At 39.8% G+C, this 124,314-nt stretch overlaps 1 protein-coding gene, 1 long non-coding RNA gene and 1 pseudogene across 3 annotated transcripts; 2 read left to right on the top strand and 1 right to left on the bottom strand.

Moving 5' to 3' along the window:
- Positions 1 to 15,836: 15,836 nt before the first annotated feature.
- On the top strand, positions 15,837 to 27,266 carry LOC106974764 (TAR DNA-binding protein 43-like; annotated as a pseudogene).
- Positions 27,267 to 34,452: 7,186 nt separating this feature from the next.
- LOC128311917 (uncharacterized) lies at positions 34,453 to 37,900 on the bottom strand. Its single transcript, XR_008290607.1, has 3 exons — positions 37,714 to 37,900; positions 36,557 to 36,652; positions 34,453 to 34,495 (listed from the first exon to the last, which is right to left on the bottom strand). It is a non-coding gene; the product is annotated as an uncharacterized LOC128311917 (long non-coding RNA).
- Positions 37,901 to 37,998: 98 nt separating this feature from the next.
- On the top strand, positions 37,999 to 113,954 carry TBCEL (tubulin folding cofactor E like). 2 transcript variants are annotated; one of them, XM_027036758.2, is made up of 9 exons: positions 37,999 to 38,145; positions 54,123 to 54,230; positions 65,886 to 66,035; positions 67,725 to 67,864; positions 74,241 to 74,422; positions 75,735 to 75,991; positions 78,599 to 78,725; positions 80,968 to 81,084; positions 110,689 to 113,954. In XM_027036758.2, the coding sequence occupies exons 3-9, from the start codon at positions 65,903 to 65,905 to the stop codon at positions 111,005 to 111,007; spliced, it is 1,275 nt and encodes a 424-aa protein (XP_026892559.1). In that variant the 5' UTR covers positions 37,999 to 38,145; positions 54,123 to 54,230; positions 65,886 to 65,902; the 3' UTR covers positions 111,008 to 113,954. The 2 variants fall into 2 exon arrangements, with proteins under 2 accessions (XP_026892559.1, XP_026892560.1); XM_027036759.2 differs by lacking the exon at positions 54,123 to 54,230 and having other exon boundaries at positions 38,000 to 38,145.
- Positions 113,955 to 124,314: the final 10,360 nt, after the last annotated feature.

Genomic DNA, 124,314 nt, shown 5'->3' with positions numbered 1-124,314 from the left:
TTAAATTATATTAATGGGATTAGCTGCAGAAACAAACAGCCTAGCCCTATAGAATACAGAAAGACTAACTGAAATAAGCAATGAAATGGTCTGAAGTGGATGATGAGCTCTTTAAAGTGTGTGTGTGTGTGTGTGTGTGTGTGTGTGTAAAATATTTTTAAATTGCAGGGGTGGGGGGGAAGGGAGTGTGAATACAGAACCGAAGGTGTGGAACCAATGTGAAAAATCAATACAGAACCAAACCCCCCAATTTGTGATGTACAGGAACATTTTAGAACAATTTTCCTTTTCAGTCCATTAAACCGTCCTGTTATCCATAGCACATGGAGTCCGCCTAGAAAGTTATTCTACTTGGATTGTTCTGATTAGATTCTTGGTAGCTTTTCCATTAAGAATAACAGATATGTGACTTCCATTTCCACATCATCTGTAATCCTGTAGCACCAAGTGAGCACAGGCAAGCATTTCAAATCACCAAAGCTTGGTCAAATGTGAAGGTCAAGGAGAGAAGTCACAAGTAGGTAAACAGCCCCAGGCGGCATTACCACACGAGATGGTGCATGCCGGCTAGCTCAGATGCAGTGACAGGACTTGAGGAACCAGTTTAAAGAGGACCAGATGAAAAACAGTTCAATACAGAGAGATTTCAGTTATTTTTTTCCTTTGCGTCTCCCCTCTCCCCTTAACGCAAGGTAAACCGAGCGTGCGTGCGCATGCGCGCACATGCGCATGTAGCTGTTTAGCGCAGACCTTCTCTCCGTGCTCCTTATGCCCATTTCAAAAGAGAGAAGATGCTCTACATGATCGCCTCAGCATGCTGCTAGATAATATTGCTGGGTTTGATCCTCTGGCTTAGCTCTCACTGAGTGCTGTTTGATGTCATTTATTTCTAGGCCAACCGTATATGTAGATGCATGAAGTAAAAAGTTGTTTTTCCCGCATTCCCCCAGTTGAGTGTGAAGATGCCTGAGCTGACTTCTTAAAATCTCTTCCCTCCACCCCTGTCAGCTACAAAGCAAAGTTCCTCTAGCGTTAAGAAGTGACCAGACAGGGGCGCCTGGGTGGCTCAGTCGGTTAAGCGTCCGACTTCAGCTCAGGTCACGATCTCGCGGTCCGTGAGTTCGAGCCCCGCGTCGGGCTCTGGGCTGCTGGCTCAGAGCCTGGAGCCTGCTTCTGATTCTGTGTCTCCCTCTCTCTCTGCCCCTGCCCCATTCATGCTCTGTCTCTCTCTGTCTCAAAAATAAATAAAAACGTTAAAAAAAATTTTTTTTTAAATAAAAAAATTAAAAAAAGAAGTGACCAGACAAAATGCAAAGCCACTGTTGTTACTGAACACAACCAGAAAGTGGAGCAATGCAGGTCAACCCATTTTACACTCCATACTTCCATCAATAGCCTTGTCCATGTTAGGCAGAAAACAATGTTCAGAAAGGTCAGACAATGAAACTGTTAACATTTGAGTGGGTAGGTTGGCCAGTAAAGTACAGAGTTCAGAAGTAATATCTTTATTCAGCTAGCACATCTTTTGTTTCAAATAAAGCAGCAGATTTGCTGAGGCTGCCATTACTTCCGGAGGATTTAAGGGCCTCCCTGATCTGGCCCAGGCTGATCTTTCAAACTTCTCCTGACACTTTTGTCACCTGCCTTCCATCTACCCTGCAATAAAACCATACCAGTTCCCAGTCTGTATTTATCCCATTTCTTCCAGGCTTTCCTTCTAGGTCTTTGCTTTGGCCATTCTCACCTCCTGGAAAGCCCTCCCCAGGCATGTCTATATTGCCAACGCCTACCTATTGAAGAGCTAGCTTATGGACCATCTCCACTGTGAAGTCCTCAATGATCCCCATCCCCCAAGGACAGAGGACACAACCTCTCCCTCTCCTGAACATTCTCAAACTTTTTCCGTGGCCCTTAGCGCTTCCGTCATTGAAGTATCTGTGCTTGACGCATATGTTGTTCTTACCCCCACTCACCAGAGGAAGGTACTTAAAGAGCAGAGCAAATGCCTTTTTCATTTTTTATTCTTTCACAGGGTGTAGGATTCCTTGCACATCCTGAGTTCCCATGAATGAATGCATGAATGAATGAGGCAAATTCACCCGAGGCCAAATGTACATGAGAAAGATGCAGGTAGGACACTGAGTGGCAGGAATATGCTAATACACCCTTGATTTAAAGCAGTCGTGCATAGAGCAACTTAATAATTTATGCCAGACAGAAATATGACTTCATTTCTTTTACTGGGCATGAACCCAGTGGGGAGAGCAGCTTGATAATATTCAGAGGAGAGTTGGTCCAGTTAGTAGGTACAAGGGAATGATTTCTTCCAGCAGTCTACAAGCTTTCTCTACAGGTTAGAGGGATTCAGCCTCCCAACTCCCACACCAGCTTTGGAAAAATCAATCAGCCTTCTCCCTTCTCTCCTCATTATCCTCAAAAAGTGATCTCCGTCCAAAATAATATTACCAAAACTTGGTTCATGGGTTATCCATTTCAGTGTAAGTCCACCAAGGTGGTATTTTCTCAGAACAAATGGGATTGATCAGCTTTACCAAAATAATTGAAATCAGCTTTAGTTTCCTCATACTTGCCAGGAAAACCAAATATTTCCCCTTGGTGGTTTGCTTTTAAAATGTGAAAACATCGTAACAGTTTGAAGGTCAACAAATTACAACTCTAGCGGGTAGACTGATCACCATACTGACAAGTCTGGCTAGTTTTGATGAGTTTGGAAAAATGTCCTTTTCCTTAACGGATTCTTTAAGGTTTCATTTTTATGATTAATAAAGTAATGCATATGCATTACAGAAAATCTGGAAAATCCAAATAGTAGAAGGGAAAAAAAGAACCCAAATGGTAGTAACTAAAGAAACTCGGTATTAAAGTTTTGTCTTGTAGCGATTTTTATGTTTTTGAACAATTGTGACCTTACTGTATGTGACTGCATTAGTATCTTTCTCTCCATACACAGTGAGTTTAGCCAACAACATTGTGAGCTGCCTGGAGGCAGAAATCTCTAGGGTCTCTGCAGTAGCAAAAAATTAGCCTTGCTCAGTGCTCTCAGCCATCGTGGGTGCGGGCAAAATGAGTGGCTTAATCGCTGATTTGTTCATCAGTCACTGAATGAATACAAATTATAAACCAAGGTTTTTGCCCTTGAGGCATTTACAATCTGTGTTAAAAGGCAAGTACACAAAGCACTCTAACCTAAAACAATATATGATTAAGGGTTAAATGAAGGACAGGATACTCGTAGGAGACTTCTCAGAGGTGATTTGTGGTTAGGAAAGTGGCCTGGGGCATAGCTGCAGGGGGTACCTAACATGGAAGAATCTGAGGTTATTTTTTCCAATAAGCCCCCCATAGAGACAGGTCGATGTGTCTCCCGCTGGTGCCCATTCTTCTACCCAGTGCCAGGCAGCCTTTCCATCCACTGTCTCAGACGACTGGCTGCTGTATTCTCTACCGCAGAGGAAACTCCCCTCTCCGCACAAGGGGAACCACCCAGCTGGTGTTCCCTCTCAGCTCCGGGACAAGGAGGAAATTCTAGGCTACACAGCCATGCGGTGGATGCCTTTCTCCACTGGTCAACCTATGAGAAAGGGAGTTTTCAAACTTTTTATAGTTCTTCTCTTAAGTTTGTCAGCTCGGATGGAAGTGCTGAAACCCTATTTTCTCCCCCCTGGCTCTCGGATCCCGGTGGTCTCGCCCCCCCCCCCCCCCCACCGTGATAAGACTTGTACCAAAGCAGGCTGGAGCTGGGTAACCTTCTGAGTAGCACGTGAGGGGACAGCCCAGGGACGCGCCTGAATTCAATGACTAGTTCGCAGTTTAATCGATAGGGGCATAGCAATCAGGTGGATGTAAATGAGACTGGAGCTCAGTCTCACTTGAGACTGAAGGATTTCCAAGTAATCATATTGGAGGGTTGCCCTGGGTATAAAGAACGGTAGAATATCAAGCCACATTGGGCACGCTCCACCGAAGGTTGTGGCATCTTGTCTGCCAGGGCACCCGCCTCTGGAACAGCTCTGTTAATTCCAGATGAAATGAAAATTCCCTCCTTAGTAGTCATTAAGGCTCCAATTTTATGTCTCATTATTAAACCATGAAGTTGGCCAAAACATTTAAATTAAGCAAAATGAAGAGATTTATGGGCAAATTGGGAGTCTAGGTGAAACACTGAAGCTTAATCTCCAAAGATTAAGAAAAACACAATAACACACTATTGGAGACCAAAAGAAAAAAGAAAAAAAGCAAATCTCAGAGTAAACAGGGGGAAACGTTCTTTCTTATTTTTCCCAAAGTACCAGCTCTTTAAAATTGAGTTTTTAGATGATGATTTCATGCTTGGTAATACCCACATGATTCGAGAAATGTTGGAATAAGACTTAAATGGTATTTTAGTCTCCGTGTAGAAGGAGAGAAGTATGTCAGATTGATAGCCCTAAGCCGCCGACAGCCTCCTGCAGAGAAAGAACACTGTATGAGGGCAACATGAATTATTTCAGATCCCCCTTGCCCTGAAGACACAATCCTGCTAGGTGGCCAGTGTGGGGGTCAGAGATTAAACTTGTTTGATCTTCACTTTCTCCACTGAGAGTGTCCGTAAAGGGGCTGTGGTGCCAGAGGGAAAGATGTTTCCAGCCAGCTGAGTGTCCATGGGTTAGCACGGGGCTGGGGCCCCATTCGGATTCCTTATCAGCGGCGGCCTTCTTCCCAGAGGAGAATGCAACTAACTGCAGGGGCAAATCTGAAAGGCTAACTGAGAGATGGAAGGTTCCAGAGGCAGTCACCTGAGCCAGCCACCAACCATTGAAAGCATTTTAATTTAAAACCAAAGAGTGTCACGACCATCATAATCTCATCTGTTGATCCTAAATCTCTCCCGCAGTGAGGAGAGGCAGTTACCCTAAGGGCAGTGAGGACAATAATGGTTCCCTCGGGGCATTCAGAGAAAAATCCATTTACTTCAAAACTGAAGAGCTAAGACTTGGCCTGAAGGTAAGTAGTATGATCTGGAGGTTAGTGTTAATTATTGCCAGATTCCTGCTGTCCCCAGATACTGCAACTCCCCCATAAATCTGTGGTAACTGAAATTGTCCACAGAGTATAGGGTATGGAGATAATCATTGTAAGTCAGTTGTTGCCCAATAGCAGAGACAAGGTCTGGGAGAGGTCAACTTCTATGAGGGTACAGAAGCTCGCGCAAGGTCCTGGGCCAGCACACCTGCCTCCGAGGATCCTGGGGGGCTGGGAGTTGTGGGGGGGGGGTAAAGGGGGGATGGATGTGTGGGAAGGCTGGTCCCAGAAACAGAGGGGTGGGGTGGGGAAGGAAGGGAATTAATGTTTCTTCCATGTCTGTGGTGTTCCAGACGTTACACTAGGTGCTTTTACCTAAGTGATCATCGATGAGGTTTGGGGAGTGATAGTGGGGTTCGTGGGGTCCGGAGCCGATGACCAGGAAAGAATTCTTGAAGACGTCTTTGGTGCGAAAAGATGATTTTATTAAAGCGTAGGGACAGGACCCGTGGGCAGGAAAAGCTGCCCCAGGACCATGAGGAGAGACTGGTTATACACTATGGGTTTGGGGGAGGTAAAGTCCAGGGAAGTTTCCACTGAGATTTTCATATGCTAAAGAAGACTCCAGGGCACCTGGGTAGCCCAGTCGGTTAAACTTCCGACTTGGACTCAGGTCATGATCTCGTGGTCCGTGAGTTCAAGCCCCACATCGGGCTCTGCGCTGACAGCTCAGAGCCCGGAGCCTGTTTCAGATTCTGTGTCTCCCTCTCTCTCTGCCCCTCCCTCACTCGTGTTCTGTCTCTCTCTGTCTCAAAAATAAATACACATTAAAAAAAAAAAAAAAAAAAGAAGACTCCCAGGATACTGGAGGCCTAGCTATTGTCAGGCCAAGGTTGTTTTTCCCTCTAGCAAAACATTAGCATTAAGACAGTAGGGAGTCCTGGAGAAACATTTCACTCTGCCAGCCTCAAGTGTTTGTCAATGGGCTGCAGGTTATAAGGAAATTTCATTTTATCTGCCATTTTCTTCTGCCTTTGTTTCCCACATCAATCATATTTAATCCTCATAGTAACTCTCAGGCAGTCACTCTTACCCTCACTGTAGAGCTGAGGAACTGGAGACTCAGGATGTTAAAGTAATTTGCGCAAGTTCACAAACATTTCCCAGCATGGATGCGGACTCAAGTTTGCCAGCTTCAAAGGGCATGTTCTTTCTGCCACATCACACCGACACCCTGGAAATTAAGGAACAGGGGGGCTGATTTCACAAAGGAGTCAGCCAGGATTCACCTGCCCAGCAGCGCGTGAGGGAAACTGTCTCCCTTAACAACCCTTCCGAGATCGGAACAGAGGTAGAATCTCCTGGATTGATCATCAGATTTCGGTCCCCTCAAGATTCACCTTTGCCTTGGAGTCTTGTCCCCCATCACTGTTGCTGCTGCCTTTGTCTCCAGGGCCACTTCTGCTCTTTTATAAATCGGACTCAAGTGGACTTAAGACTCTTTCCTGCATTTCCTGTAGCAGATCTCAATAAGACTAAAATGATGACATAGGACTTAATTAAAGGCTCCGAGATAACAAAGGGAAAATAGACGTGGATTATCAGGTAACTAACTAATGAGGCCAAGGAGTTGTGGCTGCTCTCCAGAGCGTGGCCCAGCCTCACAGGGCACCGTCACAGGCACCTGCCCACTCTGCAGGGCCGAGGCCAATTCCTCCACCCGACCCTGCTGCACCCTAAGCATCTGAGAGCATCTTCAAGCCCTTCCAAGGAAGCGCAGCACACTGTTTAAAGCCAGGCTTCACATGTCTAAGCACCTGCTTTCCTCATGCAGACGGATGCCAATCTTGACTTGTTCATTTATTGCTAGCACCAAATTCATAACCCAAACTGAACAGAAAAAGGTAAGTAGCATAGGAAAAGGGGAAGAACTTTTTCCCGCTTGTTACAATATGAATACCAGTGACATTTTTATTTCTTAATACAACCGCTCGAAGCCCTGGCGGCAACTTGTTTCCTTGACCACAGTCACTGGACCTCGTTGAATAAATTCTTCTCATGCATTATCGATTTCAGTTGGAACAAGCTGCATTTTCACAGAGCTACCGAGTCGGCTATTTTTCAAACACTTGAAGACCTTCAAAACAGCAATGAAATATTTCACCCCCATCAGGTAGGCAAAAAGAAAGAAATAAAAATCTGATAAAACCAAGGGCTGATGAAGACGTGTGGTCAAAGAAAGTCTCATACGTCTACTGCTGAGAGGAATGTAAAATGGAGAATAATTTGGCAATAGCTAATAAAGGTAAAGATGAGGAACACCCAGCGAATCATCAGTTCCATAGCTTATCAGGCACTCTAGAAAAATTCTTGCAAACGTGAACAAGTAGACATGGGCAAGAATATTCGCCACAGCGGTTTGTCACGTCAAAACAAACAGACTTGTTTTTTTAAGAACAAGTCAAGGGATAGATTTTTTTTTTTTAATTGTGATTTAATCCATATGCTGCAACAATTCACAGTTGTAAAAGTGAATGAACCAGTTCTACGTATTTCCATATGGATAAGCCTTGACGCTATAATATTGAGCGGAAACCCTACATCTCGGGTGAACTAGGCAGTCTCTCAAGTTTCATCAGTGACCAAGAAAAATGCTTGCTCAACTCTTTGTTCAAACCAGTATTCTTCATTATATGGACGTGGCCGCAGCTAGGTGTTGGGGGAGGTTGAAAAATTGATCTCATGCCGACAAAGAAGGTTTTCCTTAAGGAAACTGCTCATGGTTGGCATATATCTGTAATACATGAAGGGTCATTATGCAGCGCTAGAAAGGACCTGATGCCAGGACATAGACCCCCACAGCAACTCCCCATCACAGAGGCACAGAAAGGGCAGCAACCCCAGTAAAGGAATGCAGATAAGTGGTTTTTAATGAGACTGTGTTAGCCAACAGGAATCTGGACTAGACTATTCGAGAACTCAGGTTGCACGGTTGCTACCAATGGAGTAAAAGAATAAAGAAGTGCTTTCTCTCTCTCTAAGGGTATTAACTTTACTCAAAAGATCAACAGAGTGACTTCGTCTTTCAAATGATGTTTAGTCCTATGTACTACTGGGGAGAAAGTCACACAAAATGGAAAGGGATTGCGAGACACCAGGGGAGGGGAGAACCTCCTAATTAAATGGTAGGAATTTGGAGGTGGCATGGTATGATGGGTAGTCAGACCGGGGTCACAATCTGCTCCACCGCTTCTGAGCTGGTGGCCCTCTGGGCAATTCATTTCATGGCTCGACAGGCATACCTTGCAGATATTATGGGTTCAGTTCCAGACCACCCCAACCAAGCATGTCAAATGAATGCTTTGGTTTCTCAGGGCATGTCAAAGTTATGTTTATACTTTACTGCAGTCTATCAATTGCATAATAGCATTATACCTAAAAATAACCCTGTACATACCTTAATTTAAGAATACTTTATTGCTAAAAAAAAAAAAATGCCAACCATCATCTAAGCTTTCAGCAACCCTCTGCTGGTGGAGGGTCCTGCCTCGATTTCATGGCTGCCGACTGACCGGCGTGGTGGCTGCTGAAGGTTAGGGTGGCTGTGCCAATTTCTTAAGATAGGACAACAATGAAGTCTGCTGCCTCGATGGGTTCCTCCTCTCCTGAAAGATTTCTCTGTAGCAGGCGATGCTGTTTGACAGCATTTACCCACAGTAGACCTTCTTTCCGAATTGGAGTCCATTCTCTGAAACCCTCCCACTGCTCTATCTGCTAAGTTCATGTCATGTTCTAAATCCTTTGTTGCCACTTCAATGGCCTTCACAGCGTCTCCCCCAGGAGTAGATTCCATCTCAAGAAACCACTTCCTTTGCTCCTCCCTGAGAAGCAACTCCTCATCTGTTCGGGTTTGATCCTGAGACGGCAGCCGTGCAGTCTCATCTTCAGGCTCCGCTTCTGATTCTAGTTCCTGTCTTATTTCCACCACACCTGCAGGCACTTCCTCCCCTGAGGCCTGGAACCCCTCAAAGTCTACATGAGGGTTGCAGTCAACTTCTTCCAGACTCCTGTTAATGTTGGTATTCTCTTCCTGTGAATCACGAATGTTCTTAATGGCTTCTAGAACGGTGAATCCTTTCCAGAGGTTTTCAGTGAACTTTGCTCAGATTCATAGAAGAATGGCAGCTAGAGCCTCATGAAATGTCTTTCTTGAATAATAAGACCGGAAAGTCAAAATGACTCCTTGATCCATGGGCTGCGGAATGGATGCTGTGTTAGCAGGCGTGAAAACATTAACCTCATACATTTCTGGCAGAGCCCTTGGTTGACCAGGTGTATTGCATGAGCAGTAATATTTTGAAAGAAATATTTTTTTCTTAACAGTAGGTCTCAACAGTGGGCTTAAAATATTCAGTAAACCGTGTTATAAACAGCTGTGCTGTCGTTCAGGCTTTGTTGCTCCATTTATACAGCTCAGGCAGAGTCGATTTAGTATATTTCTTAAGCGCCCTAGGATTTTTGGAGTGGTAAATGAGTATTGGCTTCAACTTAAAGTCACCAGCTGTATTAGCTTCTCACAATAGAGTCAGCCTGAACTTTGAAGCTTTGAAAGCAGACATTGACTTCTCTCTAGCTATAAAAGTCCTCGATGGCATCTTCTTCCAATAAGCTGTTTCGTCTACATTGAAAACCTGTTGGGGCGCCTGGGTGGCTCAGTCGGTTGAACGTCCGGCTTCGGCTCAGGTCATGATCTCACGGTTTCTGAGTTCGAGCCCCGAGTCGGGCTCTGTGCTGACAGCTCAGAGCCTGGAACCTGTTTCGGATTCTGTCTCCCTCTCTCTCTGCTCCTCCCCCGTTCGTGCTCTGTCTCTCTCTCTCTCAAAAATAAATAAGCATTAAAAAAAAATCTGTTGTGTAGTATAGCCACCTTCATTGGCTATCTCAGCTCGATCTTCTCTGCAGCTTCTTCTACACCAGGACTTGCTGCTTCAACTTGCACTCTTCTGTTATGGAGATGGCTTCTTTCCTTAAACCTTAGGAACCAGCCTCTTCAAGCTTTAAACTTTTCTTGTCTCAGCCTTCACAGAATGGAGGAGAGTCAGAACCTTGCTCTGGATTAGGCTTTGGCTTAAGGGAATGTTGGGGCTGGTTTGGTATTCTATCCAGACAACTCAAACCCTCTCCACATGAGCAGTACGGCTGTTTTGCCTTCTTGCCATTCATGCGTTCACTGGAGTACCGCTTTTAATTTCCTTTAAGAGCTTTGCCTTGGCATTCACAATTTGCCTAACTGTGTGGCTCAAGAGGCCTAGTTTTCTGCCTATCTCACTTTCAATGCGCCTTCCTCACGAAGCTTAATCATGTCTAGCTTTTGATTTGAAGTGAGGGATGTGTGACCCTTCCTTTCAGGTGAACACTTACGAGGCCATCGTGGGGTCACTAATTGGTCTAACTTTGATATTGTGTCTCAGGGAATAGGGGGGAGAGAGATGGAACAGGGAGAGAGATGGAGGTGTGGCTGATCGGTGGAGCGGTCAGAACGCGCACAACACTTATAGATTAAATTTGCCATCTTAGGTGAACGCCCTAAAATAATTACAGTGGTAACATCAAAGACCACTGATCACAGGTCGTCATAAAGAAATATCATAAAGAAGCAGTGTGAAATATCGCAGGAATTATCAAAACGTGACACTGAGACACGAAGTGAGCAGAGGCTGTTGGGAAATGCCATGATAGTCTTGCTCGGTGCAGGATTTGCCACAAACCTTCAGTGTGAGGAAAGAAAAATGCGATCTCTGCAAAGCACAATAAAGCGAGGCTCAGTAAAGTGAGGTGTGCCTGTAACCTCCAATGTCTTATTTTGTAAAATAGGACCTCTTGCAGCATCCCTGGGAGGATTACAGAGGTAATGCATGTAAAGTGCATGTGTACAGGGCTTGATAAATAAGAAGGGCCCAAGAAAAGGTAGAGCTTGTGATGATGATTATTATCCTCGTTCAATCTGTGACTACTCAGTGCTATCAACTGAACCCTCCTGATAGTTTTGCTGCTGATGAGAAAGACATAGGAAATTGACAAACTGATCAAAACGTAAGTCAGTAAAGCATCTACTAGCAAAATGTAACTTTTTTGTTCTCAGATGATAACCAGCCAGTCCTTTTTATTAATAGAGTGTTTTCTGGTTTCACTTTGCTTTATTGTTTGCACATCATTGATCAGCAGAGGGCTGGTTATATGAACTAGACCGGGCCTCTGTAGAATTATTCTCATGGAATTACCCTTTGGTGAGGATGCTTCTGGCTGAGCTGGAGGATCTTTATGAGAAACAGCCCAATGAACCTCACTGACTCCACTGTAAAAGAACGTTTGGGTATGATGTTCACGCATCATATGGTATCCCATTTTACCAGGCCTCTAGGAAAACCCCCCTACCTGATTTTGGTGCCAAAAATAGCTAAAAATCCCTTGAGCAATTGGTTTTATCCTGTGGATACTATAAACGGACGAGGTTCCTTCCCTTTTCTGAACCCATATCTGGAAAGCTCAGCGTGAGGTCTGCAAGCTGTTGTCACTGTGCACTTGTTTTAAGCCTCAACTTGGAGTCATCTTTGTTCCTGCCTTTGTTTTTTTCTTCTTCTTTCACCCTGCTTTTAGCTGGGAGAATACACCTAGATATATACATGTATACAATATAGTGTTCCCTACTAATCTATAAGAGAAATTATGTAGGATTGTCCCTCTGGGTGGTCTAAGGCTAGATTAGCATAAAGCAGACTAGTCTCAAGTTTTGCTTCTCCCATAGACCCTCCCTACATGCATGTCAAAATGCAGCTCTTAAAAAGGCAGTTAAATTGTTGACTCCCAACTAGACCCTAAGTAAGTGTTTTCCCGGTATATCATTTATAATATAGTATTGCACCTCAGGGGGTGAGGTATTGAAGTGTGCTTGAGACATGCAGGGAAAACTCTGGAAAATAACTTGCTAAAAGAAAAACAGTTCAGGAAAGCAATTTTATGTTCCATTTTCCTGGTGGGATGCTCTCTGGGATGGGTTGCCATTGTTTATGTGCGAGCAACAGTCTCTTCCATATGCTGAAAGAGCGGGCAGAGCAGTGCCAACATGAGACATTAAGAAGCAGCACGCAGCAGATAATTTATGGGGCACAGAGTCAAGGACTCAAGCACTTCCGCAATCATTGTCATTGTTATGCATGAAGGACCGTCATTACACTTTCGGACTTTTGCTCTCTGGTGTTTCTGCTTAAAAAAATTATATAGATTAACATTTGCCATAGGTTCAAAGGTATATATCTTAACTCATTCAAATCAGATGCCTTGTCCCTGACTGAGAAGAGGGCACATAATTCAGCATGATGACCAAGGGTGCAGTGATAGGCCTCAGTTCTGAACCATGCATAATCCCCTCTTTTAGGAGAGCTACAGTGACACTTCCCTCCTGCCAGACTATCTTGCGTCATAACTCTGTCCTTCCTTTCTTCCCCAATTCTTTTTGAGCCAAATCCTGGTGAACTACTGGGGAGATGGATGGGATTTCACGGGGGAAACGTGTGAGGAAAGGTCCCTTCTTTCACATCTTCGTTTTCCTCAAAATGCTGGACCGCATTCTCTTTTTAAATATTGAAATTAATGGAGAAAAGGGGAGAGTGTGGTCTTGTGGAGGAGAGGGGAACAGAGACGTTCCTCAGGAACATGTAGGAACAGAATGGCTGCCGTGAAACAGGACACAAAAGCCTCCATTCTTACCTGAAAAAGCTCAGACACATGGCTTGTGCTCCATTCCCTTCAGGACAGGTTGCCCTGATGAGGGCCACATAGCCTAACAGTTAAGCTACAGGCTCTGGAGTCAGGCTCCTGGGATCAAATCCCAACTCCACCACTTTATATTGTGTGGCCTTCAACAGATTGTGGCACTTAATGTCACTAAACCTCACTTTTCTCCATGAGGATGGTAATAACAGTACCTGCTTCATAGGATTGCGGTAAGGATTAAATGAGACGATCTCGAGAAAGTACTTAGTATAGTCCCTGAGCATATTAAGCACCAAAATATGTTAGCCATTATTATTTATAGGATCAAAGTCATTTTAAGGATGGTTGACCCACAAATTTTTACTTATAATGATCCCTTAAAAAATTTTTTTAATGTTTATTTGAGAGAGAGAGAGAGAGAGAGAGAGAGAGAGAGAGAACAAGCTGGGGAGGGGCAGAGAGAAAGGGAGACACAGAATCTGAAGCAGGCTCCAGGCTCTGAGCCATCAGCACAGAGCCTGGCACAGGGCTCAAACTCATGAACCGTGAGATCATGACCTGAGCCAAAGTCAGACGCTTAACTGACTGAGCCACCCAGGCACCCCTAAAGATCCCCTTTTAATGAGAAATTCTTCTTCATACTCCCACATATAGGATCACAGTTATAGGTTTAGCATTGAGTGATTAGGAATTAGTATTTTTAAAATTACAGATATTGACTTAATTTTTTTTTCAGTAGCCATGTGTGTTTAGGTACTGTTATTGATTCAGGGTTTGGTGCACACAGGGATTTGCAGACCCCTTGTAGATAACTCTCTGGGACTCCCTGAGTCTAAGTCCACAGCTAAGGAAACATGTCCTCCCTGCCATCAATCCTCTGTTCGTGGAACAGTAGGGGGCAGTGACATTAGGTATTCCATGACAAAGGGCTCTGAGACCAAACATGTTTGGAACATGCTGCATGAAATAAAGTTTCACCATTTTCTCTACTGCAGGACATCTTGGAGTATTTATAATACAAATACGTGTAATGACTCCCCAAAAGGGTGATAGAAGATGCTGCTTTTCCCATTTTTGACAAAAGCTGTGTGTGTGTGTGTGTGTGTGTGTGTGTGTGTGTAAGAGTGCCTATTGCAACTTGAGAACATGGTCACCTTCACCTCCTTTCCCTGGCAGGAATGCTCAGTAGCTTCTAAATCTCCCCTGCTGCTTTGTTACTGCCACTGACTCTGCTGTTGACTTCCATGCTACCTACTTCAGAGCACCTCTGATGCTATAGCCCTTCTTAAGTTGCTATAGCCCTTCTTAAGATGCTATAGCCCTTTCAGTAGTACCCCCAAAGGGTTGCTTTGCTCTCTGAGTTTACAAAGTCTTCCATGAGGAAAGTTGGGAAAAATTCTCAAGGAGTGCCCTCCAAGAGTTTCTTGCCTATTCTGTGTGAGTGTTCCTTCCTGCACACCACAGCATAGGGACTCAAAATGGTCTAGCCACCCGGACTCTTATCTACCCCCAGGCAAGTTTCCTTTCTCTCCCAGAAGCTGGAGAAATATTTTTCCCACTTCTTTCCAGTGTGCTTTAACTCCAGTGTGTTCTTATCCTGTTGACAACAGGAACACTGACTTCTCATCCCATAAGACTCCCAGGAACCTGTTCCATGTTTCTCTGGTGGGCAAACATAAACCTCTTTCCTCTTCATTTGTTCATTAAACAAATATTTATAGAGTGCCTATCTGAGTCAGGCATCTGTGGAGATAGACAGAAGTATATTTTGGAAGGAGACGGCATTTGGTAGAGTCAAGAATGAATTTCATGTTATTGGCTTTGGCAGCTGGTGTGGAAAGTGGTGCTGTTTACTAAGATGGGGAAGATGAGATTGGGAGGGGAAGCAGGGAGGGGGCTGAGATTCCTTTGGTGCATGTTAAACTTGAGATGTCTGAGGACTATCTACATGGAAATATTAGAAAGGCAGTTGGGAGATGCAAGTCTGGGGACTCAGAGATGTCTGGGCCGGTGATTTAGAATTCATTAGTATAAAGATGTTCTTTAAACCCAGGACAATAGATGACATGACCTAGGGAGAAATGAGAAAGGACAAGTAAAGAAGAGGTCTATGGAACCTTAGGAAACTCTAATACTTGGAGGTAGGGCAGGGAAGTTAGGTTAGCCACGGACACTGAAGAGGAGCAGTCAGCGTGACAGAGGAAAACCAGGAACAAGTAATGTCCCAGAAGCCAAAAAGAAGAAAGATCTTGAGGGAACCAAATGCTATTGTGAATTTTAAATGAAAACAGAAGCATCCATTGGTCAACCTCACAAGAACGGTCAGTGAAGAGCATGCAAAGAGAATCCAGATTGGAGTCAACCCAGGAGGGAGTGGTGAGAGAAGCAGCAGAGACAACAAATATAGCAACTAATTTGAAGACACTTTCCTGAGAAGGGAGCCAAAAAATAAGGCAGTAGAAGAAAGGGTATAGAATGTGAAGTCAAGAAGATGGGAAATACTGGAGCATGGTTATGTTGTCATGGGAATGATCCAATGGACAAAGAGATTGGGGAAGCATGAAAAGAAAGGGGAAACCAGAAGGTAGAAGACTCTAGGTGGATCCAGAACACAGTGGGAGGAACTGGCCTTTGATAGGTGGAAGGATACACCTTGCATGTTAACAGAGGAGGCAACAGGGGCAAGTGCTGGTCTTCGGGGAGAGGTGTAGAAAGACAAGTAAATCCCCACTGCTGTTATTTATATTTACTAATGAAATCTGAAGTGAGGTCATCTGCTTAGCAGGAAGGAAGGCCAGGGATATAGGAGGTCTGAGGAAAGAGAAAGTCATTTTAAGGAGTGGGAAGCTAGAAAAAGTAAGATAGATGAGCGGTAGTGAATGCCCACTTGCAGTTAGAGATGAAATTAAAGTGCATCCGGTCAGCTCAGTTGCGTGATATTCTCTAGCAGCACTCAACTCCTCTAGTCCTGGCACAGTTAGGTTCATCCTTGGGCACTGCAGTTGTGGGTATTTGCAAGGGGGTACGTATTTTGATGGACCATGGAGTCTAAGCAGTATAGCACCCACTACTGTGGCTGGTACACAGTGGACAATTATGAACTAATGAAGAATGTACATTTCCCCTTACATGGCTTTCACAATTCATTTATATATCCTCAAAAAAATGGGAAAATTTAAGTCTTGTGAGTGGAGAGAGTTCCCTGGCAGGGACCCAAATTCTAGAAATTCTTGAGTCTTGTCCTATAGTTATGTATTTATTCTTCACTTTCCTTTCCTCATTATGGTATTTGATGTACATATATATCAAATACACACACACATACACACATATACTTACACAAGAGACAAGGATATTCTTTATTTTTGTGAGGTCTTTGCCTTAAACATTTGCCTTGAGGAATGTGGAGTCTAAGGTGGGGGGTCACATATACAATAAGTTACTTGTCAAAGTCAAAATAGAAGAATGTGAAGAGTACTGGGAAGCATAATGGAAGGAGCAATTTAGTTTTTTTCGGGTAAATGGGGATGTCTTTACAGAGGAATTGACATACGAGCTCAGACTTAAAAGACAAAAGTTTCATTTAAGCCTTAACTGTTCAATAGAAAACTCACTTAACAAGAATAGGAAGAACGTATAATAAGAGCTAACACTTACTGAGTGTTTACTATGTATCAGGAACTAAGCACTTTATATACTTTAGCCATTTAATCTATAAATAGGTTCTATTTTGATTCCTATTTTTCTGATAAAGGTTAGAGGGATTGATTACTCTGCTATTGAGGAGCCCAAATGGGACTTGAACCAGGTCTTAGTAGTGCTGAAGCCCAGGAAGGGGAAACAGCATTAGCAAAACCCTGGGGAAGGTGAAAGTGCGTGAGATGGCCTTGTAAAGAAGAGCAGACCAGGCAGGGGCAGAGTGAGGAGAGAATAAAGGACTATGGTACAGGTGAGGATAGGAAGAACAATGGAAGATGAGCCAGGAAAAGTAGGCGGTGCCCGGTTTCTAGTCCTCAACTATGAGTGAGTTCTACTTATCTATTGCTGTACAGCCCACTTCCCCAAACTTAGTGGCATAAAACAATCATTTTATTATAGTCACAGATTTGGCAGGTCCGGAATCCAGAGAGAACACAATGGGATGGCTTGTGTCTGCTCCATAACGTCTGGGGCCTCTGCTAGGACTACTCAATGCTGAGGGCTGGAAATATATGAAGGCTCACTTACTCACATGTCTGGTTGTTGATGTTAGCTGTCAGCTGAGAGCTTAACCAAGGTTGTTGGCTGGGGTTGTTGCAACACCTTCCATGACCTCTCCATGTGGCTACATTGGCTTCCTCACAACATGGTGGCTGAGTTCTAAGCACCATTGCCCCAAGAGAACGAGAGCAGTAGTACATGGCATTTTGCTCCACTGATGGAGGCGGTCCAAAGGCCCACCCAGGTTCAAGGAGAGAAGACACAGACTGCACCACTCAGTGGAAGGAGTGTCCAAGAATTTGTGACATGCTTTAAAATTACCACAGAGTCAGTAAATGAGGTCATTAAATAGAGATCTTTAATTTTATGAAAAGCTAGTCTGCTCCCACCAAGGTGATGTCTATTGCTATATAACTTTTTTTGTGTATAATGTATGGAAGAGTGCACACTGTTCTTCCAAAGTCCCTCCTGAACCTTTCTTTTTCTCATCTTCTTTTTTTCTCCTTTCCCCTTTCTGTAGTCTGCCATACTTCCCTCATTTACAACTTTACATGAGAAGAGACACATTTAAAAGAGTCCTATGGGAGTACCTTGAAGATTTTTAGAGAAAAATAGCTATACAATTCTAACAAAAAAAAAAAATGAAATAACATATAACAGGAGAATTTTATGCTGGAGAGGATTATCTCCCCAATACCTCAGCAGTTAGCTGAATCTTTTGGACTAAAATTATGTATAATATTTTTAATTGCACACAGTGTTATTTCAAAATTGGGACAGTTTTTAAAATGACATATTCACATTGCTCCCTGGAACCTCCTGAGGTAGGTGAACAGCTAACCCTTCCAAGACAGATGGATACTTATGAGCAATATTTAATCTTAATTGCGAGCCAGGTTTATGTGTGACAAGTTCCTGGCTTAGAAGCAATGCTTACTGTGACACAACTTTGCTGAGCTAAATGGTTACAGAGAATAGAGAATAAACAGCTGCATTATTGTGAGCCAGCATTTAAATCATGCCTAAGAACACCCCTGATTAGATGCTTCTATGCATCTTCAATTGTGCCTACAAATGCTTCTTTAAAGTGTAACTCAATAATAGTTCAATAGTTCAATTACATTCCAACGTTCTTTATTAATTCATTTATTCCACAAATTTTGGGGCCTAACTACCATGACCAAGTCTTGAGCTAGTCACTGAACGCGATCAACGAACTATAGATCAAGAACTGTGCCATTTTTAGAGAGATTCCCACTTCAATGATTACTCTTTACTGGAGAAAATACCTTGGCTTTGCATAAAATTTCTCTCTAGAAGCTAAAGGCATAAGTGCATGAAAAACTAAGAATAATATCTGGTTCTAGCAAGAGCTCAATGCATGTTTAACTGCTATTATTATTAAGCCTTAAATGCGCACTAAAATTCTCTCCAGTTCCCATATCCATTCTCACTATACTTCTTGAATAAGGTCAGAGATTAGCAACAATTGCAAAAAAAAAAAAAAATGTTGTGGTAGAAATGAATTGGCAACTTCCATTTCTAGCATGAACTAGAAACTAGTCTCTCTTTGGAAGTAAGTCTCCTTTTGAAGACAACTAGAAAAACTGGACACAAATTTTTGTTTGTTTGTTTGGAGGCATCAGATAGCTAGGAAAGAGGCAAGGAAAGAGGTCAAGATTCAAGGGAAGACAAAAACCAGAGAGGCACAGAGGCTGTTTTCTCCTGGTAGTGTCTGCTGATTCAGGAAGAGACAACTGAGAGGCTTCTAAGCTGAGCAGTGTTTTTGACAGCCTCACAAGACCAGGAATACAAAACCGAAGACAACAATTCTTCCAAGACCTGATAAGGAAGGTCTTGATAATCCACCACGTTTTGATTAGGTCTCCAAAGGACTACTTCTTATGAACTGGAAGTAGACTGACTTACGATATTTTGAAGCCTAAATACAAGTAATGTCTGAAATTCGATTAGAGTGTTCAGAGATTACTGGGACCCTGGTTTCCTGCCCAAAGCTAGTCTAAATTCTTTCTGGAGAAATACGGTCATTTTCTGAGGCCCTAAATTATTGCTACAATGTTTAACCTACATATACATCCTGTAATTCAAATTAATCAGGCATATGAGGAGACAAAAAAAACATGAAAGAAAACCAATGTGCAGTTGAATCACACCCACAAGGGCTTCAAATAATAAGCTGTGAGACACAGACTTTAAAATAGCTATGATATATTCAAAATAGATAAAAGATTGAGAATTTGTGCAGAGAACTTATCAACTATAAAACTAAAAAATTAAGAACTCAATAGACAGATTATATATCTGATTGCAGAAAACTGAAGAGAGATTAATGAACTAGAAGATAGGTTAGAAGAAAATATCCGTATTAGAGTGTAGAGAGATAAATAAACAGAAAATTCCTAAGTGAGCATAAAAGACATAGAAGATAGATCAAGAAAGTACAACATACATGTAACCAGAGTCTCAGATGGAAAGAACAAACGTGTCAGATGGAATATCTGAAAAAACAGTTGGTAAAGTTTTTCCAAAATAGACGACCTTTCAAAAGAAACAATGGAAGCTACAAGAAAATGGAATGATATTTTCCAATGCTGGTTGAAAATATCTGCCAATCCTCAAGTCGAAACTAACAAACTATCTTTTTGGAATACAAATGTTAAATAAAGACCTTTACTTAAGACAAAAGTGAGAGGGGCACCTGAGTGGATCAGTTGGTTTAAGCATCTGACTTCGGTTCAGGTCATGATCTCGCAGTGTGTGAGTTCAAGCCTCGCGTCGGGTTCTGTGCTGACAGCTCAGAGCCTGGAGCCTGCTTCGGATTCTGTGTCTCTCTCTCTCTCTCTCTCTGCTCCTCCCCCACTCACACTCTGTCTCAGTCTCTGTCTGTCTCTCTCTCAAAAATAAAAATAAAACGTGTAAAAAAAAAGACAAAGGTGAGAGAATTAATAACCTCTGGTCCGTTGCAGTAAGAAATACTGAAAGGCATTTGTCACACACACACACACAAAATGATTCCAGAAAGAAGGTTGTAGATCACAGGAAGAATAAAAACCAATAAAATTGGAGTTATGTCAGAAAAACTGAAGACTTGGAAGCTCCGTGATTTTGTTTCTCCACAAACCATAAAAAAAAAAAAAGCTATTTGAATAAACTTTGTAGGAGCTTTGAAAACAATTAAACCAAGCATGCCTAATCAAGAAAAAAATCTTCAAAACTATAGGAAAGCACTGTGGTACTTTTGTGGTATCCTTGTCCCACCACCTCCCTGATGCAGTGATGACAGTCTGGGTTTTCAGCACTCAGAAACCTAGTTCACCATCTTGAACCAAAGGGAGCAGAACAAACCTTACCTGAAAATTATTATGTATTCAGTTCTGATATGACTGACACACTCCTTTCTGTCTTATATACTTTGGACTGTGGCTGGAGAAACCGGTGAGCCCTGCTAGTAAAGGTTATAAAGGGACTTTAAGCCCACAGACACCCCTCCCCACCCCACCCCCCTACCCCCAGCCTGGGCAAGAGATTCTAGGTGGAGACATATAATAGAGCATCGAAAGCCCTGAGAACAAACTGAGGTGAGACCCTGGAAAATGAGGACATTCAAAAGCAACCATATATACAGAGGAATTTAGAAGTCACCTGCATGCCTAGAAAAATCTGTTCTCAGAAAAATCTTGACAAGACTTTAAATTTTCACCATAGGCTGATCCCTCGGCTCAGAGAAAGTATAGCTAATCTGTAAAAACTGCCTCAGTACAGATCCAGCCTTCAAAGACTGGGAAACATGGCTGTTGTCTCCCTGTCGATCTCTCTATCTCTGTCTCTGTCTCTTCTCTTCTTCTTTCTCTCTCTGTGTGTGTATTTGTGTGTGTGTATATGTGTGTGTTGTTTATTTGTTGGTTCCTGGCTTTCAAGGGAACCTCCATCAAAACATTAGCCGAACATGAATTTTATTTTATTTTTTTTAATTTTTTTTTCAACGTTTTTTATTTATTTTTGGGACAGAGAGAGACAGAGCATGAACGGGGGAGGGGCAGAGAGAGAGGGAGACACAGAATCGGAAACAGGCTCCAGGCTCCGAGCCATCAGCCCAGAGCCTGACGCGGGGCTCGAACTCACGGACCGCGAGATCGTGACCTGGCTGAAGTCCGACGCTTAACCCACTGCGCCACCCAGGCGCTCCAACCGAACATGAATTTTAAAAACAGAGACTTAAATGAACTCATCCTTCCAAAAATAGTCTGTAAAAGTCTCAAAACAAACAAGCTATTATAGTTTTCAACAATTACAAAACAACAAAATAGAATGTGAATCCTGGAGAAGTAAACAGTGAATCCTGGGAAAGGGAATCTGAAACACCATTTCCAGAGTTACCAGATTATAATAATCAAATATCCAATTTTCAACAACAAAAATTCACGAGGCACGCAAAGAAACAGAGAAATATGACTCATTCAAAGGAATAAAAAAAAATTGACAGAAACCATCCCCATGGAAGCCCAGACATCAGGCTTCCCAAACAAAGACTTTAAAACATCTGTTTTAAATATGCTCAAAGGCCCAGGGGAAAAAAATGGACAAAGAACTAAAGGAAATCAGGAAGACAATATATGAACAAAATGAGAATATCAACAAAGAGATAGAAAATATAAAAAGGAACCAAACAGAAATTCTAGAGCTGAATAGTACAATAGCTGATATTAAAAAAAAAATTCACTCCAGGGGTTCAACAGCAGATATGAATCAATAGAAGAAAACAGAAAACTTGAATTTAGAACAACTGAGATTCTTATGATGAGCAGAAAGAAAAAAAGAATGAAGAAAAATGAACAGGGCTTAAGGGACTTGTGAGGCAACATCAGTATACCAACGTATGCATGATGAGAGTCCCAGAAAAAGAAGAAAGGAAGGAGAAGAAAGATTTTTTGAAGAAAAACCTTGGGACAAAACTAGATATGAACTTACAAATCTAACAATCTCAACAAACTCCAAGTAAGAGAAACACAAATATGCCACCCTGAAACACATTATAATAAAACTTTTGAGGTCAAAGACAAAGAGAGAATCTTGAAAGCAGAGAGAAGCAACACATCACATATAAGGAATCCTCAGTAAGATTATCAACCAATTTTTCTTCAGAAACCTTGAAGGCCAGAAGGTGGTAGGAATATATTAAGGGTATGTGCTGAAAGGAAAAAAAAAAACCATGTCAGCCAAGAATTCTATATCTGCAAAACCGTCCTTCAAAAATGAGGGAGGAAGTAGGGTGGTTGAGTGTCTGACTTAGGTTCAGGTCATGATCCAGCTCATGGTTCAAGAGTTCAAGCCCCATGTCAGGCTAGCTGCTGTCAGCACAAAGCCTGCTTCGGATCCTCTGTCTCCCTCTCTCTCTTCCCCCCGCCCCCCCTTGTGCTCACTCTCTCTAAAATAAACAATTTAAGAAAATGAGGGAGGAAGTAACACATTCCCAGATAAACAAAAGCTGAGAGAGTTCATTACTACCAGATCTGGCCTAAAAGAAATGCTAAGGGGAGTTCTTCAGTATGAAATGAAATACTGTAACTTGAAGCTGTATGAATATATAAATTAATGGGCAGATATAAAAGTTAGTATTATTGTTATCTTAGTTTGTAACTTCAATTTTCATTTTGTACAAGATTTGAAAGATAAATGCATAAAATAATTATAAATCTATGTTAATTAATACACAGTATATAGAGATGTCATTTGTGACACTGATAACATCAAATGGGGAGGAAGAGCTATAAAAGAATACAGCCTTTGTATGCAATTAAAGTTGAGTATCAGTTTAAAATAGATCGTTATAACTTTAAGATGTTATATGTAAGCCCACAGTAACCACAAAGCAAATATCTATAGAATATACACAAAAGGACATGATAAGGGAATCAAAACATGTTGCTACAAAAAAAAAAAAATCAACTAAACACAAAAGAAAGCAGTAATGGAGGAAACGACAGACAAAAATTCTAAAGGCATATAGAAAAATAATATCATGGTGAACTTAAGTCCTTTCTTGTCAGTAAGTACTTTAAATATAAGTGGACTAAACTCCCCAAGAAAAGGACATAGTTCGGAAGAATGGATAAAAAAAAAAAAAAAGCAGAATTCAAGGACAGTCTCTAAAGAGACTCCCTTTATATCTAAAGACACACTTAGGTTGAAAGTGAAATGATGGAAAAAGGTATTCTGAGCAGATAGTCAAAAAGAGAGCAGGGGTGGCTAGACTAATATCAGACAAAGTAGACTTTAAGTAAAAAACTGTTATAAGGGACAAGGGCATTATATATTGAGAAAAGGGTCAATTCACCAAGAAGATATAACAATTATAAATAAGCACAAGACAACAGAGTTCCAAAACACATGAATCAAATATTGACAGCATTGAAGGGAGAAACAGATAGCTCTACAAGAATACTAGGAGACCTTAATACCCTAGTGTCAAGACTGAACAAACAGAAAAGCAGTAAGGAAACTGTCTCCATCCATTTGGGCTGGTATAACAGAGTACCATAGACTGGATGGCTTATAAACAATAGAAATTTATTTCTCACAGTTCTAAAGGCTGAAAGTTCAAGATCAAGGTACTGACAGATTTAGTGTCTGGGGAGCATGCTTCTTGATTGATAAATGGCCATCTTCTCACAACATCCAAGGTAGAAAGAGAAAGGGAGCTCTCTGAGGTTTCTTTTATAAGGATACTAATCCCATTTTTGAGGACTCCAACCTCATGACCTAATCACATCCCTAAGGCCCCACCTCCTAATACCATCACATTGGGATTAGGACTTCAATATATGAATTTGAGGGGGTCATAAATATTCTATTGGAGAAACAGAGGACTTAACACTGTGGACCTAATAGACATATAAAGAATATTCCACCCAACAATATCAGAATACACAATTTTCTCAAGTACACATGGAACATTCTCCAGGTTAGATCAATTGTTAGGCCATAAAACAATTTTTAATAAATTTTAAAAGACTGAAATTGTACAAAGTATCTTTCCTTATCATAATGGAATGAAATGAAACCAATGACAGAAGGAAAATTTACAAATATGTAGAAATTAAACAACACACTGACACAATCAAATGGGTCAAGGAAGAAGTGACAAGGTAAATCAGAAAATATGTTGAGATAAATTAAAATGAAAATACAACAGACAAAAAATTGAAGTGTAGTCAAAGTAGTGCCAAGAAGGAAACATATAGCTGTAGATGCTTCCATTAAAAAGATTCCAAATCACCAACCTAACTTTATACCTTAGAGAACTAGAGAAAGAAGAATAAACTATACCTAAATCTATTAGATGGAAGGAAATGATAAAGATTAGAGCAAAGATAAATAAAAGAGAGTATCAAAAAATAATAGAGAAAATCAAGTGAAACCAAGAGTTGTTTCTTGGAAAAGATTGACAACTTTGACAAACCTTTAGCTAGTTTGGTGAAGAAAAAAATGAGTGAAGACTCAAAAACCTAAATTCAGAAATGAAAGTGGGGATATTTATACTGATTTTACAGAACTAAGAAGGATTATAAGAGTATGAGAAACTATGGTATGGCAACAGTGGATAGCTTGGATAGAATGAACAAACTCATAGAAACAACAGCCTACAAAAACTAAACCTTCATTAAAGAAATAGAAAATCTGTATAGGCTTCTAACTAGCAAGGGATGGAATCAGCAATCAAAAACCTGACAGCAAAGAAAAGTCCAGACAAAATAGTCTTTAAGGTAATAAGCATTACTAGAAATAAGTGGGATATTTCACAGTGAGGAAGCTTAACTTACCAGCAAGAGAATCCATTTTAAACTGGTTATTTATCCTACAACATGTTGTCAAAAGACCCAGATCAAAGATGTTCAGAACTACAAGGAAAAACAAATTCATCCATAGTCATAGTCGGAAATTTAACATACCTCTGTGGCAACTAATGAAACAAGCAATGAATCTGCTTTAACAATTGTTACAAAAATCAATTTCTAACAAAAAGTCAATAAGAATACAAGAAGTTTGAATAGCACAATTAACAAGCTTGATCTAATTGCTTATGTAGAACACCGAACTCCACAACTGTTGTATAGCATATTTTCAGGCCCTCAAAAAAATTTCTCTCAAGTTTATCACATGCTTAGCCACAAAGCAAAGCTTGATAATTTCCAAAAGATTGAAATCCTATGGCATGTGTTCTCTGACCACAGTTTCATTGGACTAGAAATTGATTTAAATATCCCTTAAGGGGCGCCTGGGTGGTGCAGTCGGTTAAGCGTCCGACTTCAGCCAGGTCACGATCTCGTGGTCTGGGAGTTCGAGCCCCGCGTCCGGCTCCGGGCTGAGGGCTCGGAGCCTGGAGCCTGCTTCCGATTCTGTGTCTCCCTCTCTCTCTGCCCCTCCCCCGTTCATGCTCTGTCTCTCTCTGTCCCAAAAATAAATAAACGTTGAAAAAAAAAAAAAATTTAAATATCCCTTAAAATCTCCATACGTTTAGAAGTTAAGAAATATACTTCTAAACAACACAGAGGTCAAAAGAAGAAATCACAAGGGTAACGGACTGCCCATCTGTGTCCCACCAAAATTCGTATGTTGAAATCCTGACCGCCGAAAGAATGGTATTAGGTGGGCCTTTGGGAGGTCTGGGAGGTAAAGTTTAAATGAGGTCTTGAGGCTGGAGACCACATGATAGGATTAATTTACTAACAAGAAGATCAAGAGACTACCTTTTGTGGGAGCCAAGTGGTAGCTGGGCTGCTTCTGGAACTGGCGCTGCCGTGGGTTCTCTGTCAGGCTTCCTAGCAGTGGCCTAACGGAAAAGTAAGAAAGCTGTCTGAATGTATTCGGGGAACCAAAGATGAGAATGACAAGCCCATTGAAACACCATCAGAAGACGATGGGACAGTGCTGCTGTCCACAATTACAGCCCAGTTTCTGGGGGCCTGTGGATTGAGCTACAGGAGTCCAGTGTCTCAGTGTATGAGAGGTGTGTGGCTGGTAGAAGGAATTCTGCATGCCCCTGAAGCTGGCTGGGGAAATCTGGTATACGTTGTCCACGATCACAAACTATCTTTTTGTCAACAAAAGAAAAATGGATGAGACGGATGCTTCTTCACCAGTGAAAGTGAAAAGCGCTGTCCAGAAAACATCGGGTTTAATAGTGTTGGGTCTCCCGTGGAAAATGACTGAACAGGATCTAAGAGAATATTTTAGTACCTTTGGAGAGGTTCTTATGGTTCAGGTCAAGAAAGATCTTAAAACTGGTCATTCAGAGGGGTTTGGTTTTGTTCGTTTTACGGAATACGAAACCCAGGTGAAGGTAATGTCGCGGCGACATATGATAGACGCACCACGGTGTGACCGTAAACTTCCTAATTCTAAGCAAAGCCCAGATGAGCCTTTGAGAAGCAGGGAGGTGTTTGTTGGGCGCTGTACGGAGGACATGACCGCCGATGAGCGGCGGCAGGCTTTTTTGCCAGTAGGGAGAAGTGGCAGACGTCTTCATTCCCAAACCGTTCAGGGCGTTTGCCTTTGTTACACGTGCAGATGATCAGGTGGCCCAGGCTCTTTGCGGAGAGGACTTGATCATTAAAGGAATCAGCGTCCATATAGCCAATGCTGAACCTAAGCACGATAGCAATAGACAGTTAGAAAGAAGTGGAAGATTTGGTGGTAATCCAGGTGGCTTTGGGAATCGGGGTGGATTTGGTAACAGCAGAGGGGGTGGAGCTGGTGTGGGAAACAATCAAGGTGGTAATACGGGTGGGGGGATGAACTTTGGCGCTTTTAGCATTAATCGGCAATGAAGGCAGCTGCCCAGGGGGCACTGCAGAGCAGCTGGGGCATGGTGGGCATGTTAGCCAGTCAGCAGAACCAGTCAGGCCCATCGGGTAATAACCAAAGCCAAGGCAACATGCAGAGGGAGCCAAATCGGGCCTTTGGTTCTGGAAATAACTCCCATAGTGGTTCTGATTCAGGTGCGACGACTGGTTGGGGATCCGCATCAGATGCAGGGTCAGGCAGCGGTTTTAATGGAGGCTTTGGCTCCAGCACGGATTCTAAATCTTCTGGCTGGGGAATGTAGACGGTGGGGTTGGTATAGACTGGTGGGAATTCAGATGCTTCTAAACACGTGGTAAGTATGTTGTAAAATACATACGTACCGAGAATTTTCAGAATTGGTCTGTTCAGTGTGGAGTATATTCAGCAGTATTTTTGATTTTTCTTTAGAAAAAGAAGACAAGTAAAGGAATTTTGTAAGTTTTGTTACATAAAGGGTTGAAATAGTGAGTGTTTGAAAGTGAACTGCTGTTTGCCTGATTGGTAAAAAACCCAACACACTACAATTGATATCAAAAGGTTTCTCCTGGAATATTTTATCCCTGGACTTGTCAAGTGAATTCTTTGCACGTTCAAAATAGAAACCATTGATTAGAACTACACTGTTTTCTCCTTGTTTTAATTTGAACCCCACCATAGGAATTTTTTCCATAGGAAAATCTCCTCTTTTGGAGATCATGGTGTCACAGTGTTTGGTTCCTTCGTTTTCATTTTTGTTTTTTGTTAACATTTGTCTCCCTTCATGTGCAAAAGTACAATACGAAGGCTTCATTTAATCTCTGTAGTTCAGCTCATTTCAAATGTTTATGGAAGAAGCAACTTCATTGAAAGTAGTGCTGTAAATATTCTGCCATACGAATACTTCCGTCTACAGGCTCTCTCGTTCAAGACTTCGTCATCACGCTGCACAGGCTGCGTCTTTGATGGTGGGTGTCCCATTTTTATCCACTACTCTTTATTTCGTGGAGTCGTATCAACGCTATGAACGCAAGGCTGTGATATGGAACCAGAAGGCTGTTTGAACTTTTGAAACTTTGTGTGGGATTGATGGTGGTGCTGAGGCATGAAAGGCTAGCGTGAGCGAGAAAAGGAGAGAGTGCGTGCAGAGACTTGGTGGTGCATAATGGATATTTTTTAACTTGGCGAGATGTGACTCTCAGTCCTGTGGCTTTGGTGTGAGAGTGTGCAGAGAGCAGTAACAGCAGATAACGTATGAATGTGTTTCGCATTCAAAGGACATCCACATCTGTTGGAAGACTTTAAGTGAGTTTTGTTCTTAGATAACCCCGTTAGTTGGATGTGTTAAGTGAAACGATACTTGTATTTCCCCTCCCCTTTTGTCAACTGCTGTGAATGCTGTATGGTGTGTGTTCTCTTCTGTTCCTGATCTGTAAGTGTGGTCCTGTGAACTGAAGCTGGTGGGTTGAGAAGATGGACTGAGCTTGTGGTGTGCTTTGCAGGAGTACTGGGAAGCAGAGTTCACCAGTGAGCTCGGGGTGTCGCCAAGAAGGGTGGAAGTTCTAATGTCTGTCAGCTACCCATAAGAATGCTGTTTGATGCAGTTCTGTGTCCTGTGCTTGGATGCTTTTTATAAGAGTTGTCAACGTTGGAAATTCTTATATAAAACTGATTTAAATTAACAAAAGAGTGTGAGTGTACAAAAGAGTAAAAAATTGCAAAAGAGTGTAAATTAACAAAAGATAAAGAGACTATAGTTTGCTCTCTGTCATGAGGATACAGGGAAGGAAGATATCTATAAGCCAGGATGTGAGTCCTTACCAAACACCAATCTACTAGTGCCTTGATCTCTTGACTTCTTAGCCTCCAGAGCTGCGAGAGATCAATGTTTGTTGTTTAGGCCACTCAGTCCATGGTATTTTTGTTACAGCAGCTTGAAGTGACTGAGACCACAAGTGAAATGTGAACTAGGTGGGAAAAAAAATACAACGTGTCAAATTTTATGGGATGCAGTAAAATAGTGCTTAGTGGGAAATTTATAGCATTGAACGCCTGTATTAGACAAAGAAGTAAGATGTAAAATCAGTCATCCAAGCTTCCACCATAGGAAACTAGAAAAAAGAAGTACAGATCAAATCCAAACTAAGCAAAAGAAAAAAACAAATTAAAACAGAAATCAATGCAATTGAAAACAGGGAATTAATAGAGAAAATCAATAAAATCAAAAGATGTTTCTTTTAAAAGATCAATATAACTGATAAGCCCTTAGCCAGTCTATCTAAATAGAAAAGAAAGGCAAAACAAATTACAATGATCAAAAATGAAAGAGAGGGCATCACTATGGACCCCATGGCATGAAAAGGATAATAAGAGAATGCAATGAACAACCCTACACCCAGAAATGTGATGACCCAGATGAAATGGATCAATTCAGTGAGACACAATTTGTCAAAACTCTTATAGGAAGAAAGAGTCTGAATAGCCCTATGTCTAAAAAAGAGACTGATTCAAGAATTCACAAACTTTCGGGGCACCTGTGTGGCTCATTTGGATGAGCGCCCGACTTTGGCTCAGGTCATGATCTCCCAGTTTGAGAGTTCGGGCCCCATGTGGCTCTGTGTTGACAGCTCAGAGCCTGGAGCCCGCTTTGGATTCTGTGCCTCCCTTTCTCTCTGCTCCTCCCCTGCTCACACTCTCTCTCTCCTTCAAAAATAAATAAACATTAAAAAAAATAATTAATAAACTTTCAAAACATAAAACACCAGGCCAAGAATTCACTAGTTAATTCTACCAAACATTTAAGGAAGAAATTATATAAATTCTCTATAATCTTTTCCAGAAGATAGAAGCAAGAGTACTTCCTAGTCTATGAGGCCTGGATTACCCTAATACCAAAACTGAACAATGAGATTACAAAACAAGCAAACTAAAGACCAATATCTCTCATGAACATAGATGCAAAAATCCTCAAAAAAAAAAAAATCACAATAAATTGAATCCAACAATGTATAAAAATAATTCTACACCATGACCACTAGGGGTTTATTCCAAGTAGGCAGGGCTGGCTCACTATTCAAAAGTCGATTAAGGTAATGCATGCTACCAATAGACCAAAGAAATGAGGAAATATTTAAAACTGAATGATAACAAAAATGCTATATATCAGAACTAGGAGACACAACTAAAGCTCTACTTAGAGGCATAAATGTAGTTCTAAATGTATATTTTAGAAAAGAAGAAAGTTTGGGGCGCCTGGGTGGCTCAATCGGTTAAGCATCTGACTTCGGCTCAGGTCATGATCTCACAGCTCGTGGGTTCGAGCCCCACATTGCGCTCTGTGCTGAGAACTCAGAGCCTGGAGCCTGCTTCGGATTCTGTGTCCCTCTCTTGCTCTGCCCCTCCCTCACTCATGCTCTCTCTCTCTCACTCTCTCAAGAATGAATAAACATTAAAAAAAAATTAAAAAAAGAAAAGAAAGTTAGAAAAAGTATTGTAAATTATATTTAATAAGAAAGAGCAGAAGGAAGGAAGCAATAAGTAGAAAATAATGAAACAAGAAAAAATAAAATAGATTTCACAGAACTGAGCATTGATTCTTTCAGAAGACCAACAAAATTTGGAGACTAATAAAGGAAAAAAACATGGAGTAATTAACCAGTATCTAAAATAAAAATGAAAAATGAACTATTGGGACCTCATCAACATAAAAATCTTCTGCACAGAGAAGGAAATAATCAGCAAAACTAAAAGGCAACTGACAGAATGGGAGAAGATATTTGCAAATGACATATCAGATAAAGGGTTAGTATGCAAAATCTATAAAGTACTTGTCAGACTCAACACCCGAAAAACAAATAATCCAGTGAAGAAATGGGCAAAAGACATGAATAGACACTTCTCCAAAGAAGACATCCAGATGGCCAAACGACACATGAAAAAATGCTCAACATCACTCAGCATCAGGGAAATAGAAATCAAAACCACAATGAGATACCACCTCACACCTGTCAGAATGACTAAAATTAAGAACTCAGGAAACAAGAGAAGTTGGCAAGGATGTGGAGAAAGAGGATCTCTTTTGTACTCCTGGTGGGAATGCAAACTGGTGCAGCCACTCTGGAAAACAGTATGGAGGTTCCTCAAAAAATTAAAAATAGAACTACCCTACAACCCAGCAATTGCACTACTAGGTATTTATCCAAGGGATACAGGTGTGCTGTTTCGAAGGGACACGTGGACCCCAATGTTTCTAACAGCACTATCAACAATAGCCAAAGTATGGAAAGAGCCCAAATGTCCATTGATGGATGAATGGAGAAAGAAGATGTGGTATGTATGTATATATATACATATACATATATATATATATATATATATATATATATATATATACACACACACACAACAGAGTATTACTCGGCAATCAAAAAGAATGAAATCCTGCCATTTGCAACTACGTGGATGGAACTGAAGGTATTATGCTAAGTGAAATTAGTCAGAGAAAGACAAATATCATATGACTTCACTTATATGAGGACTTTAAGAGACAAAGCGGATGAACATAAGGGCAGGGAAGCAAAAATAATATAAAAACAGGGAGGGGACAAAACACAAGAGACTCTTTAAATATGGAGAACAAACAGAGGGTTACTGGAGGGGTTGTGGGAACGGGGATGGGCTAAATCGGTAGGGGGCATTAGGGAATCTACTCCTGAAATCATTGTTGCACTATATGCTAACTAACTTGTATGTAAATAAAAAAAATAAATAAAAATGAGTTATCACTGTTATGCCCAGAATTCGTGATCCCCAAAGACCACCAGGGAGCCGAGTCCGATGCAAAAGCAGAAGAGCCTTTATTCGAGCTAGCTCAAGCTCAGTCCCCTACCAGCACCGACGCAGCTGTGAGATACCGGGGAGAGAGCGAGTTTCAAAAGCACAAAGGTTTTATAGGGGTCTAGGGGCAGCCGATTGGCTGGGGAAGGGGCGTGGCCTTGGCGGATTGGCTGGGGAAGGGTCAGAATCCTGTTACGCAGGTCGCTGGGCGTGTTTTTATCAGGAAGTTTGAATGGGTGAGCGGGAGGTTACTCAAGGGGAGGAGGCATGGTCTAGGTGAAGGACACAGAACAAGATGGAGTCGCCGGCGTAGGCCCGCCCTTTCAATCACTGCAGACACTGCAGCTCTGATAAATATAATAGGATATATTATAAACATCTCTATACTAATACATTTGAAAATTTATATGGAGTGGACAAATTCCTAGAATAATACAACTTACTGAAACTGATACAAGAAGAAATAGGAAAACTTGAATAGTGCTATAATTAAAAAATAAATTGACAAAAAAAAGAGAAAGAAATTGAATCTATAATTTAACACGTTCCATATAGAAAACATCTACGTCAAACAGCTTTGTTGGAGAACTTTAACAATCAGCTAAGGAGTTAATAATGCTAATATTACACAAGATTTTCCAGAGAATAAAAAAAAGAGAATAATTTTCAATTAATCTTATGAGACCAATAAGAAAGAGACCAATTCAATAGAAAAAAGGACCCAGACTCTTCATGAAAGAGAATATCAATTTGCCAATAAACAGAGAAAAAGAGACTCAACCTCTTTGTCATTAAGGAACCACAAATTAATCCAAAATAAGATACCATTAGAGAATCATCAGAATGGCTAAAATTAAAAAGGCTTCCAGTACCAACTTTGATGAAGATGTGGAACAACTGTAACTTTCTTTTCTTTTCTTTTTTATTTTTTTTAACGTTTATTTATTTTTGAGGGAGAGAGAGAGAGAGAGAGACAGAGCATGAGCAGGGGAGGAGCAGAGAGAGAGGGAGACACAGAATCCGAAGCAGGCTCCAGGCTCTGAGGTGTCAGCACAGAGCCTGACGCAGGGCTGGAACTTACAAACCGTGAGATCACGACCTGAGCCAAAGTCGGACACTCTACCGACTGAGCCACCCAGGCACCCCCCCCCCTTTTTTTTTTAATGTTTATCTATTTTTGAGAGAGAGAAAGACACACACACAGAGTGTGAGCAGGGCAGGAGCAGAGAGAGAGGGAGACACAGAATCCCATGCAAGCTCCAGGCTCTGAGCTGTCAGCACAGAGCCTGATGTGGGGCTCGAACCCGGGAGCTGTGAGATCCTGAGCTGAGCCAAAGTCAGACGCCCAACTGACTGAGCCACCCAGGCACCCTAACAATTGTCTAACTTTCATAACACTGTTTGTCAGGAAGGTAACCTGGCACAACCACTTTGGAATACTGTTTGGTAGTATTACCTAGAGCTGCACTGGCCAGTGTAGCAGTTCATAACCACATTAGTTATTGGACACTTGAAATGTGGCTGGTCCAATTGCTATAAATGTAAAACACACATTGAACTTTGAAGATTTAATATGTAAAAAACAATGTAAAAATATCTGATTAATAATTTTCATACTGAGGACATGCTGAAATGATAATATTTTGGATGTGCTGGATTAATAAAATGCACGCTTAATATTAATTTAACTTTTAAAAAACCTTTTTAATGTGGCTACTAGAAAATTCTAAATTACATATACGACTTGACTTGTACTATATTTCTAGGATGGTGCTGATCTACAGCTAAGATTCATTCATTTTTTATTTCTGGGTATATTCCCAACAGAGATGTGTATATACACGCAGTGAAAGTGAAGCACAAGAATGTTTATAGCAGCATTATGCGCAATAACTAAAAACGGGAAATAACCCAAATGCCCTTCAACAGTGGAATGGATAAATAAATAAGGGGTAATTACAATAATGAAATACTATTTAGCAACAAAAATCAGTAAACTATAACTGTATTCAACGACCTGGATGACTCTCACAGTGTTAAATATTAAATCATCTCATTTGATTCCATATATAAAGTTTAAATGGGAAATTAAGCTACCGTATTAGAAGTCAGGATACTAGTTTGGGGAGAATACTAGCTGTAGTGACTGGGAGGAGGCTTTGGGAAACTGGCAAAGTTCTGTGACTGGGTAGGGTGGTGTTATGTGGGTTTTTGCTTTGTGATAATTCATTGGGCTGTACATTTATGTACATTCGTATGTGCAGTAATCTGTATGTTGTTATCCCTTCATAATAAAAAAAAAAACTAAGAGGGGTTAGTGAGGCTTATATCAATTTGTTGCAAATATTTTTAATAAATGCAAGGCCTCTTTGAAAATAAAGGTCTTCATGACTGATCCATTTATGTAAATTGCAGAAAAGCAAATTAAGAGTTGTTTTTTGAAGACCATATTTTGCCCAGTAAGGAAATCTGGATACTTTCTAAATAAATCATTCTAGGTATGACTCTCTAGTTTAAAATAAAAATATCTCTGCCCTTTGCTTGGTCAGGAAGCTTGGCATGATAGTCCATTTCCTGACAGATATGTCAATAGTGTTGACAAAAATAAAATAAAGAATCTCAGAATTGCAGAATTTAAGGGGACATTGAAGCCTAGCCTTTTTTTCTGAGTTGTGATTTCTTTGTGAAATCGATGGAATCGAGGGCACTTCCTCTTGAAAATGCATATGTGTGCAATACAGGTATATACATAATATTTTACACATAATTTCAGTTGGCTCACCATGGTAGTTTGTCCAGTCCAGGTTATTTGGGAGATAAAGCTCTAAAGCAGAAAGAGATCAAGTGACATGGCTGGTTAGTGGAAAAACCAGTACCAATATTGCAGATTCTTAATTTCCAAACCAGTCATTATTCTTTCAAGTAAAGCAGTTTCCTTCTCCTGTGTACCCATAAATGTATTATATGTAATATATATGTATGTAATATATATATGTTGTATATAATGTTGCATATAATAGATATATATGTATTATATGTAATATATATATAACATATATATATGTTGTTCTCATATGATTCTCATATATGATTGAATTCTCATATAATTCTGTCCTTATCCCTTTGCTTACTTGAGAGATGCTTTCACCTAAGAAGATGACTCCCCTTTTTAAAATAATATCCTATAAATTGTTCTCTATCACTGTATTTGAGGCTATGCATTGTTTCCGGACCACACTGTAGGAACCATGCCTTATCTGTCTTCGTTTTCCCCAACCCACCTAGCTAAGTGCAAGAAATATATCCATTATAAAACCAACATGTGTTGCATTAAAAGGACATGCAAATATATGACTGAAACTTCATGATAGAATGATAGCCTGTAATTACAGTGTTATTAGGAGCTTAGATTCTGGTGTCAGACTGACCTAAATATGAATTCAGCCTCTGCTATTTACTAGCTCTATGTTTTGGGTGTATTACTTAACCTGGGTCTCACTTGGTAAATCCGATGGTACCAAACTGAATTTATACGATCATTGTGAGGATTAAGGAGATAATCTACGTGAAATCTGTTGAGCAGTATCTGGTACATAGATTTTAGTTAGCTGTGATTGTTGTTATGACATACTCAACCCTTGAATTAAAGACTCAGTTGGAGCACAACAGATTTAGATTCTTAGAATTATACTGGTCAACCAGTCTACCCAATCCTGGAATTATTCACAGATGGTTCTAACAGATTCTGCTTTTGCTTAATACATTCCAGCGACAGGGAACTCATTAGAACCAAGTGAAGCAGCTCCAATTCTTCCAAAGTTCTTCCTTACTATTAGGTTGAGTCATATGAAATTGCTATTTCTGGGTCAAAACAATTAAATTATCAACAATGTATTTAAAAAGACCAGAAATTTGTCTTTCTATCCTTGCCTCTTGGCTTTGACATCTTCTCTCTCCTTCTACAGGACAATCCTTTAGAGACAATGGAGAGTCAATGGGGAACAAGACAGACCTAGCTCCTGCCTTCACTGAGGCTTACATGCTTATTAAGGAGACAACAAAATAAGCAATTGTGTATCATTTTCAGATTCAAGGAGCTGGAAGAATAACGTTGCAAGCAAAGGGCTTAACTGAGCGAATTCCCACGGAATGTATCCCACATGAGGAATTGAGAGTATAGAGCAGCACTGCCGGAAGACTTTTCTGTGATGATAAAAATACTCTGTATCGGCACAGTCCCTTATGATAGCCACCAGTCACCTAGGGCTACTGAGCACTTGAAATGTGGCTAGTGTCATGTCACTCAGGAAATGCGATTTTAATTTAACTTAATTTTAATTAATTTAAATTTAAATAGCCATATGTGGCTAGTGGCTACCAGGCTGAACAGAGAGTATAAAGGAAGAGGATAAAAGGACAAAAAGATGAGACTGGAGAAGTCAGCAGGGTTCCAGACCATGAAAAGCCTTGAGGAGCATGTTAATAACTATGATTTTAACCTCAGAAGGATTTTACATTCCAGGGTATAACATGATGAGATAGGAGTTTTAGAAACATAGTATTGGCTGCCTTATGGAGATAGACGGGAGAAGGGTAAAGAAATGGATCTTGTCTTTAGGAGTTGGCTCTATAAGGGGAGAGATGGGAACAAAGGCAAAATGACTCAAAGATATCTCAAAGAGGCAAAGACATATATAACGAATCACACCCAGTCAAAGGCATCACTCATGTATATGTTTACATACATCGTGCACTCATGATCCACCTTTCTTGCCTTTTTCTAGTTGCTCACAGGACATCTACCCTCCCAAGTATTTCTGTGTGTCCCCAGTGGTACCTGAGCTCACAAGGAAGTCTATTAACAAAATATCCACGCAGCATTCACCTTGTTCTTCCTCCTCTGTGCATTTATCACTTTGTTCTTCTCTGGTCCTTGCCACTGACGGTACTTTGAGGTACTCTGAGGGCACTGCTCTGTTCTCTGCAGAAGGAGGAGGAATGTCCCCATCTCAGCAACCTAAGCCACACTGCTTGGCTCACCCTCCCCTTGATCCTCAAAGCATTTTCTTTAACCAGCTCTTCTGGGCTCCCTCCCCCAACTTCTCTAAGCTTTACATATGGGGTAAGACAAAACAAAACAAAACGAGAGAAGTACCTAATTGCTGATGGTAATAAGCCGCCATTGGGTCCTTACCCCCCACTCTAGGAACCAATATACATATATATACACATACGTACATATATACATATCACAACTCCTCCCCAGCTCCCTGACACACGCCACATAAAAGCACACACATCTTATGTGTGTAGCACATAGAACTTTGCAACTCCTAGCACGTCAGCTGACATATCCATACAAGGCTGAATTCTCTTCAAGATCAGCCAACACCATCCCTATTCCATATACGCCCTTGCAAAAGAAAGGGACAAAAAAGTACATAAGCAATCACAGCCCAACAGCCACAGATAAGGTGTAAGGGGCTGAAGCAATAGCATGTCATAATGTGAAGTGCATGGACTTTTACTCTGGCACCAGACTGACCTGGATTCAAATCTCAGCCGCATCACTTTTCCTAACTGGGTGGTCTTGGGCAGATCGCTTAACCTCTGTGAACTTCAGTTCTCGGTTCTACAAAATGCCTACGTTTGCGAGTTGTGAACATTAGAAACAGCCCATGTACAGTGCCTAGAAGGTGCCCAATGAATGGAAAGCGGGGCTCTCTCCATCGGTGCTGGGAGCGTTGGAAAACTCAGGATGCCAGAGGCCCTTGCAAAGGGGACGCAGAATCAAGGCCAGAGTGAGTGCGACCACATCCTTATGCAAAAGCATCCTGGGACTTTATTAGATTACAGCCTTGAACTCGCCTAGTGAGGAAACTGAAGCCAGAGGCAGGAAGTGAGTTAATCAGGGTCACGTAGCAAACCGGTGCCAAAGCCGGGACAAAATTCCAGGTCAGTCCGGAAAGGTTCGGCCCAAGGCTCCTTTCTGCAAGGCAGCGGCCTCCCAGCTGCCCAGGTTCTGCTCTGACCCGCCCCTACCTCACTCTGATGTGACAATTCACTCTTCCTTGGCACCTGAGGTGTCTCCTCACGAGGGCCAAGAGAAAGAGCAGGTGCAGTGTGTTTGTAGAGACTACCAGGCCCTTAAAGACCTCCCCGTCGCCATGGCAACCCGAGCTCGGTTGCCGAGGACCCGCTCCGCCGGCGCCCCCTCCCCTTCACGCAGCGGACGTGACACGTGCGGCGGGGTCACGTGTTGTTGTTGGGCCGCGAAAGCTGCTTCCGGGTCAATGCAGGACACTGGGCTCCGGCGGCCAGAGTGGGGGACGAGGTGAAGCGGAGCCGGGCCGGGGCCGGCCGGGACCAGGCCGGAGGCCGAGCGGCGGCGGCGTCGGCGGTGGCCGGGAGGGGGGAGGAGAGGCGCAGCCCGTGGAGCCGCCGCAGCAGCTCCCCCGCCTCCCGGGCTGAGGGGTGAGTGGAGCCCGGGCCCGCCGGCACTGCCGGCTTCTCGAGGCCCCGGGAGCTCCCCTCCGGAGCCGAGGCGCGGAGGGCCGTTCCTGCTGGGGCGCAGTATGGGGGGGGGCGACGCCGGGAAGAACTCGGGGCGGGACGAGGCCTGCCTGGGAGGAGGGGAGGGCTGGGCCACCTGCCCGCGGCTGGAGGGAGGACGGGGCCAGGCCTGGCTGGGGAGGCGCGGGGAGGGCCCTGGGCTGGGAGGAGGCTGAGGGCTGGGTTGGGGGGGAGCCTGAGTTCCTGGGAGGCTCCGGGCTTCTTGCCGTGCCCTAGGGGCGTGGGGGTTGGAAAGATGCCCTCTGGCTGGTAGGAGATGGAGACGGGTCTGGGGCTGCTGGGGAAATAGGAAACTTTGTCTTCGAACCAGTGTATAGGGTGGGGGGTGGGGGGGGAGTAGAGGACGTGTCCCCTGGGAGGTTCGGTGGGGAACGGGGCGGGCGGGCATTTCCAGGCCGCTGGGACACTAGGCCTGCTCCTTCCAGGGGCTGATGAAAGGACGCGGTAGTTTAACAAGGGCTCTGGGGAGAATCGTTTTGCCTTCACATTGGGAGACTTTGAGAAGGAGGGAATTGGAGTAAGATGGGGCCTGAGAGGAGGGTACCCGGCCCTGGGATCTGGGAGGGGGCCAATGTAAGGATCTCCGTGGAGCTTCATTCTTTGTTGGGGATGGGGAGCATTGAGTTCTAGATCCTCGCCTAGGAGGACATTCTGGGAATTGGTGAAACGAGAAGATTTCATCCCGTCTTCTCTTGGCACAGTGATCCTAGAAGTTGCAGTTGAGGAAAGTTGGTTGGAAGAGTTGAACGGTTGACAGCTAGTGGAAGAAGGAGGAGCTGTCGTCTGAAGGTTGCTAAGTTACTGGGAGTTTGTAGGCAACCGCCTAGGGTTGTTGTTCGGGCAAGTTAGCAGTCCTTTCAGGTCCAGATACTGGCTTAGCTGGGGCTGTCCCCGTTCTATGTATGCTTCCCTGGAGCTCTGAAATTGGTTTCCAAGAGTCCCTTTGGAGCGAAGAGATTACATGTAGGTGCTGAGGACTAATGAAAACACTCAGCCTTTGGGTCCTGAGGCATTAGAGCTAGATCTCTAGGGTAAGAGCTTGCAAACTTTTTTTTTTTTTTTTTTACACATCATGCCCCATATGAAAAAGCACTTTTTACATTATGATCTAGTACATACCTATATAATGAGTGAAAAGTTTCGCAGAGCACTGTTTACCCTTAGGACATGTGTTACATTCTGATAAGTTCTATTCCGTTCCATTCACTTTTATTAAAAAATGCTGACTGAAATCCACCAAATTGATTTGTGGGTCACAAGCTGCTGCTTGAAAAACAAATGTCCCAAGGCACAGTTCTTTGCCTTCAGTTAGGGTCCTCATGTTGTATGGTTCTACAGAGCTAGGATGATTATAAGGAGACGAGATTATAAGTAGATGGGGGTGGGGGGTGGGGTCAAGCCAGCCAGGTGCAACTGACGGCTTCATTTGTTTACATATTTATAACATGTAGCATATTTGGTGTTTTGGACCATAATCTTAACCTTTGGTATCTTAATGTGGCCTGATCATTTTATAAAATTTCTGAAGTACGTGTATGCTTCAATTTTCTCCATCCTTTGCTGTGTCAAAGAAAATGAGAGGCCTAATCCCGTTGAGTTGATTTATCCCTACAACATACTTAAGGTAATGTTAATGTTACAGTGTTGTGAATATACATTGGTTTGCTTTTCTGCCATATTTAGAAAAAAATCTCAAGCTGAAACCTAAACTCGTCTTACTCCAATAATACATGGTAAAAGAGTTATACATAATTAAAGATACAGGTACTTGGTTTTAGTATATACTTTAAACTTAAATCGTAAGTCTGAGTATAACTTTGAATGAGTTAACGTCTTAATTCCCCCCACGAAAATGTTTTTCTCTGTTTGTAAAATAGATGAGGTCTTCATATGAACAGTATTATAATGAATATCGGTGAGTATTGGTGAACAGAGAGACCTTCATGTGTTGCTATGTTTAAGTCTTTTTAAAGGTTGTCACCCAGCCTGTTGTTACATGATGTTGAGTGTCAAATAATGTTGCCTGATTTCAGGAGGTAAATGTATAGGGTTTGTATTTAAGACCAGTTTATTGGTGTTAATTTTTGTTGAGGATGCCTTCATATTATTTGGAACTTGGAATTCCAAGCCATAGCCATCAGAAAAGAATTGCCCAAATTAAACTTCATCACTGGGGCCATATTCTTGATGAGAAGCCTTATGAAAACATTCTTAATCATCTTCAAACTTCGTGTGTTGTAAATTATATCTTTATTGATTGATTGATTATATCCTGGGTACTGGTGAGAGGGTCTGTGTTGGCATGTATCAGTCATCCTTTAAAAATGATCTTTTTTTTTAATCAGGTAAATATTTGTTTTTGAAATCCTTGGCTTTAAAGAATGTTTAAAAGCTTTCTTTTTGTGGTAGTTGCTTGAAACATGAAGGAAGAGTCTCATTAATTTCGTTTTCCTGGGAATCATGTGTACCTGTCAATAAACAGTTGTGGAGAATTTACCCTGAGTGATTGTGTGTGCTTTTTTTTATAGTTTTCATTTTTTTCTCTTGAACCTCAGACTCTTAGGTCTGTCTACCTATAGTAGGCTCTTTTCCCCTTCCCCTTTTTGCTTCCAAACTTCTCTGGGTTTGGAAATTAGATGCTTATATTTGTTAGAACTTTGTGTAAAATAAGATTGTGCAGCTCTGAATAATGTTCTTTCAATTATATATGTATGTATATTATATGTATACTAATACTAATACTTTTTTTTAGCATATGAACTATGTGACATGTATTTTGGCTAGTCAGAGGCCCATTTATTGACCTCTTAATTGTGGGCTATCTTTAAAGTTAAGTGAACTCTTTATATATTTAGTCTAGTTAGGCATATAAGAAGAATTTCTAAAAAGAAACCGGAAACTGACAGTGATAAAGGACCTAAGGAGTGAAGCGATCAGCCGTGATTGTTGCCTTTGCCCTACATGCAATGAGTCATTAAGAGTTGCCATTCCTCCCTTTTTAATCTTTTTCGTTACCCTCTCTTGACTTGGATTTCTTTGCAATTAGAATGCTAACAGCCTCACTGTTCCCATTGTCTGTTACTCTCATTCTACTTGATCTCACACAGCTTCATCAGAGTACTCTTCCAAAGAACAATGCCCTAATTTATCCTTTCTCTTCTCCAAAACCATTAACTTCCTAGTGCCAGCACTGAATGAAGTCTACACTGTTTAAGTTGACATTGACGGTATTCTGGAGCGTCTACTTTTATCCTGACCCTGTTTTTCCATTCCTAAATGCAGATCCTCTGTTCCCGCCAAGCTGTCTACTCATTGTACTTTCTTTTTTAACTTGATTCCTAAAAATCTGGGAAATGTGTTCTTCATGAATTCCTACTCATCATTTTATTACATCATTTTATCATCTTCTTCCTTGAAGTCTTTCTTGCCTGTATTGCCAATACTACTTTTCCTACATTGCTTTGTGATATTTGTGTGTGTTTTTTCTTTCTTTTTCTTTTTTTTTTTTTTTTTACCCCTTTTGGATTATAAATTCATAGAGGACAGGAGGCCCAAATGTCCTCGAATCTCTAGGACACCTAGCACAGGGTTTATCAGAGTTCATGGACCAAGTGAATCAGAATTGACTGAATTTATGGTTAAAATTGCAGGTCTCCAAAAATTCCACCTTAGACTTACTGAATCAGAATCTTAGAATTTGCCTAGGTGAGTCTTCTGTACGGTAAAATTTGAGAATCACTTACCTAGCATGATGCTTTAAATTACAGTAGGTACACACGTAATTTTGGTGCAAATGATGTAAATGAACTGAGTAATAGCAGTTCAGCAGATTGGTTTAATTTTAGGGCTTAGCAGTCAGGCAGCCTAGATTTGAATTCTGTTACCTTTACTCATTAGCCATCTGACATTAACTTTGCTTTTCTGATATATAAAGTGGCAGTAATAATAGTATCATTCATAAGGGAAAGTGACAGTTGAATGAGGTAATATGTGTAAAACAACGGAGTGCAAAGCACGTAGTAAGCTCAATAAATTTTATCTGCTGTGGTCATAATGATCAGCATGATAGCAGTGGTTATGGAAGTGATGAAAAGTGGTGAGAATAGGTTTCACGTCAGTCATTGTTAATAAGCAAATTGCTCAGGGTTTCAAGGATTCAGGCTTAACATTTATTTTCCATTTTAGACTAACAGTGGACCTGTATGGTGCTTAAATTCAATTAGCATGTTAAATTTTCCCCCTTTAACCTCCCCTTTGCCTAAAGAAAACTGCAAACTTTTAAACAGAGGGCCTTCGCCTCATTCCATCTGGTCCTGCCCGCCCAACATCAACTTCTAGCCCTGCTTACACACACCACACCAGCGCAGTTTCTCACTTTGACTTACTTGGGCCTTTGCACGTGCTTTCCCCCTTTTTCATCTAGGGGATTCCTGTGACTCTTTTAAGACTCAGTTTCGTGTGTGGCCAAGCTCGGTGAAGGGAGTCACTCCTTTGGTGTTCTCAGAGTGCTTTTCCCATCCTTACATACTACCTGTGTGTACATTGGACTTCTTTTTGGCAGGGAACGGATTTAGTCCTGGCATGTGTTCTAGGTACATGGTAGATAGTTAGTCCACCTCTGCTAGAGGCAGAGGGTGTCTGGTGGTTGACTCTTCTAAGCTGTCCCATTTGTCTGGACTTTCCTCAGCATGATCTGTTGACCACTTAAGACATGCCAGACACAACCAAATGCTTTAAAAACTTCCATTTAATCTTCACAGTGACTCTAATGACTACGAAATAGCTATTAATAGTTCCATTTTACAAATGAGAAAGCAGGCGTAAAGAGGTAAGTAACTTGCTCGAATTCCAGTGCAGATTCGTGATTGAACTCAGGCTGAACTGAAGCCCCAAGCTCTTAATCACCGGGCTCTTCTAGAAACAGAGGTAAACAAGATGACACATTTCCAAAACTGGCTATGTGAAATTTTTACTAATAACTCATTCATGGTCCTTAGGAATGTGATCTATGTCTAGCACTGTTAAGAAAAGATTATTTAAAGTAAAGGTCATCTGAGGTTAATGCTTTTCTAGTGATTTTCAAAATTTCTCTTTTGATTCTGTCATGCTCATCACTGGTATACTTGATTTTCATCTCATTGCTAGAAGATATTACATCATGTTTAATCAAAGTAAAATTCACTTTTTTGTTCATTCAACAAATATTTGTTGCCCTTTGCCAGATACTCCTCTCCATAACACTGAGCCGGACTGACAAATCTCAGCTTTTGTGGGATTTAGGAGAGGGACTCAAGCACTAAACATGTAGTAGTAAGTGGTGTAAAGAACGAAAGTGGCTGAAGTAATGGTGATTAATGGTAGTAATGGGGCTCTTTTTGATGGGTTAGCCAGAGGCAGCTCATCGAGAAGGTAACATTTGTGTTTGAATTTGTTTGAGGCTTGGATGCTGAGATGAAGCCAGCAAAACCAAGAGCCAGGTAAAAGGCATTCCTGGGAATGCCTTAAGAGGGAATCAGCTTGGCAGTTCTGAGAAGTAGAAAGCCAGGCTGGCTGAAATCTAGTGGGTGGGAGGAGGTTCGGTGAGCAAGGTGAGCAGAGAACAGATTCAAGGAAGCCCTGAAGACCATGATAAAGAAATTGGATTTCATTCTAAGTGTGAAGGGAAGCCTTTGGTGAATTTAAGGGACATGATTTGACTTAAATTTTGAAAAGATCACTTGGCTTCTGTTGTGGAGAAGGGATTGTATAGTCATGAGAGATCGGGAAGGAAGCTATTGGAGCAGTCCCAGTGAGCGGTTGATGAAGGCTTAAACCAGAGTAAAGTAATGGGGACAGAAAGAATTGAGTGGAGTCAGGGTGTTTGGACTGTTGATAGACCTTGCTGATTAATTACATGGGACTGTGAGAGGAAGAGAGAAATAGGGGACTGGTAGAGGAAGAGAGGTTTGAAAGAGAGACCTGAGAGTTCTGTTTTTGCCCCCTTTGTGCCCCTCGCTGATGATACATCCCCACCCTCCACAGATGCCACAACCCTGAATTTTGTGTTTATTATTCTTTAACTTCTTTACAGTTTTTATTACATATATATGTGACCGTAAACAATATGATTAATTCTGTTTTTGAATTTTGTAGAAGTGGAATTTACTGTAAATATTTTTACAATTATTTTATCCTTTCAACAGTGTTTTTTTTTATTGAATATCTTTTAATTTATTTTTTTTTAAATTTACATCCAAGTTAGTTAGCATATAGTGCAACAGTGATTTCAGGGGTAGATTCCTTAATGCCACTTACCCATTTGGCCCATCTCCCCTCCTACAACCCGTCCCATAACCCTCTGTTTGTTCTCCATATTTAAGACTCTCATATGTTTTGTCCCCCTCCCTGTTTTTATATTATTTTTGCTTCCCTTCCCTTCGGTTCATCTGTTCTGTGTCTTAAAGTCCTCATATGAGTGAAGTCATATGATATTTATCTTTCTCTGACATTTCGCTTAGCATAATACCGTCTAGTTCCATCCACGTAGTTGCAAATGGCAAGATTTCATTCTTTTTGATTGCCAAGTAATACTGCATTGTGTATATATACCACATCTTCTTTATCCATTCATCCATCAATGGACATTTGGGCTCTTTCCATACTTTGGCTATTGTTGATAGTATTGCTATAAACATGGGGGTGCATGTGTCCCTTCGAAATAGCACACCTGTATCCTTTGGATAAATACCTAGTAGTGTAATTGCTGGGTCGTAGGGCAGTTCTATTTTTAATTTTTTGAGGAACCTCCATACTGTTTTCCAGAGTGGCTGCACCAGTTTGCATTCCCACCAGCAGTACGAAAGAGATCTTCTTTCTCCACATCCTTGCCAGTATCTGTTGTTGCCTGGGTTGTTAATATTAGCCATTCTGACAGGTGTAAGGTGGTATCTCATTGTGGTTTTGATTTGTATTTCCCTGATGATGAATGATGTTGAGCTTGTTACCATGTGTCGGTTGGACATCTGGATGTCTTCCTTGGAGAAGTGTCTATTCGTGTCTTTTGCCCATCTCTTCATTGGATTATTTGTTTTTTGGGTGTTGAGTTTGATAGTTCTTTATAGATTTTGGATACTAATTCTGTATCTGATATGTGGTTTGTAAATATCTTCTGTCAGTTGCCTTTTAGTTTTGCTGATGGCTTCCTTTGCTGTGCAATTTTGATGAGGTCCCAATAGTTCATTTTTGCTTTTGTTTCCCTTGCCTCTGGAGGTGTGTTGAGTAAGAAGTTGCTGTGACCAAGGTCAAAGAGGTTTTTGCCTGCTTTCTCTTTGAGGATTTTGATGGCTTCCTGTCTTACATTTAGGTCTTTCATCCATTTTGAGTTTCTTTTTGTGTATGGTGTAAGAAACTGGTCCAGGCTCATTTCTCTGCATGTCGCTGTCCAGTTTTCCCAGCACCATTTGCTGAAGAGACTGTCTTGATTCCATTGGATGTTCTTTCCTGCTTTGTCAAAGATTAGTTGGCCATACGTTTGTGGGTCCATTTCTGGGTTCTCTCTGCTGTTCCATTGATCTGAGTGTCTGTTTTTGTGTCAGAACCATACTGTCTTGATGATTACAGCTTTGTAATACAGCTTGAAATACAGTGTGTTTTTTTTTTTTTAATATAAATTTCCGGTATACAGCTTTGTAATTCACATCTGCATACGCTACAGAGTGGTTACTACCACAGGTCTAGTTTCCATCCATCACCAATCATTTGACCCCCTTCACCCATTTCCCACCCCCGTAACTACAATCCTCTCTATCTATGAGTTTATTTTTGTTTTGTTTGTGCATTTGTTTTGTTTTTTAGATTCCACATTTGAGTGACATCATGCAGTGTTTGATTTATTTCACTTAGTGTAATACCCTGAAGTCTATCCATGTTGTCCCAAATGGCAAGATTTCATTCTTTTTTATGCTAAATAGTATTCCATTGTATAAATATACTACATCTTATTTATCCATTTATCTATCAGTGGACACTTAGGTTGTTCCCATATATTGGCTATTGTAAATAATGCTGCAGTGAACATAAGGGTGCATATATTTTTGAATTAGTATATTTGTATTCTTTGGATAAATATCCAAAAGTAGGATCGCTGGATCATATGGTGGTTCTTTTCTTAATATTTTGAGGAATCTCCATATTGTTTTCCATGTGGCTGCCCTAATTTACAATCCCACCAACAGCGTTATGAGGGTTCCCTCTTCTCCATATCCTCTCCAACACTTGCTGTTTCTTTTCGTTTTGATAATAGTCATTGTAACAGGTGTTAAATGATATCTCATTGTGGTTTTGATTTGTTTACATTTGTCTAATAGTAATGATGAGCATTCATGTGCCTATTGGCCATATGGTGTGTCGTCTTTGGAGAAATGTTTATTTAGATCCTCTGCCCATTTTTTAATTGGGTTGTTTGGATTTTTTTTTGTTGTTGAATTGTGTGAGTTCTTTGTATATCTTGGGTATAACCCCTCGTCACATACATGTTTGCAAATCTCTTCGCCCATTCAGTAGACTGCCTTTTCGTTTTGATGATGATATCCTTGACTGTGCATAAGCTTCTTAGTTTGACATAGTCCCATTTGTTTATTTTTGCTTTTGTTTCCCTTGCCTTTGGAGTCAGATCCACAAAGACATTGCTAAGACTGAGTCAAGGAGCTTACCATCTATGTTTTCTTCCAGGAATTTTGTGGTTTCAGGTCTTACATTCAAGCCTTTAATCCATTTTGAGTTGTAAAATAGTGATATAGTTTCATGCTTTTGCATGTAGCTGTCCAGTTTTCCCAGCACTATTTATTGAAGACTGTCCTCCATTGTATACTTCTTTGTCAGAGATTAATTATCCATATATTGTGTGAGTTTATTTCTGGGCTCTCAGTTCTGTCCCACTGATCTGTGTATCTTTTTTTATACCAAATTCAAATCAATTGTTTAAAAATTGAAGTATAATTAACATACAGTGTTATGATAATTTCAGATGTACGATATAACGATTCTACAATTCTGTAGATTTCTCAGTGCTCATTAGGGTACGTGTACTCTTAATCCCCTTTGTCTATACCATACTGTTTTTTTTTTTAATATATGAAATTTATTGTCAAATTGGTTTCCATACAACACCCAGTGCTCATCCCAAAAGGTGCCCTCCTCAATACCCATCACCCACCCCCTCCTCCCTCCCACCCCCCATCAACCCTCAGTTTGTTCTCAGTTTTTAACAGTCTCTTATGCTTTGGCTCTCTCCCACTCTAACCTCTTTTTTTTTTTTTTTTCCTTCCCCTCCACCATGGTCTTCTGTTAAGTTTCTCAGGATCCACATAAGAGTGAAATCATATGGTATCTGTCTTTCTCTGTATGGCTTATTTCACTTAGCATCACACTCTCCAGTTCCATCCACGTTGCTACAGAAGGCCAGATTTCATTTTTTCTCATTGCCACGTGGTATTCCATTGTGTATATAAACCACAATTTCTTTATCCATTCATCAGTTGATGGACATTTAGGCTCTTTCCATAATTTGGCTATTGTTGAGAGTGCTGCTATGAACATTGGGGTACAAGTGCCCCTATGCATCAGTACTCCTGTATCCCTTGGGTAAATTCCTAGCAGTGCTATTGCTGGGTCATAGGGTAGGTCTATTTTTAATTTTCTGAGGAACCTCCACACTGCTTTCCAGAGCGGCTGCACCAATTTGCATTCCCACCAACAGTGCAAGAGGGTTCCCGTTTCTCCACATCCTCTCCAGCATCTATAGTCTCCTGATTTGTTCATTTTGGCCACTCTGACTGGCGTGAGGTGATACCTGAGTGTGGTTTTGATGTGTATTTCCCTGATAAGGAGCAACGCTGAACATATACCATACTGTTTTAATTGTTGTAGCTTTATAGTCTAGTTTGAAATCAGGTAGCATGATATTTCCAGCTTTCTTCTTCTTTCTCAAGATTGCTTTGGCTATTCCAGGTCTTTTGTAGTTCTATACAAATTTTAGAATTATTTGTTCTAGTTCTGTAAAGCATGCCTTTGGAATCTGATAGGTAGTGCATTGAATCTGTATTACTTTGAGTAGCATGAACATTTAACTATTCTTTTAATCCATGAACATGGAATATGTTTCCATTTATTTGTGTCTTAGATTTCTTGATTTTAAAAGTCATTTATGTTGAGAAAACCAGAGAACTATCAATTGTTAGTTTCCATTGCTGTGTAACATTGCATTTTATGAATATAGCATAATTTATTCAAGCCTGTTCTTGGATGTAAAGGCCTTTATTTGGTCAGGATTTTCATAATTTAGCACAGTATTGTTGTTGTGAACATTCTTATGCTTGTCTCCTTGTACACTTGTGCAAGTTCCTATAGAGTTTACACTGAGAAGTAGAATTGCCATATCACAGGATATGTGCATCTTCAACTTAACTAGACAGTGATAAAGTGTTTTCCAAGGTATTTGTACCAGTTTTTATTAAGGTATTTGTACTCCCAGTATCAATGGAAGAGTTTGTGTTCTTCCACATTTTCTCCAGTACTTTGGTAGTGTCAGAGTTTTTAAGTTTTGCTAATTTATATAAAATAATACTCCATTGATATTTTAATTTTTGTTTCTGAATATTATTAAGCTTGAACATCTTTTACATATATGTATTAGTCTTTGGAATTTTATCTTCTGTTAAATAATGTGTTCATATCTTTTGTCATTTTCTATTGGATTGTTTTTCTTTTTCTCACTATTTTTAGGAATTCTCTGTATTAGTTACATGTGTTGGAAGCATCTTTTTCCAGTTTCTGTCTTATGTGTTTTCATGTTTAATGTCTTTTGATCAAAAGTTTTTTTTTATTTTACTGGCCAACCTTTCCTTTATGGTTCTTTATGTTTATGAAATATTTCCCTAAATCAAGATTTTAAAGTTCTTCTCCTATTAGAAAAAAATAACTGTTTTCTTTTCATAAGGATAAGGCTTGAGTTGAGTTTTTCTATGTTGTGAGGGAAGTATTCACTTTTCTCATATTGATACTCACTTGTCCCAGGATCAGTTACTCAAGTTTCATGTTTTCCTACTGATCTCTTTGCCATTTCCTGCCATATTTACATGGGCCTGTTTCTGGACCGTCTTTTCTATTCCATTGATCTCCACCCCCCTCTTCCCAGCCACTCCCAACCCCCCGAGTTGTTTTCTTTAACAAAGTACACTTTGTACTTATGGTACTTATGTAGAGTTGCCGTGAACACTGAATGAGTGAATGTGGAACCATTGCTCCTGTGGGAGATACAAGGTTAGGTTCCTGCCAGTTCTGGTCACATTTTTGTCAACTGATCAATACATAACCTTGTTTTATATGTGTGTCTGTTTAAAGACATTTTATTCACCATATATTGTTGCTCTCTTAACTTTGAGTTCAGAGTGCATAGCAGTACAGTTCATGTTTGAGTAAATCGTATCTAACAGTCTTTCTCCATAAGGCACATCACAGGCTTCTTGTGTGTAAGAACACTAGACAGCACTTCTGCAGGACACTTCAGAGCCATCGTAATAATGAAAACAGAAGAATATGAAAAACATGGCGCTAAACGCAAAAAGGGTGCTTGTTTACAGTGTGAGAGCTGAAGCAGGATGGCAGAGGGCTACCTTGTTCTATCTCAGCTGGATACGTGCACGGTGGGCGATTCAACTTAATATCTGCACATGCCTGTGAGCTGCAAGTATGGATTTGGGGGCCACAAACAAACTTTATTGAATAGGTGAATTTGCAAATAATAAATTCTATAATAATGACACTCGACTACGCTATGAAATCTGGTGAGAGACGCAGTGTTTCAGGAAACCCTTGTCTTCAGTACTTTTTCTTTTCTCCCATGCTTGCACATGTCTTCATAACATTTTAAGAGAATAAGTTAATACCAAGGATGTCTCAGATGCTAAGTTCTGATTGTCAGATGCCATCATCTCAGTAAAAACACTTCTTATTTGAGAAGGTTTTTACTTATTATCACAGTATTGTTATTTAGTTCATAGTTAAATGGGCAAAGAATTTTAGGAAAGAATTATAACTCTTCAAATGTTGAAAACAAATGTAAATTATTAAATCCTTATTCTTGTGACTCTTGTGTGATGAACACAGTTTCTCATAGGTACTATTAGTAATTTAAGGCATGAGTTTTGTAAAGTCAAGTGCCCTTTGGAAGTTTTTTTTTTTTCTTTTCTTCTTTTTCCTTTTATTCTGGAAGTTTTAAAAATGCTGACTCTGTTAGCCCCTTATCCGTTAGTGCTGTTTGTCCACATGAACATTGTTAGTAAAGGAGTCCAAGAAAGTGATTAATGAAGATTGTATACTTTATAAATCAAACCTCTTGCAAAATGGATTTATTGAGACTTGGCTAGTTTATCCTTTACTCACTGTTTCACATTCTTAAGTGAATTGTTGGCACTAATTTGGTAAGTGTACTGGAGGAGTAATAACCAGAAATTTGGGACTTGCTCTGTGTTCATCTTATTTATATATATATAAATATACATATATATAAATATAAATTTATAATATGTAAATATAAATTTATAATATATAAATATAAATGTATTAGATATATTTATACATATTATAAATATATAATACATATACGTATGTAATACATATATATTAATAAGTAATATGTAAATATATAAAAATATAAATATATATAAATATATATATACACACTGTGCGTGTATGGCATATATCCCATAATTTTTTGAAATATTTTATATCGTGGTAAAATATAAGATAAAATGCAGTTTTAACTATTTAAAAAATTTTTTTAAACATTTATTTATCTTTGAGAGACAGAGCAAGACAGAACATGAGTGGGGGAGGGGCAGAGAGAGGTGGGTACACAGAATCCAAAGCAGGCTCCAGGCTCTGATCTGTCAGCACAGAGCCTGACGCGGGGCTCGAACCCACGAACCGTGAGATCATGATCTGAGCCAAAGTCGGATGCTCAACCCACTGAGCCACCCAGGCGCCCCGTTAACCATTTTAAAGTATATGGTTCAGTGGCATTAAGTATATTCACATTAGTCTACAACTATCAACACCATCTATCTCCAGGACTTTTTCACGTTCCTAAACTGAAACTCTGTCCCCATGAATCAGGAATCCTCATGCTTCGCTCTCCCCAGTCCCTGGCGACCATCATTCTACTTTCTTTCTCTGTGAATTTGGCTACTATAGATCCCTCATATAAGTGTAATCATATGGTATGTGTCCTTTTATATCTGGTTTCTTTCACTTAACATTATGTCTTCAGAGTTCACCCATGTTGTAGCACGTGTCAGAATTTCTTTTCAAAGCTGAGTAATATTTCATTATCTGTATACACACCACATCTTGCTTATCCATTCACCCAGCCACGGATATTGGGGTCATTTCCATCTTTCGGCTATTGTGAATAATGCTGCTATGAACACTGATATACAAATATCTTTTCAAGTCCAAGCTTCCAGTCCTTTTTTTATGTATCCACAAGTAGGATTGCTGGGTCATATGGTAAATTATAAGTTTAATGTTTTGAGGAACTGCCATACTGTTTTCCGCAGCAGCTATACCATTTTACATTCTCACCAGAAAGGCACATATATTCATCTTTCGTTACTAAACAGTGCCTGTTCTCAAGTATGGCATAAATCACTAGCTTTTGCATATAAAATGTGAAGTATTAATATGGATACTAAAATAATCAGTATTAAATTTGTTGTGACTATAGTTTTTGCAGAAGAATTTAACTTGTGCTAGGTAGCAAATGTTTCTGACTGCTCCTGATTCATTGCTGTATCATTTCATCTCTTTATTTTTGGAATCTCCATGGAGAGGTAGACATAATTATGCGTTTCAGTAGCTATGAAACATTTTTGTTCACAAGGACTCTGGTCTCAGAGTTTATTAATAAAACTGCTTTTTTTTGTTTTGTAAAATACATTTGATATCCACAATCAAAAGTGATTAGAAAACTCATTGATTAGCACATTTATAGAGTGCTGATTATGTGTAAAGGTCCAGTCCTTGATAGATACAAAGAAACATTATGATATGGTCCTTACCCTCAAGAGCTATACAATCGAAGGCCATGAGACATAAACACATGAAAATCACATTACTGGGCCAAAGTTAAATAATAATGGCATGTAGGACAAAAATGATACCATGCTAACATGTGACTGATTAATCGCCCGCTGAAAATTTTAGGCAGTAGATACCCTGAGCTCAGCTCAAAGGAAAAGGACCATTATGGCAGGAGGTATCTGTGAAGTTTATTCTGAGCAAGATATTGAAGAATACATAAAATTTAGACAGAGAAGAAGGGGAAAGACCTTCCAGTTAAGGAGGAATGACATTAGAAGTGTCAGACATTTTTATTGCCTGAGTCACTAATTGGCATTAATTGGCATGGTCCTGGGACCAAAACCAGTTAGATCAAATCTATTTAACAAAGTTACAAGTAAGTCCCCCCAGCTGTACATTAATGCTACCATGCTCCCTGGGTGGTGATGGGAGTAGTAATAGCGGTGGCAGTAGAAACTATAGTAAATGGATATTTATTACGAGCTTTCTAGGTGCCAGGCACTGTGCTAAACACTTATTACCCATATTGTCTCCATTCGTTAGCAACCCTATGAGCTGGGAGCTGGGGGCTATTACTCTTTTTTATGGATGAGGCAATGGAGACTCCGAGAACCGAAGTAACTTGCCCACAGTCACCAAGAGCAGTAGAGTCAGTTCTGATTTACCTCCAGGCAGTTTGGTTTTTAGAAACAACACATGTTACCTACCACTGGGCAAACCACCATAGCACTAAATGTGGAAGAGGCTAGTGATCTGGAAACTTTGCAACTTTTCTGTGTAGCTGCTGTTTAACATCCTGGCAATCCCTGGTTATGTGCTGGAATGGTGTGTAAATTCTGCTATCAGGCTGCTTGCAGAGTGATGGACTAGTAGTTTGTTCCTAGTGAGGCCTTGCTTTAACTTAATAGCTTTTGTAGGTGTTCAGGAGGAGAGATAATGGGGGTAATCTCTTCTGTATTCAGCTGAGTAATGACCTTAAACTTGTGTATTCACAGTTGAAGGATAGCATGCATATATGATTTTCTTCTGATGAAAACTACTCTGTTCAAGAGACTAATATCCATTGCTCTTTGGTGGGAAGGAGAAGTTAAAAATAATTTTTGCCCCTTTGGTGACGAGACTAGCCCTGCTGCTTAGTTTTGTGGTTCAGTTCCCCTGATGTGGTTACAAGGCATGTTTTGGCTATGATCGTTTTCGACTATTTTAATAAGTTGTGTTTCTATGATTTGTGCATGGTGTCATATACTGTTGACATGAAATATACCTTTTTTTTTTTTTTGAGTAAAGATAGCATGACTCAACAGATTAGGGGTACCGAAAGTATGACTTAGCATGCTAGTTGGGCCGTGGAAACTCAAGCAAGTCAGCTCAGTTTCGTGTCCTGTAAACAGAGATAAGTGTCAGTTTGTCTATTTCAGAGGGTGGTTATGGAAATTACTAGCCTTTAAAAGATTGTTAATCTCGGTGTGGGGAGACTTGGCTTTTGGAGAACATTGACTCAAGAGCAAATGTATCTACCTCCTGAATTTTGAGTGAGTGAGACATTAAAGCCTTGAGATTTTCCCAAATGGAATCTTGCCATATGGAAAGGTAGGGTTGGATGCAAATTTGTTTGTGAAGGGGTTGAGACGGGGAGTAAGAGTGGAACTCTCCTTGGAAGCCATTGAAGTAAAGGATATAGTGAATGTTGAGCGTTTTTCACTGTTCTTGTGATGGCTGAAAGTGTATGGAAAGTGATTTTTTTTTTTTTTTAATTTCAGAATGCATGATTTCATAGGATATAGACAACTGGCTTAAGCCAACATTTCTGGACAGTAAGAAACTGCAAATCAAGGAAGAAGTGCTTAGAAATATTTTCACATAAAGAGGTACTTAAGTCTAAATAGCAGTGTTTTCTTTTTATGTATGTGTGTATGCATGTTTGCATTTTATTTTTTTTTAATAGCGGTATGTTCTTAATTTTTTAACTACTTTTTCATCAAAATCGTAACATTCTTGGGCTAGAGCATTTAGATAAGACCTGTCAAGTGCTGTGTTTATGTCCAGTAGACCATGCCCAGGAGGGGCAGTCCTGTTTGCTACTGTGTGGCTGTAGATGAGAAAACGGACTTTTTGTCCAACATTAAACATGCCTTATATGCAATATAGTTCTTTTGTAGACAACATAGACAGCTCTGAAGCTGTACTCACTGGGAGTCACAGTTTTAGACATCTTTGGCATCACTACTATAATGAAGTAAAGAATTTGGGTTAGATATTTTAAGGTCTGTCATGCTCTTAAGGTGAAGCAAAGTGATGTGGTACGTGAAGGGGGAAGCAGTGCCCCACTAAAAGCATAACCCAAGGACTGACCAGGAGTCTGAATTCACATTTCATTTGGCAGTGTTGGATTTTTTTTTTTAATCTTCTACCAAGAAGAGTTGATATGCCACATTATTACACTTGGGTGTAGTTTAGTGTGCAGTTGAGAGACTGAGAAACAGGGTGGTTCTTAGTAGGCTGTGAAACTGTGGCATGGTGTATTATGATAATGGATTTATCAGCTGCGGTCAAGTTTTGCACTTGGAATGCTTAGAGTAAATTTATGAATTGGTGAACTATAATTCTACAGATTCATTCTGAAACTTTAATTAGCTTATTTTCCTTACTTTTCATCCCAAGAAGGCATCCACTAAGGTATAGTACATAATGGTCAGAGGAGGTTAAGTGAGATAAAATTACAGGTATGCATACTTTATGATAAATGAAATTAGATACGCCATACAGGATGAGACTGTCTAGCTTAATTGTATTGCCTTGGACAATGTCCCTGAAGTGTTTTTATGGGCAAGATAGCTGTCATTCATGACTTCAGTGGCAAAAGATTGTTTAATGGAATACTTTACAAACCTGAAAAATGATTATTATGTAGATATGTATTTATTGGTATAGAAAGTTTTTCATGAGCTATTTAGCAAAAAGGCAGGTTGCGCAACTACCTAAAAGTAGTTTAATTTCGTTAAAAAGTTATGTATCTACATAGCATGGGAAAATGGCCCAGAAAAAATACACACCATTAGGTGCATCCTCAGGCTTAACCTACTTGCTACATCTGTTGACCACAGCTTCCTGCTCTGGCTGTGGCTCTAATATGATATGATGTGCTTCTGATATCAATAGCTTTTGATAACACCTATTTACATGCTAGCTTACCTAATAAAACAAGAAACTACATCTACATGGAAACTACATGGGATTACAGGTCTCTCACTGATTTTCAACTGGAAATTTTTAAAAATTTGGAATGTCTATCACTTACATTTTTAAAAAACAATTATTTAGAAAGAAGCTTATTAATAGACCTTCAATCCATTCATTAATTTAATCATTACTGGAGGGAAAAATGTATCCCACAGAGTAATTATGTTTTATTAGGGCACACTTACGCTGCAGATGAGAGAGATTTGGAAAACAAAACAAACTAAAGTCCCAGGTACCTGAAATGTCTGAAAATCTGGCAAGATTTGGGTATAGTGGGGTTTTCCTAAAAAGGAAGCTTTCTGGTGATGGTGTTAGGAATCCACAAAGCAGAAGTTAAATGGGCTTTAATAAACAAATAAACACTGGTGTCTGCGTGGCTTAGTTAAGTGTCTGACTCTTGATTTCGGCTCAGGTCATAACCTCACGGTTGTAAGATCCAGCCCTGCATCAATCTCTGAGCTGGGCGTGGAGCCTGCTTAAGATTTTCTGTCTGTCTCTCTCTCTCTCTCTGTCTGTCTCTCTCCTCCTCTGCTCCTTCTTGCTCTCTCTGCCCCTCCCCTGCTCTTTTTTTTTTTTTTAATTTTTTTTTTCAACGTTTATTTATTTTTGGGACAGAGAGAGACAGAGCATGAATGGGGGAGGGGCAGAGAGAGAGGGAGACACAGAATCGGAAACAGGCTCCAGGCTCTGAGCCATCAGCCCAGAGCCCGACGCGGGGCTTGAACTCACGGACCGCGAGATCGTGACCTGGCTGAAGTCGGACGCTTAACCGACTGCGCCACCCAGGCGCCCCTCCCCTGCTCTTTTTAAAAACAAATAAACAAACAATAAAAAATAAACTTGTAAAAATTGAGAAAGCTAGTAATCCTAAGAGGTTCTTTGAAGCTATTCAAGAGCTTTTCCTCTTTAGACTTGTTTTGTTGGTATGTTGTTAACCTCCTCCACCTGCCTCACCCCCAAATTCAGTCTACACATTTCTCTTTTATCCTTTTTAAGAAAGACCAAGATCTAAAACTGTTCTTTCTGAACACTTGGTGTTTCTTCATTACCTGTCCTATCTTTTCTGCTTTCATCTGAGCTTCTCAAAGGCATGGTCTATACTGTCTTCACTTATTTCCTTCATTCCCTATGCTATGGTTTCTATGCCCCTCTGTACTGAAACTGCTTCCCTTAAGGTAACAAACTTCTAATTGCCCAGTCCTTTAAGGATTAAAAAATTCTCATCATTTTTCACCTCTTGTATTTGCAGTGATCTATCAAGTTTTCTTTTATCCATCTAAGAGGAGGCTGACCTGAGCAAGGTCAATCATGAGCTAATCATTGTCCCCCACCTGCAGTCAAGCCTCCTGCCTCACCTGCTCTCCCCACATGTCTTTTCTGTTTTATCAGTATCACTTCATAGCCATGTTTCATGTCTCTTGTGCCTGTTCACGTTCTGTTTCCTGTGCCTGGAATACTCTTCTCCATCCTGTTAACCTAGTCTTCATTGTCTTTCAAAATGGCTCACGATTTACCTTCAGCCTCCTTGATCATGCTTCCAAAAGTGAATCACTTCTGTTTGAATTCACTATTTCTGTGTGGCGTATTTCAGGTTTGTGTTATCTCTGTGAATTTCCTTCTAGATTGTGGATGCTCTGAGGGCAGAGTTTGGATTTTACTCATTCTCACTTTCTTTCAGCGTTTAGTCCAGCGTTTGACATAGATCTGGTGTCTGGTTCATCTTTGTTTTTGTTTTCAGGATTTTTTTATTTTTTGTTTTTTGTTCATCTTTGTTGAATGAAACTAAATGAGGCTGTAAGCTTTGTGAGGGCACACATTTCATGAATGAACGGACAGGCAAATAAGCCTAATGGGAACCACTTGATAAAGTGCAAAAAAAGAGCAGAGAAAACTAAGTTTATTTGTTGTCCCCAATTTTATTAAACAAGTGATAAAGAGATTCTTATTCTCAGATTGTCTTGTAAGGGAAATAGGCACCTAAGTGCAGAAAGATGAAGGGAACAAAGTGTCATCTGACCAAAGGAAGCTAAAAGTGAATTGGTAGAGCCTCTCCCAAAATGTTTAGTTTAAGTTTTGTTTTCAAGTATTTGGTAACAAAATACCGGCAGGTAGCTTTTAGAGTGTGGATTTGCTGCCCTTCTCCGATGAATAGATAAGATGGGTTAGCTGTATATAAGTCGGTCCCATGTCAGATGGCTGAAAATAATATAAAACTACCTAGGAGTGTTTCCCTCTTCTCCATTAGTTTAATGCTATGAAAACTCTTCCTTGATATTTAGGCTCATCCTAAATTAATGCATATTTCGAATTATTATGATTTATTTTTTAGAACTGTGAATCTGGGGGCACCTGGGTGGCTCAGTCGTTAAGCATCCGATTTTGCCTCAGATCATGATCTCACGGTTCCTGTGTTCGAGCCCCACGTCGGGCTCTGGGCTGACCACTCGGAGCCCGGAGCCTGCTTTGGATTCTGTGTCTCCCTCTCTCTCTGCCCCTCCGCTGCTCACACTCTGTCTCCCTCCCTCTCTCTCTCTCTCTCTCTCTCTCTCTCTTAAAAATAAGTAAACATTAAAAACAACAACTATGAATCTGTTCCCAACCATTTACCCTTGCAGTAATGTGCATCCTGCACACGAAGCACCTTCCTGCTTCAGGAAGCACCGCTCTTTTTGGTCGTCTCCACAGTGACAGGTGCCTGGGAAGCCCAGAGCTCCCGGAGCATCCCTGGGCTTACGGCTTTGTAAGCTCTGCCTCCTGGAGTCCTTGTGGTTCCAAAGTCACAGTAGTTTTGATACAGCTTGGGTAATTTGTATAAAATATTTAGTTAACTTTTATTAACCCATTTAACTTGGCTAGCAAAGGAAGTGACCCTGCAGGCCTGAGGGTATTCTTCCAACCCCTCTGTACACGTCACGGTGGACTTTTGCTTCACCTTTGTTAAGGCCCTGGGGAGCCTGTGTGCTCTGGCTCTGTCTTACCCTCCCCTCGTTTAGTCTCGTTCTGCGGCTCAGGTGGGTTTCATTCTTTCTTTTTCTTTGCCAGTTGCTGTGTTACAAAAGTATTTATTTCCTTTTGGCCACCATGCTATTTCTCTTTTCTTCTTCCTTCCCTAATTCCTTTAAAAATTATTACTAATATTCTATATTCCACATGGAATTCCAAATTCCAGTTTGGAACTTTTTTTACAGGCAGTTGATAACAATGAGGAATTAAAAAGCCATTTGGTAGATTATTAGCTCATTCCCAGATAGATCACTTAAAAATGTTTATGTTTCAAAAAGATAACAGTATATGAAAGGAAAAGATGATGTATACATGCAGTGAGCTCAGGTGGTTCAAATGGGTGCAGTGAAAAAGCGAATCTCCTTTCCACGCTTATTCTTCATTTCCTCCCTCTGGATTTTTTTTTTTTTTTTTTTTTTTTTTGAAGTTGAGAGTGAGGCTAGTGGTATTGGTATTCACACTTCATGAAATATGGTACTCCACCATAGAGTATTTTTGTGAAGTACATTTGATCTTGCGTACCGGTGTGAAGATTTGTCTTGTGTATCTTCCAGTGTTAGTGGTCAGAAGTGTTCTGTTTTCACTTGTGTTGAGTTTCATACCGACTTTGACCTGACCCTTTGCTGGGAACATCAAGTGTGAATGGTTTGACAGTGATGAGGAGTTTTAAGTGACTGGACATTCTTTTCTTATACTAATCTATTTGGCAAAAATGTACTGAGCACTTTATCCTCCAATTTGCACTTCATCCTGACTTTCTCCAAGCACTTTTACAAGAGCACATTATGGTTCAGATTTGAGGCACAAAGCAGTTGAGATTTTCACAGGCACACTCCACAACTTGGTAATGGAACCAACATCACCCAAGACTCCTGGCTCCCTGGCTTTCAGAACCAATTCAGAATACTTTTACAAATGCATTAGAACTCTGCCAACTACAGAGGTAGTGAGATGTAATTTGACACCTGTTCTTTCCAGAAAGTCATAGATTACCCCCTCCACCCCCCCCACCAAAACCTTTTAAAAGGCTCCAGTTAAAGATCTTTTTCCATCCTGTATTTCCTCATTTTTCAGTCTGTTTGGTTTTCAGTTTTCCTTTCCCACCTACTGTTCCTCCTAAAACTGCCCCAACAGATTTTGAGTAGATTTATGTTACTGATCCATTTTGCAATCTTAATGTTCTAATTCAAAGCCCATGTATTCTTGTGTACACTATCTACATTCCTGGAAGGCTATTCCAATAGAGTATCCTGGAAAATGACCAATGAAGGCGCCTGGCATTGCTTTTAAGTCTTTAGGAAAAAAAGAATATGAAACAAACCTCTAGACTATTTGGAAGAGTTTTTAAAGCATGGGGCCATGAGGAATAACTTGTTAAGTTCCCGTGATTGCTGGCTTACTAGGACTTATTTTAATGTGAGTATGCCTCTAGTGTTGCCATCCCTCAGTTTGCCTGTATTTAAGTTGTGTATTAGATTATTGCCCTTGAATTGGCTTGAGTTTAAGTGGTTCTAAAGCTTCCAGTTTAAAGATGCTATTTAAACTTGGTGAACATTATTTTGACACACAGTGAGTTGAGCACCCTCCCTACACACTTTTTATTCTTTTTTAAAAAAAAATGTTTATTTATTTATTTTTGAGAGAGAGAGTGTGTGCGAGCAGGGGAGGGGCAGAGAGAAAGACGGAGAGAGAGAATCCCAAGCAGGCTCCATGCTGTCAGCACAGAGCCTGATGTGGGGCTTGAACTCACTAAGTAACTCACTGACAGTGAGATAAGATCAAGACCTGAGCTGAAATTAAGAGTCAGACACCCAACTGAATCATCCTGAGGCCCCATTGAACTGCCAAGTATATAAAAGATAACAATGTAACCTCTTTGACTTTTGTTAAACACTTCCAAAAATTCTGTTGGCATTCTGCTTGAGACCAGTCTTTGATAAGAACCGTGGTGTCTGTGCCTAGTGGCATAGCACCTGCCCTGTGTTGTCTGCTGTTGGTGATAAGTTTACATTGTAAAAGAACCTTCCACCTGAAGATTCCTGAAGTCTTTGATGAACACATACACTTCAGTTTTGTGACAACAATCAGCACTGAGATGGAGGACAGCAGCATTTATCACTCCGTGTGGATGGAAAGAACAAACTGCCTTGTACTAACAGGTTCTGTCTTTAAGCTCACGAATGAGGATCCTGACAGAGGGCAGTCCTGAATTTTCAAGATGTCGTGTGATATCCTCATTGTGAAATGTACTTCATAGTCTAGACCTTGATAAATGAAACTTTTGTTCAGTAGATGGCCATGTGCTTAGTGAGTATCTACTCTGTGTTCTAGGCATTTGTGAGTTGATTTTACAAAGTGCAGTAGACTTGGCCCTGGTAGTAATTTAGGGAATGGGCCAAGTTTAAAGACCACTTTTATATTCATGTTTTTTTTTTCAAATTCTTATTACAAACCTGAGAGGAACATTTTAGCCCATCTATAGGTGAGAAAATTAAAGTAGAGAGAGGTTACATAGCTAGCTTATGTTCTACCCAGCTGGTAAATGATCGAACCTGAGTTTTCTATGTTCATGTGCTTTCTACCATACTACAACTTCCTGTAATATGTAATTAATAACATGTGTATTTTAGAGCTTTACAACAGCCCTATAATCCCAATAATGCATTTGTATATTTTAGAGCTCTATAGCAGCCCTGAAGCCCATTAGTGTAGATGTTCCTATGGTATCTTACAGATAAAGACATTTGAGTCCTAGAGAAATAGTGTCTTGCCTGATGACACAAAACTATTAAGTGGTAGTACTGAGGGGGGCTTACACCTACTCCCCATCCTGAATTCTCTGCTCCTCCTGCTTGGCACACTGGAGGCTAGTGGTTTTTGGACTCCACAACATTTATTGAGTTCTGTATAGTGCACTGTGCCAGATGCTGGGAATTAATATTGGAGAAATAAAATGACCCTGTGGTGTTCCCTTTATACTGTAATGGTGGAGTTAGTATAGTCACATGAGAAAATACCTACCACTCAGCATAATTAAACCATATAAGCAAAAGTAAACCAGTGTAACATAGTGAAGTAAATATGTCACTTCCAATGGCAAATAGTTTGGAGCGTTATCTGGCGCATATCACACAGCCTTCTGAGAAGTTTTTTAATGCTCATACCTGCTGGTTTCTTTTAGGACCATATACAAGTAGTCATTTTCAGCCTCTTCAGCTTTACTTGCTGCTTCTCTGTAATCTATAATCATATGTTCATCCCTCTTCTATTTTAAGAGGAAAAATCTTGACAGTTGCCCCCAATTCTCTACTCTGTCCTGTTCCTGCCTAATTTATCAGCCCATTTCATCCTCCCCTTCTTGTCAGCTGCCCTTCTAATTAAAACTTCTCAAAATGTCGGGGCGCCTGGGTGGCTCAGTCGGTTGAGCATCTGACTTCGGCTCAGGTCATGATCTCACAGTCTGGGGGTTTGAGACCCGCGTCTGGCGCTTTGCTGACAGCTCGGAGCCTGGAGCCTGCTTCGGATTCTGTGTCTCCCTCTTTCTCTGCCCCTCCCCTGCTCATGTTCTGTCTCTCTCTCTGTCAAAAATAAATAAACAATAAAAAAAAATTTTTTTTAAAAACTTCTCAAAATGTTGACTGTATGCTCTACTCTGTGGTTGTTCCATTCCTTCATGACTCTGCTCCCTCTGCCTGTCCTTTAAACAGCAGTGTCCCTGAGAGTTCGATTGTCTTGCTGTTCTTCTTAGAAATATTGCCTGTATCCTGATGATGTAGAAATCTTCATCTCTAGCTCACATTTCTCACCCAACTGCAGACTGTTTCCTTGGATAGCCCACAGATGCCTCAGACTGGAAGTGGATAAAGTGGATTTCATCATTTTCTTCTGCAAAACGAAATCTCTTCATATTTTCTTTTTACTTACTGGTATCATCAGTCACCTGGTCACCTGTGTTAGAAACCTGGGGATCAGTCTTGACTCTGTCTTCTTCTCAGCCCCTGTAATTCCTGAAAAGCTTGCTTTAACATATATACGTATACATACATACATATATATACATACATATATATATATATATATATATATTTTTTTTTTTTTTTTAACTTGGAGACTGGACTGAAAAGCTTGCTTTCCTAAATTGACCTTGAATCTGCCCCAGCTTTCTCTTTATACTAACACTGTATTAGGTCAGGCCCTTGTCATCTCTCTCCTGGTTTTGTTTTTTTGTTTGTTTGTTTTGTTTTGTTTTTAACATTTTAAGAACATTGCACTTTATTTTTTATTGAGGTGTAACTAGCACACAGTGTTATATTAGTTCCAGGTGTGCAGCATATTGATGCAACAATCCTGTACATCACTCAATACTTGCCACAATAAATGTAGTCAGCATTGTCACCATACAACATTATTATAGTATTGTTGAATATATTCCCTATCCATGACTTTTTTTTAATAACTGAAAGTTTGTATTTCTTAATCCTTTATATATATATATATATATATTTTTTTTTAATGTTTATTTTTGAGAGAGAGAATGTGAGCTGGGGAGGGGCAGGGAGAGAGGGAGACACAGAATCCGAAGCAGGCTCCAGGATCTGAGCTGTCAGCACAGAGCCCCACGCGGGGCTCGAACTCACAAGCTGCGAGATCATGACCTGAGCCAAAGTCAGACGCTTAACTGAGCCATCCAGGCGCATCCCCCTTCTTATCTATTTTGCCCATCTCCCAACCTGTCTCCCCTCTGTCAACCATCAGTTTTTCTTTGTATTTAAAGGTCTGTCTTTTTGTTTGTTTTGTTTTTTAAATTCCATATATAGGTGAAATCATATGGTATTTGTTTTTCTCTCTCTGGCTCATTTCATTTAGCATAATGCCCTCTAGGTTCATCCATGTTGTCCCAGATGGCAAGATTTCGTTCTTTTTTATGGCTGAGTAATATTTCATTGTATGTATGTATGTAGGTATATATGAATACATACCTACACACATACCACAGCTTTATCCATTCATCTGTCTGTGGGCACTTGGATTGCTTCCATATCTTGGCTATTGTAAGTAATGCTGCAGTGAACATAGGGGTGCATATACCTTTTCGAGTTAGTGTTTTCACTTTCTTTGGGTAAATACTCAGTAGTGGAAAAACTGATTATATGGTATCTCTATTTTGAACTTTGGGGGGAACCTCAATACTGTTTTTCACAGTGGTTGCACCAATTTACATTCCCACCGGTAGTGCATGAGGGTTCTCTTTATTCCACATCCTCTTCCAACACTCGTTTCTTGTCTTTTTGATAGCAGCCATTCTGACTGATGTGAGGTGTTACCTCATTATGGTTTTGATTTGCATTTTCCTGATGATTCGTGATGCTTGAGCTTTTCATGGGCCAATTGGCGATCTGTACATCTTCTTTGGAAAAGTGTCTATTCAGGTCCTCTGCCCATATCTTAACTGGTCTTTTTTTTAGTGTTGAGTTGGATAAGTTCTTTATATGTTTTGAATATTAACCCCTTATCAGATACATCATTTATAAATATCTTTTCCTGTTTAGTAGGTTGCCTTTTGTTCTGTTGATGGTTTCCTTTGCTGTGCAAAAGCTTTTTATTTTGATGTAGTCCCAATAATGTATTTTTGCTTTTATTTTCCTTGCCTGAGGTCTCTCCTATATTTTTGTGGTATCCTTCTAGCTCTTCTCCCTGCCTTTGATATGTATTTCCTCTTATTCATCAGCTACTTGATTGCCAAAAAGAGCTTCCTACAAATTTTAATTGTTGTATTCCCGTTCTTAAAACCTGTTAGTTTCTTCTTGTTTTCTACAGGATAAAGTCCAGCTTCTTAATGTAGTACATACGATCTCCTCTGAGGTTCCTGATTAGTTACTCCTTATGCTATTTTCTGTTAGGCCATTGTGCATTCTGATTGTTATACCTTTTTACATGTTATCCCTTCTTCTTAGAGTACTCTTAACTCACCTTCCTTTTTATGATTATTTTAGTAAAAAGCTTAGCATCTGATAGTTGGAACTATGGAGGTCAATTAGTTGCCTACATTTTGATTTATATTCAATATAGCTCATACATAGGCCAGCCCCTCAAGATAATGGGTTAGCAGGCTGTCAGAAGTTAGCATTTTACTTTGTTTTGTTTGCTTGTTTATTTATTTATTTTAGAGAGAGGGCACGAGCATGGGAGGGGGCAGAGGGAGAGAGAAAGAGACTCTCAAGCAGGCTCCATGTTCAGCACGGAGCCCAACTCAGGGCTCAATGCCATGACCCTAGGTTCATGACCAGAGCCAAAATCGAGAGTCAAACACTCAACTGAATGAGCCATCTAGGGGCCCCTAGCATATTTTTAACATTACCTGTTTTAACCTCTGCATGAGTACTGAGAGGATGCTAGAGTTACTGTATATTTGGACCCTAAGCTGAGGTTAGACACTGAAGATGCTACCCAAACTCAAAACCAAAAGAAATGACATTCTGTATTAGTTAGGATTAGGTCCATTTGTAAGTAATTGAAAAACTGAACCCTGGCTTAAATAAAACAGAAGGTTATATATCTTTCACAGAAATTTCCAGAGATATGCAAGCCAGCACCATTATGGCAGCCCAGTTCCATGAAGTCCTCAGGGACTTAGGTTCCTTTCAGCTCTTTGTTTTCCTTCCTCGGGGGGTGTTTTTTGGGCCCGTAGTGCAAGGTGGTATTTGTTTTCTGGGCAATAGAATTGAGCCAGAGACCAGGAAGGAGGCAAAGGCATTACTCTGGCTATCTGCCATAGACCATTTCTATCCTGTCAACTAGAACCTAGTCATATACTCATCCCTAAGTCCGATGTATACAGTTAAAAATTCTTTTAGGGTAGAAGAAGAGGAGAATGGATTTTGAAGGATAAATATCAATGGATTCATCTAAACTCTTTAATCTGATGTTGAGTCTATACCTTTCTTTTTAGTCCTTTTTCCTCTAACTTACCACATAAACCCCATGTTCCAGCCCAAAGTCTTTCTATTTCCGTTGGCTGGAAATGAGTCTCCTCATCAACATCTTGTGACACTGTTATTCTGGATTGCAGTTATCATATACTGGACTGCATTGCTGTCATTTGTCTACATATGTAGCCTCCCTATATCGTAAGGTCTCACCACAGTGTATATTCCTGGGAGCGTTGACCGTGTCTCATATGTCTGTACTGCCTGGGCTGGTGTATTCTAAATAATCGGTTTGCGATACAAATTTCTTCTATGCTAAATGAGTAACTTGGATGATTTCTTGGTTTCTTGTAGAATTTTAGGAAAGGAAGATGGATCAACCTAGTGGAAGGAGTTTTATGCAAGTATTATGTGAAAAATATAGTCCTGAAAACTTTCCTTACCGTCGTGGTCCTGGGATGGGAGTCCACGTCCCAGCCACACCTCAGGGCTCTCCTATGAAAGGTAAGATAGACGTGACCTAAAACATTTATTTACTGGAGCTTAGTACTTAGGACATCAAACCAGATATTGCCTTGTTTGTAAGTTATTTCCTTTATTTTGGAATTCGAGTTGCATAGTCTTTCTTTCTTGTTAGGACTTCAGTTTTTTGAAAAACCCAAAAGGATCTCTTTTCCTACAGACTGGCTGGAAGCTGGCTTACTTGCGCTCATAAGGCGCGAACAATATCTGAGTGGTGATGTTTCAAATATGTGTTCTCACGAGGAACTTCAGAGGATGTGAGATAGTCCAAGACTGGCCTGTGCCGTCAGTGACCTTACAATCTAATTGGATTACAAGATACTCACATTTACAAGCATCTAACACAGTTATGTGCAGTTCACGTTGAGCCAAATGATTGGCACAGTGATTGGGAAAGAAATTTAGGAGAGAGTTAATAAATATGATCAGGAAAGGGTTCAAAGCTATGAGACTTGAACGGACTCTTTAAGAATGTAGAATTTGGTTAGGGAGGAGATAAAGACATAGATCTAGGAGAGGGGGTATGGTGTGAGCAGAGATCTACAGCATTTAGAAATGTGCAAGATGTGTCTCTCGCTTACGTGTTAGGCTCATGCGTATTGAACAGCTCTTGGATGTAGTTCTTGGTGAGTGTGGGAGATCAATATTGATGGTGTTTTAGTTCCTGTGTTCCTCAATACAACTGTCTTATCACTCCATATAAATTGGAATGGCAGAAAGAGGTGGCTTTCTTACTTAGTCATTTTTTTTCAAGCTTCATTTCCATGCTGAAAATTTGGTACTGGAAAGTGCTGAGTTGAAAAATTATATGATGTGAGGCCTCCATGAATCAAATATTTCCTTTGTGAGTCCTTATTTCATACCAGATAGGGAAAGAGTGGCTGAATTCTCATGTCTGTCCTTTTTCCTAGGGCAAGAAGCATGGTTTTATTGACACGTATTTTTGAATCAGGCAGTAGTTGGAGCAAATTCATTAAATGGTTTAAGACCCTGCAATACTTTCTCCCATTACAATGATGTATTTTTAAATGTCTAATTTTCATAAAGGACACATTCTACATGGATATGAAACAGAAATGATTGGCAGAGAAGTATGAGAGAAAGAGACGTAGATTTTTAATGAATCCACTTAAGTGAGGAGGATTTCCTCAATGGTAGGAATTTGAAAATAGTGATTTCACAGTAGACTAACTAATGGCTTGAAATAATTTTCAAGGGCAGCAATTGGTGGAAATACACATCAGACAGAAAAGAGCTATCCGGAATGATACTTTTGAACTAAATTTTAAAAAAGAAAGAATTGAGGCCAATTAGAAGGCAGTGGTGGTCCAGATGAATCACAGTTTCTAGTGTTCAGATGATAAGATCATAGCAAGGATGATAGCTGTGTTGTTTGTAGTTGAGATCAGCAATCCTGCCATGGGGGGAAGCCTGCAAGACTTTGGGTTGTACTAGTCCAGTACTTTTGTTCTCCTCCTGGTCCATATTTGACTGTTTCCCGTTAAATTCAGTACCCTTTGATCCCATCATATTCTGTATTTTCCAGGTCCTCGTGTAATTTTGTGCTGTTTGATTTTGATTCCTGGGGGCTGAATGTATGTAGACAAGAATCAGGCTGATTTAGAAAGTGTTGTGTTCCCACCACCCCACCCCACCCCGCCCCCGATTCAGATCGCCTCAACCTCCCAAGTGTACTGGTGTTGAACAGCTGTGGAATAACATGTGCAGGAGATGAAAAAGAAATTGCTGCCTTCTGTGCTCATGTGTCGGAACTAGATCTTTCTGACAACAAACTCGAAGACTGGCATGAGGTAAAGTTTTTATATTGCTGCATTTTGGTGAATTCTACTGAATTCTGGTTCTCACTGGAGAGTCTTGTCTCTGTGTCTCAAGATAAATAACTGACTACTTCAGCTGTTCTGTTGGGTTTTTTTTTTTTCAATTAACATTGTTACTGCTAATTTTTCATTAATGTGAAAAGCACCAAGGAACTTTATTCCAGGCATCTAGAGGTTAATAAGGCTGCAGAGGTATAGACTGCCAACAATGCATTGGAGTTTCTACTGTTTCACTAGTTTACCCATCCTGTGTTCATTGTACCACTCGTTCACCATTTATTACTATAAATTCACATAAAGATTGCTTGAGCTCAAAACTAAGATTGTGAAAATATTAATTTTTATTACTGAAATTTACTCCAAATTTTAAGAACTTTTCTAAAACGAATATTTTAAAACTTTTCCTTATTCTATTAAGTCTCATAGGTGATTTGACAGACCCGATGTCTTTTGACCTCACAGTAAGTCAAACCAACTACACAAATAAAAGTATTAACAACATAACATTGCCTACCTGATGATAAAATTACCTCGTGGAAGCTACTGTTAAGAATTAGGGAAGAAGGGGTGCCTGGGTGGCTCAGTTGAGCATCTGACTCTTGATTTTGGCTCAGGTCATGGTCCCAGGGTGATGGGATTGAACCCTACGTCAGGCTTAGTGCTGAGCGTGGAGTCTGCTTAAGGTTCTCTCTCTCTGTCTCTCTCTCTCCCTCTCTCTCCCTCTCTCCCTCTCTCCCTCTCTCTCCCTCTCCAATAAAAAAATAAAAAAGAATTAGGGAAAAATAGTTCTTCCTACTTCATTCATTCTCCTGCCTTAATTTAGAATCTTCTTTCTTGCTTAAACTGTGGAGAAAGTTTCCTGATGGATTTTCCGGCTTCCCGGAAGCTGTCTTCTATAGTGCAACCAGACTCCTTTTAATAAATGGAATAAGATTATGACACTCTCCTGCTTAAAGTCCTTTAGTTGCTAAGATCTGAACTCTCTAAATGTAGCCTTCCACCATATGGCCCTTGGCTACTTTTAGAGCTTTATCTCCATCTTTAGCCATATGCTTTTTCTTGCAGCTCATGATAAACTCTTGACATGAAAAGCTTCCTTGCTTTTATTCATCCTCAGTCCACTGCTGTTTTTCCTTGTCTCCCTGGCCTCTTCCTTCCTATGTATCTTGGCCCAAGTCACTATTCCTCTATGAAACTTTCCCCAGCTGTCATTCAGGCAGAAGTACATTATCCCAGCACCTGTATCATGCTGCTATGATTCATGTGATCATTTATCACAATGTAGTACAGTCACTTGTATACTTGATAGTTTTTCTGCTGGACCCTGAGCTTATTAAAAGTCGAGATTTTTGTCTCTATTATCATCAGCACCCAGAGTGTCATACTAGGTATTCATATGTTTGTTGAATGCATTAATGAACAAATGATTGTATCTTAAGGATTGATCAAGACCTCTTGCTCCAACTTTTCCTGCGATCTAAGAAGCTCACTTAATCCTTTGGTGTTTTGCTTTGCTCATCTCTAAGATGGGGTTGCAGATAAAACTAATCATTGAGGTGCTTTGTGGGTATTAAATGCCATACAGATTCCAAGACAGCTTTTTTGTTTAAGAAAAACCTGTCGGTGACCTAGTTTTCTTTAGCTTTTCTTATTATTTGTCTGTTTCATAGTTTTGTTTACTCTGATAACTGTGCTTCTGCTTATATTTCCTATTTTTATTAAGATGTTTACCAAATTCTTTGAGATGCATGTCCTTTGATTTTTAAGTTACTTGTTAATATATATGCAGATTTGTGTTCCAAGAAATAATCTCTATTTGTACATGGATTTATTTACTAATTCATTTATCTAAACAACTAGTATAGTTCACTGTTCAACAGATTACAGTCTTTGTCTTCTTGGTCCTTTGAGATGCTTAGTTGACATGCATGCTGTGTCCATGCTGCACAGAGGCAACAAGAACTGCCTGGTTCACCCCTCCCCGTCTCCTGGATTCCCACAGTGGTCCGCTGCTGAACCCCCGGGGAGAGTCTTTAACCTGCACGGGTGACAAGTCAGACCACATTTTCCTCTGAATCATTTCACATCCTATGTTCGCAGGCTGATTCCCTTAAATGTGTTTCTTTGGGAGTGTAAAATTTCACAAAGGTTTTGTGCTTTGACCATGTACATAAGCTAAGCTTTTGCCAAGTGGTGAGAACAGTTTAACAGTGATCGAGCTGGTGCCTCGGAAGAACAATCTATGTCAGTGTGGATTAGTACACAGAGTTTACACTAGGCAGTTCAGCCTTTTCTCTGCTTAGAGAAAGGTCTACACTAAATATTTTCCATCCATTAACATGTATGGCCAGAGGGTCATATGTTCATTTGTGCTCTGTATGTATATTCTTACATGTCCTCTATAAGTGTATATCTGGGCAGTTTTCAAATAAATCTTTGTTGCTGCTACCATTCGGGTTTCCGTTTTCCAATTTATTTTTGTTTTCATCATTCCTTTATATTTTGTCCTTTGCTTTAACTGTAGTTGATGCCAATCTTCTAGAATATCTATCAGAGAGCACAGAGAGATGGGAGAAACACTGACAGCAGAAGAATATTGATTTTTAGGGTAGATTAAACTCTGCCAGGCTACAAATGCCTCATAGGTCACAGTTTTAAGACATTACATTTCGACCTCATTACAACCTGTGTACCTGATCACCAAAACGATAAATTCATCCCTGGCCATTAAGTCAGTTTATTTTGGCCAGTTTTTGATACAGCAATGTGGGACAAAATAAGATAGTTTGTTCTTTTCGTGTTTTGAATGGTCACTAATGTTATAAGTAACTTCTTTTGTAGTTTAAACTACTGGCTATTGTATGTATATTCAGGGACAAAGATAAATATGAGTGAGAAGTGTAATACTGTGAGGGGAGGCAAAGATTTGTCTCCATCCTTTGAAAATTGGGCATCTGTGTGTGAAAAAAGATGCATTTTTTAGCTTTTGACTTGAATTTCCCAAGGCATCTCCTTTTTCCTCCCTTTCTTATCAAAACCATTTTATAGGAGAAATTAACCCAAGTAGTTGAGAGGAGGGAGGAATTAGCCCCTCAGGTGAGGCAGAGAATAGCTTGGGTATAAGTTACAGATTGTTATCTTACAACCCTTTCCCCATTTTTCTTAAAACTTTAGTTTCTTCATTTTTACAAGCAGAGTAGAGGCTCCTCTATTAAATCATAGAACTGTAGAGACCTAGAAGGTCGTGTAAGTTCACTCCATGTTTTGGCACATGAACAACGCAGGTTTGAACTGTGTGGGTCCACTTACATGCAGGCTTCTTGCAGGACAGTACTGTAAATATATTTTCTCTTCCTTACAGTTTTCTTAATAACATTTTCTCTAGGTGGGTGGAGGATGGGCTAAATGAATGATGGGTACTAAGGAGGGCACTTGTGATGAGCACTGGCTGTTGTCTGAAAGTGACGAATCACTAAATTCTTCTCCCGAAACTAATATTACACTATATGTTAACTAACTAGGATTTAAATAAAAACTTGAAACATATAGAAAAAAGAAAAAGAAGAAAAAAAGGTCAGGTGTAAAAGAGAGGATCTCTTTTGTAAAAATTCTTAAAATATCTACAGATGTAAGTGTATATGTTGGAATATGCATGCATTTTTTTTTCTGGGAAGAATCGCAAGAATTTGTTCTGTTCAAATTTCATAACTGTGAACATTTTGTTACTGTTCTGTTTTGACTTCATTAAGGATTACCGCGCTGTTGAATTGGGGCCTTTTTTAGTTTTCTTTATATTTCTCTATATGAAAACAAAATACATATTACTAAAACACAAGACGAAACAAAAACATTTTCTCTAGCTCACTCTATTTTAAGAATACAGTCCATAATACATACAACATACAGATAAGTTAATTGACTGTTTACATTATCATTAAGGCTTCCTGTCAACAGTAGGCTATCAGTAAAGTTTCAGGGGAGTCAAAACTTGTAGGCAGATTTTCAACTTTGTGGGATGTTGGTGCCCCTAACCTCTGCGTTGTTCAAGGGTCAGCTGTATCACTCTAACTAAAGGAGTCTTTTTTTTTTTTTTTTTTTAGAGTTTAAAAAAGGTAAGTCAGTATACTGCCCTAGAAACTCGCTCATGTTTGTTTGTAGGACATTTTTAGAAGTACATTTGCCTGTGTAATTAATATATTTTCGAAAATCTTATCATTAGTGTAAGGTTACCCCCAAATCCTTTTTAGCCTTAACCTTTTAAAGAATATTTTTATTTGTAACATATATTATTTTTTCCTGCTTGAATTATTAGACTATAGTCCAATTTTATCTTTCTAGGATATTCCATACGATATAACATACAGCCAGGGTTGACAGATTGGTTCATACTATACTTACTATATTAGGAATAGTTACATTTATTGAATGATGTTGTGCCATTAATTTATTCAGCAAACATTAAGTACCCACTGTGCAGTAGTGAACTATCCCCTGCTTTATGGAATTTACATCCTATTGGGGAATAGGTAAGGAAGTCAGTTTCTACACTGGGTTCAGTGCTTTACACTCTATCTCATTTATTCCTACCAACAGTCCTGTGAAACAGGTGGGTCCTATTGTCTCTAAGTTACAAATGAGGAAATGGAGAGTTGGGGAGGTAAAGTAAATTGTCAGACCACACAGCTAGGAAGTGTTGGAACCTGGTTTGAACCTAGCTTTTTTTGACTCTGAAAACAGTCCTATTTCTCATAACGTTTAATCACCACATTTCCTATTTGATGCTTACTACATTTACTGGGCTTTGAACATTTACTTCATACTTGTTTAAGCTCGTTCTTTTTTCCTGGTTGTGTTTATAATCTAGTTGTGGTATGTTGGAAGAACCATGGCTCTGATTTTTAAATCCTAGATTGGGTTCTTGTGATGCTGAGACCTCAGTCAAATTATTTAACATTCCTGAGCCTGACTTTCTTCATTTGTTAAAATGAAAATAGTTTATCTTGCAAGTTGTTTTGAGAATTGAGTGAAATAAGCTTTATCAAAAGAGACTAGTACTATGTAGAGCTAATTGTTAAGGTGAGTAATGCTGATTTCCTTTTTTTAAAAAAATCTTCTTTCCTCCCAAGTTTCTAGCTAAATCGTTAAATTGATGATCATGTTTTCTCTTTTGTTATGGATGCTTCTTGTTTTTGAGTGTATATGAAGTTTGGTCATCTTCTTTTATCTAATTTTTTTGAGAGAGAGCCAAGTGGGGGAGGGGCAGAGAGAGAGGGACAGAGGATCTGCCCTGACAGCAGACAGCCCCATGTGGGGCTTGAACTCACAAACCAGGAGATCATGAAACCACAGGATCATGACCTGAGCTGAAGTCAGACACTCAACCGACTGAGCCACCCAGGTGCCCCCAATTTGGTCATCTTTGAGCCAAATTGAAACTGTTTCTTTTTAAAAAAAATTTTTTTAAATGTTTTATTTATTTTTGAGACATAGAGCATGAGTGGAGGAGGGGCAGAGAGAGAGGGAGGCACAGAGCCTGACTCGGGGCTTGATCTCACGAACCACAAGATCGTGACCTCAGCGGAAGTCAGACGCCCAACTGACTGAGCTGCCCAGGCACCCCAAGTTGAAACTGTTTCTTTTTTTTTTTTTTTTATGTTTGTTTATATTTGGGACAGAGAGAGACAGAGCATGAACGGGGGAGGGGCAGAGACAGAGGGAGACACAGAATCGGAAACAGGCTCCAGGCTCTGAGCCATCAGCCCAGAGCCCGACGCGGGGCTGGAACTCACGGACCGCAAGATCGTGACCTGAGCTGAAGTCGGACGCTTAACCGACTGAGCCACCCAGGCGCCCCGAAACTGTTTCTAAGTGATTGTGGTTATGTCAGTTTTGAACACCTGAGCTGTTACCGTGTGTTCTTCAATAAATCTTTAATTAGCCTTAATATTGTACTGAGGACAAAAGGAAGGAGAAATTCAAAGAGAGTTACGTGACCCAGTCTCAGGTCTCTAGAAACTTGCAGCCTAAAACGTCATCAAAATTATCTTTTCTCCATTTATCAAAGAGAATATCATACAGAACAGAATCAAAAACCTTGCCAAAGGCAACGTGTAAAGTCTTTCTTTTGTACCATTAATTTTCAATTATGTCACTCTTTCATAGAAAGATTAAATTCTTTGCCAAGATTTGTTGAAATTACTTACGCCCCTCTGTAGGTATCGTCACTAACAGGACTCCCTAATGTGAATGGCCTTTTGCCTGGAGCCCCACTCACTTAAGCTGTATGAGCATGATTGCGATTTTAAAACTCTGATTACTGCCTGATATGCATTTCTTTTTTTCTCCCCAGGTCAGTAAAATTGTGTCAAATGTTCCCCAGTTGGAGTTTCTAAACCTGAGTTCCAACCCTCTGAATTTGTCGGTTTTAGAAAGAACATGTGCTGGGTCCTTCTCTGGGGTTCGCAAACTTGTCCTCAACAACAGCAAAGCTTCTTGGGAGACGGTCCACACGATACTGCAGGAGTTACCCGAGTAAGCTCAGAGAGCATGATGGAGAGGGGGCTGTGTTGCCATCTTTGTTAGTACATAGAATCACTGCTGATCTCCCATCTCAGAAACACTAGAACAGCAGATTGGATGGAGAACGAAGTTAGAAAAATGAACTACTTAGAATGAGGGTAATTTAGTAGCATTTTCTTTGGAATACTTGTTTAGTGTTGAGTAGCACCGAGACATAAGATATGTCATCCTTTGGCGAGAAAATATCCCTGAGAAGCACTTATCATTTCTAGATCAACCCACCCTTTCTCCATTTTAATCTTCTGATTACCTGATTTCAGAATTTTGCGTCAGCGCTTTTCTTTGGGACGAAAAGAAAAAATCATACGATCTATAAAATATATTAACACTCAGATGATTAAGTGCCTCGCTGGCCTGATGGGAAAATGGAACTCTTTTCGATAATTTAAACAAGAAATTATGCTTTTGTTTGTCAGTTTAGAAATGCTTTCTTACATTTGTTTGTATGTAGCTTTGAATAAACACATGAGTATTCAAAGGAAGCAGCTTAAAGAAATATGTGAAACTGTAGTTTCTTTGTCTAAATATGGAACTTATCAAAGCCTTTTGAATCTGGTCTCACCCCATTTATTCCATCTGAGTTTCTCACCATCCCTCTAATGAAACTGGTTGCCACTCACTTCACACAACCCCTGGCATGGCAGAGAATGAGCTTGGAGAGCCTGCTTCCCCCTACTGGCCATATGACCGTTGAGAAGCGAATGAACTCTGTTTCCTTGTCTGTAAAATGGGTGTAACTGTATCTACCTGGCAGAAATAGTACAGTCTATAAAGCACTTGGAACAGGGCCTGGCTCAGGGTAGGAATTTAGTAAATGGTAGTTAATATTTCTGTTTCTACACATTGCGTTCACATTGTTTCTGGGATTTTCCTCTATCTCCTCTCAACTTTTGCAAGTCTGCCCTTCCTTCAAGGCCATGCAGTCTTCCCTGACTATTCTAACTACAATTTCAATTCCACTCCTATGTGAACTGCTATCTTAGAGTGAGTACTGCCTTATTTAGCATTTAGTTATTTAAGCACAAAATTAATTTAGTGGGTTATCATCCTGGGTTATATCCTTCTCTGCTGTTTTATGTGTTTTGGGTTCTGTGTCTCCAGCTATATTTTAAGCTTTAGAAAGACATCTTTATGTCTTGCCCGCAATACCTACCAGAGCCTCACACACAGTAGGCACTTATTTCTTAATCGAATAAATGAAAGTAGGTGCAAAGTAGAAACATAACTGCTTTCAACAATGAAATATTTCCTTTTTTCTCTGCAGTTTGGAGGAGCTCTTCCTGTGCCTTAACGACTATGAAACAGTGTCTTGTCCTTCTATTTGCTGTCATTCTCTTAAGCTACTACATATAACAGACAATAACCTCCAAGACTGGACTGAAATACGAAAGTTAGGAGTTATGTTTCCTTCACTGGATACTCTCGTCCTGGCGAACAATCATTTGAATGCTATTGAGGAGCCTGATGATTCACTGGCCAGGTTGTTTCCTAATCTACGATCCATCAGCCTCCACAAGTCAGGTGAGGTACATGCAAATTGATCTGAGCTTACACATGAGATCAATGATAGTGTATTTCTTTCAGTCACGGCTCTGCCTCCTTGTAGGATGCGTTTTCAAGAGTGACATGCAGGTGCCAGTTGATTAGCTAAATTTAGGGCATCCGTGTTCGTAAATGATAAATACCAAGTGGCATAGCATCTTATTAGCTGTTTATGTTTTATATGCTGAAGAGGTCATACCATGAAAGGAGTGAGACAGATTGATGAGTTGGACAGTAAAAGGCAGAGTCACAGTACAAGGAATGACAAACTAGCCCATTTTGTCTGGATTCAGGTTAAGGAATTTCAACCTACCGTACCCTGTAAGTGTTTACTTTTCTCTTCTAGCATGGTATAGTAGTTACGTAGTATTAGATAGGATTGATAGCCAGTTTGCTGCCATTTGATTCTGTGTCTCACAGAAATGAGTATTTTTAGCCTATTTTTTTTAACTAATAAACTTTATGTTTTAGAGCAGTTTTAAATTCATAGCAGAATTGAGCAGGAAGTACTGAGTTCCCGCATACTCTGCACCCCCCCCCCCCCCATGCACAACCTCCCCACTCTCAACATTCCAGCACCAAAGTGATACATCTGTTAATCGAGCCTACATTTTCACATCATCACCCAAAGTCCGTATCTCACATGAGGGCTCACTCTTGGTGTTCTGTGCTTGGGACAAACGTGGAATGACATGTATCTGTCACTATAGTATCATACATAAAAGTTTCACTGCCCTAACAATCCACTGGGTTCTGCCTGTTCGTCTCTCCACACGCCCAATCCCTGGCAAACAACAGAGACCTTTTGACTGTCTCCGTAGTTTTGCCTTTTCCAGAATGTCATATAGTTGGACTCATACAGTATGTGGCCTTTTCAGATAAGCTTCTTTCACTTCATAATACGCATTTAAGTGTCCTCTCTATCTTCTCATGGCTTGATAGCTCATTTCTTTTCAGCGCTGAGTAACTTTCCATTGTGTGGTTCTGCCACAGTTTGTTTATCCATTCACAAGCTGAAGGACATCTTGGTTGCCTCGAAGTTCTGGCACTTATTAATAAAGCTGCTGTAAACCTCTGTGTGCGGGGTTTTGTGTGGACAATAAGTTTTCATTTCATCTGGGTAAATGCCAAGGCGCGCGGTTGCCGGATCATACAGTGAGAATATGTGTAGTTTTATGAGACACTGCCTGCTGTCTTCCAAAGTGGCCGCCCCACTTGGCGTGCCACCAGCCACGAATGAGACGTGCTGCCGCTCCTCATCTTTGTCAGCATTATGTGCTGTGGATGTGTTGGATTTCGGCCATTCTAGGTGTGTGCTGGTGGAATCTTGTTTTAATTTGCAGTTCTGTAATGACCTATGATGTCAGGCATCTTTTCCCATGCTTATTTGCCATCTTGGGGAGGTGTCTGTCTGGGTCATTTGCTCATTTTTTAGTTCAGGTTGTTTATTTCCTTACTGTTGAGTTTTAAGAGTTCTTTGTGTATTTTGGATAACAATCCCTTATCAGATGTGTTTTTAACCAATCTCTTCTTCCAGTCAGTGACTTTTCTTCTCATTCTCTTGACATTGTCTTTCGGCCCATTTCTTAAAACCTATGTAGCTAAAAACAACTCTAATCTACAATTGAAAAAACGCACAGCTTAATTTGCCATGGAAGTCATAAGGGTGGGAATGAGGTTTTAAAAACCAGTGTTTTGCATAAGGAAGCTGCTTATGACACAACCGAAGGGAAGAGAACAGTGGTGGCTTGGGACAGTATACACCAGAGCCCTCATATATCACTCCTCTGCTTACCCTTGCTTCAGGTTGATGGAGAGAGGAAGGGGCTGTGTTGTTCTCTGAAATAGACTGAGCCTGTTATAAAATTGACCACGTTCATTATTACAGGCATGTTTTTCCTGGAAGTGCCAACTATTGACTTGGATGATATATTTGCTCACGGGCCATAGGAAGACTTTTCTTTTAGCACTAAGTAATCTTAATTTGTTGCATGTTCTCATGACCCAGTGGTTCAGGTTGTCTGTTTTTGCTTTTGTTTGTTTGTTTTGCTTTTAAAATCTGTTTTCCCTGTCCCCAAAATGAGGGCAGTATGTAAGAAAGATATTATTTATTTTCTGGCTCTATTGAACTTGCCCCATTTTAGAATTTGTTAGGTAAAAATGTGAGTTTGACAGTATTAACTCTGATCAGTAGTTATGTTCTGTGAGTCTGTATCTGGTGAAAAAGTTGACCACGTCCCCCTTTTAATGTAATCATGGCATACATCGTGCTTATAGACACCGGCAGTGACCCTCTTTACAAGGCCATTTGGATGGACAATCAGTACCTTAGTAGGATGTTGGAGAATGAAGCTCTCTTCTCCTTGACCACTGGGATCATAGGGAGAGGAGCGGCTCTAGGGAGGTTTTTATGGTGTTTGACTGTATTCTGTTCTGTCGTTGCACGTAAGAAGATTTTCAGGATCTCTAACTAGTTTACGATCATTTTTAACATTTCAGAAATTAATTGAAGCAGTTTTTTCTATGTTAATCTTCTTTTTTGTGTGCTTTTCTGGATTTACTTAAATGATATATTTCTCAAATCAGGTTTGCAGTCCTGGGAAGACATTGACAAACTAAATTCATTCCCCAAACTTGAAGAAGTGAGATTATTAGGAATTCCTCTTCTGCAGCCCTATACCACCGAGGAGCGGAGGAAATTGGTAATAGCCAGGTCTGTTGTCTGATGACTCTCCTTGCTTCTCTCGGGCCTTGTTTCATTAAAGGGATGATGCACTAATGAGGGGGAGTGCACCATACGTTTCCCCGTCTCTTGAACAGACAGCACTTGAAGGGGCTGCATCTGTAGCTCCAAATCCCAGAAGAAAGAGAATACAGTGTGATGAGAAAAATGTGAAAAGTAATTGGCCTGCCAAGAGCACTGAAACATTCCCTCACAAATCTATTCTATTTTTACACTTTTTAATACTTAACAATATTTGAAGCCCTGTTTTAGATTATGGAGAAAAAGTAGGTATAATAGGGAATGAGTTCTGTTTTAGTTGTATTTATTTTCTCTGTTAACATAGTGTCATTTAAAGCGTAAATACCTAAAAATTGGACGGTTTCAGTTCTATGAAACTTAAAGAGAGCAGCATCTGTGTTTTCTCCTTGAATATAGATTGACTTAAACATGACTACCACACGGCTGTGTTCTTCCTCTGGCTCCCCTGCCTCTCGTGTCTCCATCTCTGCCTCTCCCAGACTGCTGAAATGAGTGTTTATTTTTGTATAAGCCTTTAGCAGCAGTAAGATTTTGGCTGAGATGTAAAGGGCCGTGAGGCTTTCATTTGTTCTCTTTGTGTGCCATACATAGGGGTTTTGAAAGGGGCTTTAAGTTCCCTAAAGAAGAGTGGTTCTTCAAAACAGATGAACATAGGGGAAAAAAAGAGAAGAGAGGGGCCAACCAGAAAACACTCTTAACAGTAGAGAACACACTGAGGTTTGCTGGAGGTGAAGGTGAGGGGTATTAAGGAGGGCACTTGTGGTGAGCACCAGGTATTATATATAAGTGGGGAATCACCAGATTCTCGTGCAGCTAATATTACATCCATGTTAACTAACTGGAATTTAAATAAAAACTTGAAAAACAAAAAAATTTTAAAAAGCGGAGTATTCTTTAAACAGGGTATTGCTCTTTCTACCCAGCTAACACTTAACAGATCCTTACTGCTTTGTAACATACACGTTAATATCTCACTGAAGAAATACATTTCAGCGTAGTTTCCTTCTAAAAGGAATAAGTCTTGTAGTAGGCCTTATACTTTATTTTCTTCACGTAATTCTGTTGTAAATATAGTAAATTAATTCCTGAACGATTCCTGTACTGACTACTCTGTAGACCTCTGCTCTCCAGTATGGTACCATTAGCTATGTGTGACTTTTGAACACTTGAATTATGGCTAGTCTGAATCGAGATGTGCTGTAAGTGTAAAAATATACATGGGATTTCAAATACTTTATATGAAAAAGAGAACATTAAGTATCCTATTAGTTATTTGTCAATATTGATCACAGGTTGAAATGATTAAATCCTGGATATAGTGGGTTAAATAAAAATATATCCTTAAAATTAATTTCACCTATTGTATTTTTATTTTTTTAAATATGGCTACTAGAGGGGCGCCCAGTGGCTCAGTCAGTTAAGTGTTCGACTCTTGATTTTGGCTCAGGTCATGATCTCACAGTTCATGGGATCAAGCCCCATGTCCTTGGGATTCTCTCTCTCTCACACTCTGACCCTCCCCTCCTCGTGTTCTCTCTCTCTCTCCTCTGTCTCTTTTCTCTCTTGCTCTCTCTGTTTCTCCCAGAAAATAAATGAATATTTTTAAATAAATAAGGCTACTAGAAAATTTAAAATTACGTATGTGGCTTGGATTATATTTAAGTTGGACAGTGCTGGCTAGAATCTTATTTTGAAAGGTAAGGTAAGGTATAAAAGGTCAGTGTCACATCTAAAAATGAAACTTTAGGGGAACCTGGGTGGCTCAGTTGGTTAAGCATCCAACTCTTGGTTTCAGCTCAGGTCATGATCTCACAGTTCTCAGTTGGAGCCCCGTGTCAGTCTCTGTGCTGACAGTGCGTAGCCTGCTTGGGATTCTCTCTCTCTCTCTGCCCCTTCCCTGCTCACTCTCTCTGTCTCTCTCTCTCTCTCTCTCTCTCTCTCAAAATAAATAAATAAATAAATAAATAAATAAATAAATAAATAAATAAATAAATTTTTAATGAGACTTTAGACATTTTGGATCCTTTAATTCTATACCACTTTAGTTCATGTAGGTAGTTGTAGATAAGCAGAGTTACATCAAACATGTCCTTTCAAGAGAATAAGACTGGGCCTCAAACCAATGATTTTATTTCGAAAGCTGAATATTCTTAGTATCTTAACATGTCTTTATTTTGGTTTTTACTTACAGATTGCCATCCGTCTCCAAACTTAATGGCAGTGTTGTTACTGATGGTGAGCGAGAAGATTCGGAGAGATTTTTTATCCGTTACTATGTGGATGTTCCACAGGAAGAAGTGCCATTCAGGTAAAAACTACTCATCAGTTTAGCTACATTTTAGCAAGTATTGAGGCAATTTAAGAACTGTTGCTTTAGAGCAAATCTAATAATTTGTTACGCGACCCTTTTAGAGGACTTTGGTGATAGGTTAAAAAAAAAAAAAAAAGGAAGAAACACAAAGCAAACCCATTTTATCTCGTTTTCCACAGTGTGTTTCTTCTAACCTTGCACTTGTATTAAGAATGGTCGGGTAAGTATTTGACCACTTCCACCCCCATGCTCCATGTCATTGATTCCTGTTTGATTCTCTTCTCCAGGGACACATCTTCACCTACCCAAAAACTGGTCTCTTCTTTCACATTGACCTGCTTTCAGGATATACTAGGTTCTGCAGTTTGGAAGATTTGGCAAATAGGCATTAGGTTTCGAGAATACGGGGAAAGGACTAGAAAACAGACTCTTAAGGAAATACTAAAGGAATTAGCATGGTTGAGTATGAAGAGAAATGCGGAGGGCTGAATTAGTAATTACCTTTAAGTATACGAAGAGTTACTACACATAGTTTGAGGAGCAACTACCTTTTTTTTTTGTTTGCTTATTAAATAAAAATAAATAAAAATTTGAGTATAGTTGGCACACAATGTCACATTAGTTACAAGTGTGCAACAGAGAGATTCAACAAGTGTGTGTGTTGTGCTGAACTCACCACCAGTGTGGCTACCGTCAGGGACCATACAACACGATCACAATACCATTCATTACATTCTGCGTCCTGTACCTTTCACTCATGGCATCATTGGGAGCCTGTCTCCTCCTGTCCCCTTTGCCCGTTTTGCCCATTCCTCTTCCCCCTTCCCCCTTTCTCCGGCAACCACCAGTTTGTTCTCTGTGTTTACAGGTCAGATTCTGCTTTTTGCTTTGTTTGTTTTGGTTTTTAGATTCCACATGCAAGTGAAATCACATGGCATTTGTCTTTATCTTATTTATTTCACTCAGTTTAATATCCTCTAGGTACATCCATGTTGTCACAAATGGCAAAAAAAAAGTGTCATTCTTTTTTATGGCTGAGTAATAGTTCAGCGTGTGTGTGTGTGTGCGCGCGTGCGTGCGCGTGCTTGTGCACGTGCCACATCTTTATCCACTCATCTATCGATGGACACTTGAGTTGCTTCCGTATTTTGGCTATTGTAAATAATGCTGCAGTGAACATAGAGGTGCACATATCTTTTCAAATTAATGTTTTTTTAATTCTTTGGATAAGTACCCAACAGTGGGATAGCTGGATCATATGGTATTTCGAGTCTTAACTCTTTGAGGGACCTCCATACTGTTTTCCACAATGGCTACACCAATTTACATTCCCACCATAGTGCATGAAGGCTGGGAAGGAGCTACATTTAATACTCTGTAAATGTAAAAGGAAATGTAACAGGTATGACATAGGTAAACATACAAGGAAAAAATATCCCCCAAAACTGGTTTTTAGGTGTTGGCAACTAGAACCACTAAGCAAAAATGTTCTATGCTTTCCTTAATGACTTTAACAAATAACACAAATCACATTAGACAAGCAGGATGCAAGTTAGGACTGAATGGGAGTCTAGTCAGTTGATCTTCTGGTTATAAATTTCTGTGATTCCAATTCATCCTTACTAAATATATCTAATTTTCCCCAGAGTTTTCTATTACTTACAGCTTTGAGGGGGTTAACATTCTATAAGGCTTAACTAGTACTGTATAAAAAGATTCTGTGGTTTTTTAGTAGTATTTTAAAGCATAAACATTTTAAAAATATGAGGCAAATTAAGATTTTTGAAGACTGCCTTTTAAAATCAGCTAAGGACAGCCAAATAGGGAGAAATAAATATTACCATGCCTTTTAATACAACCTAGAAATAATAGGTTAAGCAGCATGACCTTTTTTTTTTCTTTTTTTTTTTTTTTTTTGTAAAACATGACCTAACATCTATAGTTTTACTTGATTCACTCTAACTTATTAACGGGAGAAGTAAATATTTGGGCTTTGAGCATAAGCCCATCATTATAGTTTATTTAATTTCCAGCCTGCTGCAGGAAGCAGTGCACATATAGGCAGTACATTGTTTTCTGTCCTGACGGCATAATTTTCCTAAAGTGCGTATATACCTCTGCACTAGTCCGTGTTCTTGGATTCGGGTCACAGCCATCATCTTCAACCACAGGAGGAATTTATTGGAAGGATATTGAGAAACTGTGCGAGAATTGTTAGGCAAGCTGCAGAACCAGGCGTAGACAGGAGCCAGGGGCAGCAAGAGCAGCCAAGGTGTCACTTGGTGTTTGGCCTCACGTGTCTCTGCTGGCACCGTCCTCCCTAGTCACCACAGTGCTGGACTTCACCGCCGGACGCTTGCGGTTGTGCACGGGCTGTGCTGGAAATAATCTCTCACTGACCTTTGCCTCTGTGTCTGACCAATTGATTGGCTGTGTTTAGGGTACGTGCTCACATTTTGTCTTCAGAGAGATAGGGAGAGGGATTACCTGTTCCACTTTGGCTTCTGCAGTGAGAGGTAGAATCCTGCTTTGCCTGATCTTGGGACTTTTCCCCAAACAGAGCAATTCAGCAAAAAGAACCTCTATTGTAGTCTGCCATTTTGACTATCCAACATCTATGAGGATACCTTTTCCGCATAGTTCTGCATATAAAAAATTATTCTTACCTGTCCTAATGTAGTCCTTGTACAAATGAAAACACATTTCTTTCTCCCTGAAATGAGATAACCGGTTTATTCTAATCCTAAAGGCTGTGACCAATTAGCTACTGTAAAAGATTCAAGCTATTTTAATTACCACTCTGGCCTTGCTGCCTGTTTATGGAATTATGCCTCCTTTCCCACTCACTAGTGGTTAAATGTCACTGCTTAGTGTCTTCCACTTTTCTTGAAATTGAAATGAGCAAACTGATGTCAGTGCCTTACTGGTCTGTAAAATATTTTTCACAGGTGTGAGTGTTCTACTCATGAATGTATTTTTCAAGGCCTTGGAAAAGGAAGTATCTTCTAGGTCCTTTGGTTCATAGATGGAGAATGAGTGAAGGAATAACATGGGTGGCAATAATTTCCATCATTCCTGTGTCCTGAAGTGTTTTATTTTCTCCTTCCACATTATCCCCCAAATTGGTGGCATCTCAACTTTGTTTAGCATAGACCACCACGAGTCCAATTTCTAATCATCCAACTAGACAAAATTTTAGAACCACTTCCAGCCACTAAAGCTACCTTTTTGAACTCAGAACCTCTGGTACTGTACTTACATCAACAAAATCAGCTAGATCTAACATTGCTTCTCCTTCCTGGGTCAGCACACTCAGAATCTATTCCTATACTTATTTCCTGCATTTTGTCCACGTAAATGACCAAATTCTTGCAATTCCTTTGATGTTTTTGTAATCAACCCCACAGAGCATGCTGTGATCTGATGGTAGTGGAGCAGAGTGTGTGTGTGTGTGTGTGTGTGTGTGTGTGTGTGGAAGGATGAGACAAATAGGGATTCGTTCACTCTTGCAAGGTAATTCCCTTAGGCAGGGGTTTCTCCCGCCTTCTCAGGCAAGAGAGGAACAGTCTCTTTAGGCCTACTAGCCAGGGGCCTGAGTGAGGATTAGGGATTCAGGATGTTCCCGAGCTCTCAGAGTCTTCCTATGTACCTCTACTCTGGTTCGTTCTCCTCCCCATCCCCATTCTTTCCGGTCCGTGCTTCAGCTTTCGTAGAACAGTCCCGATATGGATACAGATTTAACTGGCCTGTAATTCAGCAACCTGGGGCATCAAACTGTGTGCATTTGTTTTTAATAGCTACCTCAGCTTTATTGTTGTAAGAGAAAAGACCCTTTTCTTTAAAGTACCTGGGTTTCAGTCTGCTTTGAGCCTAGTTCCTAGGGATTTGACCTTAATATTCTCTTGATTCAGGTTGTCTTATGCCCTTAGAGTAGCAGATGCTCTGCCTCATAGTCTTGAATTCTTCCTACCGTTCACATTGTTTTATTCTTGGCAGCACTCTCTGAATCACCTAGAGCTTTCCATGGGGCCACAAGTGGTCATGAGTTACTTCACTACACCATGTCAAGACCTTTGCACAATCCCTTCCGTGAACACTAAGACGACGTTCGCTGGGCCTGCTAGGCCAAAAACCAATTTCAAATTGCCTATAATTACCTGCGGGGCTCTTGCTGGTAATCTCCCTGGTGCCAGTTTCTGAGTGCACACAACAGAAATCAACTCTGGCCAACTTCAGTAGGGTATGAATTTAGTAAAAGAATAATGAATACTGTGCAGCTCAGAGAATTGACAGGAAGATTAGAAAATCAGGCTTAGGCAGGATTGTTGGAAAGCCAGGCACAGCCAAGATTTCTACATCTCTCTCTACAGACTCTGGTCCTGGTCAGTCATCAACACGCTGCTAGACTTCATTGCCCCCACACATTTACAGTCATGCCTTTGAATTCTTGATTTTTCTGTATCTGCTATGAATAATTGCTGTTAGACCTTGTGTCTTTGCATTTCCAGTTACAGTTAGGTACGTTTGTTACCTTCCTGTGTTTTGGCTTTCAGGGAAAGAAGAAAGAGTATTTACTCCTCTTTAGTTCTGTAGTGGAAAATAGTTCCTACTTCTGATCTGTCTGGGGTTTCCCTCAAATCAGATGCTGGACAGCTAAAGTTGACATATATCCACTATAGTACCTGTTCCCTAATAGTTTTTTTGTTTGTGTGTTTGTTTGTTTGTTTTCATAAATCCTCCAGTAGAATGATCTGCTCCGGTAGAGCAAATATTTTTTGAGCCATTGTAATGCGCTAGGAACTGTGTTAGGCAATTAAAAAAGAACTGTAATACCATTCATCCTGATATCAAGATGGAATGATGGATAAGCATGGAGGAATTTGTATTAAAATGCATTTATTATGAATTAAGAATACTGATCTATAAAGGTGTTTACTATGGCTATCATTTTTTAATTGTCTTCCAAATTATATGCATAATCTCTCCCTAAAATACTGATGAACAGTGAATAACACAGTGTCTAGGTAGTAAAAGGTGAAAATTTGACTCTGGATAATTCAATAATTCATACAGAACCACATTTGAACTTTAGTTTCCAGGTAGGATGGAAGTATCCATTTATTTTGGAGAAATAAAATCCATTTGACCATGGATTTTTTAAAAACCAGTGCTTAACTTGATTTTCCTATAAATTCTGACTTCTACCAACATCTTTTTCCAATTGTTAGGTTCCCTGAGCTTTTCCTTCTCCTTCCATTAAACATGTAATACTTGTATTCAACTTAGACGTAAGAAAAGGTAGCCAGTATGTCTTTCAAGGGCATGAATAAAAAGCCATTATGATCAGTTGAATGTCCTTTATGGTAGCAAAGTTATTTTGTGAGTCAGTTGTATTACTCACACACATCTGTTTCCATGTGATTAGTCGTTTTAGCAACAGAAGACTTTATAAAGATGATCCATAAATTTACATATTCTGTTTTTCTCCCTCAGACTACAACACTAGCTCCAGTTACCTGAACGATTTCAATCTTTTTATGATGAACAGAATAAAATGTTTAGAGGACAAAAGGGAGATACACTTAATTAAGAGTTTTATAATTTCTTACAGATGCTCAGCTATCCTTTTTATTGTTTTCTGTTGATAGGTGGAGCTGAAAGTCTGTTGTTTACTGTAGATGTTCATGGTAATAATGGACTAACACAGAAAAACGAGCAGTTGCTTATATGTTTCATGTGGATTTACTTTGTGAGATAATAGAACGCAAAAACTTTCTGTTCCTGATCCTTGACCCTTAAACATCATAGTGTTTGCTTTTCCAATCAATGGACTCTTTCTTTTGAAGCCTTCATCTGTGCCTTGTCATTTTGTGGCTTGTGTAGCAGTGGTGTGCTATTTCCAAATAAGTTCCGTGTGTGCTGCAGGTGGCTGAAAAGATGTCCTCACTGGGCTGGTTGTATTTCATTTATTGGACTCTCAGATTTTACCAGAGGAACTTCTAGGAAGTAACTCTGGATTCTAGCTGGGTTTCAAAGGGCAGTTAGTTTAACTTATTTACTGAACACTTGCTGTGAACCAAGAGGCTGTGGGCCAGAAGTGGGAGGCAAAGAGACAAAAAAGTACTGTCTGCTCTCAAGAAGCTTGCCATCTGGGCTAAGCTAAAGACGTATCTCCTTTGCTGGCTCCTGTTCATGTTCTCCACCTCTAAAAATAAAGATACCATAGAATTTGGTCCTCGGACCTCTTCTCTTTTGTACTCATCCTTAGGTACTTTTTTCCAGTCCTGCGTCTTTACGTGCCTCCTCTATTCTAATAACTGCCAGATTCATTCCTCCAGCTCTGATCTGCCCCTGAGTTTCAGCCTAGTATTTCCAAAGGCCTACCTGACATCTCCACCTGAATGTTTAAACCTGTTGTGTCCCAAACCAAACTTCTGATACCCTCCCTTACCTTTCTCTGGCCCCTGTCTCTACTGCCACGTCTGTTCCTCTGCAAGTTTTCCATCGCTCGTTTTTCCAGTTGCCAGGGACAAAACCTCAGAGTTGTCCCTGATTTCCTTCTCCCATACTCCACATCTAGTCCATTAGGTTTTTTTCTTTCAGTACCACTTCCAAAAATATATAGGCAATCTGTCTATTTCTTACCATTCATTTTAGGTCAAGCTTCCATCGTGTCTTACCTGTATTATTCTAGCACCCTCCTATATGGTCTCCCTCAATTCACCTTGCCCCTGTGGCTTATTCTCCACCTGGGAGCCAGTTTATCAGAGCTCAAGTTTATTTAAAAAACAAAAAACGAAAAAGCCTTCCCGTGCTGTTCCTGAAACCCATCAAGCACACTCCCACCTCAGGCCTTTGTACTTTTTCCCTCTGTGGAATGCACAAGGTTAACTGCATGGCTTTCTCTCTTTGGGATACCTTATCAGAGACTCCTCCCTGACCAGCTGATCTTAAACAGTGCGGCTCTGTCTCCTGCAATTCTCTTAACCTACTTTTATTTTTCTTATTTAGCAACACCTGGCTTGCATTTTTTATACACTCCTGGCCTCCCCACACTCTACTGTAAGTTCTGTAAAGGCAGGGACTTCTGTTTTGTACTTGGCCCTACCCTCAACGCCTAGGGTGGTGCCTGAAAAAAGAGCCAAAATAGCTCAGTAAAATGACTGAATCTCCACATATGCTCAGGGAGCACGAAGCAGGGTTACTCTGCTCTGCTGGAAAAGGTGGTACTTCCTAGATAATGAATGAGTCAACCCGGTGAAGGGGAGGGGAGAATGTTCCAGACAGAAGGGCAAAAAAGGAAATAACTCCTGATGTGTAGTGATCTGCAGCGGTTTGAAATGCTTCGTGGAAAGTAGCCACAGTAGTCCTGGGCGGGAAGGTAGGAGCCAGGGCAGGCCCTTGAAGACCTTGGTATGCCATGCCAGGACACTAGGACTTTTTCTTGCATGCAGTGGAAACTCATTGAGACATTTCAAGTGGGGAAGTTCCTCGGGCAGATTGTGGTTTCTATTTCGAGGGAGAAGCTTAGAGAGAACTAGTTAATAACTGAAACTTTGGTAAAGCAAATGTGCACTAGGGGTGGCTTATGTCCTTATGCAGAGGAGCACGTGAGGACTGAATTCCATTGTGGAATTTGAAATAGTCCTTAGAAAACGCACGGGGAAGTTCTTGTTTTCTGATATGTATAGCCCTGATTTATCTAGGGGTATAAGAGTATCATTTTTAGAGAAAAAGAAACCTACACGTTTGTGAATCTGTGCAAGTTAAAGCGTACTATCGTTTTTGCCTCGCCATTTATCAAATGTCTGTCTGCATTGCCTATATTTATCAGTTTTTCCTTTATGTTGTTTGCTTTATCTCAATTTCCTCTGCGTGAATTTAAATTGCTTATTTAGTACTGAACTAATACCGGTCTTCCTCTGTTAAGTTTTAAAGAGAAACAAAAAGAAAAACCATGTAACTTTTAGAAATCAACATATCATGTGAACATAAGGGAAAGGAAGCAAAAATAATATAAAAACAAGGAGGGGGACAAAACATAAGAGATTCTTATTAAATATAGAGAACAAACTGAGGGGTGCTGGAGGGATTGTGGGTGGGCGGATGGGCTAAATGGGTAAGAGGCATTAAGGAAGACAACTTGTTGGGATGAGCACTGGGTGTTCTACGTAGGAATCTACTCCTGAAATCATTATTGAGCTATGTGCTAACTAACTTGGATGTAAATAATAAAAAAAAAAATAAAATAAATCAACATATCATGTATCTTTTACGGTTCAACTGTTTCTTTGGGGGAGGTGGTTGGTGGTTTTTTGTTTTTTGTTGTTTTTTACGTTTTTATTTTAATCACCTCGTGCTCATCACACATGTGCCCTCCTTAATCCCCGTCACCTATTTCATTCATCCCCACCCCTTCCATCTGGTAACGATCAGTTTTGTTCTCTATAGGTAAGAGTCTGTTTATTGGTTTGTGTCCCTCTTTTTTCTTCTTTGCTCCTTTGGTTTGTTTCTTAAATTCCACATTTGAATGAAATCATATAGTATTTGTCTTTCTCTGACTGACTTATTTCACTTAGCATTATACTGTCTAGCTCCATCCACGTCATTGCAATTAGCGAAATTTCATTCTTTTTTATGGCTGAATAATATTCTTTTGTATGTATATACCACATCTTTTTTACCCTTCATCAGTCACTGGACATTTGGGCTGCTTCTGTATCTTGGCTATTGTAAATAATGCTGCTGTGAACATAGGAGTGTATGTGTCCCTTTGATACAGTATTTTTGATTAGTATTTTTGTATTCTTTGGGTAGATACCAGTAGTGTGATTGCTGGATCGTAGGGCACTTCTATTTTTCACTTTCTGAGGAACCTCCATATGTTTTCCAGAGTATCTGCACTAGTTTGCATTCCCACCAGCAGTATACCCAAGGTTCCTTTTTCTCCAGATCCTTGCCCAAACCTGTTGTTTCTTCTGGTTTGGAGTTTAGCCATTCTGACAGGTGTGAGGTGTTGTCTCGTTGTAGTTTTGATTTGTATTTCTCTGACAATAAGTGATGATGAGCATCTTTTCATGTGTCTGTTGGGCATCTGGATGTCTTCTTTGGAGAGATGTCTGTTCATGCCTTCTACCCATTTCTAACCGGATTATTTGCTTTTTGGGTGATGCATTTTAGAAGTTCTTTATATATTTTGGAACTAATTCTTTGTCGGATATGTCATTTGCAAATATCTTCTCCTACTCAGTAGGTTGTCTTTTAGTTTTGTTGACTGTTTCCTTCACTGTACAGAAGCTTTTTATTTTAATGTAGTCCCAGTAGTTTATTTTTGCTTTTGTTTCCCTTGCCTCAGGGGACCTATCTACTGCTGATGTCACAGACATACTGCCTGTGCTCTCTTCAAGGATTTTTACGGTTTCAGGTCTCACATTGAGGTCTTTCATCCATTTTGAATTTATCTTTGTGTCTGGTGTAAAAAAGTGGTCCAGTTTCATTCTTTTGCATGTTGCTGTCCAGTTTTCTCAACGTCATTTGTTGAAGATGTTTCTTTTTGTTTTTGATGCTAGTGGGGAGGAAGTAAATTCACTGATTTGGGGGATCTCTTTTTTTCAGGCTTTGAATTTTGTTTTTCATGAAGAGTTAGAAGAGGCATAGCTCCAGTGAACAATTATCTGCTGGGAAGAGACACTGTTGTCAGAGAGAGCAGCAAAGCCAGAGATAGGTTTTCTTAAAGGCTTTGCTTCAGTTTTACTCTCCTTCGATACCTCACTTTCTGTTTGTCCTAAGGGGTCCCTAAACTATGCCCCGGGAAGTCCTTAATTATGATGTCAAGGATTATATTAGGCATTCCTCAAATGCTTATTGGCTTGTCATTAGTGGCATGCTTTTTAAAATATGGAGAGTATGTTTTTTTCCTCCTTAAGACTAATGGCTTTTCTAAATACAGCTGATTGTATCTTCACGTTATTGTGAGAGCAGGGCAGCAGCTTGTATTCAGACACCACCTCAGTGAAGGCTTGCTTTGTCTTGGATGCTGGAGAAATCCTAGTGTGCTGCATCTGTTACCTCATATTCCTTCCAGACAGAGGACCTGCTGTTGTGAAGGAACATTCCTACATTGGACAGGAGTCTCTTGGGCTTCTCCATATTGCCAGGCTCCATCATCCTCTGACAAGGGCCGTGACACAGCACTCCTCCCATTCAGCTTCCAGTCTGATGAGAAACAAAAGGGGCTTTCTCCTTGGCACACCACGGAGAGCCCCTGAAATGGTAGCTTTCCCTGTCGCTCACAGCCTTTGTCATTCCAATTACCTTGGACTTGATTTTGACTTCTTGCCACTTTCCCAGCCCAGCAGAAGATAGGCTACCTTCCTCATCTTGATTGGAGTTATATATGAGAATTTGCATATACCTGCAAAGGAAAGAGAGCATGAGAATCGACCCGCCCACATCATGGTCTTGGGGGAAATGATCTTTGGCGTCTCGACTTTTGTTTTGGCCAGGGCAGGGGCCAGTTTTGATCTTTGTTTTGCTTCTGTTTGCTTTTTAGGATTAAAAAAAAAATACTGAGAACAATAAAATAAAATACTCATGTTCACGTTATTCAGAACTGGTGATTACTAACATTTTACTATTCACTACCAGTTTATTTTTTAAATTGAAAGTAACAGTATCACAGGTGAAATTAGAGGAGGTTTTTGCCCCTGTTCTCAGTCCTGTTTATGCCAAGAAGTAATCCCTGGCAAGAATTTGATGTGTATCCCTTCTGTCTACTTACTGTATTGTATATATCCATAAAAATATAAAATGGGATTTTATAACTCTTTGTTAAAATGCACTGCACTTTCTTCTCTCCGTCTATAACTTTTCAGTCTCCTCTTTTCACTTTGTATTTTGTTGAAAAGAAGTTTCAAAAGTTTACCATTAAATGTGTCAGTCTTTCACTCTGTGGTTTATTCTTACTCCCATCTTTTTTAACAAAATCTTTTCTTTTCCAGAGATCACTTAAGATAATCTCCTGGCTTTTTTTCTAAATGTGTTTTCACATTTGTGTCTTTGATCCACCTGGAATCTGTTTTTGCAGATGGTGTCAAATAGAGATCTGAGGGTTTGCTTTTTCCCCCATGTGGATAATTGGTGTTCACCACTGATCTTTAATGCTGCCTCTGTCATATATCTCATTTTTTATATGCATGTGTGGTTCTGCCTCCACCCTGGTCTTTTCCACTGGTGTATGTGTCCTTTCCTATACCGCTACAAAATCATGAAATCACATTGCAAAGTCTGAATTCCCATTAAGGGCAGGTCTCTACACCTAATTGTTTCTCAGATTACCTTTGAGATGGTAGCCTCATTTCCCTAGTAAATTTTAGGGTTGACTTACCAAGAACCACAAAAATCCTGCTGCAGTTTGGATTCTGATTGTAGTGAATTCACTGACTAATTTGGGAGAATTGACAGCTTGATACTATTTTGTCTTCTCATCTGTGAACATAGGAGATCTTCCCATTTAATTCAGAGCATCTTTTATGTCCTTCAGCATTGTTTCTCATTCTCTCTCAAAGGCCTCGTGCATGTTTGTTCAGTTCTGTTTCTAGGCGTCTTATGCATTTTGTTGCTATTTTAAATGAAATCATTGTTTCTGTTACTGCTTTCTAATTGCCTGTTGTTGGTGTAGAAGAATGCTGTGTATTTGTGTGTGCTGGTCATGTAGCCATCAGTCTCGCTGTCGCTGTCGTATAAGATAGTTAATCTCTACTTTCTTCTGGGTTTCTAGGTAGACAGTCCTGCAGTGTAGTATTATCAGTAAAAGAGGGCATCGTCATCTTGTTTCTCACCGTTTCTCACTTTGCTTCCAAAGTTTCGGTGTGAAGTATTTTGATATGAAATACGACTTTTGCTGTCGGTTTTTCATAGTTGTTTTTCATATCAGGTCGAGGTACTTACTGCCTCTGTTTTTCTAAGAGTTTCTTTTAATATGAACAACTATTGTTTTTTTACAGAATGTTCTTTCTGTAGTGAGGTGAACATGTTGTTTTGATAATCTGAATTTTAGTGACACATTTTTCAGATAGTGAACCATCTTTGCATTCCTGGAATATTCAACCTGGTTGTAAAATATTAAGTGTTCTTTTACAACACTGCAGAATCTAATTTTATGATTTTATTTAGGATGTTCCCATCCATTTTCATATTTAAATATTTGGTATTGGTTTGTAATGTTCTTTTCTACTGTTCTTTTCTGGTTTTGTTATTGAAGGTTATATTATTAGCTTCATAAAATGAATTGGATTGGTAATTTTATGTTTTTCTATTAAAGTAACTTTTTCATTTAGTTTTAACTTTTTATAGTCATTCATAATATTCTTAGGATTTGGGAATCGGTGTTTATGTTTTTAAATTATTTTATTCTATTTAATTCTCATTTGGACTGGGTGATGCTTCCACATGGAACCCAACTGAAAATTTCTGAAACCGTATAGACCATAAACCAAGTCTTCCCACTTTTTTAAAAAAAATGTTTATTTATTTATTTATTTTGAGAGAGAGAGAGAGAGAGAGAGAGCGCGCGCACGCACATGAGCAGGGGAGGGAAAGAGAGAATCCCAAGCAGGCTCCGTGCTGTTGACACAGAGCCTGATGCGGGGCTCAGTTTCACAAATTGTGAGATCATGACCTGAGCCAAAATCAAGAGTCACATGCTTAACCGACTGAGGTGCCCCTCTTCCCACTTTTATCCTTAGCAGCAGCTATTCAGATATGTGGTCCCCAGGTAACTACTGACACTGTTTTCTTGTTACAGTTACCATTGCTGTTTAGTGCATAATTTTTGTACATAGCCTTGCTTTTTTTTTACTTAACAGTAGATCTTCAACAACATTCCAAAATGCCCTTATTATATATTTGTACACACACACACACACACACACACACACACACATACACACACGCCCCCTATATATAGTTGATCTTTTGTGATCAAAGAAAAGTGCTGCATCAGTAGTCGTCTTCTTTTTCATTCTGAATGTTTATTTCTGCCTTTCTGTCTCTTTTTTTAATTGGTCCTACTAAATGATTATATTTTTAGTAGTATCCTTTTTTTAAAGTTGGGTTTATTGAGGTATAATTGACAGAGTAAGTTCTACTATTTTTAAGTATACATTTCTGAGTTTTGACAAAACTACAATTATGTAACTACCAACACAATCAGAACATACAACTGTTCTATTGCCCAAAAAAGTCTTTCCCTGACCTCATCCTCTGGTATCCACTGATCTGTTTTCTGACCCTATAGTTTTCACTTTTCCAGAATTTCACACAAATAGAATCACATAGTATGTAACCTTTTCTTTCAATTGAAATTTTTATCGAGATAATTGTAGATTTACATGTAGTTGTAAAAAATAGTACAGGGGCGCCTGGGTGGCTGAGCCAATTAAGCACCTGACATCAGCTCAGGTCATGATCTCACAGCCCGGGAGTTCGAGCCCAGTGGTGGGCCTTGTGCTGACAGCTCAGAGCCTGGAGGCTGCTTCAGATTCTGTGTCTACCTCGCTCTCTGCCCCTCCCCAGCTTGTGCTCTCTCTCTCTCTGTCAAAAATGAATAAACATTAAGAAAAAATTAAAAAAATATATACAGCCAGGTCCCATGTACCCTTTATCTATTTACTCCCAATAGTAAAATTTTGCAGAATTGTAGTACGGTATCACAACCAGGATTTTAGCGTTGATACAGTTCACTGATTTTATTCAGATTTCTCCAGTTTTACTTCTACATGTGTATGTGTGTCTGTGTGTATTTTAGTTCTCTACGTTTTATTGCATGTGTAAGTTTATATATCCACTGCCATTGTCAAGATGAACAGTTCCATCACCAATGACCTTTCACATTGCCTTTTTATAACCACACTCCACTCCCTGCCAGCTCCCCTATTCCCATCTCTGTCCCTTAGCAACCACTAATCTTATCTTCATTTATAAAATTTTGCCATCTCAAAAATGTTAGAAAAATAGAACCATACAGTATATAACCGTTTGGGATTTTTTTTTTTTTTTACTTAGCTTAATTCCCTGGAGAGTCATCTAAATTGTTACATGTATCAGTACTTTGTGCCCTTTTTATTGCTACGTAGTACTCTTTTATTCTTTTTAATTAATACCTACTCAAAGCCTCACTGATCCGTCTATTTTTACTAACCTCTTTTTTTTTTCAAGTTTATTTATTTTGAGAGAGAGAGTGTGTGTGCGAGTTGGGGAGGGGCAGAGAGAAGGGGAGACCGAGAATCCTAAGCCGTCTCTGCACTGTCAGCGCAGACCCTGTCTCCGAGCTCTATCTCGCAAACTGTGAGATGGTGACCTGAGCCAAAACTGAGAGTCAGACACTTAACCAACTGAGCCACCCAGGGGCCCCCGCTTTGTAGTATTCTATGCTATATATGTACTAAAGTTTATTTAACTCTTCATTTATTGAAGAACATCTAGATTGATTCCAGTTTGGGGTTATTACAAATAATATATGAATATTCTTGTATAGGTTTTTTTTTTTTTATGAACATAAGTTTTCATTCCTTGGGATAAATGCCAAGGAGTGCAATTGCCGAACAGCACGGTAGTTGCATATATAGTTGTTTTGTTTTTTTTAACTTTTTTTTTTTAACTTGTATGTTTTTTTAATTTACATCCATAGTTTAGCTACCATACTGTTTTCTAGAATGACTGTATCATTTTACATTCCCACCAGCAATAAATGGGTGATCAAATTTCTCTGCAGCGTTTTCTTGCTAGCATTTGATGTTGTCACTTTTTTCATATTTTAGCCATTCTGGTCAGTGCATAACATCTCCTGATGGCTGATGACTTAATCCCCCGGAATTCGCTGATGGCTAAAGATCTTGAATACCTTTTCATGTGCTTATTTGCCATCTGTAAAGCCTCCAGTGACATATCTCTGTGGTTTTTGCCCAATTTTTGATTGGATTGTTTCTTACCTTACTGTTGAGTTTGAGAGCTATTTATATACTTGAGATACTACTTCTTTGTTAGATATGTGGTTTGCAAATTTTTTCTATTAGTATGTAGCTTTGTCTTTTTGTTTTTTTCCTGTGAGCTTTCATAGCGCAAAAATTTTTAATTTTGATGAGACCCAATTTACCAGTTTTTCCTTTTATGAATTGTGCTGTTAGTATTAATAACTCTGCCTAGGCATAGATATTGAAGTTTTTCTTGTTTTTTCCTAAAAGTTTTATCGTTTTACATTGTACATTCGAATCTGTCATCCATTTCGAGGTAATTTCAGTGCAAGGTGGGAAGTTTAAGCTGAGGCTCTTTTTTTTTTTTTTTTTTACCTTTAGTTGTCCAGTTTTCTAGCACTATTTGTTGAAAAGGCTGCTTGACCCAATGCATTGTTTTGCAGCTTTTTTAAAAAATCGTGAGAGTGTGTTTGTGTGGGTATATATCTGGGTTTTCTGTTCTGTTCCACTGATTTATGTCTCTATTATTTCACAATTACCACACTGTCTTGTAGCTATATAATTAGATTTCGTATCATATACAATGATTCTTCCCACTTTATTCTTCAAGAGTATTTTAGTTATTCTAGGACCTTTGCCTTTCTATATAAATTTTAGTCCAAGTTTGTCTCTGTCTACAAAAAATCTTGCTGAGATTTTGATGGGAATTTTATTAAACCTGTAGATCAGTTTGGGGAAGATTGACACATTTACTATATCGGATCTTCCAATGCATGAACACAGTATGTCTCTTCATTTATTTAGGCCTTTTTAATTTCTTCCATTGGCATTTTATAATTTTCAACATACAAGACTTACAAATCTTTTGTTAGATTTACACCTGAGTATTTCATGTCATTTGCAAATATAAAAATTTTATTTATGCCTTTCCAATCTGTATGACCTTTTTCTTTTTCTTGCCTTATTGCAGTGGCTAGAACTTCCAGTACTGTGTTGCATACGAGTGGTAAGAGTGGACATCCTTGCTTTGATCCCAATCTTAGGGAAAAGCATTCAGTCTTTTACCACTAAGTATAATGTTAGCCATGGGATTTTTCATAGATGCTCTTTATCAAGTTGAAGTAGTTTCCCTCTGTTTCTAACATGCTGAAAGTTTTTATCATAAATGGATATCAGTTCTTTTCAAATGCTGTTTCTGTGTCAATCTGATTTCTCTCGGTCAGCTTATTGATATGAGAGCTATACTGATTGATTTTCAAATGTTGAACTGGCATTAGATACCTAGAATAAATTCCTCTTTATCATAGTGTATGTTTCTTTTTTTACATTTTTGGATTTGGTTTGCTAATACTTTGTTGAGGATTTTTGTGTTTAAGGTCATAAGAGATATTAGTATGTAGTATTTGTCTTTTAAAAAAATGTATTTTATGTGCTTTTGGTATCAGGGTAACACTGGCTTCATAAAATGAGTTGGTAAGTGTTCCCTTCTCTTCTGTTTTCTGGAAAAGTTGTCTACAATTGGTGTTAATTTTTTTTTTTTTGTCATTTAAAAAATTTTTTAAGTTTTCACTGTAGTAAAATACATATAACAAAATTTGCCATCTTAACTATTTTTTTAATTGTGGTAAAATGTACATAACATAAAATTTACTACCTTAACCACTTTAAAGTGCAGTTTGGTTGTGTTAAATACATTTCTATTGTTGTACAGCAAATCTCCAGAACATTTTTCATCTTGTAAAACTGAAACTCTATACCCATTAAACATCATCTTCTCATTACCCACTCCTTATAACCCCTTGCAGTCACCTGTCAATTACTGTTCTTTCTGTCCCTGTGAATTTGACTATTCTAGATACCTTATATAAATGAAATCATACAGTATGTTTTTTGTGACTGACTTATTTCACTTAGCCTAATGTCCTCAAGGTTCATCCATGTTGTAGCATGTGACAGGATTTCCTTTTTTTTTTTTTTAAGGCTGTATAATATTTTATTGTATGTATATCCACATTTTATTTAACCATTCATCCATCAATAGACATTTGAGTTGCTTCTACCTCATGGCTATTATGAATCATGCTGCTGTGAACATAGATGTGCAGATTTCTCTTTAAGACCCAGCTTTATAATTCTTTGAATCCCAGAAATTAGATTGCTGGATCCTATGGTAAATCTCTTTTTAAATTTTTGAAGAACCACCATACTGTTTATTTTCATAGTGATTGTATCATTTTACAGTGACACCAACAGTACACAGCAGTTCCAATTTCTCCACTGACCAACACTGATTATTTTGTGTATATGTGTGTAGGTTTTTTCATTTTTGTTTTGTTTTGTTTTTTTGGAAATAGCCATCCTCATGGGTGTGAGGTGGTATTTCACTGTTGTTTTGATTTGTATTTCTTTAATTACTAGTGATGTTGAACATCTTTTCATATGCTTGTTGGCCATTTGTATGCCATCTTTGGAAAAATGTCTATTCAAGTCCTTTGCCTATTTTTAAATCATTTTTCTTTCTTATTTTTTGTTATTGAGCTGAAGGAATTCTTTATATATTTTGGATATTAACCCCTTGTCAGATATATGATTTGCAAATATCTTCTCCAATTATGTAAGTTAGCTTTTTCTCTGCTCATTGTATCCCTTGATGCACACAAGTTTTTAAGTTTAAAGTAATCCCATTTGTCTATTTTTGCTTTTGTTGCCTGTACTTTTGGTATAATATCGAAGAAATCATTGCCAAATCCAATGTCAGTGAGACTTTTCCCCTATGTTTTCTTCCTAGCAGTTTTATAGTTTTGGGTTGTACATTTAGGTCTTTGATACATTTTGACTTAATTTTTGTATGTAGTTAAGATGAGGATCCACTCTAACTTTTTTTTCATGTGGATATTCGATTTTCCCAGCACTGTTTGTCCTTTATATATTGAGTGGTCTTGACAGCTTTATTGGAGATCATTTGACCACATACATGTTGTTTTATTTCTGGCCTGTTTATTCTCTTGCATTGGTCTATATGTCTGTCTTTATGCCAGTAACAAACTGTTTTGATTACTGTAGCTTTGTAATATTTTGAAGTAAGGAAGTGTGAGTCCTCCAAGTTCATTCTTCCTTTTCAAAATTATTTTGGCTATTCAGGGTCCTTTGATATTCCATATGAATTTGAGGATGATTTTTTTCTTTTTCTGCAAAAAAAATGCTATTGGAATTTTGATGGAGATTGCATTGAATCTGTATATTACCTTGATTAGTATAACATCTTAATAATATTAAATATTTAAATCTGTGAACATGGAATTTTTCCCATTTATTTGTATTTATTTCAGCAATGTTTTGTAGTTTTCAGTGTTATTTTCCTTTTTTTTCCTTTAAATATTTTTCTCTTTTTTTAATGTTTATTGATTTTTGAGAGAGCACAAGTGGGGGAGGGACAGAAAGAGAAGGGGGGACAGAGGATCTGAAGCAGGCTCCGCGCTGACAGCAGAGAGCCTGATGTAGGGCTTGAACTCACGAACCATGAGATCGTGACCTGAGCCGAAGTCACATGCTCAACCGACTGAGCCACCCAGGTACCCTTGTTGTTTTCCTTTTTTTAAAAATGCCATTTGGGGGTGCCTGGTGGCTCAGTTGGTTAAGTGTCTGACTTCAGCTCGGGTCATGATCTCATGGTTCATGGGTTCGAGCCCCGTGTCAGGCTCTGTGCTGACAGCTCAGAGCCTGGAGCCTGCTTTGGATTCTGTGTCTCCCTCTCTCTCTGCCCCTCTCCTGCTCATACTCTGTCTCTCTCAAAAATAAATAATAAACACTTTTTATAAAGTGCCATTTTGATTTCTACTACCTTTATTATTTCCTTCCTTTTGCTTGATTTGCTCTTCTTTTTCTAGCTTTTGAGGTAGGTAGGAATGTAGATTATTGATTTGAGGTCTTTCCTAATAAACATTTAGTGCTTGAAATTACACTCACAGCACTGTTGGCATCCCATGTTTTGATGTGTTATGTTTTAATTTTCATTCAGCTCTTTGTTTTTAAAAAATTATTTGAGCCTTTCTCTCTGATCTCTAGATTATTTAAAAGTTGAATTTCCAAGTATTTAGGACTTTTCCTAAATTGTTATCTTTCTGTTATCGATTTCTACTTTGGTTCTCTTATGGTCAGAGAACATACACTAGGTAATACTAATTCTTTTAAATTTGTTAAAGTTAATTTTATGTCCTATCTTGGTGATTATTTCATGTACTTCAAAAAATGTGTATTCTGCTATTGTGGGGCATAAAATTCTATATATGTCAGTTGGATACTGATGATTGATTGTTTTGTGCAAATCTCTGTTCTTGCTCATTTTCTGCCTAGTAGTTCTATCATTTCCTGAAAAGAGATGTAGGCACCCCTTTGAGTCTCCTTTCTTTTACTAAACATGATGCATTTGATATTCATCTATCTTGTGTATATCACTAATTAGATCCTTTTTACAGCCCAGTAGTATTCTTTTATATAGATGTAACAGTTTAGTGATTCGTCAACTGAAGTACATTTGGAGTGTTTCCTTTTTTTTTTTTTTTTTTTTTTAGCAATTTATTAAGAAAGCTGTGATAAATAGCTACAGGTTTCTGTGTGTGAATACACTTCTTTCTCTTGCATAAATACCCAGAAGTGGAATTGCTGAGTCACATGGAAAGTATATGTTTAACTTGCTAAGCTGTTTTCTAAAGTGGTACACCATTTTGCTTTCCCACTAACTACATGTGAGAGTTCCTATTGTTCCACATCCTTATCATCACTCAGTATTTTCAATTTGTTATTTCTGTTTTGTTTTTGTTCTGTTTTTTGTTTTATTTAATTTTAGCCATTCTAATAGATGTATAGTGGTATCTCATTGTAGTTTTAATTTGCATTTCCCTAATGACCAATGATGTTGAGCATATTCTTAGGAGCTTCTTTGCCATCCAGATACCTTCTTTGGTGAAGTGTCTGTTAAAATCTTTTGCCCATTTTCGTAGTAGGTTTTTTGTTTTCTTATTATTGGATTTTGAGAATTCTTTATATACACCAGATATACATCCCTTGCCAGATGTGTGTTTGGTACATTTTTTTCTCTCAGTCTCTGGCTTCTCATTGCATTCCTCAAATACTTTTTTCAAAAGCAGTAAAGAAAATTTTGAAGACATTCAACTCACTGTTCTTTTTTCCTTTTATTGATCATGCTTTTGGTGTGATATCTAAGAAATTTTTGACTAACCCAAGATCACAGAGATTATCATGTGTGTTTTCTAGACATGTTACAGTTTTAAGTTTTACATTTAAGCTTTTGATTCATTTGAGCTAATTTTTGTATATGGTGTAGAATATGAATTTTTTTGTTTTGTTGAAACTTTGGCATATGAGTGTCAATTGTTTTAGCAGTGTTTATTGATAAGACTATCCCTTCTCTATTGAATTGATTTTATACTTGTGTTGAAAATCAGTTAACCATATAGGTAGACTCTACTCCTGGATTCTCTGTTCTTTTCTATTAATCTATGTGTCTATCCTTTTTGCTAGTATCACATTGTCTTGATTCCTGTCACTTTATAGTCTTGAAATTCAGGTCATGTTGGTCCTCCAACTTTGATCTTTTTTTCAAAGTATTGTGGCTATGTTACTTCCTTTGCTTTTTCATATAAATATTAGGATAAGCTTGTTGAATTCTAGGGGGAAAAAATTCTTCTGGGATTTTGATTGTGGTTGTGTGGAATCTTGCAGGACAATTTGAATAGGATTGACATCTTAATAATATTGAGTCTTCCTGTTCATGAACCAGTATATTTCTCTGTGTATGTAAGTCTTATTTGATTTCCTTTAGAAATTGGTGTTTTGTATTTTTCCACATATAGATCTTGCTCATATTTTGTTACATTTATACATAAGGATTTCATGTGTTTTTGTCCTGTTAAAAATAGTATTTTTTATGTTCAGTTTTCAATTGTTCATTGCTAGATGTAGAAATACGTGTGATTTTTGTATATTGACTCTGTATTCTACAACCTTGCTAAACTTATTAGTTCTAGTAGTTCTTTTATTTAGAATTATTGTAGTAGATTTATTGTAGACAATCATGTTATCTATGAAGTACAGTGTGTATTTTCTTTTCCAATCTATATGACTTTTTAAAATTTCCTTTTTCTATTTTTCTTATTCTTTTTCTGCATCTGCTGAAAAATTTATACAGTTTTTCTCAGTAGTGACTTATATTGGCTGATTTTTTTAAATGTTTAGCCTTAAATTCCCAGGATAAATCTCATTTGGTTATAATGATTATCTCCTTTCTATGTTGGTGGATTTCATTTGCTAATATTTTGTTGATGATTTTTTGCATCTGTTCATGAGGGATATTGATTTTTAATTGTCTTTTCTTATAATGTCTTTGTTTCATTTAATATTGGGATAGCACTTGCCTCATAAAATGAACTTGTGAGTTATCTCTCCTCTTCTCTAAAAGAGTTTGTGTGGCATTAGTATTATTTCTTTCTTAAATATTTTGTAGAATTTTGTCAGTGAAGCCATCTGTGCCTGGTGTTCTTTGCTGGAAGCTTTAACTATGATTTAATTTATTTAAGAGATATAACTTGATTCAAGTTATGTCCTTCTTGAATGAGCTTTGGTAGTTTGTGTCTTTGAAGAAATTAACCCGTTTCATCTTAGTTATTGAATTTATGGGCATAAAGCTGTTCATAATACTCACTTATTATAAACCTTTAAGGTCTGTAGTGTCTGTAGTGATGTTCCTTTGTTCAATCCTGATACTGATACCTTCTTTTCTTGATCAATTTGGCTAGAGGTTTCTCAAATTTGCTCCCCTTAAGATCCAGATTTGAGTTTTATTGGTTTTCTTTTTTCCCCCTGCATTCTATTTCACTCATTTCTGCTAATATCTTTATAATAATTCCTTTCTTCTAGCTTTGGGCTTAATTTGATCATCTTTTTCTAGCTTCGTAAGGTAAAAGCTTATGTCATTGATTTGAGACCTTTCTTTTTTCTCTTATAAACATTTAATTATATAAATTTTCTTCTAAGCACTGTGTTAACTACATTCTATACATTTTCATATATTGTATTTTCATTTTCATTGAAGTCAGATATTTTCTAATTTCTCTTGTGACTTTCCTTTTCTTACACATAGGTTATTTACAGGTGTGTTGTGTATCTTCCAAATACTTGGGGATTTTTCAGCTATCTTTCTGTTAATGATTTCTAGTTTAATTTCATTGCAGTAAGATAACATACTTTGTATTATTCTGATTCTTTTTAATTAATTGAGATATATTTTTGGCGTAGAATATGGTCTGTTTTGGTCAGTACTCCACATGTACTAGAAAAAAATGTGTGTTCTAATGTTGGGAAGTATGTTTTATAAATGTCAGGTCAAGTTTTTAGTAGTATTCGTGTCTTTTATGTTTTTAATGATATTCTGTCTGCTTATTCTATCGATTATTGAGAAAAGAGTGTTGTAGTCTCCAACTGTAATTGTGGATTTGTTTTTTTGTACCTTCACTTCTATCCGTTTTTGCTTCATTATCTTGAAGCTGCATTGTTAGGTACATACACACTGAAGATTGTTATGTCTCCCTGTTTGAGTTTACCTCTCCCTATCTAATGGTTTTGCAGTTGTCTCTAACTAGCTTCCCAGCCTCCGGTCCCACGGTAATTGTAGTTAGTACCTGTCTAGTCACCTAGGCAGCAGGTGATTTGATTCAATTCCTGGTGCCAGAGCTGTCTTTTTCATTCTTTTATCTAGACCCTTTGCTCTAAAGAGCATTGGATCTGTAGCAGTTTTTGCATTCTTATTTTCTGTTCAGCCTTACAACCCTCCAACTCTACCCCTGCTTCATGCAGTGAACCTGGCTTGAGTTCCTCCCTCTCCCATAGAGTACTTTTACTCTCCTTTGACTAACAGGACTTTAGCTCCTGACCGCCACCACCTGCTTTGGGTTTGGGATCCAGTGGTTCTGTGGTTTACTTGTGTGCTTTGCATTTCTTTTCTGTGTCTGGTCCATAGAAATGTCTATTATTTCTGAGGCTAGGCTGCCTTCTTGGAATTCAACCTTTCATATTTTATCCATTTTAAATCTCTATGTTTGGGGCAGAAGTATATTAAAATGTGAATTTATGGAGTCATTTTGATCAAAGTCCTAATCATATTGATAAATGTAGATCAAAATAATTCTTTTAACTGCTGTATCATATTCTATTGTATGGATAAGCCACACTCTGTTTATCCAATCACTAGGTTATTTGACAGCACTTGAGTTTAATAGTGAGTTGAAACAAATTCTATAACTTAAGCCTTGATGAAATATACTTAGTATGAAAAATACTAAGTTCAGTTCAAGTACTTTGCCATGTGTGAGAGGTGAGGGTAAATAATCCTAGAGGTAGATAGAATACAGAAGCTTGAAGAAGACCAGTGAGAAAACTTCTGTGGCTTTCACTAAGTAAGAGAATGAGATCTGACATGGAAGATCATAAAGAGAAAAGGGAAGAGCTTCCAGGAAGGAATCTTGAGAACTACCTGAGTGTAGATGGTCGAAAGGAACGAGAACCCCTAAAAAGAGATTGAAAAGCGGCATTTGAAATATGGAAAGGAGAAGAGAATTTCCAGAGCAGTATTATTCTAGCAAACCATAGAAGTGGTGAGAATTAAGACAGAATGACAGTCCGAGAACAAGACCTGAGCGCTATCTTCCACCCTTCCGTCAGAGCTATTAGACCTTGGGTTCACAAACTGCCCCAATTTCTGTATCTGTAAAATGCATACTAGAAGATCTCTAAGATCCTTTCTGTGTCTAACATGTTTAATAAATAGAATATCAGTGACCTTGAGAAGACTGTTTTAGTGGTGTGTGAAAGCCCAGATGTAGAATTGAGATTTCTACATATGCCATAATGTGATACCATATCAAAATGAGAGACAGCATAGTATAGCAAGAGAGATTAAATGCCAGCAATCAGATGTTTGGAATTTATTTTGAGTCTACATAATGCCTTAGGAAACAGAGTAAACTAAATTAATGTATTTCTTCTAGTTATTAAGTGATTTGGTTAAACCAAGCAAACCATCAGATTTTTCATGTATTATATATCACATTTCCTTAAAGAGAGGATTACGGATTTATTTTAGAGTAAGATAGCTTTATTGAAAATAAAGATTCCAGGGGCACCTGGGTGGCTCAGTCGATTAAGCATCTGACTCTTGATTTCGGCTCAGGTCATGATCTCACACGTTTGTAGGATCAAGCCCCGCTTTGGGCTCTCCACTGATGGCCTGGGGCCTGCTTGGGATTCTCTCTCTCCCTTTCTCTCTGCCCTTCCCCAGCATCTCTCTTCCTCTCTCTCTCTCTCTCTCTCTCAAAATAAATAAACATTTTTTAAAAAGAACTCCTGAACAGAAGTATAGTATATATTACATTTTAGCATTTGATTATTACAGTACACCCTTGTCAATAATATCTTTCAAGGTGGGTTTGTGGCATTTTGCCCACTTCAGAAGTGAGACTTATAAAGTACTGATTGATTGAGAATATTAATATAAATTGAGATTATTTGTTTTGAAGAATACTTAGTCATCAGAAACCATTTACCTTTTAAGACTATAGCTGTGGGGCCAATGCTGAGAAAAGCTCAGATAATACCAAGTTCGCAGCTGTAGGTCAGTTTGGATGGACTGTTGAATAGTGAATAAAATACCTGAACTGGAAGACTAGGAAGCAACTGGGATCAGAAATTTACTGGGCATTTTGTAAGATCACGATTTTTTTATATTTACTGATTTTCCCTGCTTAAAGAGAATCCAAAATAAGAAAATGGGGATTAAACATATTCTCTTAAAATCATACTTGTTACATATGTAACCTTTAGGGGAGCATATTTAGGAGGTGTACTGAGTCACAACTCTGATACTTTTCCTTCATTTTTATAGAATAAAGAGTGAATATGTGTTAGAGCCCATATCAAAACTTCCATCCATGTGCAAAAGTCTAAATTTTAAGAGTTAAAGAAGTGGGAAGGCAGGTACAGAAGTGGTAATGTTGATGGCAAAAAATAAGTTTGGAAGGTTATAAAGCAACCAAATAATGAAGGGCCTTTTATAGTCACTCAGTTTTCTATTGCTGCTGTAACAATTTACTCTAAACTTAGTGGCTTAAAACAACATCTGTTTGTTATGTCACAGTGTCTGTGCGTCAGAGGTGTGGGCATGGTGTGGCCTAACCGGCTTCTCTGCTTAGCATCTCACAGGCCAAAAACAAGGGGTTAGCAGGGCTGTGTATGTTGTTGGAAGCTCTGGAGAAGAATCCCCTTTCAGGCTCATTCAGGACGGTGGCGGAATTATGTTCCTTCTCATCCTTTACACGTGGCCACCTTCATCTTCAAGTCAGCCGTGGTGTATCAGGTTCTCTCATGCTTGGAATCTCTCTTGATTTCCTCTTCTGCTGCTGCCTGGAGAAAGTTTGCTGCTTTTAACAGCTCACATGATTAGTTTAGGTCCAGTGAGTGAATCTCTGTCTTACGGTCAACAGTGCCATATGACATAATATAATCTTGAGAATAGCACTCAAGGGGATGAAGATTGTGGGGACCAAAATTGTGCCTTCCACAATCACGATAAAGAGTTCAGGCTTTTTTCTTAAGGGCTTTATGTGATTTTCAGTAGAGGAGTGATGTGGTCACGTTTGTGTTTTATAACAATCGCTTTGGCTGTAATGTAGACAAGAGTCAGTTTGGGGCCACCGTGAAGTTATGGGAAACCATTTGAAGGAGTGTCATTTGAGATTCAGTCATAGATAACAGAAATCATGCTAGCTATGTTCAGAAGAAAGGGACTTAAAACAGGGAATAAAGTGCTTACAAACATTTTGGAGATGGCTGTGTCCCTAGGATGACCTTTAGAATGTTGCCACAGACTGGCCCCCCAATGGCACTGCTGCCTCTGGTGGAGTCAGACCAGGAGAAGCTCACGAAACTGCTGTCCCTGGTGGTGGATCACAGCACCTTAGCTGATCTGGGGATCAGCAAACTGCTGCCAGGGATGTCGACCCTGGGAATGCAGGGAACGCAGGGAACTGCCATTTGGTAATAGGGAGCCTGTGCCCCAACTGTTCTCATAGCATCTGCTAGATCCATGATCTGTGTCCCCAGGACTGTTGAGTGTAACTGATAGAAACTGGAGCTCACCTGCAAAGATATGTGGGAAATGTAGTTTTTAGCTTTCCAGTCTTGGCAATCCAGGAGGAAGGCATTCCAGAGGAGGTTGAAGCAGATGCTGAGAAAGCTCGTCCACAGAAAGCTCTAGCAATCCAGGTTATTAATGATAATGACTTGAATTTACAAGGCACGTGGGCAAGAGAGATGCAGATAGGTTCGTGAAACGTTTAGGAATAGGATTGATAGATCATGGCAATTGATGGGATGGGGGTTGGGGGGGGCTGGGAGGGATAGGAAGGAATCAGGACGACTGTCCAGTTACTGGCTAGGATGAGTAGGTAGTTTCTGGTGCCATTTACTGACATAAGAAAGACTGAAAGAAAGATGGTTAGAAGAGTGACAATGGATTATTTCTGGATTTTGAGAAAACTGTAGGACCTTAGAATGTCCTAATTTATAGGTCATTTAATTTGTAGATAGACTTGGCCTGTTGTGGCAAGTAGGCTAGTTTCTGCCTGTGGGTCATACTTTTGTGTACAAATATGTTTATGGGTGAGATTAACTCAGTTGGCTCTAGTGTCAGGTATAAATAACTCTAAGATTATATAATTATTATTTTAAGTTTTAGTTTTAATATTTAAATATGTTTAGAGCTTACTGCTAGCTATTTAATTTCATTGTTGAGCAGTGTTTTTCAGAAGAACTCACGGGTGCCCTATTCCCTGAGTTCTTCTTGTTATAGAATAATTGCCTCCTTTTTTTTTTTTAATGTTATTTATTTATCTTTGAGAGAGAGAGAGAAAGAGAGAACAGGGGAGGGGCAGAGAGAGAATCCCAAGCAGGCTCTGTGCTGTCAGCGCAGAGCCCAGCACGAGGCTTGAACTCACAAACTGTGAGATCATGACCTGAACCGAAATCAGATGCTTAACTGACCGAGCCACCCAGGCGCCCCCAGAATAATTGCCTTTTAAGTGTATTTCTGAACAAAACTTGGCAAGGTATAATATCCCTGGGTCATGCTTTCTAATACATTTATTTGGTGAGCTTTGGCGTTGTTTTGCTCCTCCATTTGTGTCATTGGCTCTGCAATTTTTCTTTTCAGCTCATTCTGCTGTCCATCATTTGTCTTTGAGCTCGTGTTTTATCATATTCATGCATTTATTAAGTTCTAGGCCGCTTTCCTTTGATTATGTTTTCTTTCGGATTGAGTTCTGCCTCTGCCTTTTACTTTGTGTTTCTTTCTTTTCTACCTTTTGCTATGGGATGCGTTTAGTTGCCATTTTGTGTCTTCTCACTTAGGCTTAAAAGTGGGCACCTCTCTCCAGACCATCTCTTTACTGAAACATAGTGTAAGTAAACTCTCCTTGACCCCTTCACCATTGTTCTGTCCCTCCTAGGCAGAGTTTGAGAGTGAGAGTGAGGTATTACGATTCTACTTTTCTGTAGTCTGAAGGGAAAACATCTCTGGAGTTGGGTTTAGCTTTTATTTGGCCTCTTGGGTTCTGCTATCTTTTCTGGGATTTTGCTCAATTATCATAGCCTTGTTTCACTTGTTTGAAGTCATATATGAAGAGATGGGGGTCGGGAAAGATAACCTTGGAGTTTGAATCATTTCACTTTTTCAGTTTGGAGCCTGGGAAAATTTCAGGTCCTGGTAGTTTCGCTTTTTGCTTGTTTGAGCTTGTTTTGTTCGGTTCTGTCCTGTTTTCCTTTGCTAAGGTCTTGACATCCTGGCAGTGGGGTGTGGAGGCTTCTGGTCCCCGCGGTGTTTCCTCAGTCTTTCTCCTGGCTGGCTCCTCATCCCTTCAGCCCAATTTTCTGTAAATTGGGAAGTGTTAGCTCAGGATTTTCCTCTTTACTTTCTTTCTCCGTAATGGACTCTGAGGGTTGGGTTAGAATCTTTGCTAGCAGAACCACATAATCCACGGCTGTGGTTCCTTTCTAAAAGGCTATCCCGGTAAGGTTACTCCCTCTCTTCTTTTGTTAGTTGTTGCTGGCGATATTCTTACCCTTTAAAAAAAAATACCGTTTTTGACACAAGTTCTAGGAGAGAAGATTCTGTAAACTGTGTCATCATACCACCATCTTTTCAAAGAAGTTCTACCTAGATTTCAAGTATTTATTTTCTAAAGGGTGTGTATGGTTTGACACTGTAAATTCCAGAATAGGAATGTAATGCTGACATTTTTTATTTGTATATAAACTTAGAATTCACAAAGTACTCACTCATCTATTATTTTATATAATTCTCTTGACTGTTTTATAAGGTAGGAAGGGCAGACTTTTTATCCCAGCTTTACTAATACGGAAACTGAGATCCAAAGGGATTGAGTCGATAAGTCACATAGCTAATTATAAGATGGAGTCAGGACTCTGAAGTTAGATCTTCTGACTGCAAAGCAAGTACTATTTTACTATAACCTGTTACTCCCTTTGATGAAAATGATTACCTCCATCCCTAATCGCAGGCGTCTGCCTCTGTCTTTAATGTTCCTACCAACCTATAACATTGATGTAACTGAGTTAGAGCCAGAAGGAGGAACGGGGAGGTGGGGGAATCATCTTACGTGACCATTGTACTCTGATCGCGAATTAACGTCAGTGTCTCGGTTATAATAAAGCCGATATCAGGTTTTTTCATCATTTTTTCCTTCTCTGATTTGTAGGAACTGCTCAGCTTCCTCAGTAAAATCAGACCCAGATCCTCTAAGGCTGGCAGTAGAGACAGGATCTTCCACATAGGAAACTTGACTTTGTGGGCCCTGCTCTCACCTCTGTAACTCACCTTCCTCGTAGCATCTTTTGCCATTTCTTCCCACCTTGATCAAGGAACTTCTATTCCTCATTTGCCACTTTTTCACAAGAATGTATTCTGGAGTCTTCCACAAGTTCCTTGTACTGCAGCCAACGAGACCAGGCTGGAACATTCAAACAAGGCATCACTGAAAAAGCTAGATTAATAGCTCACCTACAACTAGACTGTTGTTGTTGTTGTTGTTGTTTGTAAGTCATCTTCTCTGGTGGCGAGAAGCCAGCCTGCTTCCACCTTCCCATCTGTTACCAAGGAACATGTGCTTAGATGTCTGCCCTTTTTGATGATGCGTCCAAGTAAGCAAGTTTTACAGAGTGGTTAGACGTCGCTCTGAAATTCCGGGAGTGTCTACTTTTCTCGGTTCTCCTTTCCTCTCTAAGTCTATCCGTAAATAATGATTAACAGCAGGCATGCTGACCATCTTTAGGACAGACTCTTGTATCCACAACAATGTGGTTTTACTGTAGCCTCAAGAGGGCAACCGTATCAGATCACAGATGACACAAATAACTTGTCAGGTAGCTCCATGGAGATCATGTTAGAATAGGGTGGTGGCAGTGCAGTTTACCCGTAGTTCTGAAAAAGTCCGTGGTCCATATGCTAGTGGCTTAAGCTGACACTGTCTTTTTATCCTTCTAGGTATCATGAACTGATTACAAAATACGGGAAGTTGGAGCCTTTGGCAGAAGTGGACCTAAGACCCCAGAGCAGCGCGAAAGTAGAAGTCCACTTCAACGATCAGGTGGAAGAAATGAGCATTCGTCTGGACCAAACAGTTGCAGAACTAAAGAAACAATTAAAAACTCTAGTGCAGTTACCCACGAGCAACATGCTTCTCTACTATTTTGACCACGAAGCACCTTTTGGCCCAGAGGAAATGAAGTACAGCTCTCGCGCATTGCATTCTTTTGGCATTAGGGATGGAGATAAAATTTATGTGGAATCCAAAACAAAATAACCTCTACCAGCCTTGTAAAAACACATACATAAGGACTTCTTGCAGGGCATTTGTTCCCAATGGTTTTCTTTAGGAGGGAGAAGGTTGTTTTCGTTTCGTTTTGTTTTGTTTCAGTTTCAGGGGGGTTTTGTATATTTTTCCCCCTAGGACGGGTAGGGGACTGTTTTTGGTATTTTCTACCACAGATTTCTTCAGCTCAGCCAGCAGAATTGGCCACATCTCCAGTCCACCCGCCCTCCCTCCCTCACGAAAGATGACCAGGAAGCCGCCGTGTCCGTACCGTGTTCACTGGGACGTGCCTGCCGCGTGGTCGTCCTGACTGCTTCGGGATGCTTGTGGAAAGAGCACGAACAGTGTGTCCCCCGCAGGAGGGTAACTTGACTATTTAAATCTGGAGCAGGGATCTTTCCAGGAAGGGCCAGCATTTCTCTCCCCCCGTTCTTCCGCGTTCCCTCGTTCTCCCTCCTTTCCTGTTGTGGTTCAGTTTTTCACTTTGACTAGCGTCAGCCCCTGTTTACCTAGTAGCTTCATTCTGTCTATAAGTAACTTCTCATTTCTCAGTGTGGGCGGGGTTTTTTCTTCATTTCTCCCTTTTGAAACAATTTCATGTTTTAAGCATTTTTCAACCTGATCCTGATCTCAGGTACTCAGTTAGCACCTATAATTCTGTTAGGATCTGGAAGAGGAGCAGACGGAGAGTTAAAACTCCAGGAAAACTTCCTGTTCGGCAGCACAGGCAGAGCAGCCTGGTCTCTGTACGCAACAGTGTCCACGTGGCTGTTCGCACACACTGTATCAACCCTCACGTCCATAGTATGAAATATGTCGCATTCCCGAGTTCGAATGTATTTCCTCATATCTAGCTATCTTTTTCCTGACCTTAAACTACTGGGACCAGAGGCCTGACTTTAGGAAGGACCCAAAAAAGTAATGGATGTCCGTGCCAGGAGAGTTGAGAATTAGCTAACAGACGGTCTGTGGCGTGTGTGAGGGAGCAGCGTAGGAGAAAAGTCGGGTCGTACAGGAGAAAGAGAGTGTCGTGGCTTTCCTGCCTGTGTCGTCATTTGAAGTCCTTGCTCTTGCACTTTGCGTCAAAAGTGGGAAATTTTAATCAAAGGGAGTTTTGATTCCCGGTTCTTCCCTGGGATTTTGTGATGTCGTAACTGAACAGTTCTTTTTGTTTTACGTTTCCACTTAGTCGCCCCTCCTGAAGAACAACTCTGCCTAATCTATGAGTAAAGTCTAAGTGTCAAAACTCCAGAATTGCCTCCAAGTCATATTTTTTGCAGAAGCATATTTAAAGCACTTTTCTTTAAAAGCTGGTTCCTCACCTGCTCTGAAATCTTTGTGTTTGTTCTTGTAGTCCTTTGTTAATCAGTGTACTCCCTTTCTTTAATGTATGTCTTTCTTGGTCCACCATGTTTACACTTGGGAGACTTGAGGAAGGCTTAGCATAACTAAGGGCAGGAGATGTGCACATAAAAAAGAAGGTATGTTCTTTTTCGAAGAATGTAATCATTATCTGATTGCATTTGACTTTTTGACCTTCGTTACAGGATTCCACCGCTCCTACAAATTGTTTAATTTCGTAAGAAGTTTTTAGGTGACTCTTATAAAATCCTTCACATCTGCAGAGTTGTGATTCTTATTGCTAGTTTAAATTTTTTTCCTATGCCATAACAGCAGATGTTTATTCTCTTAATGCACTTCAGGTTCAGTGTCTGTAAAGCCTCTGACCCAGGCCTACTGAGTCAAATCTACGTTCACTGTAACATTAAAGGTGGAAACCAAAGGGTTTGAGAAAGATGAATGAAGCCCATCCTCCTGCTGCAAGACTCTATCTTTCAAAATCAGAAGAATGAGCAATGGAGATCGGGGCTGGGTATAAACAAGAATAATTATTTTGCAGTCACATTTTCCTGACAGATTTTTGGAAGTGGGGAAAAAAGCGTGGCAACAGTGTCATGAAGACAAAAACTGTGGGTGCTTTGTGTATGTGTGCATGAGTGCCGACGAGTTTGAAAGAGAAACCATGTAATGGAGCCCATTGCTTTCGTCAGCCTGGGAGACAGATGCACTCTTATTTTTTGAGGTTATATATGACCCCTGACTGTCCCGCAGCAGAAGGCAGAGCAAACACTTCTGTTATGCTTTAATCATAAGTGGAATGGTCACAACTAATGAGCTATTTTATATATGACAAAGTTTTATGAAATGCTTTTTTACTATTAGAGACCTGTTCCTTCTGTTACGACAGAACACAGCGTCCATCAACTGCAGGCATAATTCCCCTATTATACAGTTGCATGTCAGGGGAACTTCTCATCTAATGCAGTGGATGTGGGTATTTTTAGGGCATTGTAATTGATGGTTTTAATAATTGCTGAATACTTTTTGATTGAGATGAAATCTATCACAATTACTGGTCTTTTAGAGCTACAGAACAGAAGTAAAAGAGAGAAGCTATTTGAGCATGTGTACCTGTAGATTTATTTGGGTGGCTGAGTAAAGATGCTGCTTTTGAAATAAAATCGGTGCTGTGCAGACACTTGTAACCAAAATTATTTTTGTAACAGGCCGGAAAGGAGACAAGAGACCGTGGACCTTTGAGCCTAATTGTTATGCATAATTGATTGCTGCAGCTTATGTATTTTAATATTGACTTCCTCCATCCACATGCAGTGAGAGCATATTATTGGCATTTATGAGGCAAAATGCTGTCAGAGCCAGTGTTACAGATATTTCGCTGCCGGCGCAGTGTGTAGGACATACCTGTCCTCAACTAGAAATTCTTTTCGGTTATGAAAAGGGAAAGGAATGATAGAAGAAAAAGGCAGATCAAAACCGAGGGGTCCTCCGTGCTCACAAGTAGCTGCTGAGGCCACAACAGAGATCAGTTTTCTTTTTAATTGAATTGTTGAAATATCCCAGACTGCTTTAAAGGAGAGCGAAAAGCTGAGCCCAGTGTCTTTCATTATTATTACATTTTCTATTGTTTCTGCCACCATATCCGTAAACACGTAAGAAAGCAACGGAAATCCCACACCTTGTTTCTTTTAAGAGCTTTTGGTGGAAATAAGCCTGAAACATGAGCTACGTGTAACAGAGCCGAGTGTCATGATGCTATGTTTTAAAATTTTGTTCGCTTAACAAAATGAAACGTCACCAGATGTTTCAGCTGTGTTGCTGAGTAAGCAGTGCGCCAGCCAGAGGACCTTTGTTGCACAGGGATCTGACCCCCACTCAGGGCTCGCTGGTGATAGCTTTTACCAGTGCGCGCGCGCGTGTGTGTGTGTGTGTGTGTGTGTGTGTGTGTGTGTGTGACTTGCCCTCTGCGAAGTGCTAGGCTCTAGGGCACATAAAACAGGAGTACAAAATAATAGATTGTTCTCAGCGATGCCACTGCTGTTTATGAATTTGATTTTTCCCTCCGTTTCATGTTAGCTTGAAGACACAAACTGCGTTCAAGTACACCCAGAAGCTGTCTGTGTTACCAGATGTGTTGTGAACACTCTCTTTCTCATAGGTGCTTCCATAATATAACATGTCCATTGTAGTGACGGAGAGGGACGGGGCTCTCCCAGGCTCCTTCCTCACTTGCCAGTTGTCTCCTGCAGCTAATGGAAATATATATTTTATTTTAGAATATAATTTAAACATGAAGGTCTATTCTTTGCACTTTTTATTAATACATATATATAGAGATAATCTTTAAAAAAATTAAAAATCCAAGTCTACTTTCTCTTTGTGTTCTGATTTTTTTTCTGGAGTTTGGGGTCAAGGTACGTGTTCATTTTTATACAGCCAAAAATTGACATCGCTGCTGTGGTTGAGTCCTCTGGGGAACTGGTCGAAGCTGGGAAGAATTTGACCATTTTAACAGATTTCATTGGGATTTTGCCAGTTGTAAATGGAAACCACAAAAGAGAGATTCATAGGAAGTGTGTTTCTACTTCTAACATGTTCTTGACACTCCCTCTTTATCCTTTTAAGGATAAAGACCTCCCTTGGAGATATTTGGCATCCTCTAAGAATGAAAACCTCATTTTGGTGCACTAAAAATTTACGACATTTTTTCAAGTGACGCTCTTTGCCTTTAGAAAACAATTTTCTGTAAGAATTAGGGTTTTGGACACTTGAACCCCTACCCACTTACCACTAACTTCTGGGTGAGCTGTAATGAGTTAACCTTATATCAAGAATGAAGGCCCAAGAAGTGTGCTATATTTCTGTATTGAGAAGACGGAGTCCATTCGCTTCTCTCTCAGTGCCCCAGAAGCATGTGAGTATCGTGATCCGTTTAAATATTTCTACCTCTTATTCAAATTTCAAAGAATATAATTTTACCTTCTTTGCTAAATGCTTTTTAAGGCAGTATTTATTGTGAGCTTCTCTGAGTATACTGGCAAAGGAGACATATTTCAAGGCATCCAATACCCATTGGACCGAAAGATAGTGTGACTCCCACCAGTTCCCAGTTAGATGCACGTAAAACAAGGTTAACCTTTGAAGTCAACGTTTCTCTTTCCAACTCTCCTCTGGAAAGGAAGTTAGTTGTCTGTGGTCTCCAACTTAGAAGTTCAGAGCCCAAATTAGTCCAGATAACTTTTGAAACCTATGTATCATTTCAGCTACTTTTAACCTTTTAATGTAACCAAGATTTAGGAACTGAGCTAATCCATGAACATATCATATTGTATCTCCTTAAGATACCATGAATTTCTGATTCCTTTCCTTCAAAAATTGGAGAATAACACTGGAAATATTTAGCATTTTTTGTTTAACAAACATCTATTAAAATGCTCAAATACATGTATTTGCCTATATGTGTGAATATAATACACTTTGGGGAGTCCTGTGCTAGCCTCCCACCTTGCTCTGAACTAAAGACAGCAACCCAACTGAGGTTTTTCTTACTGATACAATTTAGCATTATTCTGAGTCAGTGGCATTTGTACAACTTTTTATTTCTTTATTAGGTCACTGAAGCAGTGACCTAAACAATAATTGGTCCTAACAGAGCCAACTAAAGAAAGGAAACCCATTTTTTAAATAGGTCAAACAAGAATTGCCACTAATGAATGTTTTGTCTTACCCTTTCCTTCAATGTGGTTTAGACACCTGCATAATTTGCTTGCACTCTATTTGAAGGCACGGATATTACGAGGGGAGTAACAAACTCCTAACCCAGGAGGAAGGAGAGCCATACCTGGATAGAGTTGCGGGTTGTATGAATCATTGCCAGGGGTCCAGGCTTAGAATGTTTGTTTCTCACATTTCTTCTAAACACTATGAAGGAGCCATGATTATCAACCAGAACCCATTCTAGATGCACTACCGTATCAAGCCCATTTGGTCTTCATGGCATCCCTATGAGTTTAGCCCTGTTGCTGTCTCTATCTTCTCTTACTAGTGAAGAGGTTGAGGCACAGATAGGTTGAGTAACTTGCCAAAGGTCACACCGTTGGCTAATGGCAGCAAAGCCAGGATGCAAACCCGGGGAATTTGGCTGTGGAATCCAGGCATTTGACAGCTGTTATGTAGCACTTGCTGTTAAAGTTCTCCATAACCCTCCCCCCACTCTCACCATGACACACACACACACACACACACACACACACACACACACCCCTCTTCACTGTTGTTCTTTATGTGTCATTAAAACGGTATGTTCCTCAACATCCGTTTGCTAAATTGATTTGCTCTACAACAAAATCACTGATGTGGCTGATGGCTCTAAATCCAAATTGGTATTTGTCCTCATGCCATTTCCAGAATCATGAGACTGCAGTTGATGTGTATCTGTTGTCCTCCCTGCTCCTCTGAAATGCCACTTGGACGCTTGTGATGGGTGCTGTTGACAAGAACAAATGAGCCAAATAATATGATGCAAGAAAACAGATATTCTGGCTTTTAACCCGAGAACATTCTAGAGCCTCAGAACTTTCAGTAAACAGTCAAAGGTGAGAGAGGTCACTCAGTTCAATCTCAGACTTTTTTCAGAGTCGTCAGTGTTTAAGTGAACTTAAAATGGATATTTATAGAGGAAAAAAGTTTTATAATTGAATGCAGCCTGTTTCAAAGGTTTCATTGCAGGAAAGGAGGAGGCTGTCACTGCTGTTGTTCCTCTTTAAAATTTAAGTGAGAGCCTTGTGAAGAATATAAATATTGCTGGCAAAATAGAGGAGAAAGTTCATCTATTACGGTCTGCAAGATCTAGATGTACCAAAAAGTTACAAACTGCAATTTCAGTTTGTCAAGTCTTTTCTTACACAGACTCTCCATCCTTGAATGGTTCTTAGTCACTGTAAGTAATACAATTAAAGTGTTAAGTGAGAATATAATGAGGCAGACATTAAAAAAAAATACGTATTAAAGAGAAAAAAATGTTTTCCGAGATACCTGATATATTTGAAGGTACATGTAAGCCTGACTCCACTATTAAAGAATATAAATAGGACATTATGAATTGCTTTGGTTGTGTTCAACTTTTGTTTGGTTCAAATTTCAAATTTGTTTACAAAAAAGTCTTTTCAAAAACCATTTAGATTTATTTTCTAAATAGAAAACATTCACATGGTTTAAAAATCAAGCAATGTAGATAGTATCCATTGGAAAAACCCCACTCTATAACCCCCTGTACTTCATCATTTATCAGTTTCTTATGCATCTTTCCAGAGTTTACATAACTAATAGCCAAAAAGAAGATACTTTTTGTTCCCCTCTTCTACAGCAAGTTAGCATATTACACACTATCATGCACCTTGCTTTTTTTCACTTAAAATGTATCTTGGAGATCTCGGATCTCTATAGCAGGACATAGGGAATCACCTTGTCCTTTGTTTTCAGCTTAATAACATTTATATGCACACACTTTATCCTTGTTTGACTCATACCTTATTGATAGACATTTTTCCTCTCTCTCTCTCTCTCTCTCTCTCTGTCTCTGTCTCTGTCTCTCTGTCTCTGTCTCTGTGTCTCTCCATCCCAATCTCTCTTTTATTTACTATTTTCAATTTGCTGCAGTAATCAGCATATGTTCTTTCACATATTTGAAATAAATCCATAGAATACATTTTTAGAAGAGGGATTGCTGGATCAAAAGGTCAAAGTGTTTGTACTTTTGGTAGATATTGCCAAATTGTTCTGCATTAGAGATACATAAAAATAACTTTCCCCCCTGGTTTTATTGTGTGTCCCAGCCCTGCAAAGTCAAAGACTTTACTGATCTTGTTCTTGATATATGATTACTAGTTTGTGCAACTAAGATAGGGTTCTTCCCAATTAGGCGTGCAAAGCTAGGCACTTGAATTCAACACATTACAGACTTGAATTTGCCATGCACCTCACCTATTTTCTGAGCCATCTTTCCTCTGGAATCTAATGTTTAATCTTTGGTAAGATTTCACCTCTGCAGGAGAAGGTATATGTATTATTTATTCTTAACAACGTATGAATATTTGTTTCATCTGAGTGCTCTTGAAAAGTGATGGATTAATAGTCCTAAAACCCTTTGCTTATTGTCTACAGGAAGCTTTGATTGGAACTGCTTCTTACCTGAGAAATTCTTCTAGAGGAACTACTTGGTACTATGTGGCGAATAGGGAATATAGTGTGTCCGCCCCCTACCCTTTTTCCAGCTTTATGCTAATGTGCTGGCAAGGATGTTAGAATAAGGCCAGTTGTGAGCTTTTTTTGGGGTTCTATTGGTCTCCTTAGAATTAGCTGTTCCAAGCTCCTTGGCTAGATACAGATGCTAAAGTTGCTTTCAGAAAATATCTTTGAGTCCTTATTTAAATTTCAGAGATGAACATCTTTTATTAGATCTTAGGTCTAGAAAGTCTTCCTGATTAGTTAATAAACATTAATAAGTGTCATTCAATGTGGTTTTCGAAGAGCCAATGCCATTTTTCTCCTAATTAAGCCATATTTATTAGCTTAGTTCAAGTTCAGTGTCTAGAGTGAGTAAGGCCTTCATAAAAAAGAAATGTAACTTAAAGGCAACTAATATTAATTCTTTAAAAAAACAGGTTCCAGATCATTTGTGCTACAATTTGAACTGATGGTTTCAGTTTGCCATGATACTAATACATATGAACAAATTTAGAAGTAAGTTTTACATCAGGTTTTTAAAAATTTTGCATTTAAGAAATAAAACTTAAGAAATAAGGCAAGAAATAACAAGTGATGATGAGGATGTGGAGAAAAGGGAACCCTCCTGTGCACCGTTGGTGGGAATGTAACTTGATGCAGCTGTGGAAAATATTATGGAAGTTCCTCAGAAAACTAAATATAGAAGTACCATAGGATCCACTAATTCCACTTCTGGCTATTTACCCAAAGAAAACCAAAACACTAATTCAAAAAGATATATGTACCCCTATGTTTATTGAAGCGTGATTTACAATAGCCAAGATATGGCAGCAACCTAAATGCCCACCGTTAGATGAATGAATAAAGAACATGTGGTATGTGTACACAGTGGAATATTACTGAACCCCAAAAAGGGGACACTTGCCATTTGTGACAACATGGCCTGACTTAGAGGGTGTTATGCTAAGTGAAATAAGGCAGAGAAGAGACAAATATGATAGGATTTCCCTTATATTAAGTGGAATCTAAGCAAACAAGCAACAACAGAGAGACTCATAAACACAGAGAACAAACTGGTGGTTGGTTGCCAAAGGGGAGGGGGGTGGGTGAAATGGGTGAAAGTGACTAAGAGGTACATACTTTCAATTATTTTTTTAAATGTTTATTGATTTTGAGAGAGAGAGAGAGTATGCATGAGCAGGGGGAGGAGCAGAGAGAGGGGGGAGAGAGAGAGAGAGAGAGAGAGAGAGAGAATCCCAAGCAGACTTACATGCTGACTGCACAGAGCCTGATGTGGGGCTCGATCTCACAAGCTGTGAGCTCATGACCTGAGCCGAGATCAAGAGTCAGACACTCAACCAAGTGAGCCATCCAGGTGCCCCTCCCCCCACTTTCAATTATAAAATAAATAAGTCACAGAGATTAAAAGTACAGCCTAGGGAATATAATCAAGAATATTGTAATGCACTTATGGTGAGCGTTTTGTAATGTATATGAGTTGAATCCCAGTGTTGTACACCTGAAACTAATTTAATATTATTGTATGTTAACTATACTTCAATTAAGTTAAAAATTTTTTCATTAAAAAAAAATGAGGGGCGCCTGGGTGGCTCAGTTGGTTAAGCGTCCAACTTCAGCTCAGGTCATGTCTCACGGTCCGTGAGTTTGAGCCCCATGTCGGGCTCTGTGCTGACTGCTCAGAGCCTGGAGCCTGTTTCAGATTCTGTGTCTCCCTCTCTCTCTGACCCTCCCCCGTTCATGCTCTGTCTCTCTCTGTCTCAAAAATAAATAAACGTTTAAAAAAATGAAAAAAAAAAAGAAAACCAACAGACCACATGAGTATCCCACCTTATAAAAGTTAATCTAGATGTCCAAGAATGAGGATCGTGAGGCAGTGAGAGAAGGAAACATCCAGATGTAATGCTCTTCAGAATCACTTCATTCTAAATGTCTTTACTGTTTAGGAGAAGTCTTCAGGAGCATAACTGCTTCTTCTACATCATCCATTTCAAGGATTCTGCTCTGGATAACCGCCATTTTTCAGGGAGAACGTAAGTATGGCCTTAGATGCAATCACCTTATTGAACTGGATCTAGGAGGTCGAACATCACTAAATCCGTGGCTAAGTGGTAGAAACAAGTGCACTACAGATACATCCGGAACCTCCACGGCAGATTATACAACAAGGCAGAACATTCAGTTGTAAAGGGCTCGTAAAGGTATTCAAGACCTCGGTGTCCCAGATTCAGTTATCTGGGAAGCAGACACTCATAGAAGTTCAAAAGGCTTACTGGGGAATAACCCCTGTGAAAGCAAAGGGGGAGAAGGAGGATTGGACAGGAGGGGCCACAGACCAGGCTGTAGACCTAACAGTCTGCCAGCCCAGTAAGATGCCCTGGAGCCAAGAGGAGTCCCGCCCGGGGCCTTTGACCAATGCTTTTCTCGGCCAACACAATAAGGACACAATAAGGACATAACCTCAGCTTGAACCCTGATGTGAATACTGAAGGAGCCAATAACTGGAAGATGTCAGCTAACCACACTCCTCATAGCAGGAAAGTATTCCTTGCGTGAAGGTGGATCTGAGTGGGGCACCTTCGTATCTACCACGGAGCATCCCATGCGATTTGTAGATCCAGTTTTCTATAATGAGGGCCAGCTCCTCTCAGGCTCCAGTGGCCCCCTCTTCCCGGGGGGGATGCTGAGAATAGGGAGGTTAGGGAATGAACTGTAGCCCCTGTCATGGCAGTTGATTTCAGGGTCACAACTGTTAGACACTGTCTCCCTCTTCCACTGTCCATCTTATCACCTTAGCTATCACGTCTGGTGGTCTCAGTGTTTATCTACTGGTTTCTCCCAAGCCCTGATTCCCAAACAGTCTGAGGCCCTCGTAACCATATGCTGCTCAGACCTGGGTTGCTATACTTGCCCGTCGCAGTCACAGTTGGGCAAGGGAGCACCAAGAGCCACCAAAACGGGTCACCTGAGTTCCACGCACATTATCCCTTGAATCCATCATGTAACAGCAGCCCCACCTCGTCCCGCTCATCAGGGTCAATGGCTCCTAACAGGATGGTAGCTCATCTTCTTTCCTTCTGCTCTCTGAACACAGAGCCCGAGTGCCCAGGCAATGCCACAGCCATAGTTTATGGTTCAGTGGGACTCTCGCTGTGTTCCCCCTGGTGAGAGTGTACCCTCTTGGGGACCAGGATGTCAAACTGCACGACCCAGAGATGAGGGGCTGGGAAGCCCAAAACCTCTCAGTAATCATTGGGAGTAATGGCATGTGGGGCCACCTATGCTTCCACACGTTGGTTCCCAGATCCATGTATTCTTCCTACTGGAGACTGCCTCATACTGTCACCTACTGGGGACTACTTCCTACTGCCTCATATACAGGTCTCTGACCCAATGCCTGTGCAGTATCCTTGAGGGTAGCACCCATACCCCTTCCTCTCGGTATTATCTCCAAGGTGGTGCTTACCCTGCTCCTTCAGCAATTCATTAGGTGCTTGATCAGGCCAGCATCTTTTGGGTCATTAATTTGTGCTCCAGCCAGTGGATCCTATAGTCACGGCCCACTCCCACATCTCCTTTTTATGAAGTGGCTTCCCTAGTCACATGTTATTTCGCATGCGATTCTAGGCCTCTGGCTCAGGCATTCTGTAAGCCTGTCATTAACGGTACTGACTGAGTACCCACAGTAGAGGTCTACTGCTGTGAGAAGGAACCACTGGCCCCTCCAACAGAATCATCTTGCTTCCAAGTGGCCAGTTGGTCTCTCCAAGGAGCAGGGACACACTGGGGGCTTAGCTTTAGTCTCTGTTAGTAGCAGATTGAATGTTCACAGGCAATGGAAGCCCGGTCAGCCTTGCTAAAGGGGAGTTCAGGCTACTGGGTCTATTCATTACTTTCATCCCTGCTGTTGTGGCCACTTCATACATGTACCCATTGTCCCAAAACACTGACAAAATCTGTCTCACATCAATTGACGAAGTCTTTTTGTCTACTTGGTTGCTTAGTCCCTCTTCTGTAGTGGATGCTTTTTTTGTGGATGTTAACATATGATACGAAGATCTTCATACTTGGTGTACATTCCCATCTGTCTATCCACATGTCTCTACTCCAGGCCTCCTTGGCGCTGATTTTCCAAGCTTTTTTGCTTCCAGGTCGTTGTCTAGCTGGCTATGTGATTCACTACTGCCTACAAGTTTGTACATGTTCTAACTTCAGAACACTTTTCCTTTGACACAAGGTATATGACAAAATATATTGCCTAAAGTTCCACATGTTGGAAAGATGTCCCCTTATGATTGTATTTCCAAATCTACCCCTGAGTGAGGCAATAATAGCTACTATCTGCTTTAGGCTTGCATACACACACCAAGCTGAATCATCCACACCTCAAGCTTAGGCTTTTTTGTCTTCTTTCAGCTTATTGTAGGCACCTGCACCCCACATGTAGCCACATGTGTAATTTGGGTTAAGGGGGTGCTGGTGCAACCATAGCACGTGACACAGAGTCTGAGCTACCTGGCCAGGCAGCTTGCCATTGCCAGCCTTAGATACACTGTTTCCAACTTATGATACATTGTTACTGGGTCCACCTGACTTTCTGACTCCCAGGTCATGATGGGAGTTCTGGACACATGGTCTCTTGGATCTTGGTCAAATGTGCCATCACAGGGCCCAGTAACATGCCAGGAACTGGTTTTCAGGAGGTGTGGTTATTCTCTACTGCAGATGGTATGACCTTGCTCTAAAACTCCAGGGACCTGTGTTGTGATTCTCCCACTAGGGTTTGCAACAAACCACATTTTATCTTTTTTCCACCACTGACACCTCCAACAAAGGGTCTACTGAGTATATGACCCAAGTGTCAAGGTTCCTTGCATTTCAGCCTAGAGCTGTTACAAAGTTCTTTTGCTCTTTGTTCTTTTGCCCAAGTCAAAGATGGTTGAATTCCGTATCACTTGGAATAGGGGAGCTGTTTTCCTAGGTATGGAATGTGTGGCCTCCAGAACCGAAAGAAAACAACAAAGAAGGAAGAATTTCTTTGTAGAGACATCGCAAAATGCAGAATTTGTCTTTTCCTTTGGAGGGGAGGTCCCGGCTTGCCCCTGACTACTGGATTTCTAAAAATTTTACTGAGGTATTAGCCCTGAATCTTTGAAGGATTTATCTCCCATCTTTTGGAGCACATGTATCTTCCTAAGGTCTGGAGGCTTCTGGTCACTCTTGCTCATGATGCCCAGTCAGTATGATGTTATCGAAGTAATGAAGTAGGTCTCTGGGAGAATGAGTGGGAGAATCATTACCATGTCATGGTGTTTCAGGGTCCTTCTCTTTGGGGACCTGGTTACCTTTTTTAGTCTACAGGATCCAAATTTTAAAACTGACTCCGAGCCACAAACTGAGCAAGTGATCAATAATTTGGCGGGGGGGGGGGGGGGGGGGGGCAACTGCCTTCAGCCTCGTGATCCACCAATTTTGCCCTTATAAAATTATATATAGTAAGCAATCCCCCTTGTCAGCTGCTCATCTACTTGGCCCTGTAATGCCATGCTCTGTTAATCATCTCCTTAATTCTCTATGGATCAGGCCCCCTTGGCTGTCACTCTGATCTGTTTGGTCATTATGAAGATTGTGGCTCCCTCGGCTTCAGGCAGCAGAGTGCTGCTACCCGGTCTCTATCGTTTCAGGGGCCCATCTTC

Source organism: Acinonyx jubatus, chromosome D1 (genome assembly GCF_027475565.1).
Source record: "Acinonyx jubatus isolate Ajub_Pintada_27869175 chromosome D1, VMU_Ajub_asm_v1.0, whole genome shotgun sequence".
NCBI lineage: Eukaryota > Metazoa > Chordata > Mammalia > Carnivora > Felidae > Acinonyx > Acinonyx jubatus.
The sequence above is the reverse complement of the archived record's forward strand: the minus strand, read 5'-3'. Positions and strand labels throughout refer to the sequence as shown.

Bases quoted from the DNA above. Each gene is read 5' to 3' on its own strand.
- TBCEL (XM_027036758.2), top strand. From the start codon at position 65,903: ATGGATCAACCTAGTGGAAGGAGTTTTATGCAAGTATTATGTGAAAAA. The intron at 66,036-67,724 runs GTAAGATAGACG...CCCCCGATTCAG, and splicing joins TCAGGGCTCTCCTATGAAAG to ATCGCCTCAACCTCCCAAGT. The intron at 75,992-78,598 runs GTGAGGTACATG...TTCTCAAATCAG, and splicing joins CATCAGCCTCCACAAGTCAG to GTTTGCAGTCCTGGGAAGAC.